The following is a 122,078-nucleotide window of genomic DNA, read 5'->3' as shown; positions in this document are numbered from 1 at the left end:
AATTTATGTGCGCAATATAAGAAAAGATGCAAATTGTCACCGTACATGTCACACACCAGTGTCTTTCTCTTCAAGGAAAGTTAACTAAGCCTTGTACAAACAGCAATGGATGCATTAAATCAGGTGTAGCTTACTGTAAAAAAAAAAAAAAAAAAAAACCCTAAGTAGGCACTGAAAGGGAAGCTGACAGCTGTCTGTTTGTTTGGCAGGTGTTCGAGCAGATACTCTGCTTTCATTAGACGGTGAACAGATACTTAAAAAACACCTGTTTAGTTCAAACTAAATCATTAACGACACACGTTTCCTCGGAAACTATTCATTTTCTCTGCACTTTGAGCAATATCATAACTTGTGCTGACGGTCTGCATATCGGACGTGCAGATGTCTTCAGATTAGCAGGAAAAAGAGATGAAACGAAAAGCTTAAGTAAACATTAGAATTCGTTTTCTGAATTTGTTTTTTTTCACTTTTCAATCAAAACCCCAAACAATTTATTCTACTCCTAGCATACTAGTTAGCGTTCATGAAACTACAATCTAGTAAAAAATAGTTTTCCTGTTATTCCTCATATAGCTTCACTTAGCCTTGTTAGTTGTCTTATGAATATTTTGCACATTTTCATGATAGTGATTTTTATTCTTTGTTGATCCAGTTAGTATGAATTACACTAACTAGCACAAAGCAAATTACATACCAATCATAGGCTGTATTGACACTTTAGGTTCAAGATCACGGGAAAAAAACAACTTAAGAATTTAAGAAAACATAATTATGCTTGGCTTTATAATGCAACCCGATATCACACCAAAGCCCGTAATACACCCATCATTCCACTAGAGGGTACCATGTCATTATTATGGCTCGCCGAGTCGTGAAAAGTAAGTAGCCTTACGTTAAGCCACCAAAAACCAAACCAAGAAAAGACTTCACATAATGTCACGTCAGTAACATTGTTTATGTCCCGTAAGTTAAAATTAAGTTACAACGTTTTCGTAACTTACTTTAAGAAAATCTGATTTGACTTTTGTTTTCTCACAGACTCAAACCCCAGTCTGTGGGAGAAAACTTCTGGGTTTTTTTTTCCATCCAACTTTCCCCAACTTGTCCCTATTTGGACGTTGTCTTTTTGTACTGTACTTCGTCACATGACCTCCTTCTTCAACTCCGATCATACATGCATGTACTTTTCACGCCTAGCGGGGCTAAACATGACACTGACACGGTATCCTCTAGTGGACTGACGTATGTATTACATGCTTTGGTATAATAGCATGTAGGTGTTGGTAAAAAGCTTGTGTGTACTATTATTGTTATTTTAATGTTTTTCTTCAAACTTAAATACTTTCAGGTTTGTCTTGCTTGTTCATTATGACCATTTTGTCTTTTTGATTTTTTTTTTTTTTTTTTTTTTTGCTGAGACGTGGCTGGTGTTAGCTAAGCATTTTATTTGTATATTCAATTTTTTTGAAATTACATGACACTTTCATTGCAAGATACTGTAAAATATCATCACAGGAAGAATATGTTATTTTATACACTCTTGATTTTACTTTTTTATAAATGGGAATGAAGTCTTTTAAAAATAAAACATTCATACTAACGTTTGTGCTCAAACAACTGAAAAACATACAAAAAAAACATTCATTATCATTTAATCTGCTGGATTCACAATCTAACATGCTTTTAATCTCGTTTCCAGATAGTTAAAACAGGACAGCGTTTTTAGGTTGAATGTTAAGAAAAAGAAAAAAAGAAAGAAGAGTACAGCAAGAGAGTAAATGAAAGGTCAGATTGGGCCACACTGTATTTGTAGAAGCTGCAACGTGTCCACAGTGTAACCAGACTTCTTTGTGGATGTGCCAGATTTTCTTCTCTCTGCCTCCCTCCCTGTCTATCTCTAACATCATCAGATGGCGATGTCTCTTTTTGGAAAGGGTGGATTTTAAACACAACTAGTTGTACATGCTTTTCAACTGTGTTCATGTGGCTTCTGTAGCACCATTGAGTGACAGTTGTAGAGGAAGGGTTTGGATAATTAGGGGAAACACAAAAGGTTTATTTTAGGGAATATGTTAACATTTATTAATGACGTCATGGTTTGCTGTTACTGTAACTGGATGCAATGCATATGTGAAGTTATATTCGAATACATGTGTGCTGTACATACAGTATGCTGGTGTTACATTAAATGCAGCTACTCACAGATGATTTTTTTTTTTCCCTGAACATGTCTGTGAGGGGCAGAAGAACCTAATTACTTGTAGAAACTCGTACAGTCTACAAACATTTAAGAAGTTTTAATCTCCGTCAGGTTTGCTCTCCGTGCGTAAATTGCGCACACGTTGACATCCTCAGACATCCCTGAGAACCCTCTCCTTCTTCTATTTTTAAGAAAAAAACACTTAGCCCCTCATGAAATAAATTTTTCCTGAACAACTGAAATCAAAACAGTCCTCAGCTGCTCATATCGTTACTAAATTGGGGTTAATTAATGCTATACGTGGCAGACTATCTGTTCCAATGATACAATCCAAAACAGCTCATTTCGGCTCAGCGACGCAGTGTCTCAGGTTGGATGCCGAAAAGACAAAACACCCCAACAACACAAGTCTCAGTTTAGAAAATCCAAGAAGGTTTAATAAAAACACGTCTGAACGGTGGAAAGCCGGCGCATAAATGATGCCTTTCCCTCATCATCCACGTTTCAGCTGAAACGTGAACTTGTTTGACATGTTTAAAGACAGCCCCTCTCTCTGATGAAGGAGGGACTCGAACATGCACAAGTTATCGGGTGCGCACAGGACCTCCCCAAAAGTTTGTGGCATATAAAAGCCAAGCTAACTCATTTGTTTAGGCAGTAGGGAGTTTCTGCTAGGGTCTGGATTGGAGTTACGCACAGACGGACCCTACCCTGTATGAGAGGCGTCTGAGGAAAAAAAGAGGATCACCCCTTGTCGCAAAGAATCTACATGTCTAATATTTAGACATGTTCAGCTTTGTGGATATTCGGTTAGCGCTTTTGCTCAGCGCAACAGTGCTGTTGGTGAGAGGTCAAGGCGAGGATGATAGTAAGTATCACTTTCAAACATTGATTTGAGTTGTTTTTTTGGGACGGTGGCACCCTCAGGATGTGGATAGCCCGAAAGGATGCTGAGCAGTTTTCTGGAACTGATTGTCCTCTGTGGGATACCTGGCTCCAGTGAGCAGAGATGGGGAAAGCTGTTTTCACTGAGGCGTTTTGATGTTTGGGTTTTTTTTTTTTTTTTTTTTGAGGGGGGGGAGAGATCTCGAAGCGAATAGGAATTTATAGACTGGATTTTTCTTTGTTGTTTGCTCCTCTCACTGACGTGCAGATACATGCTCAGTGTACGTCCTCCTGCTAGAGTGCAAACCCAAGGGGAGCAGCTGCACTAGCCCTGATGCGCAAAGACAGGACATTGGGTTCAAAGGGAGTTGAAGCAAAGGGATAAAGAAATTTGAGAAGAGCAAATACATGTAATTAACTTTTATTGATACCCGTTTAGTTTGAAAAGCAGTTTTTACTAGTTTTAGAAAAGTTGCACCCCAATCCACAAATGTGCCAAAGCTTGCACATCCCAAGACTTGATTTTTTTTTTTGCCAGTAGTTTCACCAAAAGCGCATCAAAAGTGAACAGACAAAAGTTTGTTGGGTGATAAACACAATAATTAAGACTTTTTCAGTCCTCGTGAGGTTAAACTTTTCCAATAATACTTTGGAAGAATGTCTTAATGACTTAAACGTTTTTTTTTCCCAGTTTTTACAAAACCTGGTTAGACAACGGAAAAATTGCTGAAGTCTGACGTCGACATTGAAATAGTCTAGACCTCAATTAATCACCACGCAGAGGGCGCGGAAAGCCTCTTTTTAAAGGACAACAGCGCCGCTCTGTGGCCAATATTGAAACCGTCCATCCGTCCCCCGTCCCCCTCCAAACCTCAGTCCTCCCACTCCTGGGGCCCAACCACACATCCACCAGCCTGAAATGTGATTACAGGCCCTGTGTAATTTTCCACTCAGGTTTTCAGAGCAGGATTGTTGGGCTGAAACTTCTGGCACCTTTTGTTCTGTCTACAGTCAGTTTTCTGATAAAAGAGAGGCCCTAATCATCTTTAGCTCCTCTAGACATGCAGAGATGTTCAAATTCATTACAGGTTCTGTTCCTGATCAGTAATCAGTCACAACACCAGATTTTCAAAGAATGTAGTGACTGAACTTTATGTTTGTGTTACTTTACAGTCAAATCCAAGTAGCACATCCTCACTTCCTTTTTATGAATATTATGTTGTTTTTGCAAGCATCCACCATGATGCACACCTGTGTAGGTGTAGCAAAGGCCAAACATGCCTTCACAATTTGCATCTAAAGCAGTTTACTGTTGCCAGATTTAATTTTCAAACACTTATAAGACAATATCTAATTGTAGATGTCTTCAATCTTTTTGGATATTTACTCTCAACATCACCAGACTCATTGTGATTTCATTTCCCTCAGGCACATTCAGCAGCTGCACATTAGATGGACAGTTGTACAACGACAAGGATGTATGGAAACCAGAACCCTGTCAGATCTGCGTCTGCGACAGCGGAACCGTCATGTGCGACGAGGTGATCTGCGAGGACACCTCCGACTGCAGCGATCCCATCATCCCAGAGGGAGAGTGCTGTCCTGTCTGCTCCGACACTGATGGTACTCCCCACCAATTCTGTGGTTTCATTAGCTTTGTGGCGCCACCTAGTTTTCCTCCCACCATCCATGGCTCTCTGGCCACAAATGGACTTTTGAGGCCCTCAGCCTGCCTGCCTGCCTGCCTGCCTGCCTGCTTGCTTTGAGGATTGTCTTTCAGAAACGAATCACTTTGGATTACATTTTCTTTATTTAACGCTCAGTATGCACCGATGGATTATACCTGTTCTCTGGCCAAGTCTGGCAGTGAATATGTAATCGCCCGTCACGCCTACCTGTGCAGCGACACTGCAGGATGCAACAGAGTTTACAGTCATCACATTTTCCACACAACATTCCTGTCTTTTATTTTCCTCCTTTTCCAATACAGAACTTGTTCAGTCTACAGTATTTCATGCTATAATGAGCTCAACTCCCACCCTGCTATAGACAGCCGTGACTTGCAGCTTAATGCACTTATATGCTAAGATTCTTTTCATTGTGAATGAATGTGTCTGTCTCTAAATGTTCAGGAAGTGTTGACACTTTGTTTTTCTCTGTTGGTTTTGTAGGACCTGAGATTCCAGACTCTAAGGTACTTTGTCCTTTTAACTTTGATTGATATTTAAAATAATGTGAAAATAGAATCTGAGGTTCAAAGTTAATAATAATAATATCTATTTGGAGATGATGGCATGGCCCAGTTTAGTCTGTCATTCTAGCAGCTGATGATAGCCTTTGTCTTTACTGTCTGGGTGAAACATTGCAGTGTGGCCTAACTCCGTCTTTTCTGTCTGTCCGTAGTTAACAAAGGGAGACGATGGCGCCAAGGGAGACAGGGTAGGTCAAAGACTACTCAAACTCTGAACTTCATTTTACACTTTTCTAGAGGCCTTTTCTGTTCTTTAATGCAAATGATACCAATATATTAAATGATATTTATATATAAATGCTTCAAGGACAAACTGACTGTCCAAATAATGTTTAAAGCACCTTTGTCTTCATAGATATTTTTAGAAATGATTATTTTCTGTCCAACCAATTCGATGCATTTGTGGAAACAAAGACACATCTGTGTTTCCATGTTGTGTTGCTTCCTGTGTAGTTTTCATGACTATAATATCGGCTTATTCAGTTTCAGTAACATTTTAGTTGCATTGCACTTACACTTTGTTGCATTGCATGTGTTTGATTCAGTTTATTCTCATTTGATTTTTAGATGATCGATTATATTCTTCTCCACGTTTCATCAGTCGAGGACTAAAGAATGTAAAAATGTACTCAGCACTGCAGTGTGTTTACTGAGCGAGCCTCTACAAGCTGATTTAAATGCCGATGAAACTGTTATGACGTAATTGTCGCCAATGACCTTATAATTAGGTCACAGGGTCAACAAGGTCATTGAAAGTTCAAAGGTCACTAAACAAAACAGTCTGAAAATAAAGTGACTATAAATGATAGCGAGAAACAGATTAAGTCAACTTGATGCATTTTTTTTTTATAATTCTGAACCACATTATTCTACTTTTTTGTGGTAAAAAATAAAATAAACGTAACATTGAAACGTGAATAATATTAAGGAAAAATCTGTTTCTATTCGTAATTTAGCTTGAAATTATACAGGATGTGGTCTAATGTGTAGTAGTTGTGCTTTGAACTACCTGCAGGGCAAATTAAAACAGAGATAGTATAAGAAATATTGATAACTGACCGTGTCTGCTTGCCTTTTCCCTACAGGGTCTTCCTGGTCCTCCTGGCAACGATGGAATCCCTGGACAGCCTGGCCTCCCCGGCCCACCCGGCCCCCCTGGCCCCCCTGGCCTTGGCGGAGTAAGTATCACCGAGCTGGAACATCCAGAAAGACATCAGGGATGATTCAAGTCTGTTAACAAAAGAGCTACATCTTTGAAAAGTCATGTCAGTGCAGGTCACGTTATTTCTGCCAAGGTTCTGTCCGTAGTTCTTCACTTTGTTCAGACTTGAGGAGGAAGGTCAGAAGTCTTCATCCCTCTTTCCGTGTATTTCAGCACTGGAAGCACAGACAGCTCAGTGTCTGCTGTTAATCTGACCGGTTTTAGTTTAACACCACTTGAACATGTTTAACTCCGCATCAGTACTACAGCATCTAACGTGACTGAGCTGTAAGAAATTCCAAGTCATCCCCTCAAACAGGAAGTCTTTCTACTAATGGCTGTTACTTAGCTTGACTGTGAGTAGAAAGTATGAAGCAAACAACAAGTATAAAGTAACAGCAAAGGGGGGGGGGGGGGAAATGCACTTTTACGGTGATGTTTTTTGTGCCGCATTAAGTCGAGCTCAGCGACTGATTCTTCATCCTCCCTCCTCACAGAACTTCTCTCCTCAAATGAGCTACGTTGACCACTCCAAATCCAGTGGTCCTCCCGTCCCCGGTCCAATGGTACGAAGGCTTTTCTTTCACTCAACATACCTTCTCTTTCTAACGATACATAAGAGAATCTAATGTCCTTTTTCCTAAACTTCATCAACAGGGTCCTATGGGTCAACGTGGTCCTCCTGGATCTTCTGGCTCCTCCGTAAGTATTCCTGCATCAATCACATGACACTTTCCCATATTTCTACTCTAAATCTTTTTCTGGCATCTGATGTACGGCATCTGTTGATCTATTTTTTTTCTTTCTGTCCCTCAGGGTCCTCAGGGTTTCACTGGACCCCCTGGAGAGCCCGGTGAGCCCGGTGCTGCTGTGAGTATACATGATAATCTACTAAAGAAATGTCTCTCTTGTTTTGTCTGTGACGAAGATGTTGATTATAATATATATATTTAAATTTAATTAAAAGTCAGTTGTGAAGCCCAGAAATAATCCTAATGGTTTTTAGTCACACGCTACTCTCATTGTTTACATCCAGATTCGTAGCCAACAGCCTCTTTAAAACAGAGTACTTCCTGTGTGTCACTTCCTGTTGTAGTCTTTGGCCCACTGATACACATCTGCCCTCATCCTCTCTTCTTTACCCACAGCAGCACAGTGAATATTCCCCCTAAACTGTTCCACATTAATTTGGTTCTAATGTTATTGGTGTTTTTTAGGGTCCCATGGGTTCTCGTGGTCCTTCAGGTCCCCCTGGAAAGAACGGAGATGATGTAAGTGATTTCACTGACTTCATTGGTTAGACATTATAAATGTTATTGTTCGATTTATTTTTAATGTGTTTATATTCTAAATGAAACACAATGCAGTCAGGGATCCGAACTCTTATCTCACACTCACTCTGTGTGTTTTCTACAGGGTGAACCCGGTAAAGCTGGACGCCCCGGTGAGCGCGGAGCTGCTGGCCCTCAGGTGAGCGATTCCCAAATTAAGGGCAAAGGTCAGGAGATAGTCGGCCAAAAAAGAATCCTGTATTGATATTTACATATAATTATTTCCTGGTGTGTTCAGTAGATCCATTCCCTTATTGACAGAGAAATGCATGAGGCATTTGCATGTAGTTGAAACTGAGTTATTTCTGTTTTTTCCTCATTCAGGGTGCTCGTGGATTCCCCGGAACCCCCGGACTCCCCGGCATCAAGGGACACAGAGTGAGTTTGGAAAAGCGCTGAACACCAGTACCATCATTTCCAGATGCTGTGATGTCATTATGATTGCCGGCTGGAGCTTACGATGTGCGCTCTGATTTTGGTCCACAGGGTTTCAGCGGTCTGGACGGAGCCAAGGGAGACGCTGGACCCGCTGGCCCCAAGGTGAAATACTGGAGCAGGACCGGCTGTTGAATCTCATCATAACTTGCACCTATATTCCAGTCTGAGGCGTTTCAAAGCTGACCTGTCTCTTCTCTTGTGTATTTGTGAACAGGGAGAAGGTGGTTCCTCTGGTGAGAATGGCATCCCCGGTGCTATGGTACGTTTTGTTTGTTCACGTGTGCATCACTCTCGGGAATAAAAGCACTTCCTGTACTAATAAATTAGATTGAATGCAACTCTTTGAGTCTGATCTGATTCACATCTTTAAAAAGGAGGATGTGTGAACTGTTTTATCTTCTGTGAAGCTAAATTTGTCCTTTTTTGGGGGATCTTTTTTTTAGGGTGCTCGTGGTCTTCCTGGTGAGAGAGGCCGCCCCGGACCTCCTGGCCCTTCTGTAAGCATTGCACATTTTTCTCTTCCTGAATTTATCCACTCATTAATACACATGTGACTGCTGCTGAGAAACATCACCAACACCAGAGCGTGGTTCTGTTTACCTACGATATTTAGGCACTTACATGTTGCGTAGATCTGCAGACGTTTGATGTAATCTCCTCCTCTGCAGGGTGCTCGTGGTAACGATGGCAACTCTGGTCCCGCTGGTCCTCCTGTAAGTATTCAATTTTGCACGTCAGGTTGTATCCCCTACTTAAAACTGTTCAGGACTAATGCTAAAAGAGTCAGTGCACTGTTGATTTGGTATCAGACAGAAGCTATAAATAGATTGTCAGGTTTCCACTCTAATTTCTGGATGTCTTTTTAGATCAAGATTGTCTGTTAACATCATTCAAATTATTTTTAGGGACCTACCGGACCTTCTGGTTCCCCTGGCTTCCCCGGTGGTGCTGGTGCTAAGGTAAGTCGACCAATACCGCTCAACATATCTTATTAAAATAGACTATTTGGCTCGCTGGGTTTATCACCTTTAGACCAGGTGCAGCAGTTCCTGCTCTGCTTTACCGTCTCTTGTCTAACTTTAAATGAGGGTTGCCTTTACAGCCAGGAACAGCTTAGACAATATATTAACCTCTCACTGTCTTTATAACCCACCTAACTGTCTGCCTTATCATCTCTCTGATGTTGATTTTTAGTAGGAGAACTGTGCAGATTAATTATTATTCTCTCTACACTACTGTCAGCCAATAAGAGGCCTGAACACAACATGTTTGCCCCTAATACTTGAATACCCCAGGTAAACACTGTAGCCACCAGATGGCATCAGTAGGCCGCTAATGGGACTTCACCTCATGTAACTTTCACCTATCATGAAGTCACACAGGTAACTTTAGGAATCGAGCAGAGGAGAGTAGACAGCAGAGAGTGATGTGACAATGCGACAAAATAGTCCCCATACTAATCTTAAACTATTAAGATTAGTATGGGGACTATTTTGTCGCTTTTTACACTTTTTTGTGCTTTAACTCCCTCAAAATCTTTTCAATGTAATTTTTGTGTCTCTAAAATATAATAATTTTCCATTAACATGCTAAAAAGTGTTCATGATTTACTGTGTGATTGATTTTGGATTTACTCACTGAATATTGCAGGTATCAGACTTCTGACATTTTGTTGCTTCCCTCCACAGGGAGAGACCGGTGGTCAGGGAGGCCGTGGACCCGAGGGACCCCAGGGAGCCCGTGGTGAGCCTGGTAACCCAGGATCTTCTGGACCCGCTGGACCTGCTGTGAGTAGACACTGGACTCATCCGTAGGCACTCTTTTAGATACTCCTCATATACTTTTGCTGAATTCACTTAAACTAATATTTTGTTCCTCTTCCAACAGGGTGGTCCTGGATCTGACGGTTCCGCCGGTGCTAAGGGTGGTCCTGTAAGTATCACACACATCGATTGTGTTGATTCCACTTGAATGCTGCACTGGAAGTCTTCTCATACTCCCAACTCTCTGTCCCACAGGGTGCTGCTGGTATCGCTGGTGCTCCTGGTTTCCCCGGTGCTCGTGGTCCTGCTGGAGGTCAGGGAGCCATCGGTGCTCCTGGTCCCAAGGGTAACAATGTGAGTCAGCACCTGAGTGGGTCAACTTTTATGAGCCACATCCTTCTTTTTGTGTTTTAGAGATCCAGGATCAACCTGACAAACTTAAATGAAATGTGTGTGTCTCTGCCATCAGGGTGACCATGGTAACCCTGGACCTAAGGGAGAGCCTGGTGCCAAGGGAGAGCCTGTAAGTTTCAAACTACATCGACCCTTGATTGTTTCTACTTGCTATTTATTTGCGTGATATGAGGAAATAACATGGCAGATTTGATTGACCTTCTTTCTCTTTTCCAGGGCCCCGTTGGAATTCAGGGACTTCCCGGCTCCTCTGGTGAGGAAGGCAAGAGAGGACCTCGTGGAGAGCCTGGTGGTGCTGGTGCCCGCGGACCCCCCGGAGAGCGCGTATGTTTGCTTCATCTTTTCTCTTCAACGACATCAAATTCCTCTCTGATGCTTGTAGTTGCTGCCTCATAGCAACGTAAAATTACAATAACCAATAATTTTCTCACCCTCACTCATTATGTGTTTAAACCCTCTAATTTATGTTTCCACAAAATGTTTGGAGCGTTTACAGTGTCTTAAATTCCCAGGGGGATTCAACCTCTGAGGTGTGAGCTGCTCACCTGCATCCCAGTGACCTGGTGTGTCTTGTTTCTCCATTAGGGCGGCCCTGGTGCTCGTGGTTTCCCTGGTGCTGATGGAGGTGCTGGTGGAAAGGTGAGTTACAGTCAAATGATTCCTCAACCAGATCAGGAAGAAAATTTATTTAAACTTTGGTTTCAGCTCACAAAAAAAAATAATCCCAGAATATGTTCACACCTAGCAGATTTGCCTGAAGAATTTCACACACTATCACAATTTATAGATTTACCTCCTGACTCTTCTCAGGGTGCCCCCGGTGAGCGTGGTGCCCCCGGAGCTATCGGAGCTCAGGGAGCCACTGGTGAGGGTGGAAGCCCCGGTGCTCCCGGCGCTCCTGGATCCAAGGTGAGGTTTTACAGCATGTTTCTTTCATTTCTGTGTGAATCGAAACGGCCACATAAAACTTTCTTATATCTTAATAACTTATTGACAGTTTGTCTTTAAATTCAATGAATCTCACATGTGGCCTGTTCTCCTCAGGGTATGACTGGAAGCCCCGGAAGCCCCGGCCCTGATGGCAAATCTGGACCTGCTGTAAGTACTGAGCCTTAAAAAAAAATTTCGGCTGAAAAAAAAAAATCAAATTGAAGCGGATAGATTTTCACTATTCTCTGTACTCACCTGTCTTCTTATGATCTTTTAGGGTACTTCTGGACAAGATGGCCGCCCCGGACCTCCCGGCCCTAGCGGATCCAGAGGACAGCCTGGAGTTATGGGATTCCCCGGACCCAAGGGAGTCGGTGTAAGTTGACAGAAGTGAATTATTTTGTCGAAGAGTATATATGAGATTTAATCCAGTAACCAAAAGTCTCTCTGATGCCGAAGAAAATCCAATCAGACTTATTTTAATGAAAGAAAATAAAATGCAGGGAGATAAAGATATAATGGTCCCCAATGCTGCAAATGTAAAGTTGGACTTATTTCTTTCCAACAGGGTGAGTCTGGTAAGGTTGGAGAGAGAGGACCTGCTGGTGCTAGTGGCGCTGTTGTAAGTACCTGTATATTGTTAAAACTACACAAATCAAAGTCTACATCTGTTAAAGATGGTTTATATAAAAATAATGAAAGTGAAAAAAAGAGCCTTAAAATCCAATAATAATTTATTTTGGGTAATGTTTTTGTTCCCAGGGTGCCACCGGTAAAGATGGTGATGTTGGTGCTCCTGGACCTTCTGGCACCGCTGTATGTATCTCGTCTGCATTATTTCATTAAGAAGCATGACATATCTGATATTTCCATTAGTATTTTCAACTATCAGATCGGCTTGGAAGATAATTAAAATGAACCAAAGCTTACATGATGTGTTCCTCATCATTTTGTTTTCCCCTCTCTGATCAGGGACCTGCTGGAGAGAAAGGAGAGCAGGGACCTGTTGGTCCTCCCGGATTCCAGGTGGGTGTTTAGAGTCCTTCAGCAACCAGCGTGTTGTCTTTTGTTTTTATATTTCTCAGTTGTGTCACAATTCTACTTTTTAACCCTCAAATTTTCCACCTTCTTTCCTCGTGCAGGGTCTTCCCGGACCCCAAGGTTCTACTGGTGAGACTGGCAAGCCCGGTGAGCAGGTATGAATCACAAAGAATTGTAAATGCACTTTAATCTTTAATTGTAAGCTTCATGTGCGGTGTCAAATACAGACATCTCTTACATAGTCAGATATAAAGCACATAAACACACTTACATGTGCTAGTCTTGCGTCAGTGAGTCAGACTTCATGATAACCTTCCACCCTCTGTTTGTTCAGGGTATTCCTGGTGAGGCCGGACCCCCTGGCTCATCTGGACCCAGAGTGAGTATCTCGTACTTTTACGGAGAAAAAAAACTTGTTCGTCAGGTCATCGGCAACAAAACTTGTGACTGACACGTCTCTTCTTACCTTCAGGGCGACAGAGGATTCCCTGGTGAGCGCGGTGGTCCTGGAAGCGCTGGCCCAACTGGACCCCGTGGTGCTAACGGCCCCGGTGGTAACGATGGAGCCAAGGTAGGGGAAAAGAAAAAGATATATCAAACAAAAAAAACCGGCCTGCTAATTATTCTAATGGTCCTCTTTGAGCTGACTTGATTTTATCTGTGGATAATAATGTGCGTGATTTATGTCTTTGCGTGTGTGCAGGGAGAGCCTGGTGCTGGTGGTGCCCCCGGCGGTGTGGGATCCCCCGGTATGCAGGGAATGCCTGGTGAGCGTGGAGCCGGTGGTCTCCCCGGTGTCAAGGGAGAGAGAGTGAGTATCACACCAATACAACTTTGTGAGAAGCAGTTTCCCTCTTTGTTTGAGAGAAAATGGGAAACTGTGATTCACTCACACTAATGTTGTAATGTTACATCTTATCTCTTTCATTTCATTTCATTTTTTTTTTTTAGATATCTAGTTGATAACTGTTTTTTCTTAACTTGCTAGCAAGAATTAAACATTCTTTAAATGCACAAAATGATCCAGACTGTAGTGAGCTAAATATGATCATCGAGAAAAACAAAGCGGTGTCTCAGCTTGATGCCAAACTGACTTATGACTTAAGTGTTTCATAAAATGTAAACAAACAAAGCTTATCCTCAGTTTTTCCTTTTTGATCACCTGAAGACAACCCAGTAACATCCCTGGATGACACAAACGACCTAAGGATGGCTGTAAAACTGTCTTTTTCTAAACCTTTCTCTCTTTTTTTTAGGGTGATGGTGGTCCCAAGGGAGTCGATGGTGGTCCCGGCAAAGACGGCGTGCGTGGTATGACTGGTGCTATTGGAGTTCCCGGACCTCATGGACCTCAGGGAGAGAAGGTGAGATCAGACAGAACTCTGGTTTGAAGGTTTGGACCTGCGAATATGAGCTCTCCAGGTTCATGATCCTGCTGGAGCTTTTCATCCTCCTGTTGTCATGTTTAAAGTCAGTGCTGTCACTTCTACTAGCTCAATCTTCCTCTTCTTCTTCTCTGGTTTTAGGGTGAGGGTGGTGCCGTCGGAGTCGCTGGCCCCACTGGACCTCGTGGTTCCCCTGTAAGTTCTTCTCCACGCACAAAACCTGATCAAAACCTGGAACAAAAACACTGAAATACTTTTTAAATGTTCTTTAAAACAAAGTTAAAATGTATTTTACAGTGAGCCATCTGCAGAATATCGTGACTTGTTAGACTTGAACATAAACGTGACCTACAAATGTCTCCAACAGGGTGAGCGTGGAGAGGCTGGACCTGGTGGACCCGCCGGATTCGCTGGACCTCCTGTAAGCCCCTCGATATTTACATCTCACCTGAGACTCGTGTTTTTCTGCATAAAGTCAGATAAAAACTGCACACATACACTCACTTAGGATCAGAACCGGCAATGGGAAAAGCACGCACTGATGTGCGTCCTCTCTTGTCCTCCAACCTCAGGGTGCTGACGGTCAGCCCGGTGCCAAGGGAGAGAGTGGTGACTCTGGACCCAAGGGAGACGCTGGTGCTCCTGGACCTTCCGGACCCGTCGGAGCTGCTGGACCTCAGGTAAGTCGGCCCACATGTAACACAAAATAAGATCTTAATGTAAAAAAAAGAATTCCGTGTTCTTATTTTATTATTGATATCGGGTGCTGTTGACATTTTTCTGAATGCTAATCCTTTGTTGTGGTCATGGTTTTCTAATTCTATTCATGTATTTATGCTTATGAATAGATTGGGCTTCATTTTCAAATGTTTCTGTCCACAGGGACCCTCTGGTCCTCCCGGAACCAAGGGTGCTCGTGGTGGTGCTGGTTCCCCTGTAAGTATCCATTAAACATGTCTGATTTTACAGCAGTAGATCAGATGACACTCTGACTGCTGATGAAGACCAATAAATCACTGATGTGTCATTTATTTTGTGTGTTTGTGTGACTTTGTAGGGTGCTACTGGTTTCCCTGGACCTGCTGGCAGAGTTGGACCCCCTGGCCCTGCTGTGAGTGTCATCATGTGCACATAATCTGTATATACGGCCATGTGAATCCAGTCCGTAGATCCAGCTGTAAGTGTATCACCGTAATCCTGTGCGATGTCTTCAGGGAGCTGGTGGAGCCCCTGGACCCGTCGGACCCCTCGGCAAAGATGGACAGAGAGGAGGTCGTGGTGAGACCGGTCCCGCTGGTCGCCCTGGTGAGGTCGGTGGTGCCGGAGCCCCAGGACCCAGTGGAGAGAAGGGATCTCCCGGTTCCGATGGTGCCCCTGTAAGTGCCCGCTGTAATTCATTAATAGATGTTTTTTAAAACACAAAAATGTACTCCTTGGTTCTGTTTTCAAATGCGTACCTGCTAAGTGATCGCGTCCTTCTGCGCAGGGTGCCGGTGGTATCCCTGGACCCCAGGGTATCTCTGGACAGCGTGGTATTGTAGGTCTGCCTGGACAGCGTGGAGAGCGTGGTTTCCCCGGTCTTCCCGGAAGTGCTGTGAGTCCATATTGCTCACTACGTTGGTTAAATTAAAAACACAAATGGAATATTGTTTCCTAAGGACAGGACAATATTCCAGTAGTCCATGAATTTCTCCTAAAATGACTCCTTTTGCGTTCCTTCAGGGTGAGCCTGGAAAGCAGGGACCCTCTGGACTCTTCGGTGAGCGCGGTGCCCCTGGACCTGCTGGACCCCCTGGACTGTCTGGTGCTACCGGAGAGGCTGGTCGTGAGGTGAGAGGTCTCAAGATTCAGAGACATGTTGTGGGCAGTATTCATGTATTCAGCCTCCACAGTTGATGACTGACCGTCTTCACTGCTCTTCCACAGGGTTCTACCGGTAACGACGGGTCACCCGGCCGCGACGGAGCTTCCGGCCCCAAGGTAACCCCTCTCCGACTGGACTAGTTTCATCATATTTAAGCCCCAAATCTTAAAAATATGAAGCAAAAATTCGGGCCTTTAATCTTTCTAAAAGTGGCCTTCAGCTGCAGATTGTTGTCTCACTAGAGGTGTGCCCTCATAGGGAGACCGTGGTGAGACTGGCATGTCTGGACCCCCTGGACCTCCTGGTACTCCCGGAGCCCCCGGCGTTTTCGGCCCCTCTGGCAAGACTGGTGACCGTGGAGAGTCTGTAAGCACCCCCCCCCCCCCTTCCCTTCCTCCTTAATCCTATTGAACAAAAAAACAACTAAACTTGTAATGTCATCATGACCTAATTGTTATACTCGTTCTGCCCCTTTAGGGTCCCGCTGGTCCTGCCGGTCCTTCTGGCCCCGCTGGTGTCCGTGGTCCTGCTGTACGTTACTTAATATTACAATATTTGATCATGAATACATCAATATGATTTTGAGATATTGCGGAGGGTGTCACAGGACTGATTATTGCCATGAGGTGTTGACTTCCCCGCTGCCTTTGTTCAGGGCCCTGCTGGATCTAAGGGAGACAGAGGAGAGGCTGGTGAGGCTGGAGACAGAGGCCACAAGGGACACAGAGGATTCACTGGCATGCAGGGTCTGCCCGGAACTGCTGTGAGTAACTTGAACACTTTACTGGAAATCAGAACTTTGTCTTGAGACAAAAATGAAAGCTGCATCCATCTTGTTCCTTAGCGCTGACTGCGCATTTCCATTAATTAGGAGTTCAGCTCCAGTTTTACAAAACATATATTAAGATCTCCTTAACAATTCCCTAGTTACATGTAAGATTAAATGTTTTATAGAATACTGCATCAAACAATCTCTCCTTTTTTGGACTTTGTGTAGAGGATATTTCAAACACTCCTGTTTTCCATGTGCATACTATATCCTACTATGTGCTGAACTATATTTAACGTGAGCATCTTCATCTGCTTCCAGGGATCTATTGGAGAGAGAGGACCTGCTGGTTCCTCTGGACCCGCTGGACCTAGAGTAAGTACACGTGTTTTACAGTTTGTTGCATTTTACACGCACAAACAATATTCTTTACTAATCTGGAATTTAGAGAGTTGTTAGTTGTTTTGTTTTTTTAAAGAGAGAGACCCCCCTCCCCAAAAAAGAGTCAATTCAGCTGTTTAGAGGCATAATAATCTAAAGAGTCAGAAAAATAGTAAAAAAAAAAATTCTTATTTGATAAGCATGGCTGTGTATGTAGTAACTGTTGACACACTTGCCAGTTTTCATACACACACATAATACCAGTAAAATAGCAGTTTGAACTGATATGAATTAATCATTTGGTTTTGCTCCACAGGGACCTGCCGGATCTTCCGGCGCCTCTGGTAAGGATGGCATGAACGGTCTGCCTGGACCCATCGGACCCCCTGGACCTCGCGGTCGCAACGGAGAGATGGGACCCGCTGTAAGTATCTCTACTTCCTCTACATGCTTACACCCTCAGACACTTTGAGCGTGTCAGCAGTTGTTAACCTCCCGGTGTCTCGAAACAGGGTCCTCCCGGACCTCCCGGAGCCGCTGGACCTCCCGGACCCCCCGGCGGTGGATTCGACTTCGTCAGCCAGCCCCTTCAGGAGAAGGCCCCCGATCCCCTGCGTGGGGGATACCGCGCTGACGACCCCAGCATGATGCGCGACCGCGACAATGAGGTCGACACCACCCTGAAGACCCTGACCCAGAAGGTGGAGAAGATCCGCAGCCCCGACGGCACCCAGAAGAGCCCCGCACGCATGTGCCGCGACCTGAGGATGTGCCACCCTGAGTGGAAGAGCGGTGAGTGCCGCTCAGTGCTCCGACGGAGCCTTCAGATAAAGTGCAACACAAGGGTGAGCTCAGATTTAAACCGTTTTGTTTCCCTGCGTTACAGGCATGTACTGGGTCGATCCCAACCAGGGCTCTGCTCTGGACGCCATCAAGGTCCACTGCAACATGGAGACCGGCGAGACCTGCATCTCCCCCAGCGAGTCCAGCATCCCCATGAAGAACTGGTACCTCAGCAAGAACATCAGAGAGAAGAAGCACATCTGGTTCAGCGAGTCCATGACCGGTGGATTCCAGGTGAGAAGACAGAGTTTTAAACAATAAAAACAAAGATTATCTTGAACCTGAACTATTCAGCCTCTGACACGATGCCTGCTCCTCTTCCCTCCGTCATGCAGTTCCAGTATGGCAGCGACGGAGCTGATCCCGAGGATGTCAGCATCCAGATGACCTTCATGCGCCTGATGTCCAACCAGGCCTCTCAGAACGTTACATACCACTGCAAGAACAGCATCGCCTACATGGACTCCGCCTCCGGCAACCTGAAGAAGGCCCTGCTTCTCCAGGGCTCCAACGATGTCGAGATCAGAGCCGAGGGCAACAGCCGCTTCACATACAGCGTCAGCGAGGATGGTTGCACGGTGAGTTCGAGCTCCGTTTCCCCTGGAAATTGCCTTTACAGACATATATAAAGCGATATATGTAAATTATCCTGAAAAGAAGCAAGATAAATTATGCAATTTCTGACCTTTTCTTCTCCTTGTTTATCTCCACAGTCACACACTGGCACATGGGGCAAGACAGTCATCGACTACAAGACAGCGAAAACATCCCGCCTGCCCATCATTGACATTGCTCCTATGGATGTTGGTGCACCTGATCAGGAATTTGGCGTCCAAATCGGCCCCGTTTGCTTCTTGTAAAAATGAAAGAAATATGGACATGACATTGTTGTTTTTTTTCTAGCAGTCATCTCTAAATCCTTTTTTCAATGCATTCAAAACTCATTCGGCTGCCATTGGTCCACATGCTTAAAAACCACTCTACTGAAGACGGTGTCTGCGTTCTTCCAACCATGACAAGTTTTTTTTTTTTGCGGGGACTGCTACTTCAACCAAAACCAACCACAAGGACACTTTAAAAAGAATCTTTTGTTTCCACTGGCAACAAGAAAATAATATATACTTGTGTAAAAATTTCCCCCCTGGAGATTGAGAGAAAGAACAAAAGAAACACGCAATGAAACACAGGTGACTTTTGCCATTTTTTTACCACTGCAGAAGGACATTGAAAACAACAAATGATATGTACCATTTTTCTGGTGTTAAATAAATTGTAAAAAGTGTGAAGTGTCTTCTTCGTCTAAATTCATGAGAAAAAACACCTGAACGTTGGTCAGACAAAAGCAAAGACCAGCAAAAAAAGAGCAAGACAGACGCTCACCATCATCGCAAAATGTAGATGGCTACCTCATAACAAGAAGTCACCCCCCCCCGTTTTTTTTCTGAAAGGAAAAGGGAATTTATACACAACAAGTCTATTGGGGGAAAATAAAACATTCAAAAGGTGCTATTTCCAGCTCAATGAGGTCCAGTTCTTGGTGTTTGATAGTGAAACTCTCACGGTCATACTGTAATTTTTGCCACTAATGAACCTTTGGTGCTACTAAATTGACTCGTTGTCTTGTTGTCTATGCAGTGCAATTGTTTTCTTCTTGAAGTGTTGGTTTGATGACAGAGGTCCTCTGCGAAGGTGATCACTGCAGATGTAATGCATGCAATCATGTCTGTGTATATAAAAAGCAAGTGACTGGTTCAATTTCAATTCCCTGCCCATGTGTTCAGTGATGATCCCTCTGTCTGTTTGTCCCTGTGTAAAAAGTTCTCTTCACTAAAAGCAAAAAAAAAAAAGAAACAGCACATCTCCCATCCTGTTGTTTATGTTGTTTGTTGATGTCTTTTTTTTCGCAAAGGGTTTCTTAAAAAAAAAAATTGGAAGCAGACCCACTTTCATGGTTTCAAAGAGAGATTCTGTACTTATTTTGTACATGTATAATAAATCGAGATGTTTTTAATTATTTTGGGTGCTGAAATAAAGCATGTGAAGTGGTCTACTCAGTGGCGGAGTTTTCACTGTCCTGTTTGGCAACTGTTGTGAAACTGAGCTTTTAGGATTCAGAAAATAGAACTTCCACTTGAAGCTGCAATTCATTTTTTTCTTTCTTTTTAGAGAGCGAGGCCTTTGGCGAAGAGATGCGTGAACGCTTATATGTACGAGTTTAGAAATCAACTGTTCCACAGCAGTTGCACTGAATATGTTTCTGTTGAGCAGCAGTGAAAACGAGGCCAATATTCAAGACTCTAGGTGGACTTTTCTTGAACCTCACACACAGCTGAAATAACAGCTTAACAAATCAGACCTGAAACACTGTAAAATGTAACTTACCACCAAATACATTAATCTGACATGTAGCCATTGCAGGCTCTATGTCACACTGAAAATAGGAAACTGAATTGACATCAGAATAAAGTTTATCCTCAGACCTAACTGTGAACAAAAGAGGAGAAAACGGTACACTGGAGCCACCTGCTGGACATCTACCACAACAACAGCTGCTTCCGAAGGGCAGTACAACACGGACTCAAACCACTGTTGGGATAAGAAAAGCACAGCTGCACTGGTCTGTAACTTTTTGATATTTACAGGTTTTATACTGCAAAAGCAGGAAATGTAAATGATGACATCCTCTGAGAAAAGACTGAAGCTTTTCATCTTTGTGATCAAATAATATGAACTGTTTTGTAGTTTTAATGAGTTAATCAAAGTGTTGTTTCCTTCACAGATTGCTTCATTAAAAGGAATAAAAGTTCAATAAATCTTTCTGATTGTCAGACGAAGAAGCTCAACTTTTTTGGCTGAAACTTTTTTTTCTCCCCATCTTATCTTGCGAATCCTCGGCCGACTTCCCAGATTTAACTTCAGAATCACAAACAGCAAATAACATTGCACACTATTTGTTTATTTTAATGGAACCAAAAGAAGAATAAAATATAATATCCCACTGCAAATATAGAAGCATAAACTGTGGCAGCAAATGACCGTATGAATAACACTCGGTGTATCAAAGACGTTTTATCCATCGTTGTTCTCACTTCCTGTAAAAAAAACAAAAAACATGGAGATGGTTGGAGTCACCAGAACTGTGATGTAGGAGGAAGTTGGGTGAGTGGGTTTACCTGGGCAGCGTGTCACTGTAGGGATCACTGTGAAAACAGGAACAAAAACATTTTACATTGATTCACGGAGAAATTCATCAGTGAAGAAAATAAGCGTTGGTTTTTAGCCCTGAAGGTGTTCAGCTTTTGTTGAGATGCTTTTAAAGCTGTGTTGATTAACAGATGAACCTTGTTAACAAGCTCTAACTATGAACACGTCATGAGTTCAGGTTCTGATTCAACTTACTCATCTTTCCAGAGGATCTAATTTGATGTGCTGGTGAACTGTATTGTTTTGCAAATATTTTTTGTCTACTGTCACTGAATAAAAAGTAAAAACGTTATCCCATGAGATCATTTAGAAACAGAATTAAATATATTTAACAGTAGAATCATAAATATTCATCAACTTTAAATGTATTTCAGGGTTCTCATATTAGAGTAGTGACATATGTGTACCTAACAGACTGGCAGCTGAGTGTGTGTACAGTATAAATGCTAGGAATCGGTGGGGGAGGGGAGGGGACGCTCACTGCTGGGCCATGATGAGGGGGATGGTGGGGCTGTCGGACTGCAGCGGCGAGGCCCTCTCTCCGGTCCGGCAGTTGAACATGGGCAGCGTGGACAGAGGCGGAAGCGCACCTCGGTTTCCAGCCATGTTCCTCAGCTCGTCGGTGTTCCCGTGAATGGTGTGGTGGTGGTACAGCTGAATCCTGCAGCGCACAGAACAATCACAGGGGTTTACGAAGTCCATTGCACTGTTAGTTGACTGGGATTCAGATTCCTCCGAACGTGTTGGCCACAGTCATGACAGAAAACCAACGAGGTCCGGATCCGTCTTTAAATCATCTCCAACGTAACTAAGCGCTATCCTTCTACTCGGAGAAGAGTGAACAGCTCCGTGTACTCACTGGTTTGTTCGTGCGTTCCTCTTTTCACTGTAAAGAAAGAATAATGTGTCAGTTTGATGTCACAGATTTTTGAGGTCAAACAAAAGCCGACATAGAGATACAAGAATTTGTTTAAAGGGCCAGTTAACCCATATATCACGATCATCAATGCGTTTGGGTAGCTACATAAAATCCTACCCGCGGTAATGGTAAAAAAAAAAATATATATATATATATATATATATATATATATATATATATTTAGCAAACTGTTTGACTTTGCGGATTGTTTCTATTTTTATTTACATGATTTAAAATAGATACATACAGTCCTTCTCGTCTGCCGAACATGACGTAGGCCAGCAGCAGACACAGGACGATGGCGAGGATCAGGGGCACAATCACCGTCACCATGTAGTCCGGGAAGTAGTCTCTGCTCGGGGGAGACTCGGGAGGGTCGAAGTCACCTGCGGCCTCCAGGATCCCCGAGCCCACCGTGGGAGCAGGGGGCTCCGGCTCCGGCTTCGACAGGTCAAACTGCAGGCAGAAAGACAGTCAAAGAGCTGCTTGTGTTCACAGTGAGTGGGAGGCGCAAAGATGACAGGATTGTTGATTTAAAGAAACACTTTGGATATCCCAAATACACATGCAGCAATTGACCATTTCTAAAAGAAAATGAATCAGCAACTATTTTGATCCTCTATTAATCCTTAGTGTCCTTGTTCATGACAAAAATCAAATATTTAAACAAGTAAACTACATATTTTGGTGATTTATACATGACATTTCTCTATTTCATGGTGCAGGATCAATAGTTGCAGTCCTAACTGGTTCTCAACCTGGTGATAGTGACCCCTCCAAAGGGTCACAGGATAAAAAAAAAATCAGTGGTTGTGAGATAATTAGTGGGATAAAAAGATGACTCAACATTGTTTTGCAGCACAGAATTACACAATTTCTTCTGAAATTTCTCTTCGCTGAGAGATGAAATGGATATTTTAGTTCTCTGTCGGAGAGGGCTGCCTGACTGCAAGATAAAACAGTGAAACTATTCTAAATATAGCACACACTTAAACTGAGTTTGAATTTTTTTTTATCAGGTGGCTAAAACACAATTTAGTTGCTGGTCTTATCCACTGCAGGACAGTGCAGCTGCCTGCATGTCCAAACTGAGGGACAAGCCGACCCCCATCTACTGCAGGTAGTAGGCTGACTATGGACAAGTACCTCGTACAACCCCATTTAAAAAAAAAAAATGCAAACTATCCCTTTCACATTTCTCTCAACTTGTTGACATAAAACTTAGGGAATTACAAGTCATCTTTCCCTCATTTCAAAAGGGTCAAAAAGCAAAATGTTTGTGAACCAACCGCCGGTCAATTAAACATCAAAATAAAGTAAAAAAAAAAGTTCATATCTTAGCACTGCTTGTTTGTGTGTGATAGTCCAAACAAGAAAAATAAGGTGTTCAGCTGACAAAGACATACGACAGAACAAAGACAAAACGACTAAAACGTTCTCTTAAATGACGAACGAATGACCTCACCAGCTCCGTCTTGCACCAGCTGATGCAGTTGCTGGGAATGCTGCAGAAGTTACAGTCTCCGGGGATCTTGACTTTGCCCCCTCTCGTGCATTGCTTTTGGTGCTCAGTCTTCAGCACCCTCAGGAGACACTCGGAGAAATACCGCTCCGACCCCACCTTCACGTACACACTGACACAAATCAGATTTCAGTGAACACACCAGGTATTTCAACGCTTCTGATTCACAAGTAAGGTTTTACGTTAAAAAAAAAAATCTCTCCGTTCGTTCACCCTTCAAAATGTCCCGCCAGCGGGAGGGGGACTCTGCCACCCCGGTCGAGGGCGTTGGTAAAATTGACTATTTCCAAGGCCCCGGTGTCCCAGAGCTTCTGTAAATCCTGCTTTATCTCGTCCTGAACAGTAGAGGGCAGCACCTTTTCAATCTCCCGCAGCTTGAGGAAGAACTCGGCCTGATAGGGCAGCATCTTCTCTGTGAGTGACATCAATGAACCATTTATTCATCTGTCACAGATACTCATTCATTATTAACATTCACCCTAAAACGTATCATGATATCATTTAAAGCACACGTACCTGTAACAACTTTGATCACGAGTATGTGTCTGGCTGTTTCATAGCTCCGCTTGTTGACAGCATAGATCTGTAGGAAAAAGCTCGCGAGTTTATCACCAAAATTGTTATCTGGGCCTCTAATTATTATATTATTACAGGCATAAGTAGACTTAAAACAAAAGGTACAACAATGAGCCAGAAAATGTTTTATTTGTTAAATTTTTGGCTGTATTTGTGTGTATAAATTGCATATTTATACTATATTTTATCTATTTTGTGTGATTATGCTTTCAAATTTGTACATTTTTATTGCCACCTGTGTCATTATTTAATGTATTTGGGTTCCTGTCAGCTTTATACTTCAGATAATTAACAAAAATGAACAATATATATTATAAGAACAATTTTAAAGGTGCTAAACAAAGAAAAGAAATTACTATATATAAGGTGGAGTGTTTTGGATCCGATTTATAGCTGTAATCTGTGGTTACACCCAAATTGTAAGATGTTTTCCAGCCATAATACATTCTGTTTGATTGAGACTAAAGTGACACTTCAGAAAATGTATTTTCTCTTCTTCTTCAAACACATTTTACCTCCTGAATTTTTTATGTGAGTTCAAAATAGCAGCTCCAGAGAGAAACCCAAAGCTTTTGTCTCTGGGGATTTGACAACAAATCCTGACATTTACCACTGATGTTTCTGATGGCTGCATATTTTTCAAATTTGTCTGCACTGGCATGTTATCTATGTTTGGCCCATTATCAACAGAATAATGTGCAGAAATAAGGCCAGAAATGCAACATGCAGCTTACTGATTACGTTAAGTGTTTAAGTCTTTTGCCACTGTGGGTGTGAATGATGACATCGCACCTCAATTATACTTTTTCCAGGAGATGTTGGCGTGCCGTACAAGAAGCCATTATCGAAGGGTTGCCTCTGGGTGAAGCGCAGCCACTCTGGGAGGTCTGGGAAATTCTGCCTGTTGCACTTAAAAATCATGGGGTCATCGTACAAGCGCCCGGCTTCATAACACAGGAGTAGAGAAATAGACACAATTAGAAGATCTTTATCTTATTTTGTTTTAGAGTAAAGTTACAAGATCCTCGCTTACCGTAGAGTTTCGACAAAGGTTCAAAGTCATTCTGGAAAGTCTCTCTCATCAGCTCATATGTAAATAACCTCCCCACAGGAATGGTAAACTTGATCTCTGCATTGGCCCCAAACAAACTGGCAGCACAAACTGTGAAAGTGTGAAAAAAAAAAAAGAAAACACAGGGAAGAAATTAGCTGAAAGGTCAAAAATGGCAAACAGAATCTAAAATTTTCCATTAAGATATGACAACACACAATGGCACAAAGTTCAAGAGTTTATACTACATAACACAGACCTCATACTAAACCGGGAGGATGGTCAGCCAGTGTTGTTATATTGCATGAGGCTGAATAATTTAAGGAAAAAACTTGCCTGTTAAAAGGAAGACCCAGCTCCGGCTGCCTGCCATCTTGTTTTGGATTGTGATTGACAGAGCCAACTGGAGAGGGGCTTGGTCACAGCCAAAGACTTGACGGAGCTATTTTTGTCTCCCTCACCTAATAACATCCGTCAGGGTGTCTGTGAGTGTGTGAGTGTGTAGAAAATCAAGAGCTGAATTATTCCTTTTGTTGGTATGACATCATAAACTTTCTGATATTTTAAGTTTTTAAAAAAAATCCTATTCATGTCTTTTTTTTAAATATATATATTTTTCTGTACATAGAAAAAAGAAAAGTAACTGCAAAGTGTATTCATGCACAAGATATCACAAATAAGTGACAAAGTGAGAAAGTTTAATTAAAGGTGCGATATGTAAGATCTAAGTCCTGTCTTGCAGTACCACTTTGTATGCTAAGAGGCGATAGTGAGTCACTGTAGCGTCCAGTCCAGCTTTCAGAGTTTTAGTGGGTTCATAAAATTTTGTTCATTTATGCCCTGCTGTTTTTTTTCCTCATTACTGATAATTGTAAAGTTAGACTGTATGCACCCCGTGTGGATAGACTAAAGAAATGGCCACCGGTCACACCTATAGTTTGCCTTATAGCGTGCTCATCTCAGTTTTTAGTAAGAACACGGTAGCCAGAAAACAGACGCAGTAAAACAATTAGGAATATTTCTCGTACCGGTTTATGTTGTCAAAAGCAGCACTAAAAATGTGTTTCGAATTTTGGAAACAATGTCAAAACACTTGACTCAGTTTGATTGTTTGTGCAACAAAATACATCTTGAACGTCAAAACTGTGTTTTCTTCACTTATTGTGGATAATTGCAGTTTAAATATGTTAAACTCAAACATCTTATATGTTGTATCTTTAAACACAAACTGCACTTAAGAATAGTGGGCAAAGTGCTACCATATATCAGAAATAAATGTTTATCTTATTCTTTATATATTGAGGGGATATTTGTTTAATATACTGTAAATACAAAGTTATGTAGAGGAGAAAAAAAAAAAAAGCTGGTATTGTTTACTTGTTCTTGAATCACCCAAGGACGGTTACTTTGCCACGCCCACAGTTGCACCCCAGTTCAACACTTACACGAGAATACCAGCTAGATGGCGCTACTGTCTCACTGAAAACCTACGTACATCCTGTTTGACAGCACTTCGGTCTTTATCAGGCAATATTCAATATGTCCTTCAGACTAGACCTTCACCTGTCCGATAATACAGCTCATATGATAAAAAAATAAAATAAAATAAAATAAAATAAAATAAAAAGGAAAGCAAATGACGGCTAGGTAAACATGAAAAGTATCATTTCATGTTGGTCTTTTCTATGAATGTGTTGTTGGCCTCGTAGACAAAACAGCCCCCTTAAAAACTTGAGACTGCGTGGGCAGGTTTCAAAACCTTAAAAAAAAAAAAAAAAAAGGGTTAGAACCGCTTTGTCTACTTTCAGTGAAAATATTAAATCTATCAGCGCAGATGCAGAATGCAGGAAGCAACAATGTGGCCCGCAAATAACGGATGTGCTATTGGCCAAGGAGGTTTGACGTGAGAGAGGTTCACTGGGTCCTAAAGCTGGTCGATTTACCTCTCAGAGGCTTCAGTTTGATTCTCCAGGCTTACACAGAGTTTCCATTAGTGGTCGTTCATGTTATGTTTATATATATATATATATATATATATATATATATATATATATATATATATGTATATGTATTTTTATGTCTGAAGTTGCAGTCGTGTTGGGGGAAGGCAGTCAAATCTGACCTCTGGACTGTTTTATTGTACTGAGAAGAGGAATTGTTGCATATTTTTTGGATGATTATTATTTAATTGAATTTACTTTATATATTTTGATTTAAAAAAAAAACATACTGCAGCGATTGCCTTTTTTTTGTGTGTCTGATATAGCCTCACAGCCCTGTTAGATGAAATCACGATTGCTATTTCATATTTTATTATGATAATACTTAATAATTTTTTTAGCTATTCCACCATCTCTGCATCTTTTCCACTTGCTCTGGCAGCTGCCTCCTTGGTTAGATGGCTACTACTGCTTGGGACTAGTATACCATATATTAGAAGCAAAAACCCAATCACTCATTATAACCCAGTATTTAGAGTTAATGCACGTCTGCTAAATATATTAAATTAGGCTTTTAATTGCCTATAGAGAAGCAAAAAAAAAAAAAAAAAAAAAAAAAAAAAAAATCGGAGACGGGCACTATGACCCAGCGGCTCCCTCCTCCATGCAGCAGCAGAGCAGTCTGCCGCTACCAGAGGACCAGAAATCTGCAGCTCACAGAATGAAGAGATCAAAATGATGCTGCCTGTAAAAAGGGATTAAACGTAAGCAATCTGTCGTCAGCTGCGGTAAATCCGCGGCTCATTACTGTTCTGTTTTTCTGTGCAAATGTTTTTTAACGAGTAATGCCATTATCCGGGAAGGTTAGGTTTGTATTGTTGGAACTGCAAACGAGCTAATGACAGATGCATCGTGCTCACTTTCTCCGTTGCACTAGGCGAGAATTGCAGCGGATGCAAGCAGGCCCTTAACGCGAGCTGTTGTTTTTGTTTCTCCCCATCTGCCGGTCTCGTCTGGGCGCCCCCCTCGCTGGGATCGGCTGCTGTTGGATAATACAGATTTGCCACCGGGAGTTGAGAAAGGAGACATGCCGCCGCTGAGCATCCGCTGCGACGCTTGACTGACCATGATGAAGACCGAATCTACATCCAAGAGCACCGGCTCTGGCTCCACGCTCAGGAGCCCATCCCCGCACAGAAACGCGTACGAGGCGGGGATGCAGGCCCTGAAGCCCGTCAAAGACAATGCTGCGAACGGGGACATGCAGGAGGGCCCCCGAGGGCGCAGGTACGGCTCCAACGTGCACCGTATTAAAAACATGTTCCAGCAGATGCAGACCACATCCCCAGCCGACGCAGAGGGAGAGGACCCCGCCAAGAACGCCGACAAATCGGTGCGCCTCTCCCTCCCCAGAGCCGGTAGCCTGAACGAGAACGTGGACCACAGCGCGCTGCTGAAGCTCGGGTCCACCGTGTCCGAGCGCGTCAACAAGTTCGACCCCAAATCGGAGAACGGGCACCCTCGGGCGTCGTCGCCCAGCTACTCCAAGCTGCAGGAGACCCGCCGCATCTTCGAGCAGCAGCAGGAGAAGCTGCAGCAGGAGAAGTTGCAGCAGGAGAAGCTGCAGCAGGAGAAGCTGGCCACCACCAGGGTCCTTCTGAAGACAGACAAGGCCTCAGGCTTCCAGGACGGCAGGTTGGACGTGGTGGCTCGTTTTAACGGCAGCACAGAGTCCCTGGACAGCCTGGACACTAGCGAGGCAGTGTCCCCCACGGTCAGCCAGCTCAGTGCTGTGTTTGAACGGGCGGCGGAGCTCCGGAACAACCTCCACCGCCTCTCCTCCACGCCACCGCTCCCATCCCGGGGGGTCAGCGCCAAGGTGGGCGTGTTGAACTCCAAGATAATCACAAAGAGGGTCAGTGCCTTCGCATCGGGCAACCAAGAGGAAGACTTAAGCAATCAGAAGGGCCAAGAGGCGCCTCCGAGGGGCCCCAGGGGAAGGGGGACTCCCCCATCTGAAGGCTTTAATGGGGGCCAGAGTGTTGGCCAAATGACTGAACTTTCCAGTAATGTAGGAGAGCCAAACGAGAGAGAAAAGACTGTTTCAGATGCAGGTGTTGAGGCCAAAGCTGAGGCACACTCTGGGTCCATAGAGCCCACGACGCTGCAAAGTGACATCCGCATCTCTGTGGAGAATGGAGAAACTGCAGCTGGGAAGCAAAGCTCTCCGAAGGGTGGTGACACGCTCAGGCAGGAGGGGGAGAAGGATGCTGAGGAGGAGGAGGAGGACAGGACACTGAGAGACGAGCAGTCGGGCCGGGACTCGGTGGATATCAGTACCTACAGCGCGGTGGGGGAGGACTTCGGAGGAAGCCAGAAGGACGAGGACGAAGACGAGGAGGATGACCGCTACGAGCCCGAGTCCAGCTGTGTGGAGATTTCTGGGTTGCCCACGGAGGAGGACCCGCCCCCTTCGAGGAAGATTCGCTTCAGCATAGATCCCATCAAGGTGAGGAAACTATGCAGCGGAAAAACACATCAAACGACTATTAGAAGACACATGAAGATAATGTCTTTCAGATTCTACCCCCAGAGAGTTTAATTATGCTTAGGTGCTGATTTCTGAATTGTAATTATGTCTGTTTTCTGCTGTGGGATTTTTTTTTTTTTTCTTCACCCTCTGTGTTCAGAGTCGCGTTGAACTTGACCTTAAAAGCTTATCTACTGTGTTAGCATGATAGCTGGCGCCTCTGTCAGCTTTTTTATGAACTCCCTCAGCCTCTGCCGGTGTCACACTGATGCTGACATTTTGATTTTACCCTGATTCAACACAGGGCTTTGCACGCTGTTAAAACACCCTCCCCTCACGCAGTAGCCAATTGCTGCTGGACGGTCCCTGCATTCCTACCGTGCAGCTGACATGGGCCCCCCAAAAAAAAGAGCCACAGTGTAGATGCTTATCTGAAAATGCAGCGGGAGCTGCTTCTGTAAATAATTGCTGGGGGAGAGACGGGACAGAAAAGGGCCCTGGGTAATTATCCAGGTTTTCAGAGAAGAGGGTTCTCTGCTGCGGAAAGAGAAAGGCCGGTGAACGCTGGTTGGGGAACTGAGTGAGGAATGGAGTTGTTTTTGTGTGTGTGAGAAAGAGAGAAAGAGGAAGTGAGAAAAAGGAAAAGAAAAATACACTGTGATTCACTCTTTGACCGGTGAGATGAGAGAGTAGGACAGACGAGGAGGAGGAAGAAGAAGCGGAGGAGGAAGATTTGATTTAAAGTGTCTCGGTGTGTCTGGGGGTGGTGTAATGGTCCGGAGAGGAGCATCGGATTCTCTCCAGCTCAGTCCTGCCGCTCGGCTCTGCCTTGAGGTCTGAGGCGTGCGGAGACTCTGCCGGCTGAAGCGGGCCCTGACACTGTACGTCTCACACAGTCCCTCTCGCAGGAACTACATTTCAGTGACTAAGCACTCCTGTCCCATATCATGACTCATCAAGTCAGAACTTGCTCTTGTTATCTTCACTTTGCTGCACATTTTTTTCCAGTAGTGCCGAGTTACTGTGGCTAGATTTGTCTGCATCTGAGAGAGTTTTAAAAAACCAATGCAACACCATCTCAAACTGAAAATGCACTTTAAAGGAAATGATTTGACATTTTGAGGAACAGGTGTATTCATATCTTTTTAGAGAAGTGGATGTTTACGAAACTAACTGTCAGTAAACATCCTTATTTTCATCCCTCGTTCAAAGGTAAATTTTAAAAAAAAAGTGCCTTCCGTGACAACTCTCTAAAATGTTGAACTGTTCCTTTAATGCTCATCTAGTTTAACTAACATGACACTATTGGTAAAATTGACATATTTAAAGCACCTGAAAACATATCTGTGACTAAACAGCTAAAGCGAATGTAATTAACTTATTGTTTATATACATTTCTGCTCTCTTAACAACTATTTCTTACATTGTTTTGGTCACATTGGTACATGAAAATATGCAACATCATATTTTTACATCAAAGTCATGCCTGCTTCAAATAAGAGAAGAGCGCAGACAAAACGGAAATATCGCTTATGATAATAAGTATAATAATATACGTATATACAATATATTAATAATACCTGTACCTCCAAACTATTTTTACCAGTGAAAGCACAAACACAATATTTTAAACTCAAATCACATAAAAAAAAGAAAACCTATAAAGCATTTATGTGCAGCAATGTCTGTGCGTGTGTGCTAATTATGCTCATACCGATACGTCTTCATGTCTCAATTATTAAGCTTTAATATATTGAGTAAATGCCAAAAACCCCACAAATCCTATATAAATCATGCATGAGCTTTGGATACCTGTCATGCAGTCGTTATACGGGGGGGGGGGGGGGGGGGGGGGGGGAGAAAAAAGACTTTTACCACATTATTTTATCCTCATGAGATCAAAGGTGGACGCCATGAGGAGGCGATAAAAAGTCATAACTCATCGCCTCTAATAAAAAAAGGCAGAATTCGGGTTTTGACCCTGCAGCCGTCGCTGGAGAATAAACCCCCGACTGGGTCCTTTCACACTGTATCAGTGCGACCTTTGTTATGGAGATTGATGCAAGGGTGAGTGATGGGGGTGGGGTGGGGTGGGGTGGGGGGGGGCTGCTGAGAGTAAAAGTGTGAGTGTGTGTGGGGGGGTGAGGTCAAATGGGAGGGGCATCATTATGTAGCTCAAATGTCATGCGACTGTATTACTGCCAGCTCTTAAGTCACACTGTCAGTTGGTTTTCTCTTCCAAACAGGAAGTGACCATTTTCAGTGCATATTTCCACCACTCCCCCACCCCCTCTGTCTTAGCAACAGTTCAGCTTTTGGCCATAATTAAAGTCCTGTTGTGGTGATGGCGGTCTGCCTGCCTGCCTGCCTGCCTGTCTCTGTCCTCTCAAAACCGTCAAAAAATAGCAGCTCTGCTCCGGGTAGACTTCACACTGGACTCTTTGTTTGCTCCTCCTGACACTGTTTTCTCTCGCTCCCTTCTTTCCTCCCTTTTTTCACTCTTTGTCAGCAGTCTGCTACAGTTAGTAAAAATAGCAGCATTGTTATTATCGTCACAGGCTTGCCTCGCTTTTCAGGGGCCGCCTCCTTGTCGAAACACAGGAAGCTGCTTCTCATGTCTTATTTATCCGTGAAAGCTTGTTTGTTTTGGCTTCGTTCTATATCTCGCTCACTATCAGTATACCGTAGATGACGGCGTAGCCTCATGGCGTGTTGTGATTTTTCATTATTTATCCCATTGTGCAGGGAGAGCACAAAAAAAAAAAAAAAAGAAAAGAAAAAGAGATAATCTCTGCTGGATTTGTGCTGCGTTCCCTCCGAGCCAGGAATAATCAGATTTATTCCTCCTGCACCAGAATCACCGTGGTAGCTCATCACCTTGCCTGCTCTTACACTTTTAATGCCCCCGTTACCACCATCTCTCACACACACACACACGCACACGTACACGCACACACACACGCACACACACACACACACACACACACACACACACACACACACACACACACACACACACACACACACACACACACACACACACACGCACTCTTCCCCGTCCTCTTCCTACGCAACTCTAAGCAGCCGTCCTGCCAGCCTGCTCAGAGAACACCTATGATTTTCTTCTGCACCGTATCATTAACACAAACAATGACTTTACTGATATAGTAATAAATGTTGGATTTCGACATACACACAAAAGGAGGAATTGCAGATTTCAACGTTGCAAAATAAGAGAAAACCCCTCTGCAGCCTCAGGTCAGCCAATGAGGGATCGCCCCGGGGGGACGGGTAATACATCACCACGTGTCAAGGTATCCTCAAACCGTCTATTACTTGGACTCAGAGAGGCTGCAGTATTTCACACAGTGCATTACTCACAGCCAGGAGGGGCCGGAGACCAGACAGATTATCAACAAGGTCACGCTGCCCCACTTCTCGGTCCTGCAGCGGCGGTGGGTTGGAACCGCGATGTGCCCACACTCGGTCAGGTTACTGCGACAAGCCGCGTTATGCAACGTCTCGGTCATGATGTCTGAGTGCTGTTGTGTTTCATCCCGTCCAACATGCCTTCATCTTGTCAAAAAAACAAAAACAAACAGCCGCTGGTTACAGTGATCTATGAGGCTCCTGCTGCCCTGTGTGAAGGTGCATATTCACCTTCTTTAGAACGTCTTGCTTCTGTAGTTCATGTTTACTGATTAAGCACAAGGCTGATGTTTTTTTTTTTGTTTTTAACAGTAAACATATGAAAAGTGTCTCGGTCTGACAGTCAAGGCCTCTGTACTCTGTCGGTGGCACTCAGCACCCTTTCTGCTCAAAAACATTCAGCTTCACGAACAGAAAAGGCTGAATAATTTCAGAAAACAGCCAACATTAGTCACATTGTTTGGGATCTTCTTTCAGTTGCAAATTAATGAATATTTGACGCTTAAAATAAACTACTAATGCCCACGTTTGTGGTAATGAGGGAACCTCTCAGCCAGTGTGGCATAGAGGAGTAAACTATATGGCTTTGACCATCAGCTCACTGTTAATTGTTTCTACTATTGAGGTTATGTTTTCCGTTTTGTGAGCTTGTTTGTCAACAGGATTATTAAAAAAAACAGCCTGATTTTCATTAAACTTGGTGGAAGGATGTAGCATCAGTCAAGGAAGAACCCATTCAGTTTTGGAGGCGTAGCCAAACCACAGGACGGATGCACAAGTTATTTTTCACTTTTTTTTTTTTACATTGCGAGATAGGAAATTTGATCGAGTAAATATCATACATCTTGACGTCCAGTAGATGGTATTGAAGTTCAATAGGAACAAAACATAGGCCATCCTAGAAACACGTCGACTCCATTTCACAATCCACATTCAGGGGTACCAGTAATCCTCAAGGACGTTAGGCCTCAGTCAGGAACAAGCATACGCTGTTTGGCATCGTTTTTAGTAGGTTTGGAAATATGTCAACACAGATAAAAGTTCAGATAAAAAGAAGTATGCAAAGTAAAATGGAATAAAACTAAATCTGAAATATGTATATAACGACACTGATGGCTTTATAATCTCTAAATTAGTGTACAAGAAAGTTAATGGGCTTCACACAACCTAAATGAATATGAATATATAAACTGCCTTATCAAGGCGGCATAATGAATAGTGGTCATACAAATATAATAGACCATGATATAAAATGCAATGAGTAGGATAGAAGATAAATGTGAATAATAAAAAGAATACATACTGTATTAAGTAATAAATTATATAATTAACGTAAAAAAACCCATCAGGTAGTCGTTGTATCATGTTGATGCATCCCATATGTACTATAGTTCCGTTCAGTCCTCTGCGGCTGACCTTATTCTCTTCCTGCCGTGTCTCTCCCGCAGGTCAACGTTAAGCTTAAACATGACCGCTGACCAAAATCTGCCCTGCCAAAAGAGACGGGCTTTGGAGCCATGCAACCGTTACCATGACAATACCGCCATATCCATTTTATTGGCGAGGGATGTCAACAGCAGCAAGGGGACACATCCCTTATTTCCCGTCTGCGTGTTGCACATCTGGGATCTGGATTAACCCCCAATTTTAGGAGGATTTAGAAGCAATTACCTGCCACTTGTTTAACCTGTCGCGCTCGGCGAAGCAATAAATGTTGGTGTCGTTAAAATGTAAAGAGGAAAAGTGCCAAACATGCTCAAGTTTGACGGCATAATTAAGCGTCATACATGCAGCGTGATCCTAAGAATACTGGATTAATTAAAGCACGTGTGTATGTAGAGGGAAAAAGTGAGGGGTCTAAAGTTGGAGCAGCCAAATCTGAAATCTCACAGGATGCACGGTGATCAACTTAATTCACTTGGGCATTTAAGGTGGAAATAAAAAAGTTGAAATTATAGCGGGGATAGTATGAGCAATGAAAATGATGGAAAGTTGGTTGGTTGCAGCGTGCGGTGGGAGTGGAAAACACGCTATTTCTGACAAAACCAACGGGACCACCTCCACACATCCCATTGGCTGAGTCCAAAATTAGATCTGTTTTTTGGGAGTCAAGAGGGAAAGAAACACAGCGGTCGACATGCTGCTGTGGGCGGTGGGGGGGGGGGGAGGATGGTGTGTGTGTGTGTGTGGGGGGGGGGGGGGGGGGGGATACGGACGTGCTAGTTAACACCACGGTGTTACCCAATCACGTCGTAGCCAAAGGGCCTATCAAGATGGAACCACACCGTAGCCGAGCCGAGGCCTGCGGGAGCTGCCTCTATCATTTAGCCGTCTCTCTCTGTCACGACAACTGTGTTGTAAAATGCTGCCCGTCACTCACTGGCTGCTTTTTATACCCTTTACAGTCCCGAGTGGGCGCCCGTCACAGACACAAACACAATCTGGTAGCCATTGAGAGCTCGAGCTCGCGGCCCGCGGAGCTTTTGTAGGACGTCCCAGGCGGCTGGTAGCGGAGGGAGGGAGGAAGGGAGTTTCCTGGCCATCTGTTAGCTCCTCTGACCTACTATCTGCCACAACTGGAAAAGCATCCTTCTCCAGAGCCCTGCCAACCCCCCCCCCCCTCCCTCTCCTCCTCCCCTCCGCCACCGCCGCCGCCGCCGCCCATGCATTTAATCCCAATGTTTGTCTTCCGAAGACAGCCACCTCACCGCTGCAGGAGTTTACCTATCGTGCTGGTCTATGTGCGTAAGGTGAGGCTGGAGTCAAAAACGTTGCATCATGCAGGATCCCAATTAGTCAGTGAGTGGGATCACTGTGTACAAGGCGGGGGATGGGGGGGGCGCGGGGGGAGGAGTCGTCCTACTGGGAGTAAAAAAAAAAAAAAAGTGTTCCTTTTGTACCAGTGAAGCTGAAAGGTTGTAAGTCCGGCCTGCATCGTGGCATCTGCCCATCGAAACCCACCCCCCCCCACCCCTCCACCGTGGCCCCAGCCGGTCACGACACGCATCCAGTCGCCGCTGTTTACTCGCAGTGCCACGTTAAACGCCGCTGAGCCTCCTCGTTTGATCTCCCCGCAGCGTCGTGGGCGTAACACTGAGGGCACCACAAGCCACCAGCTGCAGCCTCTTGATCTGCAAAACTCAAGGAGGGAAGCGGTGCAGGCTCGGACCGCCCTGTTGTTGTTTTACGACCCGTTACTTAGGATGCAAACAGTGTCGTTTTTTTTTTTTTCTTGTTTTTTTTTTCCCCCTCCGTGCCTGTAATCCACATTCTGCTAATCCGCCTAAATACAAAGGTAACCTAAATCAAAAGCCATTAGACTGCAGTGCTGCTGCCGTGCTACGTCATCTGCAGGAGTCGTACAGTAAAACAAAACAGCAGCACAAATAATGGGTGTCAGTGCTGCTGCAAGTAAACATTTTATCATCATTTTTTTTGCCCGTTCTTTTTTTTCTTCTTTTTAAAAAAAAATTATTATTAGTAATTATGCTGTTAATTAAATATAAAAAGAAATGGGGTTATAATGCCTGCAAGTGTTTAACTAAAGACTGATTAGCAGCTGAAAAGACAAAAAACAATCAATTTACAGTGAAAAGAAAAACAAATAACTGAGCAAGTTCCTCGTATTTGAGAAGCTGGAAACAGTAAATGCTTTCGCAGCTGCGGATACATAAATTGTTGTCAATTGACGGAAAAGTACGGCATTGTGGGAAATATGCTTATTTGCTCCTGCCGAGTGTTTGTGTTCGCAACATTTACAGAATAAATAGGAAGCTGCAGCCAAGGAGAGCGGAGCGTAAAGACTGGAAACGGAGGGTGACAGCTAGCCTCGTTTAGGCTCGCTGATTAAAACGTTGCGCTATATTTTGTTTGCGTAATCCGAGTGAAAACGAAAGTGTAAACACGCGCGGGCCGTTTCGTGGACATTAACAGTCACTTCCTGACCACGACAAGGAACGTCTGCGACTGTATTTGCAAGTAATAATCAAAATGTAATTTTCGCGCCAGAATTAGAGATAAAAAAAAAAAAAAAATCGGCCTTGTCACCACTTGATGAGCAGTTGGCGATGGCAGTGATTTGGCTCGAGGCGATCACGTTGTAAACTCTTGTTCTGACGGGGAGAGGAGGCTTTAAGTGCGGCGGCAGAGGACTCGCGCGGCGCTCGGCGACGCGTGGAAAATACGACGATGCCGAGTGCGTGTGAGGAGAGCGCGGGGCCGCTTGCGTCTCAGAGGAGCAGCCGAAAGTGACAGGCTCTTTTTACTGTGGGGTTGCCACGGAGACGGGGGAACCGTACCGTGCCGCCGAAGAGCGGCAGTGAAGCCAAGAGACGCGACCGCAACACGGACGGACAAACTAAACGACACGCGGGAGTTGCGTGGAATAAGCCGGACGCGGGACGGGGGGACGGGGGGACGGGGGACAAAATTGTGAAAATCTTTTTGCACAACGGAGATGAAGATTGTTGATGAATTTAAATAACACAGGATGTGTGAAAAAAAAAAAAAAGGAGGTCCAGCACTGAATCAGTGCAGCTAGTGGAGCATGCAAGGTGGTGCATACATAATCACCTCGGACGAGTGAAAGTGAGGCTCTTAAAGACCCAGCTTACTCTTTGTGTGTGTGTGTGTGTGTGTGTGTGTGTGTGTGTGCGTGTGCGTGTGTGTGTGTGTGTGTGTGTGCGTGTGTGCGTGTGCGTGTGTGTGTGTGTGTGGCCTGTGAGCAGCAGCTGCAGAAGGGCCTCCATTAGCATGCTGGAGGTGGTTATGTAAACTGTCATGCTGTTAGAGCGGAGTGAATGTGGGAAGTTGAGCTCTGAAAACAGAGGCCTCTGTCTTCACGAGAGCGACTTCGGCGGTTGTGATTGATTTCCCCCCGGCGCGTCTGATACAGATCACCGCTGTGAGATGATACAGGGAGCCCGGAGGCCTCGAGGAAACGCTGCGGCTGTCTCGGTTTAAAACGCTCAATAAATCTGAATTGCATTACGTCCGCATTAACGGCGGCGGTCAGTTATTATTGAATCATGAATCTGTCTTGTCTCGTCCCGGCTGCCGTACGTCTCCACAAACCCCCCCCCCCCCCCCCCCCCCCACCCCCGGAGCTGAAATTCATTTTTTTTTTTTTTTTTTTTTTTTTTAGCAAATCTCAAAAATTCAAAAAGTAGTTTGAAGTGCATGCTGAAATACATAAATCGTACCTCTGTCAGTTAGTCAACTTGCCAGAAGGTAAAGATAGGAATTCTTGAATTTTTATTATCTTGAGCAGATAAATATTTCAGGAATTAAATTAGATTAAACTAAATACTAGATTTAAAATGTGAATCGTTCGTGCACGGCTATCCTACAGCATATCCTACATTTTTTTGGGGTACTTTTATTCCTAACATTTCGCGCAAGCGTGTGATGGCAGAGAACACGAGGTGTTTCGTGGTATCGGCAAACATCAGAGTCAGGCAGGACGTGTGCAGCTCATTTCAGGGGAATTTGAGTGTTAATAATCTCAACCAGCGTTCCTTTCCTGCGAGTAATGGTCCTGTTTGCGTCAGTATGTTACAGCTCATCTTTCTGCAGAAAACGGACGGAAGTCATCTTTTCCATGGAACTTTTATAATGGCCAATTCTTGAAGCGTTTACATCATTTAGCGCGGATTTGGACGCAACCACCTGCAGCCCCGTCACAATCTGTAATTTTCATGTGAATAAATGAACACTTTGCCGATCTTAACGCACAAATGGAGTCGACGAAACAGTGAATCGATGAGCGGCAGTGTGCACAGGAAGCGATGCGTTTTCTGCTTTCAGTAGCAGCTACTATATTTAGAGCGGAGGTGAGAATCACCAGTGGCTCCATGATACCATATTATCACAGTCCCGAAGCCGCGGCTGTTATGATGTACAGACGGTGATGAATTTTCTTTTCCATTTTTTTTTAAACATGTGGCAATTTATTTGCTTTTAAGCTGCAAATTGTGTAGCTTTTGTTAGCATCTGTTCTATTGCAGCAAAATGGGATTGTCAAGCAGACAGACTGACCACACGCTCATAACAACCTGTCATAAATGTTGCATGCGCCTGACAAACTCATATATATATTAAATATTGATAGTTAGTGTCCATCTATCTATGAAATATGCCTTCGTAAAATATCGCAATATACTGTGCTCTATAGGTTGGTTTTTTTTACCCACCACTAATCAGAGTCAATTATGAAAATGCAGTTTAAAGGTTTTTATTTTTTTTTAATTTTTTATATATCTTTTTGTATTTATACTGCAGAGGCCCACTGCTCCCCCTGCTGCATATCTTTTTTTGTTCAGCGAAACTGACTTCATATTAGCTCTCCACAAGAAATCTGCACTACATCGTACTTATAGATACTGCGGTTTAGCGTCACTGTGGTTGTTGTCTGTTTTATCGTTTTTTATTGCTACATATTTATACTTTTCTTGTTTTATATTTTTGCACGCCGTGGGACTTTGAGAAACAATTTTTCGATCTATCCGTATGTCTGCACGTCATATGGCGGATTGACATTAAAGTTGAAAGCAAATGAGCACATTTCCCAAATGATCTCACAAATATATCCCATTTTAAGACAGACCAAAAAAGACTATGGGAACCTATTGAAACTCTACAAACATTTACTGATCCAGCCTCCCGTCTCCTCCCACAGGTGTTCGCCACCTATCCCAACGAGGACTACGACAGACGTAATGAAGACGTGGATCCCATGGCAGCGTCTGCTGAGTACGAGCTGGAGAAGAGGGTGGAGAGGCTGGACCTGTTCCCCGTGGAGCTGGAGAAAGGTACCGAACATTATCGAGGCACCTACAGTACAACGCCCGCTTTTTTCTTCCCAGTGCTTATCTGCAGAGGATTTATCACATTTTTTGTCTGTAAAAGCTGCAGGACATGCCAGTGCGTCTACGTATTTACGGTATTTCAACCCGCTGGAGGCTCCAGGTGGCTGATTTGCACTATAATAGGAAACGGAATACAGGAAATGTTCAATTCATGGAGATGTATTTGAATAATTAACCTCCCACTGGACAGCGCTGTTGTAACTATCTTTGAAGTAATGAAGAAATCCAACATTTGCTTATTACCGAAGTAAAAAAGGCCTGCAGTGTTCACCAGGTGCCTTCTGCCAACCATCTTTCCCTCCACTTGGCAAAGTAAATGTTTTCCCTCCCATCTCTCCCCCAGTGAGCCACAATTCCAACATCCCTCCAACATTACGGTGCATTAATATATGTACAGGAGACTATATTTAGACTTGTGTACAGGGCACCTTACATGGGATGCCATGTGTGAACGTGTTTTAATATAAATGACGTGCTGCAGTGTGTCTACTGTCTGCATTCATTTAATCAGAGTAAACTAGAAGCTGAAAGAAACTTGTGCTCAGAGAATTAATACGCTATTTCAGCACATCACGCCTCCGGCAGGATGTCTGTGTTACAGTGATTCTCGTTTAACATTCGAGTCACATACACAGACGTTAACTAAAATAGCTTTGTTTTTTTTATAATTTCAAGACCACATGAAGGTTGCATCTATTTATTTTTTTCCTCAGATACAAAGAGGAGCTTCTGCATGCTTTTATTTTAACTGCGGTTATATACCAGTGACAGTTCACACAGAATGCAGCAGGTGTCAGTTTCACAGAGATAAAACGCTCACACCACTTCTGATTCTAATATAGGCTCTGCTCGGTCGTATCAGGTCAACATAAATTGATTTATAGGTCGTATTTAAAGACAACAATAGCTAACCAAAGTATTGTGCAAGCGAAATATTAAAAGCTATGAAACGGTACAATAAAGTCACACCCAAAAAAAAAAAAAAAGCCACTCTCATACTCACACGGCGGAATAAAGATGTGTTGTAAAACGAGAAGAATCCCGCCTGTCATGCAAAGGCAACTTACGAGCTGCCGCCTTCTGCACCAGCTGTAAGCGTGAGAGGGAAGTCTGGCTCACACCATCAAAAAGGATAAAAGCGTGTATAACCCCTTTCAAAACCCTTAAACGATAAAAAAAAAAGGGCTCTACCTCAGATAAGAGCCTTAGTTGGAAAGAGCTAGTTTATCTGTTTGTCCAATTTGAAGTCACGGTCCAGTGTCACACCCAGATTTTGTATGCAGTGGGTTTCAAATATGGTTCCAGGGAACACAGGTCCATATGAGGGGCATCAGATCCTGCTACTACAGTACTTTACAAATCTTTTCATGGACTTGCTGTCAACTGTGTGGCTGGTTTTCTGTAAAGATGTTCGACATATCCGTGGCAATTCTCCTCAAACAACATACAACATTCTAAAATATATTTTTTGTTAACATTCCTAAAGTATTTTTCAGAACATTGTCAGAACATTATTCCCAAATTCTTAAAAAAAGCTTTCTCAGTAACAACGTTGCAGCAAGTCCCTGCTTCCATTTCAAATTAAGAGCCTTCCTTTCAAATTAAAAGACCCTTAGGGTTTCACACAGTGCAGCCATAATCTTAAGTTTTGTCCTTGTCCTGTTCGCCCTCAAATGCAGTGGTGGTAACACTTGACTCCCTATGACGTGGCCACATAACAAATCAAACTTACTAAACCTGTTGAACATGGTTTCAGTGACAGTTTGGTAACAGCTAGTCTGGTTCCCCTGCTCTTATTTCAGATGGCGATGGACTGGGCATCAGTATCATTGGGATGGGTGCAGGGGCGGACATGGGCCTGGAGAAACTGGGCATATTTGTCAAGACAGTCACAGACGGAGGAGCAGCACAGAGGGATAACAGGTAAGTTAGTTGATGTTGAATTTACTTTCAGTCAAAGTAAATTCCTGATCCGGTAAAGAGAAATGAAACGGAAACATCCTGAGTAAAATTTACAGGCAAACTGAAAAGGCCTTTGTCGAGCGCACGTCATCCTGAGGTTAACTTAGCAGTTGTAGTTTTATTTCCAGGCGTGGATGCTTTATTGTCCCAGTTGCTTATTGTGATTCCTGGCAACTGCAAATGGGTCTTTCTGCCAAAACAATGATTTATAAATGGAGTTGGGCTTGTGTGGGCTTAAGAATAAAAAGGATGAACAAGGACTATGGCTGAGCTATTTGTGTAAACCTCCAAACTGTCTCCTCCAGGATCCAGGTGAACGATCTGATCGTAGAGGTGGACGGGACCAGTTTGGTGGGAGTCACCCAAAGCTTTGCCGCCACCGTACTCAGGAACACCTCAGGATCTGTCAAGTAAGAGTCACTCTGAATAGTCAGACTTCTGTGGAAATCGCTTCAGCTCACTTTTAGATTAAAAAAAACAACATCATTTTTTATCAGCCATCGAAAAGTGGAAAACTTGATCTGTCAGTTGGTCTACGCTGAAATATCAGAACAACTATTTTTAGCGGTCTGCCGTGAAATTTTGTACAGTCCTTAATCGTCCCAAGAGGATGCATTTTAACGACTTCTGTGATTTCCTTTTCTTCTACTGCGATGTGAAAGTTGATGTTTTAGTTTTTTAGTGACCTATTTCGATAACAATCATCATCACTTCATCTCCTCAGATCAAAACGCGTGCATCACTTTGATTTGATGCACGTGTAACCTGCAAGGCGTAAGACATTCCCACCGGCCTCGGCTGCACTTCCTGTTTCGCGATAATTAGCGAATGCTAGCGTGCTAACATACTAAACTATCATGGTGAAAATGGAAAACCTTCCCTGATAGCCTTACAGAACAACCACATAATTACACGTGAAAACAAAGTATGTCGCCCATGGAAAACATGTGGTTTCAGAACATTTCCATGGTGTAATGTGTAAAACCCATGTAGATTCCCATCTGAAAACTTTTACACGTATTTGGCTTTTATATGCGGGAACATATGACCGTCACGTGATAACATGTGAAAAACACGAGGAACTCGTGCGTTCTTGTCTGTCGGGGTGAAACGTCAACATCTCGGCTTTTTCATTACGAGCATGTTCGCGTGCTAATATTTGCCTCAAGGCACTTATGTCCTCTTTGTTAAATTGCCATTTACTTGCACAGTCACCATTTGGTGGTTTTCTAAATGCCTCAGCCGTGACCGGGACACATTTTTTTCGCTTCCCTTTTCGTCGGTACAACTTTCTGCGGCATCCAGCGATCTTCCTTCTGGAGATGGTTTCGTTCTGATACATTACCCACAAGCCCGTCTTGCGCGCGAGGCCCGACGTCTACCGCGCCCTCCCCATTCCCTTCACCAGATGTATATCTCCCACGGTTCGTGATTATGCCCTCTTTCAGCTTGGAGAAAGCTGCTTTTGGAGACATTCTGAATAAAGGTCCAAAGATCCCACACTCGAGCCACAGAATGCACGGTTATCAGGGACAAACGGAGTTGGCGTCGGAAGCGTCAGTTTGAAATGCCAGAGGGCTATTTGGAGCCGTCGCTCTTTGGAGTTTTGGTGGTGCCGACTGCTCCCGCCTGCTCCCCTTTTGTCATCCAAGCTCATTCATAATTCAGGGTTTTAGTGGTCAGCGCTGTTGGGATAATTGTCAGTGTTGTGTGACTTGCGAAGATCAGAGACCTCCATAGATAGCTCATACATTATGCATCCTCTGCAGCGACGCTCATGAAGAAGAAAAAAAACAACAAAAAACGTCAGGCAGACAAATAGACCGGGACAGGAAGTGTGTTTGCGAACATTTAATTACCCCCGCTAAGCGCCGCAGCAATTGAAAGGCTGCAGCGGCGGGCTTAATAACCGTCTGGGGCTTTTGTTCATGATTCACTGTACTCCCCCCCCCCCCCCCGTTTACTGTTTTCTTTAATTGGACGGAGATTTATGAGCCTCAATCAGGAAACATACCGTCTATAAGCTCTATAAGGAACTGTACAGAGAGTTAAAAGAGAGACAGAGAGGCCGGGTTCATGGTCGTTTCAGCAGTAAACAGGAAGTCATTTTCTGTCACCATCAGAGAGCTGGTACATTCCTAACTGCATTAATGCACACACTGTAACAACTTAAGAAGGCTGTAAGTAGTGTGGTATGTATGAAAAACAGCCTCTTGATCCTGAAGGAGCCGTTGTTCCTGCTCCTCAGCGGTCAGGAGAAAAAAAAAAAAAAAAAAAAGCCAGCGCGCACATACAGCATCTTGCCATACGAGATAAATCTCCAGTCCCTTTGAACATGCGCAGCACTGCGTCCAGTCCTAACCGGGCTCGACCGACGACTCTCTAAATGCAGGTTCGTGATCGGGCGAGAGAAGCCGGGCGAGCAGAGCGAAGTGGCCCAGCTCATCCAGCAGACGTTGGAGCAGGAGCGCTGGCAGAGGGAGATGATGGAGCAGCGCTACAACCAGTACATGGACGAGCAAGAGGTCAGTCTGAGAAACGACCGAGACTGCTGGCGGTAGGATTCGAGCTGAAGAAGTGGAGAAGTGAGGGTGCAGTGCTTACCGATGCATCCTCCTCCTCACCTCCCCTACCCTCCTCCCCCTCCCGAGCAGACACCACCAACACTGGAATTAAACCAGATTGGTGAAAAAAAAAAAATGACATCCAAACGTTCAGGCTACGTTCTTAGAGACCCGCCTACAACTAGATTTCACGATTCTTGCAAGAAAAAATACAAACATAAAACGCAGCGTGCGAGTCCCGTGATGTTTTCCCGAAATGCATTTTGATTTCAGTATAAACACAAAAACCGGGACGCCAGTAACTGTTGAAAAACTATATATTTTTTTTTTTCAAACCTCGGTTGTCCTTGTATGTCCCTGGTTTCCCTCGAGGATTAAAATAAATAAATAAATAAATAAATCGATCTCGGCATCATCATGAACAGGAGCGAGCATTTTGTTGCGTGTGCTTCTGGCAAAAAAAACCCACACTTTAATATCCAGCATGTACTATCAGCATGATCAAACAATAAGCTAAGCTCCGAAATGGGGACAAATCAGGATGACTCAGATTTTGTGCCCTCGCTGGCCCTTTTTTTTTTTTTTTTTTTTATTATTTCTTTTTTCATTTGGTTAATCCTGTCTCAGACTCTTTCAGTTAAAGTTAAGAGAGCGTGTGCTGAAAAAAAAACTGCCTTTGGTTTCATTGTAACAGCAGAGAGGAAGTTGCCCCATTCATGAAGAGGGTGATGGTGGGTGGTTCTTCAACAGCAGCGGGTTGTATAATGGAAAGTGCAGTGTGCTCGTTAGTTTTGCACCACCTGGTGTTCGTTTGGTGTCACAGCACAGAAGTAAAACACCATGAAATGACTTATTTCGCTGTCTTCCTGTTTCCTGATATTTGAACCAAACGTTGAACTATAAATGTAAAGAATACTTTTTTTTTTCTCTCTTACAATCGCAATAATTTCAAAAACTTCCTGGAATGTCGAACCCCACGTTTAACGGCAAAATTTCATAATCGCAAGCAACTTTCTCCATATGATTGATATCAGTTTGCAGTAGCTTTAAAACCTCTCATCTTTTTAAACTGAGGTTTTGACTTATTAGTGTCTGACATTTCTTCTGTCATGAGTTGAATGGAATTTCATAATGATGAAGCAAAGCTACGCATAACTAATGATGATTCGGCATGTTTTCCCAGAAACATTGATCTCCGGGAACACTCTTGATTTGAAACTCCTTGCGCACCTACCTCTTCGCTGTACCTGTTGGTGGGTCTCTAACTTCGACCTCGTCCCTGCAGGGTGTAGAATACGGCACCGATGAGGAAGACGATGAGGACGAGGAGGCCAGTCCGCCGTATCCCAGCGCCATCGAGGTGTTTGACTTGGCGGAGAACGAGGACATGTCGCCCCTGGAGACGGATCCTGAGAAACTGGCCCACAAATACAAAGAGGTGAGACATGAATCATTTAACGGGAACATCTCCTCTGTAATCACAGCTCGGTGCCACCGACGTACCGAATATTAACACGTGTATTTAAAACGGTCTCCTTCTTACCATAAAGCTCCAGATAAAGCATGCTGTGACCCAGGCTGAGATCCAACAGCTGAAAAGAAAGGTAAGGTGTTAAAATCAAGATCATATTTCACGATTCATTTATGTAACCGAATGGGAAGAGATAGCGAAGGAACCTATATTGTTCGAAGTCGGAAGAACGTGTTAAACGGATGCTCCGTCTTTCTGTCCAGCTGCACCACGCCGAGCAGGACAAGCAGCGCTGGCGTATGGATAAGGCCCAGCTGGAGCAGACGCTGCAGGAGAACAAGGAGCGGATGGAGAAGCTGGAGGGCTACTGGATGGAGGCTCAGAGCCTGTGCCAGGCGGTGGACGAGCACCTGAAGGAGACGCAGGCGCAGTATCAGGCCCTGGAGCGCAAATACAGCAAAGCCAAACGCCTGATCAAAGAGTATCAGCAAAAGTAAGACGGTCTAACTACACACACGAAAGCTAACAGAGCTGCGTGGGATGTTTCGTTTGAGCTAAAAAAAAAAAAATATATATATATATATATGATCTGGTTCCTTTAACAGGGAGATTGAGTACCTGAAGAAGGAGACCCAGCGGTGTGCACAAGTCGGGGCTGAGGCCTCTCTTCTGAAGGAGGAGTCGGGACAGCTCCAAGAACAGGTATGGGGAGGTGACCAAAGGTTGCTCTGCTTGCATGCGTGACGTACGACGAATTCATGGCGTAGCATCCTGCGAGCGTCAAAGAAAACCCACCTGGTCGTGCGCCTGACCCGACGCGCCGCGTTTTTCGAACTTGGGACTAAATTTGCCGCGCGCCTCCCGCGAGCGTGTCCGCGGAGGAAACTCGCCGTGCGCTCGGTACCAGCGCCGACGGAAACGCGCGTCACTCAGGAGCTGACGGTGGATCGCGCCGTGAGATTTGCAACTCTTTACTGATTGGAGTTAATACCTTCCCGACAGGAGCAGTCTCTGAACTTGTTGATCCGCCTTCGTAGAGGAGCATTAATAGAGCGCAGACCTCCACCGAGGCCAACAAGTCATTTACTATTTTTTTTTTGACGCTGTGGTGACTTTTAGGTTCACCTGCTCGTGCTTTGAATTAAATCAACTTTCTCAAATTCTCTTACATGCCAGAAAAGATCTTGGAACAAACCGCGGCAGTTCTTGATTGTCACAACTACATTGTGCTGTTTTGTCTTCTAGGTGGCGGACCTGGAGTGCCGGGTGGAGGAGCTGAAATCTGAACCTTTATAAAAAGCCTCTTTTTTTTTTTTTTTTTTCTCCATTACATATAGAACTTCACCAGATGAAGGAGTGTTATTGTACTTGCAACGAACAGCAGGGTAGCTCTCGTCTCCCGACTCGAGCTCGGTTTCCGGTCGCATACTGTACGTGTCCTCAGGCTTCGTATTTCAGCCACGTAACCCTTTTAACCATGTTTTTCTGTTAACATTTATGGGAAGAACAGTTTTATCATCACCGACACAGACTCTGTCGAGCTCTAGATGTACTGTTCCTTTTTTCATTTCCAGAGTTGAGTATTTAATCCCTTAATTTGTGGTTTTGTGACAAACCAGCCTGTTGCTTTTAATTGCCAAAAAACAAAATCCTTTCTTTCTTTCTTTCGCCTAGTTTTGTGACCTTTTTTTTTTTTTTTTTTTTTCTTCAGAGTTTTGTACAGACGTGATACTGTGTGGTTTAACAATCGGTTTGGTTTGTAAAATTTTTTAATGTGTATAACATTTAACATAATATAAACTAATGAGATTGAGGGTTGTTGTATATTTTAAGTGATGAAGAGGTGTACATTGGACGAGAGATTGCACTGAGGAAGACATCGACATGGTGCTCCACTGGAAACGGAGGAAAGAAACGGGAACAGAGTTGAAAATTGTACAAACGGTAACCCAACCTTTCATAGGGGTGTCGTCACGTGACCCTGAGAACCACCTGCTGCCTACCTTTCAGAAGTGTTTGTGTATTTTTTACACATTGAGACTCGTTAAGGAGCGACCGATCCTCTGGTTTCAACCCCTCACTTCTTTCAAAAAAAAAAAATACAAAAAAAACAACAAAAAAAGGACCACGGAAACAAGCCTCCACAACTGCTGTGCCACAAACGACAATGGATCTCTCTTTACCCCCCTCTCCCCTCCCCCCCAAATGGATGTTGTCAAGGACTTGTGTAACCGGTATTAGTTAGGACTACTGATATAAGAAACATTACTGGACTGGGATGTCGAAGAAGCCGTTACCAGCAAGCAAAGTCTTAGATGAAAGAAGCTCGTCTCTAACCAGCAGCTGCACTTGACACCGCTGTGTGTAGCACATGGAAAAACACTGCCAGGTTTCCACCTGTTTCAGTTTACGCACAGTTTAAATTAAATTGAGTCTACTTGTGTCAACTGTCATACCAGTATGTTTGTATAGTTCAGGTCAGACTGAAATATTTTAATTTTACTTAATATTTATAATATAGTCAAGGTGGAAATATGAGCTAACAAGGACAAAAACTGACAAAAGCAATGCAAAAAGTAACGTCCAATAGACAAAGTTATACTGTCATGTAAAAAAAAAAGGAAAAAAAAAGAAGTAGATCTGGGTGACTACGAAAACAAAATTTAAGATGACTTAATTGAAAAAAAAAAACAACAAAAAAAACAGGCATGGTTATGAGTATTTTCATAATATTAAGGCTTGTACAGTGCACATGCTTTGCATTGTATGTTTTGTGGAATAAATGGTCAACAGTGACGGTCAAGTTGGTTGTTTTTTATTTGAATTTTAAAGCGAGCCGAAAACGAGACACAAAGCCTTCGCTTACCTGTTTGTCTTATTTATTTTTGTTGTTGTTGTTGTTGACTGCCGAAAACCAACTGAATGAATCTATAACAGTCCCGAACGTAAAAATGTGAAATACTTCAGCTTCAAACAATGTTAAATAATATTATGCACGTGACATTCAAAGATTCTCCTGAAGAGCCGTCGCCAAGTGCTCGACCATTTAGTGCAAACGGGGCTTTCGCGGTCTCTCCCCCCCCTCCCCTCCCCTCCCCTCCCCTCCCCGTGGTCGCTCAGACGACGTGCATCTTCTGATGGTGCCTCCTGAGGTGATAACCGCGGGAGAAGCTCTTCCCACACAGGGTGCACTTGAACATCCTCTCTCCCATGTGGAGCATCTGGTGAGCTTTGAGGCTCTGCGGGCGGCTGAAGGCCTTGCTGCACTCGGGGCAGCTGTACGGCCGCAGGCCCGTGTGCTTCCTCTCGTGTCTCTTCAGGTCTCCTGACTGCCGAAAGCTCTCGCCGCAGTGGGTGCACAGGTAGGGCTTCTCCCCGGTGTGGGTCCTGAGGTGCACGTTGAGCTGGCCGACGAACGAGAAGCTCTTGCCGCAGTGCGTGCAGCTGTACGGCTTCTCGCCCGTGTGGATGCGCTGGTGCTGCTTCAGCGCGTAGTGGTTGGTGAAGCCCTTGCCGCAGTCGGTGCAGAGGTACAGCACCCTCACCTGTCGGAAGCACGGGTGCGACTTGAACGCCCTGCTGCTCGCCCAGCGCTTCCCGCACTGGGGGCAGTTGTAGTTCCCCCCACCGTCCTCTTCCTCCAGCTGGTCCGCCAGGCCGTCGGCGTCGCGGTTGGACAGGTACTCGACGGGGTGGTGCCTCTTGACGTGCTTGGTCAGGTAGCTCTTCACGGTGAAGGAGAACTGGCAGAAGGAGCACGGGAAGAGCTCGGACGTGCAGTGGTACTTCATGCAAATGTTGCTCTTCTGATGCTGTTTCAGGTTGGACGACGTGGTGAAGTCTTTGCCGCAGCGCTCGCAGCTGTAAGGGTTCGCCCGCTCGTGCGCGCTCCGCTCGTGCTTTTTCAGGAGCCTCGGCTGGCTGAAGGTCGCGCCGCACTGTCCGCACTTGTGCGGCCTCGCGGCGCACTCGTGTGCTCTGAGGTCCTCCGGGTTTCCGTACGTTTGTTTGCAGCGATTGCAGCTAAACCATTCGTATTTTGAGGACTCTCCGTTACCGACGGCGGGAGCCTCGGCTTCGGCGGAGCTCCTCTTGGTCCGAGCGGCACCGCTCGCTTTTCGTTTCGGTGCTACGAGTTTGGTTACGGCGGAAACTTTGGACCTCGCGCCGAGTCGCTGGGGCCTCTTGGAGGAAGGCTCCCGGACCGACTCGGCCGTTTCGACCGCGGGCGGCGGGTCGCCGACTTGACTTCCTACCGCGGCGTCCTGCGAGTGAAGCTCGTTTATGTGCCGCTGAAGGGTCTCCACGGAAGAAAAAGTCAACGAGCACTCGGCGCAGCAGAACGGCATGCTGGCGGCATCCTCCGCGTCCTCGTCCTCGTCCCCGCTGCCCTTATGTTGTCTCTGATGATGCCGCAGGTGCCTGGTCAGGTCGGTGTACTGGCCGAAGCATTTCTGACACACGGTGCAGACGTACGGACGGAGCCTCTCGTGGACGGTCAGCTTGTGCTTTCGGAGGTACGCTACGTTCGCGAAGCTCATGCCGCAGTCCGAACAAATGCACTTGGATGTTTCCGCCTCGCCCGCTGGAGGAGTCGCGGGAGGGGTCGCGGTTTCCGCGACGTCCGTCGCTTCCCTCGGATCCTCATCGGCGCCCGTTTCCTTGGTTTCCTGAGATGCAGCTGGATCGCGCAGTTCGGACGTCGGCGTCGCGCTCCCTGTGAAACGGAGGACGTGGCTCCGATCGGGATCTTCCGTCACGGCCTGCTTCCTGTGGACCAGCTGGTGTCTGGTTAAGCCGGAGGCCTGACTAAAACTTCGCCTGCAGTGCGGGCAGCAGTACGGGCGCTTGTTTGAGTGCACGCTGCGCTTGTGCCTCCTGAGGTGATGCATCTGCTTGAACGTCTTCCCGCAGTCGACGCACGTGATGGACTCGACGGAGTCGACGGACAGCACCACCAAGGAGGCCAGATTTTCATCGTCGGTTTGAGGCCGCGGGTGGCAGTAATCTGCATGCCGCTGCAGGAAGGCCTCTGTAGTGAAGGTCAGCTGACAGCAGGAGCACAGAAAGATCTCCGAGGGAGCAGATATATTGCTGTCTGCATTTTAGAAGAGAAAGGGGGGGGGGGGGGGGATAGTGTCAACACAAATTGAGCAGATTATAAAATAATCTTTAAATTATGGCACTTTCCTGCCAGAGAGATTTGACCCGTTCATTTTAAAACTCACGCCGGCGCGCGACGAGTCGATAAAAACAACTACAAACATCTCATTTTGGTGACAAATGAAAACGAGGTAAATGGAAAAAAAAAAAGGCACCTGTTGCGTTCAACTTCAGCAAACGCATCTGGGCCCAAGCGTCGCTGAAATTAGCGAGAAGTTTGCCGCTGGGCCACACCATGAGCTCGTCTCCGGTTTGTATGGTGCGACAGCAGTGGAAGAGGATGCTGCCTTTGTACTGGACTGCTAACAGATTTGTCTCGTCCCTATTACGAGCACGGTTGACATACCTGAGTCCGGAAAAGAAAAGAATATGAAGCAGAACAACGGAGCTCGAATGTTTTCTTGTATAATTGAAATAAATTAGGAAATTGAAGGGGGTGGGGTGGGGGGGGGGGAACAACCTGAAATAAACACACAGAGTTACAAATAATAGAATTGAATACCTCATCCAGTTTGAGTGTGAATCTTTGGCAGCATCAATGTACACGTACTGGTCTTGTCCTTTGTAAGTCTGCAGAAAATGACGATTTCAGGATAAAATGCAAAGAAAAATAACCACAACAAGGACTGATTTCGGTTGAACGTTATCCAAGCTCACCTCCCAGGAGAAGTCACTTGCCATGGCGGTTTCCCTCGTGGTCACTTCCCCCTCACACGGTCCAAAATGCATTCCGGGAGACACGACGGGTCCCTGATTTAAGACCCCGACCCCCGCGCAGGGAATACTAGACCTGCCTACCATCAGGCCGTAGGGTAGCGTGAGGAGGGCCCTCTGCGGGACGCCCATGCCCATTGGAAAGTCGAGTATAAAAGACGGGCCGTTAAGGTTGTCGGGACCACTCTGGTCCTGGAAGAGAGCGAGACACTCCTCACAACCTGGGACATGTGAAGAAGGAGGGAAACCAGATGAATACAGCGAAGAGGCTCATCGCTCAAGGCGTGGGCGGATAAGGAAGACTGTGGAGCGACTGCGGTCCTTTAAATGACAAATAAACAGAGGAGAAAAACAACAACAACAACAACAACAACACGTGTTTTGCTTACAAAAGCCATGAACACTTTCTGGGTTTTCTCCCTGTCCGACGGTGTCCAGTAACTTCTGGATTGGCGTAGATTCTGCCGGCTGGAAAACCTGCATCACTGCAGGACCGAAGACATTACATGTTGTGTGAAAACACGTGACGTGTCCGGTTTAAAAGGTCCGTTTTGATTTGTGGGGTTATCGTCCACCGTGCTGTACCTGCGGGGGGGTTGTTTTCAGTGGGGAGACACTCCACCGTCGCAACCACCTCCTCGGTTGCCTCCACCCACTCCACACCGTTGGTCCGGTCCGACATGAGTTAAAAAAAAACAACTCTTTGAGGATGGTCAGGGAGGAGGGGGGGGGAAGGAGGAGGAAATTATTAATTTGATGACACACGAGCAAAAACTAAAGAATCAGCTGCAGCTAACATTAGCACGCTAACCAAGCTCGCTGATGATTAACCAGCAAAACTCATTTTTGCCATTTTCCAACATTTGGAGAATAGTTTCGCTGTATTTGGCGAATTATTTAGCTGTTTTTTTTTCATAAAGATGGGGACAACCCCGCGGGTCGGATACTGTTAAGGCTAATAACGCAGCTTTCTCAAGTGTTGCTATCGTAGCAAAAAAAAAAAATCACCTCCACGACGGCTTCAAATGCACAACCACCAATCTCCACGGTTAAAAGTTCGACATTAAACTACATCAGATCGTGTACCTGGTCGACGCCTGTTTTCGCGGACCGTTTTGCTGACTGTCGTCCCAAACCAGGAGGGTTTCGCCGCTCGACCAAGAACCCACTGGACACCGCAAACGCTTCCCCGGAAGTAAATAATGCTGACTTTCAGAATAAAAGCAGTAATGTGTATTTTCTTTCCCAAATAAAAGTTTCCTTAAATCAAATGACATATTTGCTGTTTCTCTACCGTCACATATATTTAATTTTTTTTTTTTTTTTTTTATCCAACTGGCAACATACAAATCTCAACAAATAACACTATGATTACCATACGTAGCCCGTTATAATGACCTACGTTACATTGTGGTTTATCGGCGCCGCTGGTGTAGTGGTATCATGCAAGATTCCCATTCTTGCGACCCGGGTTCGATTCCCGGGCGGCGCACGGATTTTTTGTTTTTGTTTTTGTTTTTGTTGTTGTTGAGTTTTGCAAAATATTCCACAATGTAAATATGTACACTCTCCACCACTGCCGATCCTCACCCTTCCAAGAGGAGTAGAATAAATAACACGAAGATAAAGAATAATAATAAACAGCAGTTCAGGGACGACTGGATATTATAAACTCCGTAAAGTTTGGATTTATTGCACAACTTGTTTACATTTTAGTTAGTTAATAAAATGGAAAGCGTTTGCGCAAAAGCTCTCTTGGCTGCAGCATCCTTTCCCTTTTCCCGTTGCCCGGCAACCCGCTGAATGAATGAGGTCTGTTAGTACGCTGTAGCTCAAGGGAAAACAACAACAACAACAACAAAAAAACGTTGCCCGGCAACGACGCAGCCAACATATAAAGCGCAAACTACTCATGGCGCCATCAGAATGGAGTCCGTTAAAGTTGGTAAAAGCGACTCGGCGGACGAACTGAACTACAAAAAGACGGAAACATGTCGCAGCATGTGCGGGATGTGTCCTTCTTGCGTCTTTGCGCCGACGCCGCCGACTCGCTCTCGGTGTTTGTGGAAGATGTCGGATAAAGTCAAGAGGAGGTTCGTGGTGGCGCTGCTGTCCCGCTGCGGGAGCGTCCAGGTGCTCGAGAGCGTCCGGAGCCTGCTGGGCGTCACGTCGTGGACGATGTTCACCTACGCCAGGTCGCGGAGACCAGCCGCACCCCGGGATCTCCCGTCCCGCGGCTCGCAGCGAGCGCTGGCGGAGAAACCGCTCAGCGTGGATACGGACGCCATCTACAGCTGGTTCGACGGCAGTCCAGAGTGGATTAAATCGGACTATCTCTGCCGGATCTTTTCACTGTGTGACTCGGAGTTTTTACGCATGGTCTCTAATTTAACCGGCGTGTTCCTGGCCAGACAAAAACGAGGCTTTCTGTACTTTAATGGTAGGAAGACGAAAGAAAAATGTTTTAAAATAATATATATATATTTTTTTTTTGCAACACACTCCACTGTGCAAACTCACCTCTGAGCATTTCATTTGCTCTGCAATTCCCACTGCGGACCGCTAGGGGCCACTACAAGACAATATACAGCAGCACAGTTGTTTTTTTTTAGAAATGATTTATAAAGTCATGAATGACACAAAATGTTTTTTTCTGCGATATGAGCTTTGTATTATTTCAGCATTTCTTGAAAAACAGTCTTTTAACTTTTTTTTTTTTTACCTTTTACTATAACAAAAATGATCTGCTCTTTTCAGCAAGCAGCCATAATACCAGCCAAAATGATTGGGACTCAGAGGACCCTGCTCTCATGGTCGTGCCTGGATCCTCAAAGTCTCTGTCCGGAGTCAGCCTATACCGAAACTTCCTAAGCTGCCTTCCGGTTCATCTGTCCAAGAAGATATTAGGTAAAATCAACACATAACCGACACGAATGAAGTTGATTGCTTCTCTTGGATCAGATCTGAAGTGTGCGCTGACATGTCTTACGCCCCTCGGACATGAGAACAAAAACAAAAGTCCTGCCAAGCAAACTATTATCTGTCTGCAAGTTAAAAAGGCATCCAGGAAATGTAATGCATTGGGAAAGTTATGACTATGACAACACTGACAACCTGCAATTACATTTAATGTGGTTTAAAAAAAAAGAGTATAATTTTCAAATTGTAACAATGTTATTGGCATTTAGCTCGTTTCTCATTGTTACACACACACACACACACACACACACACACACACACACACACACACACACACACACACACACAGAGACATCACACTGATTGTGTGTGTCTTCTACCAGGCCTGTTAGACGAACATTCATTGATCCGCAGCAAGAAAGTCTGTCAATACTGGCACCACCTCGTCCAGGAAACCATGGAGGAAATCAAGTTGAGAAGATTTCTGACGTATCAAATTGAAGCCATGATGAAGGTTGATATTTTGCACGATTAACGGAACTTAATAATGTGCGAGGGGTAATTAAAAAGTTCAGAGCGCAACGCGGAAAACGGAGCGTTTCCCCCCCCCAGACGTCCCAGTAGAGCTCGTTGTTGACAGTTTGACCCCGAGGAACAAATTCACGATGCACAACCCCTGAACCGGCGGTCACAGGAATGTGTGGTTCAGGTTCTGGCGTTGATCAAGCGAGGTAATCTGGAACACTTCCCCACGAAGGTTACAGCTTCACGACGCTGCTCGCCTGCAACAGGAACTTTTTGATTACCCCAATGTTGAGTATTCGTTGTTGCTTTTTGATGATTTGACAATAATTAACTGTCTTTTTTTTTTTTTTTCCTGTTTAATAATTCAAAAAAAAAAATGCATCAGTGGTGATCGTGGTTTTTTTTCTGTTCCAGAGGTACACAACTGGTAATATAGTCAGTTCTACTTACGCCAACGTTGCCAAAGTCTCGGTACCCGTAAGTGACGGTGAGAAGGAGGAGATTCCTTCGACTGCAAACAAGGTCAGCAAATCAAGACCCTCGCTCTGCAAACGTCAGCGTTTTTTTTTTTTTTGCACCAGAAATATTTAACGCACCGATTCCTTCTCCTTTGATTTGTTTCACAGGTGAAGCTATTTGAAGCCGCTTACGCCAAAATCCCAACGAAAACAGTGCAAATGGAAGAACGGAATGTGTATTGTGGCGTATATTTTACCAAAGTGCTGCTGGACAAGTAAGTGGGTTCAGATTCCTTTTTGCCTAATTTGCGTGCCTAACTAAAACCGCATGCACACACACACACACAGTGGAACGAAAAACATGCATTGTGTCCAACAAGTGATGTGATTTAAGTGTGTGTGTGTGTGTGTGTGTTGGTCAGCAAGGACCCTCAACGGGTGCTGGACTACAGAGGCGGGCCGTTGTTGGCCACGGGCTCGAAGGACAGTTCGGTGCATCTGCTTCACGTGGCGTCGGAGGTGAAGAAAGTGGCCGTGATGAGAGGACACATCGGCAGCGTTCGGGCGGTGCTGCTCTGCGAGGGCAGAGATCTGCTGATTACCGGAGGCTGCAACGCAAGGATCAGGTGAGGAGGAGGAGAAAGCGACGTACTCACATGATCAGGAGGCGGCGTACTCTCAGAGAGCTCCGAACTTAAAAATGCATTCTCGTTTTTTTATCTTTTATATATTTATTTAACGTCTTGTTTTTATTGTTTTTATACGTCTTGCACCTTGTTCTGCTGCTGAACTGACTGATGAGTCGCCAACTTAATTTCGTTGTATTTTCGAGTGATGACGACAAACATCCTTATCCTTAAGTCTCAGGGGAAATTCTTCTGAAACGTCGCAAATCTTCTCAGAATTGCGTCACTGGGAGTGACTTGTAATCCGGTGGAGTCCCCGCGAACACGCGCCCAGAGATTCGCGATTTTGAAAAATGGACGCTAACTGATCACGCAGGGGTTTGTTGGTCGCGTTGTCGCACCTGCAGGTGTTGGAACGTGAAGACAGATTGCTGTGATATGATCCTGATGGGTCACACAAGCACCATCAACTGCCTGGACGTCCACGGTGACAAGCTGGTCTCAGGAGCTAAAGATTGTTCTGTAAAAGGTAATCGTTCGACATTTTACAGACGTAACATAACATAACATAAATATTAACACCCTTTGTCATGTTTTTTTTGTGTGTTTTTTTTTAGCTTCGCGCTTCTTTAAACAGGCATCTCCTGCGTGGAGGTCCTTTGAATCGCAATAAATTCCTACTTAATTTGTTTTCTTTTAAAAAAAATACGTCACAACTGGAATTATTTGATGGTGCATTCGCAGCATTTCTCCTCTTCTTTCGAACATACTCATACAGAAACGGAAATATTCTTGCCGTGCGAGTTTTAAGAGATGTATTTTTACAGCATTGTCCCTTTTTTTTCTTTTTTACATTACTGACACAATTTTAATGACAAATGAGAATAAACTTCATTCTCTTAATGTTTAAAAACGCTGATATTTTCTATACCGACATGTGTAAGTTAACTAAAGCTAACCGGCGCTTTGCCAGTGTGGAGTCTCCAGACAGGGTTGCCCTTCGAGGAGTTTCATTTCAAGCACCCCGAGTCTGTCCGGTGCGTAAAGATCAACGAAACGACAGTCTACAGCAGCTGTGATCGAGGCCTGGTCAAAATATGGAGCCTGGAGAACGCGATGCTGCTCCAGGTGAGAGTCGCAGCCGTTAATATAGACCGTGTGCCTTCTGCAAGTTGTTAAAAACCGCTCTATCCGTTCATACATCTTTCACTTCTCGTGTTCGACTCAGGTGATTAACGCCCACAAGAACTCGGTGAGGTGCCTCTTCTTTGACGAATGGCACCTTCTGTCCGGGGACGCCAACGGCAAGGTGATGGCGTGGAGCGTCCGCTGCGAGGCTAAAGAGAGTCTCGTGACCTTCGACCACCCGAAGTAAGCAAAAAGCCTTTTGGTGCCGACGTGTAAAATCTGGCCCCGGGAAGTCAATTCAACGTTTAAAATGTAATCATATGGGAACACGGCGTCTCCCGACTATCCCGCAGTGAGGTCAGATCTCTGACCCTCATCTACCTCCGGGTCATTACCGGCTGTGCGGACGGAAAGATTCGCATATTTAATTTCCTCACGGGAGACTGCCTGAAAGACATCCTGCCGGAGGCCGAATCGGGCCGTATACTGTCCGTGCACTTCCACGACAACAGGTGAGTCCGACGCACTCTCGTGACGGCGTGGTTGTTATCCCTTACTGCATCTTCTTTTTCTCACCGTGGTGTTTAGATTGTGTTACTGCAGTTGACTGCAGTTATGAGATTAAATTCAAAAGTTTAGAGACCGTTCCTGTCGTGAGCGAAGGACGGCGCCGGCCAAATTCCGAACTCGAGGCTTCGTTGCGGCCGTTCACAAACCGACGGGCGACGTCACCGCCGGTTGCCGCCCGCATGTAACTTCATATCGAAAAGTCACTGCTTTCTCAGCTCCATGCACATTGATGTGCTGCAACAGGAAGAGTCTCTGAACGTTTTGATCCGCACTCCACACCATATATTTGGTCTCACTACTGTCCTTCAGCATACTGGTGAACGCGACATCCAGCGTGAAGCTCTACCAGTTCGCCAAAGTGTTCTGGGAGTACGATAACTCAGCGCAGGCGGAGCAGGGCGACGAGGTGACGAAGGACGGTTTGGTTTCTGAGAAATCTGCAGCTTCGAGCATGAAATCAGAGAAACCCGAGCTGCTTCCCCGGACCCGCTTCCAGTCGGCCTCCAGTAGATGTCAAGCACAAGGTGAGAACGCTGAAGTGTGCGTCCGAAGTCGAAAAATGCTCCCAAATCGGTGGATCCTTGTTTGAAGCGTAACTTTTTTCTTTGTAGCCGGAGTGAGCTGCGAGTTCGCCAATCGGTCGGTGGTGCTGAGCGAGAAGGCGGCAGGTGAACGGATGAAGAAGAGGGGTCCTCATCACCCTCTGACTCGTGACTCCATCCTCCTCAAGGTGAACGCCATCCAGAAGGCGCGGTGCATGGACGAAGCCAGCATCAACATGGAGATCAACGCCAGGCTGCGCGATTCGTGGGGTCCTCGTCCACCTCAGGATCTCCAGACTCAGCTGAGTCCACAGCAGCTCAGACACGATGCTCGTCCCGGGAGGGCCCAGACCTGCGTCCCGATACTGAAGCGAGCCGTCGGTCAAAACAGGACTTCACGAGGCAGTGTCTCCACGGCCTCCGACGCACGCAGGCCAATCACGAGGCTGAGTGGATTCATGAAAGGTACCACAGCGAGTCCGCGGGCTCATCAGTTCGCGCTGCAGGGACCGCAGCCTAATCCAGAACGTTGCGTTAAAACCGGACCCGGTTTACCCAGCATCAACCCTTCGGAGGCATTCAGACAGCAGGGAGGGTTGAGGATGCTCCCGGCGACGCAGATCAAAGACGCCGTCGATGCAGAGGGGGAGCTCACACTGAGCTCTGAGCAAAACCTGTCCAAGAGGGAAAGGATGACACCGAGACAAAGGTCAAATGTGCTTCAGTAGATTATTCATTATTTGTGTTTCATGACATGACGCCAAAGATTTGAATGAAGTCTATCATCCGAGCATGATCCCTGTTGTGGATAAGCTTTGTGGGTTTTTTTTCCCAAGGTACTATTAAATGTGTTGTTCCATTAATGTTGCACTAGGGGTCAGTATTGCACCATCTGATCGGTGGCTGGACGAGGACCCGGGACTGTTGCTTCCTATTTCTGCAGTTTGCTTCAAGGTTTTTCAAGGATCATTTGACAAGACTTATTTGTTTAAATTTTTTTAAAATAAACATTTTAGTTCTTAAAGTTAAATATATATTTAGCATATTTTGTGCATTTTGCACTTTCAGAAATTGTTTTCGTTGAATCCTTCTTTGGATTTGACTTTATGCTTGTGAAACACTGGAAATTAAGTGTCGAATTCCTGCAGTTATAATCACCTGTTTGTTTTTGATAAGCATCTGCTCATCTACCAATTTTCCTTCAGTTAACTAATCGATCTGAGAGATGCTCCATTGCTCTGAGCGAGCATCAAGTCTCGGTGGATTCTGGCTTTTGTGGTGCTTCAGACAAGAAGTCATCAGAGTGAGCGGAGTTCGTCCCGTCCTGAGAGACCTTTCACCCTCCATGGTGCCCCGGTGCCTGGAGGGCATCATTAGGAGTGACGAGGTTGAAGGTCCTCTTTGCTTTGACAGCAGCAGCGCAGCGGCACAACAGCTGGGCACCCGTGAATGACAAAAGGGGTTCTGAGGAGGAGCGACCGGGTAAAGAGGTCCCCGCTTCGGAGAAGCTCTTCTTTCACGAGCGCTCTGCAGCTAATTTGATTTGGTTGGCAGAAAACTAGGCAGAATGCCGTCTCCCTCCCCTTCTTTTCCTCCTGTGGCGTTGTTGGAGTAGGAAGACAATGCTGTGTGCCCTTCTGCCCCCCCCTCCCTCCAAGCTCAGTTTAGCTTCATCAGGCAGCGCAGCCCACCCCCCACCCCCCCATTGTTTGGTCAGGTACGGAGTCTCTCGTCCAGGACCGGCGGAGCTGCGGGAGGGATGACGAGCGTAAAATCAAAGCTAAAGTTAGAAAAGGGGGAAAGTCTTCATGGAGGAATGCTCTTAGATCTGCTCCTCCCGAGTAGGCCCAAAGGTCGGCTGCGGAGAAGAGAGTACAGGTTTATTAATGCATGAGGGGAAGCTTGAAAGAAATGACAGTTAACCCCCCCCCCCCCCCTTCTCCGCCCCCCCGCAGAGAAAGAAGGCCTTAAAGGGTTGGCGGCTGGGGGCACAAGGCAACAAAAGACGCCTCAGCTGACCTTTGATCTACACGGATCTCCATCTCCAAAGGCGCAGATTTGCATCATAGTTCATTTGTCAAATTAATTTTTCCATTTTTGTCACGCCGTGTCAGCAGCAGATCGGAGCTCTCGACCCCATCTTGACTGGCACCCGTCTTTCCAGACGGGGTCAGCCCGGGCCAGTCACGTTTTGGAACAGGATTAACCCAACCGTCATCTGCATGACGTTCGTATTTGCATGTACCTCGGGCGGGTGGCTGACTCGCCCCGGAGCCATTCGGATATCACACCGTCAACCAGCTCCAACGACACGGGCATCAGATGCAAAGGCACAATGAACATGCAAATCATTCTCACGTGGAACCGAGACACGTTTCAAAAATGGTTCCCAAGTGTGCCCATTGTGGGAAACATCCAGCCATGCGCCGCGCTGCGTCTCAGACACCGTCGGAACTAAATCGAGGGTTAAACGAGGATCCCAAACGAGCGAGTTCCAGGCCCGACGGAGCGGTGACATCAACGCGCGGGGGGGGAGGGGGGGCGACAACAGGCGCCTTAATCTCGGGACGGCTTCGAACGCCAGGCCACACGGCCGGCGCTCTCTCCAACCCGTCCCCCGTAAGGATTCGGCGGAGCCAAGCCGGGAACAAGATCCATATGCCTTTCTGACCTCATTTGCAGATAGCGATCATAAGCGAAAGGGGATACAGCCACGACGAAGGGAGGCAATTAACGGGAACACCATTACTGAGATATGGGACTGATTAACATCCACGTCCAGCCAAGCCAAATAGATAAAGAGGGAATCTGATTGCTCGTTGACTGAGGGGTCCTCGGCAGTGCCTCTGCAGCGGGTGGGTGGGTGGGTGGTTGGGGTGGGGGGCAGGTTCTTGTTTTCTGGAGTCGGACGTCGTCGAGATCAAGGGGCCCTTGATTGAGCCAAAAAAAAAAGAGTGGAGTGAAACCACTGTGACCACACATCAGGAAGATGATCACAGAGGCTACTTGCTGGCTGCTGCGCTCCCTCGCGCACGAGGCCAAACCCCAACAGACGACGGCGCGGAGTTGTTACTCGCGTCGTACAGCACCGATACGGGCCGGAGAGGTGACACCCGAAGCAGTCGAGGCCGACGCTCCGTTCCACACAAAGACTCTTTGTGGAACGGGACCGTAAAAGTCCCGAGATTTGTTTCCCCCCCCCCCCCCCTTCCCCCCCTCCATCCGAACTCTTGATTTTGTTTGTGTTTATTTAATTAAGTTCGAACTCTTTTTATTTTTTTCCCTTCTTCATTCATGAATCGACTGATTGTGCTTTGAGGCCATCTGTTTTTACAGCGTGGCATCTGGAATGTATTTTGATAATTGCAAAGAGATTATTTTCTATCTACGAGACCGATTCCGCACAAAAGGGCCAATAGAAAAACAAACAAAAACAAAATGAAACACACCGGTGCTTCAACACCAGAGGCTACGACGTGGGCTCCGTTTAAAGTCGGAGGTTTCTGTGCCACCACTCACAGGCAGGACTTATTTATAGCACACAGCTATCGCTGTTTATAGAAATGCACCGATTGTCGATCTCTGTTTATTTTTAACTGGCTTTGTTAAGATTTCTGGTGTTAACCTAACGAACTGACAATTATAAAAATGTTTTCAATTAGTGCATCACGCTTGATAAAGGACACTTTATTAGTGTCATTAAATACACGTGAAAGAAGAATCGGAAACTACTGCGTAGGCTTTACAATCCATCTGAATACGGTGTTTCTTAGGTTTTCATGGTGAATGCGTTTCAGCGCTCGGCCATTAAAACCAGAGAGAAGGGTGTCACGGGTTGACTCTCAATGGCCCCCCCAGTCTTCACGGAGCTGCTCCAGACACATGCAGGCGACAGTGTTAAGTGTCATAATTTCACTATTTTCTCAGACATAAATACAGGGACATAAAAGTCGAAGGTCAACCGCGTAAAACTTCCCTATTTAGAGGTCAGGAGACTCGTATCGACGGAGGAGGGAGGGGGTGGAGGGTTGGGGGGGGGGTGGGGAACAAGAGGGCAATTCACCGAGAAAAAGTCGGGGAAAAATGGCTTCTGAATTGACTTCCTGCCACAAAACGGACAGAAAATTAATTGTGACGCAGGACGACAAAGGTCTTCATGCACCACGGAAGAAGAATAAATCACCGAAGCGAGCCCGGAGCGACAGCGGAGGATTAGAGGTCTCTTTGTAGGGTTCGATTGCGCTTTACTGGACAATATACCGAAGAGGGAGGATCGGGAAACGTTACAGTCAAATGGCGACCGGCAACAAGTGGTTCCACTTTAAGCTCTCGGTTTTACCGAGCCGGGGTGGGAGGGAGTTCGGGACGGCTAACGGACGTCTCTATCAGCTCTTTTGCTCGTCGTTTGACTCGCGCACTTCATCAAAGTCTCGGCAAACGATTAGCCGATCGCTCATGTCGGGTACAGATGTTCGGTCTCCCCTGAACCCTGATACCAGCGGAGAGCTCTCGGGGAAGGGATTTGGATTCTGGATAATGTTCAAGCGATTCACGCAGCTTGTGAAGATGTTTAGGTAGGTGGGTAGGTAGGTATTTACTTTATTAATCCCCGAGGGGAATTTTTTTTTTCGCTACAGCAGCATACAGAAGCAATAAGATAATAATAGAAATAATAGAATAAAATAATAGAATAGAATAGAATAGAATAATAGAAAAGCAATAAAATAGCAGTAAATAGCAGTAAAAAAATATAAAATATAAAATGCACAGTATATACAGTGCATTATATATCTATGTATATTATATACAAACAAACCAAGAAACAGTCAACATATATATATATATATGTATATATATATATACAATACAGTATATATCTATATATATTATATACAAACAAACACAGTCAACAGTGTTATTGTACTGTGATGGATTTTGCCAGAGGTGAGTTATTGTACAGTGTTATTGCAGTGGGCAGGAATGATCTCCTGTATCAGGAATGATCTCCTGTATCAGAAATGATCTCCTGTATCAGAAACGATCTCCTGTATCAGAAACGATCTCCTGTATCAGGAATGATCTCCTGTATCAGAAATGATCTCCTGTATCAGGAACGATCTCCTGTATCAGAAATGATCTCCTGTATCAGGAATGAACTCCTGTATCAGAAACGATCTCCTGTATCAGAAACGATCTCCTGTATCAGGAATGATCTCCTGTATCAGAAATGATCTCCTGTATCAGAAATGATCTCCTGTATCAGGAACGATCTCCTGCATCTGTCCTTTATTGCTATTTACCCTGCAGTTTTAATCCACTTTCCGCCCATCTGGCTATACGCAGTCACAACAATGTCACTTCCCAGACACCAGAACTCGACTGCTGTTCGTACAGTAACGACTCGCCGGTGCTTCTTGCTCCCCCACCACCACCACCACCACCCGGAAGAGCCTTTTTTGGAGCTGCGGAGGAACCGACGGGTGTCCTAGTTTAGATATTTCACAGCTCGGCAGGTGCCTCTGCATGTTGATACAAGTGCGAGGAAATAGCACGCAGCCGGGTTGTTTCGTGCCGTTTGTGTTTTTCATTTAGTTGTCATGTGCAGGGTTCCCCCCCCCCCACCCCCCGCCGAAGGAGACCCGGGGATAAAAAACTGACCCGTATTAGCCGCAGATGTTTTGGGTCACGGAGTGTAGCGTCGTATGTGTTTTTTTTCCCAGAGGCTGTTGGGGTGAGAGGAGTACCGGGACCACCAGAGGGGTAGCTGTTGGATAAAGAAGAGCCTTGAAAAGACCCGAGCGTAAACCAGTCACAGCAACCTGAAGGCGGAAAGGTGAAAGGGTGAAAGGATCTCGTGCACTCTTGTGTTCGTTTGGTTAATTGTTAAATTGTGAGACATTTGGGGGAAAAGTGCTGAATTGCCCTTCTTGCGAAGAATTAGATGAAACAATCGATGCTCCTTTTATGTCCTTATGCTAAATATGAAGCGAGAGCAGCAGGTAAATAGCTTAGCTTAGCGTAGACACTGGAAGTACAGGGAACGAGTAGCCTGAATTCGTCAAAATGTATTAAAAACATACAAAACAAATTCTGGGTTTCATGGGGGATTTATGTGCTGCGACTGATTTAACTTCACCAGGCACAGCAACTTCTTGGAGTCGTAAAAGGAGTGAAGATTAAAATACATAAAACACAATGAGTGAGCTCCGGCGTCGGTCCGTCAGCAGAGACACTTCCTTGTTTCAAGTCGGAGCTAAAATGAACTAAACAGCAAATTTCCCGAATGTCAAACTCTTTCTTTACACCGGACATTATAGATTTTTTTTTTTTTTTTTTTGGGGGGGGGGGGCACTGAATGAGGTTGTGAGCACAACACTGACGCTACACCTTTTAAAGCTGCAGAACATTTGTCTCCCTCTTCTGCCAGTGAGAGTAATTACAAAGACACCATCAGAATTTGATCCATCCCGTAAAGTTTGGAAAGTTAGGAAGCCAATTTATTTTTGTATTTATTTTTTTTTATTCCCATTCAAATTAGTATAGGGCTAAACTGGAAGTTACCCGGTCTCTGCAGCGCATGCTCTGCCCAAGGGAGCATTAATCCAGCCAGCCAGGGAATTTAAAAACACAATTTAGTGTAAAATTTATGTGGTGGTGATGAGTTTAATCATCATTATATGGAGGTGTTTGGCAAGGGCTCCAGAAAAAAAGGTTTCAGCTGATACAGCGATCAGTTAGTCAACAGCTGCTTTTACATCCAACAGACCTGGAGCAACATTTTCCATTTTTTTTTTTTTTAAGAGTCTCGTTTCTGCGCACCTGGTCCAATATTCACCCTTCTTTTTACCGAGTTGCTGACTATATCCGTTTGCCATTTGGTGCTGAGCAGGTTAGTGTCCACTGATGTTTTCTCCCCTGAATACAGCTGCCCGCTGCAACTGAAATCCATGCTGAGAGTGGAAACAACAAAAGCAAACAATAATGTTGTTGGTCAATCAGCTTAAACACTGAGCTGAAACTCACTGTGAAGCTCCCTAAAGCTGAGAGGCCATTATATTGTAATCTTTTTTTATTCTCATTATAGAATATCAATTATAGCTGCTTATATATATATATATATATATATATATATATATATATATATACACCTCCCCGTCTGAGATAAAACCCTGACCTTTGACCAACAAAACAACAATAAAAATACTTAACACTCACGTGAAAATGATTCATAAAATACAACCTATTGTAGCATCGCTGGGAAAAAAAAAAAGAGGTGCGAGTGCCTTGATTTACAGAACACTCATCATTTTCAGCTGATTTTATATTGAAATGTAGCTTCTTTTTTTTTTTTTTGCCACCGGTGAGCGGGATGCTGGGAAGCACCGAGACAGGTCTACCCTCTCTTGTCACTCCACGACCCATCGAGTGAGGCAGCCTCTCACCCTGCCCTCCCCCAGTCCACAGCTGTTAAAACACAGCATATTATTCCCATAATTGTTTCAGTGTGTGGGCTGTTATTTTAATGTGTCAAGCTGGATGAGTCAGGAATCAAAAAAAAAAAAAAAACTCGTGGTGTAAAAAGGCAAAGTGTTTTCTGACTACCGTCGTTCCTCTGACTTCTGACGTCAGGTGATTTTTTTGTTGTTGTTGTTGTTTGTTTTATTGCATAAAATAAATACAAACAAGATTCTGAGACGGCTCCTCGTCACATTTCGGTCTGCTGCGTTTAACGTTCTTTGATAGACACGCTGCGTTACATCTGTTCGGCCGTAGCCGGTGGGTCTGATTTGCATTTCATAAAGTGTGAAATGTATAAGGAGGAGTAAAAAAAATATGGAGCTAACAGGAACACGGGCAACTTTCCTCAGAAATTTTATGGACTGATAAAAATTTGACAGTGACTGTTTTTGGTTTCCAGTTTTTACAACATTTTCCTGAGAAATTTGCTCATTGAGTTTTTTCTCCTTCAATGACCGGTTTCTATGGAGAACTTTAGTGCTAATTAAAGGGCTGTTCATTTTTTTTTTTTCTTTACATCTTTTAAAGGGTGTTTATGTTGCTTAATGACTAAATTAGATTTATTGATTTAGCCAGAAAAATTCTTGGCCATTTCTTTTCAAAATCTGTCTGCCACTAATTTTACTCCTTTCCTGCTCTGGAGCACAATGACTCCATGGTTTTGGCTGCTTTTCCTCACTACGCTGGTGTTTTATGTAACCTCCCCCCCTGTAGACTTTTTGATAATTACAATCCCCTTTTTTCTTGCAACATCTGCACAGCTGCAAGAAAACGAATTTGAAGCCAGTTCGTGGGGGAAAAAAAAAAAAAAAAAAAAACGAGATTAAAAAAAAAAAGAAAAAAAAAAAAGGACTACGGATTCACAAACAGCCTCTCTTGAGCAGCACAAGTCTGAAAATGTATAGTTCGCATTTGGAAAAATTTCTATAAAGTGAGATAAGGAATGTAAGCGATCCTCGTGCAGCTGCAGCTTTTAACAGTTACGAGTGTGTGGAAGGTGATCGGCTGAGCCGTTCAGGTCGGCGTGCTGTTTTTCGTCAACGATAAAAGCGCGAAGTAAGAACGACATCGCCGGAGTTGTCGTTCCCACACAATGTGCGCACAATATCTCAACGTTTTGCAGGGCGTAATGAGTCCGCGTTGGACGGGACTGTCATTTAGTTACAACTCCTGTGTGAAGGGGGCTGAGAAAAAGCGAAATCTCATGGCTGCAGTGGAAAGCAGGCGGCTTTATTACGCAGCCCTGCTATGCTCGCATAATGTCTAAACAACATGTCCGAAGGTCGCCGAGAGCCAGAGACAAAAACAGCAGAACTTAAAAGTAACGGGAGGAATGAAGGATATCAGATGTAATCTTTTGGCCGATGAAATAAAAGCAGAGTCCATGACAAGTCTACAAAGCTCTCTCCAAACACCGAGCCACTGCGTATGTACACAAAGGAAACCCGATACCCGATGTGATAAGTTGGAAATGTCAGACCACACTTTTCTTCTCGCAAGTGTCTACGTTTGTGTACTCAGAGCACTGATGTGGCTACATCAAAAGCCGTCTTTACTTGCGAGTTTGAAGCCGAGGCTTAGCCTCTCCAATGCAGTTCATGTGTTTTGAATATACTAGGTTTACTTAAAACACTCTGCCAGAGAGGCACAAGGCAGAACACCGTCCAGGGCGATGTTAAGAGCGAACAAATGTTCAGGCTCTCCTGAACTGTAAAAAAATAAATTAATAAATCGCGTGTCGGAAATTAATGTCACACTTGCACACTTAATGTGCAACTGCCTTAATGCCAAATGACATTAAACTAATTTTGAGCTTCAATTTCATTTAAGTCATTTAAAAATCATAAAAAGTCTGTATTTATTTGAGGAAAACAAACATTAAAAACAACAAAAAGCATAATAAAATATGGCCCTTTTAATGTTTGGATTTTGAAATACCAGCTCTGCTGGGATAGCCTGGGATTATGATGGGCTATTAGTGGTTAGACTTTGTAGCTTTTTCCACACATGAAGAAACAATAAATAAGCAGAATGACAGCCAAATGCAGAACTTTTAAATAAAAAAACCCTCACAAATAAATGTCAGCGGTGGAAAAAATTATTAGATCCTTTACTTTTAAGTAAAAGTCCTTAAGAAAAATGCAACACGAGTAAAAGTACCGAAGTATTAGCAGCAAAAAGGTAGTTCATGTATTAAAGTCTGAGAACTGGTTTGGTCCCTCTGACTGATATATTATTATATATTCAATCATCAGTGTGTGAGCAGCATGTTTCTGTTGTAGCTGCTGCAGCTGAAGCTGGTTTGAACCACTTTAAATCCAGTTTTGTATTCAGGGACAAGCAGATAAATCTGCACGTAAGAATGAGCACATTTCAACTATCCTGGCATCTTTACATCGACTACCTAAATTTGATTGTTGCGTGAGCGGTTAAATGAAGCAGTCCCGGCTTATCTGTCTGACTTGTTGCACCGGTACACCCCCCTCCCACCCCCTCCTCCACTTGCTCAGGTCATTGGACCAGCAGCTTTTAGTCGTTCCTCCATCCAGACTGTCACTCAGGGCCGACCGGGCTTTTTTCAGTGGCAGCTCTGAAACGTTGGAGCAGCCTCGCCCTCCTGATGAAGTATCAGCTTCACTGCCAGTATTCAAATCCAGATGATTCACGCTGACATTTCCAGATAAAGGCCAATTTTATATATTTTTTTTAGTATTAATTACTGTTTATGTACACCCTGACATGTTGTTTTGGCTTAATATTGTTTTTAGTCCTTTTTTGTTCTTGTTTGTTTAAAGTCTATCTGATACGCTTTAATTCTGTTTGACGTTATGAGGCACCGGAGTTAACTTATGTTGTGTATAAATGTGCTATATGAATAAACCGATGTGACTGCGAGCCATCTGTTTCAGCTCGACTGGCACGGACACCGTGCCATCTGAGACTTAGAAAAGTTCTGCTGTCCACAAACAATAATCAGGTCAGCTTTTTGACAATACTTGCGGTGCATTTTTAGTGAAGAAAAACATAGAAGAACATGGAAATATCTCTGTAAAACCGAACAATGCTGCAGTCGGAAGTCGGAAGGGTTTGTCCTAAGAAGACCTCATAAGGCAAGAAATGACAAAAAATAAATAAATACTATTTTCCTCCATCGCCCAGCAGCACTAACACTTTCCTTGAATCACATATACCTAAACAGTGACACACACCTGCAGTACACATGGCCCCTCCTTTTCACTAGTATGAAATGGAACCCAACCTCAAAGGGCCACAGAGGGACTCGGCGGAGACTAATGTTTTGAAAAAGGGGTGAGTCACACTAAAAATCCATCGGAACTGCTCTCCATGGCTAATTAAAATAAACCAGTGGCCTGCAATCACGGATCCAGTTGGCACGGCCCGTATAAACAGCCCCAGTTGCCTTAAAAAAAAAGGGAAGCCGTGACTCTACAGAACCAAAACAGTGGCGAGCGTCCCAGCCGGGGGTTAGAGCGAGAGTGCCGGGCTGGACGACGACTCAAAGGCCACATCTGGGATCACTGTGTCGTGAAAAACACTCGGGAGATGTTGAGATATCCACACAAACAGGCGCCCGCGAACGTTTCCCCAAACATCCATGTGAATATCCCACATTGGACTGGCCCTTCCACTCCGGTAAGTGTTTACCCCTGGAAATGTCTCCTCGCAAGTGGCATGGAGACGTGACAGCGGATCTTGGCGTCACGCTTGATGCGTCCCAAATGGGCGAGCCGTCAAACGTGACAGTAGGTGAAAACAAATACCCCTCGAATCCCACGCGAAGTTTAAGTTTTCCCACATGGAAAAAGGGAGCGATTCGGGGAAGTACTGGCACGGGGCTGAACCGTCCAACCTGAGATTCGGGTAGTGATACTGTATATTTGGCACGGGATTGACTCCTCCTTTCACCGCCTGCGTTGAGCGGGCCATGAATTTCACTGTCCGTAGTCTGGCTTTTATGGAAATGCGCAAGAATTACAGCTGACCCTTTGTCTGTCCACAGTTTATCCATTCTATTCCTGCGTACCTGAAAAATATTCCTCGAACAGGATATAAACTGACAGAAATGTTCAAGGACACTGCGAGGCACAGCGTTGGCTTGCTCTCGGGTCTTTTCCGGCTCGATTTGCTGTTTTTGGTCGAAGCTTTATTGAACTAACTCCGTATACCTGGCTCACACCCTCATTCATTCTCTGGAACAATAACACGACGGTGCCAGGAAGTTCCTGTTCTCGCCGCTCCGGCTTTCCCACCGTTAAAGGTGAACAATTGCGAGGCATCGAAGCCCTTTCACGCACGCCGATTGGGATGTTTGTGGTTTTCATTTATTTCACAGGGGGGACGCGTGCCACGTCCACTTCATGCTACGCTTTCAACACCGTGAAAAGCTCCAGACGAGATGTTAGTTTTGAAGAGGACTGTTTATCGCTTTGGCGTGCCACAATGCCATTCACTTCCACATGGCTCCGCGCAGAACACGACCTTGCTGGGAGCCAACAGAAATAAAACTCAGGGTTTTTAATTCTTTTTTACAGTCTTATCATTTTTAACTTATTTTACCGTTGCCCGCTGGCATTTCATCACCCGTGTGGCTCAAACACACGGGCGAAGAATAACACGTATCGAGGCGCTCGATGGACGAGAGCTGACCGAAGGATAAGAATCACTTATCGTTCCCATTCTGATGTGTAAACAATCCGCTGTAGGTCAGTGGCTGCGGCACTTGTGCTGTTACAGCACATATAAACACGCCTCGAATGATGAAAATGGTGCTAACAGCACTCGGGGCACGAACAGAGAACACGGAGAAGCCAATGACATGTTTCTTTAACGTCTTTGCAGAGGGCAGATCGGACTTCAACGGCAACATAAAGGGAGACTCAACAACAATCAATTGGTCATGTTTCATTCAAAAGCAAGGAACAAGCACGAACACTGAGGCCTGTTATCTCATAAATCATACGATACTCTGATGTACTGATATAGTTAAAGGAATAATGCACCAATTTGGGACATATGCTTAATTTCTTTCTTGCCAAAAGTTAGATGAGAAGAATGACACAACCCCGCAAATGTCCAAAAAAAGAAACCCCATCTGGTTGCTTCCGACCTGACGCGCCTTCTCCAGTCTTGGACGGAGACGCTCTGCCCCTCCTGAAATGCGAATGCCTCGAGGAAAACCTCGCCCGCCTCATTGGTTAATTGTCGCAGGCTTTCTGAAGCGTTTACAGGGTCTCTGTTACCGCTCTCTGCTCACGTCCTTCGGGAAACCGCAAACACACAAGTACCAGTGGTCCCAAAAACGCCTGTAACTCGGGTACTGATGTTGATCAAGGAACGTACATTGGAATACTTCATCACAAAAGTGCGAGCTTCCCCCCGCACGGTGCCCATGACCAGTTTCTGAACTTTTGCATTTCACCTTGTATCATTTTTTTCTTTGCTCTGCACCATATTGACCGAACTGAAAGCGCCTTTGCACAAACTCATAAACGTAGGTTTGCTGGTATTATGGTCACTAAGATCATCATTTTTCAAACAACATCGCCTGGATCTGCATTTTTAATGCAACTCTCAAGCAGATTAAGCTTTTTCTAAGTCCCGACTTGCCAGCTTGCTCACTTCCTTCTGCGACAGCCAGCCTGCAAACAGAATCACAATCACCTTGTGAGGGAACAACCCCTCTGGGTGAAGCCAACAGCAAAGCCAACCATAAAATTGTCTGTTTAAAAGGAAATTATATCTGCAGAGCCACAAAGTGGAGAACGGCCACATGATAAAGCACCAAATGAAAAACGCAGATAGGTGCCATGGCAACGTGGCCCTTTGAGCAGCACAAACAAACAGCAGGAGAGGAAATGGAGAGCTTGAAAGTGAATGCCGTTGAATGATTTTTCTAATGTACTTCCTTCCAACGACAATACACATGACACACTCCTTCAGACCGCCTTTGTTTGCATCTCTGTTCCCGTTTCCAGCTGTGCTTCACTCTCATCCTGGAGCATCGACATCAGAACCTGGAGCTGGATGAGTGATGAGGAGACAGACCTGGCACGTTCAGATAAAGATGCCACATGTATGACCAGTCACCGTATGTAAACCCAACTTCAGCGAGCCGGGTTTATTTTTTTTATTTTTTTTTATACTTTAAAGAAATATTTACTTTTAAATATTTTACATGCCAAGGTGGGCAAATTCACATTTCGGCTTTCATACTTTGTGCCCTGAAAATTTGGCATGCAAATATGGCGGTGACCCTTTGAGGTACAAACAGAACTCTCGGGCAAAATCCGTGAAAGAGACAGAATTAATAGACTTTAACGTGTCTTTGATCCATCGCTCGCTTATCGGCAACCACCAGCCGACAAACAAAAATCAAGGGATCTATTTTTTTGTGTAAATTAAAAACAGTAAGTCTAAGTTTTGGAGCCTTTTGAAACCCGTGTCACTCTCTTGGTAAACATTCACTCCTTAAAAAAATGGATCAATCTGGTTTCGAATCCAAGTTTTTTTTTCATTGTTGGAGAGAAGTTATGTTTTCATAAACGTTTCATTGTTTGCGAGATATTTTTTTTTTTAAATACGGGACATGGCTGGTTGAAGTTGGGTGGGCAGAAAGTCTTTGGCTCAAAGGATCAGCGAAGTGATGATCCAGATCTCGGCTTTAATTATTTGGCTGCATTCAAGTCCCAGAAGTAAAAAAAAAAAAAAAGAAAAATCAAACATCTTGCAGCACGGCGTTCTCTCACAAAATCAGTCTTGATGAAACAACAGCAAACACACAACTTTAAAACTATTCAGTGTTAGAAAAGGTTAACACACACAGAGTAGCGTGACTATAGCACTTGATTCATGGCTTATTTTGGATGTACCACAGCCACGCTTGTTTAATGAGTACTCAGAGCATCAGAAAAAAATGAATAGAGATTTACATTTGAAAGCTTATTTGATTTCTTCCCATGAGTTTGATGAGAAGTCAATAACATTTTCATGTCTCTGTGGAAATTATGAAGCTACTGCCAGCAGCCAGTTTAGGTCAACAGAGGAAAACTACTAGCCCGGTTCTGTCCAAATTTAACACAGCTCGCCTTTAGTTTTCAAAGTATTTGTATGGATTAAATAGACAACATATGAAGGAAAATTAGGGATTTATAGAGTCGCTTACAAGTGGGTTTTCATACAGATAGAGAAGTGAATAAGGCCAGCTGTTTCTCTTTGTTTTTTTGTCTTTGTGCTAAGCTAAGCCAATCAGCTAACGAAGCAGCATTTGGCTACCCTACCCTGCGTTTTTATTTTATTTTATTTTTTTCAAACACCAACAGTGTGACAAGAGCTTTTTTTTTTTTTATTTTGGTCACTGAGTTGAAAAAAAGCTCAACTTTAGGTAAAACGCTGCACTCTTCACCGACACTTTTTACCCAGCTGTCCAATCACAGAGAAGGAGGGGCGGGACAAACGCGCTTAACCACCAACTGATTGGTGCAGAGCGAACGCTAATCTGAGCGGCGTATCCAGACCGTAACTGCAGCCGGAAAAACAGAAGCTTGTGAGCGATAGTGTGGCAGAACCAGGCTAGCATGGACACGAGAGGACGACTGATTTTCCCAACTGACTCTAGGCAGGAAAGTGAGTTATTATTTTCCACAAAATAAAAGATTTTTCTAGAATTAATAAAAATCCACTGACTAACTGAGCTTGCGGGGACGTCCCAGCCTTGAACCACCTGTGCATGCGAAGGACAAGTGTGATTCTAATTACTCTACATTAGGTTTCGTTGCCAGAAAAGAGCTTTTGAATGGGACCCTGTGTGCCTCTGAAGTCTTGAAACTGGATGCTGAGCATCGGTCGAGGGCCTTGTTTGTCGCCGCGTACCCCCACCAAGGTTTATCCCTCTACTTATCATTCCTCAGCCATCAGCGGCTCCACAGCGGAGCGACACTAGAGCCCTTTGCCTAATACTGTGCACACAAGGTGATGACAACAACCCACTGATGAATAGGGTTGCAGGCCGTGGAGATTAATGGACAACCCATTAAGACTGTAATTCATGCTGGATATGTTTGTTTTGACTATTTTCTGAGCTCTACTACAAACAGCACAAGTACATATGAATAGGAAGGTAAAGTTCCTCAAGGCATGCTGGGAACCGCCAAAAAAACATGACGCCAATGTTGAACTCCTTTCTCCGAGTATATATCGGTCGCTGTCTCACTCTGTAAAAGTCTCAGTGAGTGTGGAGCCTTTCAGACTTCTGGCACTGTGGCACTGATCCAGAAGGACTGCCGTGACCATAAACTACTCTGGCCCAGCTAAAAGGAAAGATAACCCCGTCTTTTTATAGCACGCAGAAAATATACCGAAGAATTAGAGCCAAGTAGATGGAGGGGAGAGGAGAGTTTAACGTCCCAGTCACCTCATACCGAGACAGTGAGGATGAGGAGAAGGAGAGCGAGAGGAGGAGGAAGAGGTGGTGTGTTTTGCACACAGTTGCCAGAGACAAATTTAGTTGTAAGTGTTGAGTATTAAACAGGACTGTTGTTTGGCAAGGGTGATAGCTGCTGAGGAGATTTGTAACGCTATTAATGTTTCATTTTTTTGTGACCCATGTGGGGCAATTTCCAGGTGTGCCCATAAAAGTGCCCGTAAAAGCCGAAATATGCTTTTGTGAAAGTTGGCATCCCGAACCAGGAAGGGATCAAAGAACGATTTATGAATAGTGCTGAACAGACACATGTCGAGAGGTTGAATTGATTTTTTTAGGTTAATTCCATGTTGAAAGTCGGGTTCGGTCTGTGCAGCTGAGGTCGTGCCGTCTCATTAAATGGCAGATTCAGACGGTTCCTTTGATGCAGATTCTCGGGGTATCGAGCTATTTCCGACTTTGTGGGTTCACAAGCAGTTTCGGAGACTGGCGAGCTGTTGTCACCACGTGGGGGTGGGCGATGTAGCCTGTAGAGATGACAAAATATTAAAGAACGTTTGATTATTTCATTTTAAGGACATACCACTTCAACAAAATACACATAAACGTGACAGCATGCTTTCAAATATTCCGAAAAACTGCATTAAAATGATATTTTAGTTCCCTAGTTTGAAAAGAACAATAATTCAAAGTGCGATTCAGATTGTGCATAGAGGGCTGCGGGAGGATTTGGAGGTGCAGAAGAGCTGCTGCTCTGCCAGGACTCACCGTGATCAGATGCAGAGCTTCTAATTAGTTCCTCGCCGCTGTCGGCAGATTCAACAATGATTTGGCCTGATTTTCTGAAGTTTAGCATCAAATTTTGTCCATTAATAAATTAGTTTCGGGCTTCCGCTGCACTTTTATTCAGTAACGAGTTGAGTCGTTAACCTGAGAGTAGGGACCGTCAATTAAACTCTGAAAAAAACTGCAGGTTTCAGGTGTTTTTTTGTTTTTTTTATTAGCCGTGCTTGTTTTGCTGGTCAAGCTGCAGTGCTGCGGTTTCTCTGCGTAACAGTATGACGTCATTGCGTCAACGGGTCGGAATATTGCCGATATCGCCGTACATTTTTTTTCTATCGTATGAAACTTATACCATGATATGAACGATATGATATGGCACAACCCCGAGTCACCACAGCATATAAATTATACAAATGTACAAACAAAAGTCATTTTTTCCCCCTGTATTTCAAAAGGTCACTATTAAAAAAACATAATTTATTACGAAAACTTAACGAGGAACCGAATGAGGAATTGCTTGGCGACTTGCAGTTTTATTTTTGTCTCGCCTTTGTTTTGCCTACGAGTGCGGTCTGATGGCGGGCAGCTCAGCATCACTCAGATTTGTTTGGGCTTGGGATATTTAGAGTGGAGACTGCTGTAGGGCGAACTGTCTGCACTGGGTGACGGAGGTGGGACGAGGTCATGGGGTCAAAGTCCAAACACCGTGCAGAAACTAATGGGTCTGTATACACTGACGCATACGCGCTCATTAAGATTACTGGAACCGTCACGACCACATGCCCAACCCTTCCCTAGTGCTGCGATGCGTTTGTGGCACCGACCGAATTGCCTGAATACGACTGCATCTGGTACACGAGTCAGAGACGCCTCTTTAAACCTTTGCTCGTCTCGTTGGCGCGATTGGTCGTCACGCCATGCTTTTGTGCAAATGTGCTGTGGGACAAACGCCACGCATTAACAACATTTGATGATGAAACTGCAACGATTTCTTGAAGTATTTTTCATTATATGGTGAAAACTCAATGTCACTTGACAGACTTCATTAAATCTTAAGCACAGTATCGGCTCAGGCCTTGCAGAGTTTAAACATCTGCACAAATCGGCCAATCATATTTTTTAGAGCAGAAACTGGAGGCAGACTTGCGAGGTCCCCGACAAGGCCGCGAGACAAAGAATATACCTGGCAATGTCGGTGGTTCGTAAGGAGGACCAGGCTTCTCCCTTCACAGCATGACTCCCTTGGTCGGCCACTGACACCTGAGATGAATGGCACTGCTGGCTGACCAGCGCTGGGTGTCAAAGACAAATGAGACCAAAGCCCACCAATCACAGAAAAGACGCCCCTGCCGTCCGCGGGGCGCTGGGGGAGTGAGTAATTTGTTACAGGTTTGAATATATCACCGGGATTGACGTGAATGTAAGTGGAGTCAAAGCGCAGCGATTGAGGTTTATATGGACTCCAATGGGCTCAGTGTGTTTGTTCAACACGAATGGGAACCATCCGTTCTTATTATTTTAGATGGAAATTGAAGTATTCGAGTCTCTTTTTGCCACATGAAGAGTTGAAAACAGTTAGCAGGACTTTGTGTTCCCAGGGTTTTCAAGCCAACGTGATACACCGAGATTAAAAGAAAAAAAAATCATACAACACAAGCCTCAGCTTTACTTTCACAAACTCGCACAAAGTCCTCATAAAAGCTCAGCTTATGGCCACATAAATGTGGATGAGTCTCCGCAAGAGTACGGTCCCATCCCACTCCGCAACGATGTGTATATTCCTGAGGACATTTATGACTCTCCGTAATGGATTGTGGCCCCTTAAAGATTCCCTAACTGTTCCTCTTTACTGCCAAGCAGATTTGCGCTTGGCACAGATATTTTCTCTTGAGAACAGTACGGTTTCAATTAAGTGCTACTAGCAGTTTCAAGTGCCTCCTAACCTCGACATTTTTTGTAGTCTCCATTTGTGACTTTATTTCTTTCGCCTTTGATGAGTAATAGTTACCCCGCCCCCCTCTCCTCCTCTTCTCTGCTTTTCCTAATAATAATCTTGGTATGAAATAATATTTATTCAGTATTGATTTGGAAGCAGAAATGCCTTCAGATCCACAGTACATTACTCCAAAATAGCTCAAACAAAGACCTGCTCTTTGCACTCACTCACTCAAGTGCAAGCACCCACTTTAGCCTCACACACGCAGAAATAAAAAAAAGAAATAAAAAAAAAAAGAAATCACATGCAAACATGCAAATACTGTACGTTTACGCACATATTCATCACACGGAAAAGCACATATATACACACAGAGTGCAGAGACCATTCATCAGTTTGTTTATATCAATAATTTCACATAATTACAACACTGTTTTGTCAGGGTCCGCGGAGTTGGAGAGTAAACGCTTGCTCTTGGCTTGGAGTTATGGTTCTCATTCCAGGAGGAAAGAGGGGGTGTCGGGGTGGGGGGTGGGGGGGGGGTGAAAAATGGAGGGTTCATGAATAATGCCTCTTGCCGTTGGCGTAACAAGGACAAGATTAATCCCCTCGCACAAACACAGAGCCCTTTTTCTGATTAATTTTACATTTATAATTTAGTAATTGCGTGACTCGGACAGTTGGATATACAGCTAATGAGATTTACACGTGCTCTCTGGACCCGGGTCTTGCTCAGCTGTAGATACTCTTTGCATTGTGCATGAGTGAGTGCTTTTTTTTTTTTTCTTTTTTCTTTTCATTGAAATTTAAAGGCATTGCTTCCAGAAAGCCACTTCAACAGCTTTATAATTAAATGATAAAAAAAAAAAATTGGGTTTCTTTTTGTATTTTGGTAACACAGAAACATAACGTAAAAGTGTAAATGTTATATATGAAAAGTATTTTCTTCAGTAATAAGTCTGGTGATATTTGACATTATTCTTTCCAAACCAACATGTGTACAAGTATTATGTCATAACACAATGTAGTTTATTTTCACTTAATTCCAGGTGTAATTCTCAGCTGCTGTAAATCCTCATTAGTGCACCAACTGTGTATTATTCGGCTGCTGAAAATAATCCCCAACAAATGCAGTATTTCCATATTTTTGAGGAACTATGTGACGGTAGTTTTGAAAAGTGCTACATAAATAAAGCTGTGATTGTTATTAATAAATAATAGATAAAGTTAACACAGTGTCAGTTCAACTAGGATTTGAGTACTTTGAACGATGAGTTTCAGTCTTTTAAAATAAATAAATTTTCCCTGCATGAAAAATAACATGAAATAGGAAATGTAAAAAAAAAACACAACCCAAACTTCCATACATCTACGTCAAGGCGGCATTTGAGCGCCAACTTTTTTGGCGCTCATTAGTCCCACATACTTGTCGACGTAGACGTGTTGTTTTTATTTTCACGCTCCAGCAGCGGACGGGGAAGCGAGGGGAGAGGCAGTTAAAACGACCGTGACCAGAACCACACGCCGTAGCTGTGACTTTCACTGCCTCGCGTATCATTTCAAACCTGTCCAAAAAGCACTTCTCTCTGGACACTTGAACCAGCTGAACCGACTTTTATCTCCCGCTCTGCCTGACAACCCTCGTTGGTTCTTTCCAATCTGGATTTCATTCCACCTCCTTCGGCCTCTCGCAGTGAATCACCTCTTTGTAGCCGCCTTTCCTACCACACGCACCCTTCACGGACAATGTTTAATATGTACCAAGTGACAAGCCAAGGAAGTAACCAAGAATGTTACACGCTGGTTATTGGCCCCGAGAACCAATATTCTGGTCAAAGGATCGGACACTTTTCCGCACTGTGACCAAACATGTGAGAAGTAATCGTCTCTTTAATAGAGCACAATAATGTGAAGAATGTCATTGTCAAATTCACAAGACTCGAACAAGACACTCAGTTTCAAATATGATCCCAGCGGGACCCTGTTAGTGCCAGAGTGCATTTTTACCAGGGAGACGGCCAAACCTACTGACTCACAAATAGACTGTGAAACAGAAATGTGAAATCCATCACCTCATCGCCGCAGCCCTGCGCACAGGCCTACGGGTGAGCGGCATTAATGGTGGCATGTTCCCATCTCGCACATCTGGTTCGCATGATCAAACAGTCCATCAACTCTACTGTTTCCAAAAGAAAAGAGCAAAATGGCTTAACTCGTAACACTTGGAGGTTAAAGGTACAATCTGTGAACTGAATGTAAACAAAAGTGTTGCCCTGTCACCAAAATCCAAAACAGAAGATTAGAAACTGTCGTCACGCTCAAACTGACTGACAGGACCTTAAATGCAGGTACTGGCAGCTAAATTTAATTTATGACTGTTTTCTGGTACTGTTAAAATGTGTTTACACCCTGGCTGCTCAACTTCAACAGCGAGCGGAGCCAAAATCTCAGGAACAGTAATTGAAACAGAAAAATGAACTGACAATGTGGGTAATTATTTTTACATTTCACATATTTCCTTTTCTCGAGCTCGTTCCTTATTCTTCTTAAAAAAATTTTTTAAAAAAAAAAGCCTTTTTTTGGCTGCTTTAACATCTTCAAAAACTCATGAAAGTTGGTGCCTGACGCAAGTTTCATGAGGGTTGGAGCATCGTCTGACCTTAAACATCAACTTCCTGTGTCACGGCGAAACATCAAATTTAGCTGCATCGCCCTGGCTATACTATATACTATATACTATATACTATATACTATATACTATATACTATATACTATATACTCTACTATACACTCTAAACTCCATACTATATACTCTATATAGTACATACAAAAATTAATTTTGGGTCACTTTTTGGACGACATGCTATAGTATTTTTTTTTTATCATATTTTGGATTATGACCTTCTTCTGAACGGACATGAACTCAAGTTACTTCTCACTGCTCTTACCAGTGCACAATGCCCTCTGTTTAGGGGGCGCTAGCGAGCCATTTGGCCACGCACATTCGCAACTCCACTAAAATACGAAATTGTTCGCCGGGAGAGATGCGTGTACCAACTATTATGAGTTTTTGAATATGATAAAGCCTCCAAAAATGCAGTTGTTTACGGAGAATCATAATAATCGCTTGGATAACAATATGGCTTTTACACCATCGGTGCTCGGGCCCTAATAAACCTGATCAACGTTTAAGCTGCATTTATGGAGTGTATAATGTTGAACTGGTTGTTCATGACTAAAATTGAGAAGCTGTCAGGTGGGAGGATTGATAAAAGACTGACAGGTGAAGGAGAAAGACATCTTTCTGCATACAAATCACCAGCAAATATAATGCACAGGTTTGTGTGAGAGTAAAGCATGAGAAAACCAGGCATAGACAGCAAAGGGGAGATTAGCATTTCCCAGGAAACCCTAATCTGTAACGCACTTATATCCGTAAACACATCTGTGGACGTCACTTTTCCCGCTCTGGACTACGTGCATGGGAGAAAATAGCACATTTAATGTCGATGCCGAGGATAGTCGGGAGTGGTTTGGAGGAAACGGCCTATCACAGCTTGTCTTCGACTGACTTCTTCTGTGGCTCGGTCCCCTGCTGAATGAGAGCACATTTGTGGGAGGAGACACATCATTAGACTAAAGTGGGGACGGCAACACGCCACCGCGTAGGACGAGAGTATGTCAGGGCATGATGGACCACACATGTTGCTCCTGACCGACGGTGCGCAGCATGTGGAGCGGCAGCCGCCCTCCTTTTCGTCTTTACATTTTCACCTCCCCCAGCGTCTCCGAATGCCCTTCCCCAAGTGCCCTCCGCGGCAGACAAAAACTAATGGGATTCAGAGGACAACTGCAGCAGCCGTGATAGACAGAGATTTATATGGAGGGATGAGTGGGGAGAGTGATGGAGTTGTCTACTGCAGATCCAGTCCCCACATCTGTCCGGTTCTACTTGGCAGCACTTCTGAGCAATTCAGCCGGGAGACAGAGATATGCAGGTGCTTTTTTTTTTTTTTTTTTTCTTTTTTTCTTTTCTTTTCTTTTCTTTTTTTTCTTCTCCACAAACAGATGCATCAAGCTAAGCCGAGCCAAGCAGCAGACGGACGGCAGTGTCAGATGCATGAAAAGAAAAATGTTTTGTTCAGGCCCAAGCTGTGCATTTCGGGAGAGAAGCGCTTTCGGCAAAGTGTTTAAACAAAGTGGCTGTTTTGCATTTTTTGGCAACAAGGCCCGTCCTCTTTGTTTTGCCTCCACAGTGGGACCGAGTCACCTGGAACGCAGAAAAAACTTTTCAGATTTATAACTCTTTGCGTAATTGTGACATAAAAACACCGGAAATACACTTCAGTATTTTTTGCTCAAACAATTCTCCAACCTCAATGACAAAATTCTCAATGACTTAAAACTATGCAACGGGCACCCCCGTCATCGGCACAGCACTGCAGTGCCAACATACAGTATACAGTGTGTCTTTCAGAAGAGTGATTCGACATATGAACATTTCCTTCCATTGACGACACCTTTATAGGTAAAAGTACTGTTGTAAAGTCAGCCTCCCTTAGGTTTTGCAGAGCAAATGACATCACACAACTTCAATCTCTGCCTCTGAAAATATGTTCAGATTGAACTAGTGAAGTTTTGCCTCAATAAATAATGCTATGCAAAATACCACAGGGGCCGTTTCAATTCATTCCAGCTCTTTCGGTTATCGACCGCCAAAGTCCTGACCTCATATCCAGTTCAGTCTCTGTTCCACCAGCTTTTCGTAGCTCACTGCAGTTTCTCATTTTATCATCTGTCTTTTAAAAAAGAAAAAAAGAAATATGTAAAAAGAGTTTTCTCGCGATGCTCACAAATCAAAGTTGAGACATTTTTTTTTTAGTTGAAGTTTCAAAATTCATTCTTGGGAATGGGTAAATAACTACAGCGCCAATGAAAACTTTCCAGCTCCACTGTTACAACAACTTGCACCGACCATTCGCCAGCTTTGGTTTTTCAGCTTACAGCGTTCATTTTTAAAGACTGCTAAAACATTTAACTCTGAAATAATTGACAAAATATGCCGTCATCAATTGTTCTTTTTACATGAAATATTCTTAGCCCTGATGCGTCGTTATCACATAAATTGTTAACCTGAGTCCAGGGCTAGACAATTCACACTATGGCTCTGCTCGCCTTAGGATGACACACTACTAGACCACCCTTTAACACCAAGCAGTAGCTTCCCTGTAGCCCCGTTTCACATGAGCGCATTTTAGCCCCGAGTTTAGCTGATTTTCGGTGGATGACCCTGCAAACTCCGGGCCAACGCTGGTCCCAAGCAGGACCAGCAAGGCCTGGAAAAACGTCAGCGCTAGTTCACTTCACAATGTGCCAGGGGAAAGCTTTTCTAGCCAGGATAAGTGCAGTGTGAAAAGCACTTAATATACTCAGGGAAAAATGTCATTTGGATTACAGCCAAAGTTACACATCAATATTAAGGAGTGGAAGTCCTTTTTTGAGGGGGATCTTTTTGAATTAAACTCTTCATTTAACCAAGAAAAAAAAAAAAGAAGAAGCTCTTCCCGCCCTCGCTGAGCATATTCCGTGTAGCACTGTATCTCCAAAACACAGACCAGCTTTGTTCTTTAACAACGCTCAATCTGGAGGCCACAACCCAGCGAGATGCTCTCAACCGTTCTCTGCTCTCCTGCTGGGTTACAGTGGGAAGTCATGTAACTGCCTCATACATGTACCTGGCTGTGCTGCGGGAGAGGAAGCAGGAAATCCTCGCCATAGCAGGGCTGCTTTGTACCCAATGGGAGATAATGGGCGCCGTGCAGAGAGGCAGGGATGCGCCTCGGGGCATGTTCCACACCGGCACATCCGCACTGTCTGGACAGGAAGCAGCTCCTTCCTGTCATCCCCATCATCGCTTTGTGTCACTGCCCAGAACTGGTGTATTTCTGAGCTAAATTCACAGTAAATAGGTGTCAGTCAGAACTCCGATGGAGTCATTTGTTTGCGAGAGGAGCCGGCGTGTGATGTGAAACAGAATCAAATAATGTTATGCTAATCAGCGGGAGATGGACAGTAGCATAATAGACAAATACATGAGGTCAGGGTTTCATTAACTCCCGCCCGCTTCACAGACCAAAACAAACACAGACGTGTAATGAGTCGCAAATTCGGTTTGTACTCGGCGGATTACACCTTGACCTGATCCCGTTCTCGCGCAGATCGCCTCAACAGATTCGTCACGCGGCGCTGTCAGCCGAGCGTAACCCGTGCCCTGATCTCGTCGGCGCTGCAGCTACAGACGAACGAATCGGGCGAAGAAAACGTCCCAGGCGGCTTGAGCGCGTCGAGTTCGCAGCCGACCGTCTGCAGGTTGCAAGTTTGTCAAACTCCCATTAGAGCCGAGCGTAAACAAACGCAGGCGACATCATTTTGAATTCGCATCGGACCAGAAGATGTGGATCACTTGGAAGATACATAATAACGTCTGTCTGGTCTCTGCACTTTGGTGTACACGTGGTTGTTTTGCAAAAATCTTTGCAGGGTAATTTTTGTTTTGTTTTTTTGTCACTACGTAATTTGCTTTTTAAACAGTTGACAGTTTAATTCTCGAACGGCTTAATAGATTTAATGTCAGCCATATGCAGGTCTTGTCTAAACAAGGCTGTTGGGTAATTGCTCATTTAACTGCCTCTGTAATGCTCCGTGTTTTTCATGACCCAGAAGTTGGAGATAGAACAGATTAATGGATCCGCCTTTTATGTCACGCAGCAGTAAAGATCCAGCCCGGAGCCTCTCGACTGCGTAACCACAACAGCTTTTAAATCAGCGGTGTTGTGAGAAGCATTCTCTCACATAAACACGTTCTCTGTGTCCCTCTCTGATTTAAGCCTGTTCCTCTGCCCGAGTCAGCGAGTGTATTTTCAGATTATGAAATGAAAAAAACATTTCTGGACATTTCCACCCAAGGCGGTCCCTTCAGGCGATTGTCGCGATCAAAAAACGTTTGATTTTACGGTAACCGACAAAAATTGCGATGTAATTTGCTGAGTTTTAGTTTTTTTTTTTTGCTGTAAATTTACAGGAATTACCAAAAAATTCTAAGTCAAGAAAAGAAATTACTAATGTAGAGTCGAATATAATCACTTCCTATGATAATAAGCATTCTGCACATCTTATTTTCAGTTGGAATCTTCCTGATTCCCTGGAAGGACTGTGTAGGTTTTTAGTGTCGGGAGAAATAGAGCACATTTATGGGACTCCACCCGTCACGCCTGAGAAATTTGAAAGTTAAGCCACACGGTCAAAAAACACAGACTTTCTAATAAAACAATCTCTCCCAAAAGGGATTACGGGATTGTTCTTTGATGAAAGATTCATTCTTTCGGTTAAACCTGCAATAACTCTGAAGCAGCAGTGGAAACAGTTCCCGTCTTACATACAGCAGATGAGTATTTTGGAGTCACATCTGAAGTTTCCTCCTGAATAAAACCGTACTACATGTAGATTTAACTTGTGACCATCATTTTGGTTTTATTCTGTCAGACTCAATGGTTAAATATATTTACTCAAATACTGTACTTAAATACAAATATGAGGTACTTGTCCTTTCCTTAAATATTGTACTATTGTACGTTTTTTTTCCAGACAAAATATATGGAGAGGTTTTTTTTTTAGATTAAACTATGCTGTAACTGTAGCTGTAAATACAAAGAGTCATTTTTCGTGTAAAGTTATGAGTAAGTGTAGTTTTTATTTTTTTTTATTAACAATTGATAAAAATAAAATAAAATAGGAGCTTATTCCAAATATGAAAATAGCAAAAAAAAATGTTTTTACCTCAGGAACCCTGAAAACTGAAAATAACTCTTCCATCACTGCTCTATTACAAACAGGCAGTGAAAGCCTGCGCTTCTAGAAAAAAAAAAATCCTTGTACTTGAGATTCCAAGTTAAAAAGATGCTATTAGGGGACGATCCCCTTGATGATTCCTCAGCTAATTACTTGCTATTGGTTGTTTCCAAGAAAAAAGAAAAAGAAAAAAAAGAAAGCAGACATTCAGAATGAATAGCTTCATTATTGGAACTCGCGCCATCACTCAAGAGCCCATCTTTGACACCTTATTTGTCCTCTCATAGCATAATAACAAACATCTCCACAACTATATATCACGTCTCGCTACTGGAGAAAAGAGTGCTATTGACAGCTTTATGTTGACTAATGGAGAAAACATAGGCACCATAGAAGAAGACAAAGAGAGTACAGAAAAAAAAGAAAGAAAAAAAAAGTGTTGAAGGGACTCCGTTTTAATTAGCGTCCCAGAGTCTCAGAGCTGTAATAAAAACTCTCAGGACGGTGGAAAATGATATTGTGCCATTTACAGAGATAAGTACTTTTCCAGTCTTTCGGCTGACACATAGAGAGGTTGTGTGTTGGAGCTCCAGTTAATGTTTACCTGGCCCACCGCCACGGCTTTACTATTTGATGTTGTCTAGACGTAGGCATTTCAACACAGATGTTTACAGTCGTTGACCTGTGCCTGCTCTTTCTTGGGGTTAACCAACAGAGCATAATGAACACCTTGGTTTTTAAAGCTTTAGAGTTTGTTTTCCCCACTCGGAGCCCCTTTTTGAGCCAAATCTTTGTTGACATCTTGGAACATTTGAGAAGGCAGCATCGGTGCATCCTGATGCCAAAACTGAGGATCCTCAAAATGCGAGGCGGATGTGTTGAAAGTGCCTCGCCGTGCCACAGAGGGACGTCCACCGTGATGTATTGCCCAAGTGTCGCATTGAAATTCTTCTGCCAGCTCTTTGCTGCCACAGTCTGAGGAAGAATGTGATGAATGCCCCTTCATGTCACAGACATAAGTGCTCCCATAGATTACTGCAACACATCGTACACGGCCTGACACAAATGTGTTTCGATGACGGCTCATCTTTCTTCTCAGTCATCTTTCTTGTTTTTGTCTTTCCTCAATATGCCAAGGACCTTTGGACAAACAGGTTAAAAATATCATCCAGTCACAGTCTTGTTAGGGGAGAGACAAGATGGAGCGGGTGACGCCGGATGTGAACGCTTCACGGGGAGCTCTGAAGGACGGCCAGGGTGTGAGGATCCACCGGGGTTTATGAAGCACACCCACTTCGTGCTAACAAAGATGTCCCTTCGGGGATATCCGGCCACCGCCGCGCCCTGTGGCACCAAACGCCCCGCTCGGGTCTCAGTGTCAGTCAACTCGACGGGATTAGCCAATCACAGCTCTTCCTCACCACATCAAAAACAGAAGGTGCATGCTGAGAATGCGTGTTGCCCGCAATCTATGTGTGGACTTGTCAGCGCAGAAATCACCGAGGAGCATTTGTTCGCAACCATCAGTTGAAAATAAATAGATTTTTTTTGGAAGGGATCTGTGAGACTGGTATTACTATGATAAGCATCTTGTGCATGTCTTGGCTACTGAGGCTTGTCTCAACCCGTCGTTACTCCTACCACACCTCCCTGCTGCCAATGCTCTACTACTGTAAGACCTGGGGCTGCATCTCCCTCTGAGCAGATGGAAGCTATTTAACTGCCTGTCATGGACAAATAAAGGTACAGCAGGATCATGACATCTGTTGTTTGCCACAAAGGCCTGACCACAACCTTTTAAAGGACCCCTGTGGTCTAGAATCAGATTTCCATTTCTTTTTTGATCATAAAGCAGATCCAGGTGCTGTAAAGTTACTGTTAAAGTGTCAAAACACGGAGAAATGGACACAGACCGTATTCATCAACTAGACAGTCTGGACAAGCCGTTTCAACGTCCCTAAGTTTGTGATGTCACAAACTTACAACACAGAAACAAAACAGCCTGTCCTTGGTACAACTCCAGAAAGAAGCTTAAAAGAGATGTACAACTATATTGAGATGTTTTTTGGTACTTAAAATAAAAAATAAAAAATGCAAATAAAACACTGGATAAGTGTAAGGTATGGGACCTTTAACAAGAAGTAACTCCAACGCAAAGAGCAGAGGCTTTCATTCAGTGTCAGAGTCAAACTTTTGTAAAGTTATTTCAATCGCAGTATAATGCTTTAGATTGTAACTCATGCAGTACCAATTAAATCCTTGTGGATATGGGTGAAAAATGTATTTCACGGTGAGTAAATTTACCTGGTGCAGCTTGAGTAATTACAGGATACAGACAGAGGAGCAACAGGATTAGACTAAATCTTTTTGCACAATAGCCAACTCGTGAAAAGCTAATTTTGTGCACCTGAATAAACATTTCAACAATTTCATTTTTATACATAACAATAATAAATGACAGCACAGCAATGCTGTACTTTGTAATTATTAAATAGGTACTCAGCAGTGGTCATTTCAGTAATACGCACTCGACTACAACAGCTGCTACAAATTCTTCCATATCACAGATATTATTGTCTAGTATTAATTTAAGTATATGTTTATTGATGAGGATGCACATTGCAGCGGTGTTGAAGTAGAATGCATTATAATGACTGATGTTTTTAATGTTTTGTCCATCGCATTCTCAATCATAAGGGGGAAGGATTATTAAAAACACATATCAATTTAATGCGGTCCTGAACAATGGCACCACCAACTCAGATGACGGTAGCAAATAAATAGTTAAATTAACAGTCAGACTGAACACTATAAGTTCAGTAAATGTATCACAATAATGCAGCTAAGAAATGAGAGTCTGTCTAAAACACAAAGTCGCCCCCTTACCTTTTCTCCCAGAATAGATATGTATTTCATTGATTTACAGGTTGTAATAATAAAACAAATGCTTCGCAGGTATTATCGAAGATCTATTATTACCTGCAGAATCTTTTAGATTAGAGAACAGGTATATATTTTGTAATCCCATAGGGAAATAAAAAAAAAAAATGACATTAAAAGATCCATTTATTAACAGCGCGGCAGCCTGCGATGGGGCCCACCCAGTATCAGCCCGGGTCCAGAAACATATCAGCATGACAAAGTAGGAGGCTGAATTGCAGCATGCTTCCTATTGCTGTTAATTACAGTGGGAGGATGAGGAGGTCTGTTCTAATTACAAAGAAGGGCTGACAAAGCTAACGTGGCCCAGGGAGAGAACAGGGAGAGCCGAGGTCCCCCCCCTCCTCCACCTCCTCCTCCTCTTCCTCCTACTCCACGCTGCGGTTTGGCTTTAATGAAGACCCACTGACTTCACCCCAACCTGCCAGCTTACGTACACGTGGTGGCTGCTGGTGCTACCGTTTTCCAGTAAGCCAGGAACACACTGCCCAATTTAAAAGGCCCATTATAACGGAAGTTGAGCCGATGCCAGCTGTTTTTCCAATGCTGCGGTCTACACTGTTGTGTACAGCATACAGCCAGGTCACCGTGGACAAAGACTTGGGTGGTGTGCAAAGATTCACAATCAGATTAGTCAAACCATCACTTATAGCAAAGGTTTATTATTTTATGACTGGAACCAGGACCAACGAGAATGTGATCCTGTATTTTGAGCACGATAATTATAGAAATCCCTATTTTTTTTCTCTCTAAAACTACAATTTCTTTTTTAATCCTCGGTGAAAATCATAAAACTCTATTCTCCATCTGGACTTTAACGGCAAGAATAAATCTAACCTGGGATGTTATTTACTCAGGCTTAAGCTAGGTTTCTACTCGCGAGCATGGGCTGAGTTGTGAAAGTAACGTAAGGAATCATATAATGAATTACTTTGCTGTTGAGTAATTACAAAAGGCATGTAATTATTTTTTTCAAAGACTAATATAACAATGAATAATTGATCTCAGTTGTCAAATAACATGGCCAAAGCTGCTTATGAGCCAAAGGCTGGAGTCTGCGGACCGTTTGCCAATGCTGACATGCACCATTTTAAAAATGTAACTATTCTACACTATATGGCTGCTAGGGACATTACACATGGAGACATTATTACACATGGAGACTACATTACACATGGAGACTACATTACACATGGAGACATTATTACACATGGAGACTACATTGCACATGGAGACGACAACAACGGTGATTGGTCGTCTTATATCGCGTCCTCCATGTTTCCAACGCCAGTTGAGTTTTTACAAACTGCATTAAGCAAAGTGAAAGAAAGGAGTGTTCGATTTCCCCTTTTCAGTAACGGTAAACATTTTGTAATGTGACAAAACCATCTTCAGTCAATCAGATGAGCTAAACATTACAGTTAGTACTGTTAGTATTGCAGGAGTAACCATTATTATAGCCAGACAAAGACAAACCTTCCACTATTTACTCAATAAACTCGAGGTAAATAACCGTATCTACGTGTTACAGTGAATACAAAACTTGACCTACTAATTTATGACATGCATCGAGTGTTGCTCCAGCAAACAGCGGGTTAAATCCAGTCATGTATTTGTTGAAGTACAGATGTTAATTCTTGACCCTTTGGGAGCAGTGCAATTAAAGTAATCATCGTGAAGGTTTTCATTTGAATAAATACGTTAAATCACCCATCTGTCACTCAATGTGGCCCACCGATTAAAGACCCTTCATTTGCAGTATTATAAACAAACTGGGTGTCTGTGGCGACGATCACAAACAATGTGTACGCACCACAAACAGTGATGCGTTTTCTCCGTGTAGCCAGAGAGGGTAGGCGGCGCTGACAGGCTCACTCATCATCTCACTCGCGTGTGATGTCAACTGACTAACGTTAAACTGGTGACATTGTTTGGTTTTCCGGGAAGTCGAGTCCAAAAGCTGCAACTACTTCTCATCACCACGGGTGTCGCCCAAGAGAGCGAAATGAAGATCTTCGAAATAAAAAAAAAAAAAAATAAAGCAACTTTCGCTTTTTATATTGCTTGCTATCAGCTGTTATCACTTGATGACTCAAGTGATCCCATATTTGCACCTTCTTGCTCGTTTTTGCTGCAGACACTTTAAGGGTGGGGTTTGATTCTCGAGCTTTGTTTTTATCTCATGATTATTTCTGGGGGTGATGGAGCTCCATTAGTATGAGACAAGTGGTGCAGGAGAACTTTTTGTTTCTTTTTTTTTTTTTTTCCTACGATGGCAGCTTAATTCTTTACCCGTATCTCTTTTCACCATATACAGTCTCTGCCTCCTCGTTTTCTCTCTTTCCCGCCACGGCACTTTCCTCAACACTCCCCTCATCACTTATTTTGCTCTGTCTTTCTGTCTATCAGTGGGACACCAGTGAATTCCATCTTCAGAGTGGGAGCTTTGTGATAGGGGTTAATGGATTGGGCAGGATGAAGCATTATGTCCTGTTGTCAGAGATTGCCATTTGTTTTGTGTGGGATCAATGAGGAGATCCGGGGTTTGTGCCTGCTGGAGATGATGGACTAATGTCTAAGCACAAAAGCATAAGAAACTGCCAGTGGGAAAACACATCACAACACAGCATCGACTGTGCCTTAATTTTACATTTTCCTGGCCAAAAAAAATCTATCCTTTGTGCTTAAAGCGGGCCCCTTCAGAATTTTACGACGCTTTTATGTCACGAGAATATTGAAGTAAAACAACAGCAGATGTTAATTTGATTCTTAGTGGATTTGATGATGACATGAGTAGGATGAAATTCATATTCCTTAATGGTGTTTGCACCCTTGGGGACCTGAGGAAAGAACACTTCTCGGTGCCTATAAGCCGACAATATTAACTTGAAGGGGAATTGATGCAGTTGATAGCTGCAGTCATCCGGAATTGAAAACACTGGCCTGGAGGTTAGACAGCTGTATAACACGAAACATACCAATTACTTGTTTTTGTTTACGTCTAATATCCATTTGTTAAACATTTCCCTTGAGGGTTCTGCTCTGAAAGCTCCGGCTAGCTGCGGATCCAAACTAGCACCAAACTAGCAGAAGCGAGCGGCGGATCTGACTGATCTGATTGGAAAGCTGACGATACTACGTCCCGCCAACCAATAGCCGTAACCTGACTGCACCGCAGGCCTGTCAATCAAACAAACACGTCCCCCAAAAAAACACAGCTTTTTGAAGCTTACTTTCTATTTATTGACCGCCAGAAAACTAATAAGAATGAGTGACTTTAGCTAACGAAACCGAAATAACTCGTGCACAAGTTTTATTGACTGAGAATTTAATGAGACTAGTTGAATGGGAGTCTGTGGAGCCGGAGGCTTTTTGGAGCCGACCTCTAGTGGCACTCGGTGGTATCGCAGCTTAAGGCACTTTGGCATCGGCCTCATTTTTCAGAGCCGGAAGCTACGTCCACTTTTATAAACAGTCTGCGGTGCAAACAAAACAAAAAAGGGGCGTGGTGGGGAACTTCCTCCAACAGTTCTTAGAACTATGAAAAAGTTTCTCCGGTCTCAAACCGCCTACAAATACAGTAGCTACTAGTCTGAAACATCTTCCAGCGACTTGACCTCCGCCCACCTGTTCCCTCCTCTCGATGGCCCGGGCTCGGCCCAGCTGTCTGACACAGGCCGCAAAGTTATCTGGTCATGTGAGAACCGTGTCATATAAAGCGAAAATCAAAGAAACCGGGGCCTGTATGCTCTTCCCTCCGCCAGGATCCTCCGTGTGGGATTTGACAACCCCGGGACGGATGGATTTCCCAAAGCTGCCATGCAGAATCAGGATCCTCTCGGGTCATTCGAGCGGGGGGGATCGGCACTCCCTCGGTTTGTTTATCTTATTTTGTCTTGCGTCATTATATCATAGATGGAAGAGCCTTCAGTTTAATTTGACGTGTGGAGATGAGTTGCTGCTTGTTTTATCTCGCACGCCATCAGCTGCTCTCACTGTCAAACACAAACATCAGATTTCAGAGGAGGAATCTTTTCTCCTGATGAAATTTCAACCTCCCTGCCTCCCGTTTCCCCCTCCAGAGCTTAAAAGCCACAATTAGTCATATTTATCAATTCAGAACATTTCATACAAGTCGTGAAATCGGGCACCCTGCCATCACCTTGTACAGCTCAGATTGAGTATAACAGTTCTCTCACCCCGGCCTGCCCCTTGTTAGGTAAAGTGAATTTTACTAATGCCTGGCGTGGGCTAATGCCTTCTTTTACAAGCCTAATAAGAATAATGGCTTGTCATAAATTTGGAGTCATCCTGATCTTATGAGACAGGCTGTAAATGAGTTATGAATTATATCTCTGCTCCCTACGCACTTACTGTATTATGGTGAGAGCACACTTTGAAAAGAAGGCTGTGGGGTTCACAGAACTGAGTGTGAATGAAATCCACCACAATACTGGCATCTGTACATAAATGACATTGGGTTTGGGTGAAGAGCGCGCACACACACACACACACACACACACACACACACACACACACACACACACACACACACACACCTTCTGATTATGTTAGTGGGTAAATTCAGCCAGCGAATGAAGCCAAATGAGAGAAACTGTAGAAAATAAATATTATCATAATTGTGAAGGCATGCTGCTTTCAGCACGATAAATGGTAGAATAACATGAATTGAGTCTGACTGTGGTTTTGTCTGCAAACCTCAGCCAAGTGGATTAGAGGCCTCAAAGAAATCAGATGAATTATCTGATTGTGCAGAAGTCATTGAACGCAACACAAGGAGAGCATCAGTTTCTTTTCAATTAGCTGCCTGTACTGATCTTAATGTAACTGAAGGCAAAAGGTATTCATGTAAAAACCTGTTGAGTTAACGTGAGTACAAATGAACGGTTGTTACGGTAATCGAGAGGTAATCTGATTATTAAACCAAAACCCTGGAATAATTTGTCACTGTGCAGAAAAAGAGTTTGTCGTTTGAAATTATGCTGAGAGTAGCTCTGCTGTTTGACTTGGCCATCGCTGTCACCTCAAAATGGCAATAGTCCCAAACATGGGATGTTAGGGCTCAACACCTACTCTTTTATTCATTGCCTGCGTGGATCGCTATGCCATCTGCGGCACACCAGAGGTGGGATTTGTCAGTGCTGCTTTAAGGTCTTTGGTCTCACGAAGGGCACGACAATCCAATTCAAACACAGCAACCAGCCTGGGTTTTTACCATCTTGTTGATGTCTGTCACCCATAATTTAACACCAGCTCGGGTCTTTAAATGTCAGCCGTGAAGATTTCAGAATGAGTACAACATTCCCGAAATAATTCCACGGTAATTGCTCATCTCCTCTCATCGCGCTTTTGCTGAGAAAACAGGTACATGAGTGAGAGTTGGGGGGAAAAAAGAAAAAAGAAAAGCTAGACATCTCCCAACAGTGTGGAACTGTGGGCGTGAAACCAACGGAGAATGTTGTACTTGGTGGGCTGCAAGAAATCCTGGCAGCGCAGAGTGCCGGAGATCGACCGTGGCACCGCACTCTGGGCAACAACGAGGCGATAATGATTTCCTTGACGTTCAAACCCAATCTGACCTCATTGGAGCTAATTCTGCACTTCACAGTCTATTCAGCGCCGGTGTCTTCGGAACAGTAAAGTCTGCTCAGTCCGCTTCAAAGCAGATGAAGACTAAAAAGTTGGAAAACTAAAAAAGAATATAGATATAAATTTCGACATGCAGTTATAGTTTTGACTTTGTTTGGGCATCTTTTGAAATCTCCACTGAGATTTGTGCAATAAAAAATGGTAGAGAATGGAATTTTGACAGAGATGCTCACGGCAATAAAACAGCACATTTAAAAAAAAGATCCAACTGCAGCATTTCTTCCAAAAATTCCCTGTAAATTCAGACCAACCTGTCAACAGTTTTCTTGAACTACTTTTTTTTTTAACAAAGAAATATTCTCTGTAAAAACAGCAAGCATATTTTTTTTTTTTTCCAGTTATTAGTACTCGTATAACAGAGACTCCCCTCTGGGAAAAAATGTTTGCTTTAAACAGATTTAAACACACTTTTTTTAAATTTAAATTTAAATTTGTAATTTATTTCAATCATTATTGCCATGACTGAAGTAGAAAAAAAAAGATCTCACTGCTGGGCAAAAACATCAAACTTCAACAAATTCAACATTAATAACTATAATGTAATAATTTGGCATCAAGATCCCAAAATTTGCAAGCTATGCCACAGTCAAACACTTAACTTCACTAATAAAGTCATCAAAACTATTATAATCACAACTAAAATAAATAATCAAAGAATTATATATATATATATTTTTTTAAACGCCGCTGTTGAATTATGAAATGTAATTTTCCATTGCGGACGTATTCTCCTCTAACTTTCACACACACAGACACACAGACACACAGACAGACACACGCATGTGACCTGCCTTACTCTCAAATTAGTAAAAAAAAAAAAAAAATGGTGCTCAGTTCTTTTGCTGTTTAAGGGGAATTCCCACACAGGAAACAACAGGGGCGGCGAGACAACAAAAGCTGACTCCTAACAGGCGTGTAATGAAATCACGGATCTCTCGGGTCCGTCCAGCTCCAGTGCCACCCGTCCCTGGAGGTCTGCGTAAGAGGCTAAGCTACCCTTCCATCCGTCCTCACGGTTCAGAGGGTAAACTAGCAGAGAAATTGGACACTGGTTCGCTGCGAGTTTCCAGGCTCCCGAGAGAAGGACGGGCGAGGGTTAAATTCGGGCCAATCTCCCCTTATGTTGAAGAGTGGCCTTTGATTGCCCCCCATCCATGTGTAGTGCGCCGCCGAAGGGGGAACCCGACACTGACGTTGTTATTGAAGTGCGGCAGGAGGGGCTGATAACCGGTCTCATCGGCACAGATCCAGTGTGCGAGCTGCCTCTCAGCCCCCATAAAAGACAGTGGCAGGTGTGTGACAGATCTGGGCGTTAAAGGACATTCGGGACCCCCCCAGAGATGACAGCCTCTTGGCTTGTCTGAAGAACTGATTAGGGGCCTGGCTGTCGGGGATGCCCGACCATCTCTTCCACCACAGTTTTCCCCCATATGGCACTTGTGAAGACAATCTTTATGTCCTCTGATTTTCCTAAATCCAGTAGAAGGGCATAGGTATTTTGTTTGCTCCAGAGTCTGGATAAAAACTAAAGAAGAGACTTTTCCATCAGGGTCAGGGTGAAAAGCAGTATCATCTTTTGTTAATTTCTTCTTTATCTGTAAACTTCTGATTTTACTTGAAGTGTTCAGTCTGTGATCAGGATATATGTTTCCAGGCAATCTAAGTTTCATTGAATTATCAGTGACAGAATCAGCAGCTTTCAGCACTTGAGTGCTTGAGGACCTTCTTGTCAGATTGCCGTGATACGACATCCTTGTTAACCCTGTTTAAAAACCAGACAAGAACACTTGGCTGCTAAAGCTCTACGTGATCGCTGTAATAAAAATAAAAGGTTTCACAAGTGTTATTTTTGCTTTCTGGCCAACGTTAGATGAGTATATTGATACAGCTTCCATGTTTCCAATGCGAAATATGAAGCAACGACCTGCAGCCAGCTGACACGTTAGAAGAAGACTCACTAATTAACACATTTGATCAGTAACTTCCCGGACTTCCTGCTAGTTGTTTGGCAACTCGTCCCGGTCAAGAAGTACACACACACACACACACACACACACACACACACACACACACACACACACACTTACAGAAAATTGTTGTTTCCACTTGGGGTTTTGGTACAGATTATATCTCATGAGTTTAATGTGTTAATTGCGGAGCTTTAGAGGTGCTGATAAGAAAGCTATGTTGACTCAAAACAGAGCCAGACTTGCTGTTTCTCCTTGTTCCCAGTCAGTGTGCTAAGCTAAATTAGTCTGTTGACTTCTTACTTACTCTAAAGATGCGGGGAGTGATACATCTTCTCATCTCACCCTCAACAAGAAAGCAAGTATCTAATCCTAATCTAATAGTTTACATTCGAGTTTTTAACATTTGCTTTTATGATTGCTTTATTTGAGGTTTGTTTTGTGTGTGTGTGTGTGTGTGTGTGTGTGGGGGGGGGGGGGGGGTTGAAATACGAGGGGAATGAATCCTTAAGTCTCCAACTCGACCACAAGTGGCATCATTGTCATCACCTTGTTCTGATTTCATTTCATCTCTCGGCGCCACCACTGCAGGGCAATATCTGGGTATTGAGTTACAGGAGGCCCACCTCTTATTATTTTCATGGGAACTCAAGGACAGGCAGTCTTGTGCAGAGATGAGAGGATATTTATATGAATGCATATAATGTTGTGCTCTCAGTACTCGGGGACATTTAGCGCCTATCTCCGAATAGCATCGGAGGGCTTTCAGCTCGACAGAGTCATTAATATCAGGAGGGTTTTATGTCTTTCATATTGCCTCCACGCCAGCTGGGACCGCATGCCTGATGAGCTGGCTAGTGTGCGAGGGAATGCACCGTTCTCTTTCATAGCTTCATTCACAGCGTGAACTCAGCACGTACTGCTGTCCAGAGATTATCGCTTTGTCTCCGGAAAGGTCATGCCAGAAGAGAAAGGCAGCCTTAACTTGATAATTCGGTCGGATCTTGGAGTTTAGACCTTGGGTGAGATTGGAGAGATATTTCATTTTTGTATTTCATTTTTCTTTAGCTGCCATTTTATTCAACTCCGCGGGGATCCGCTTTTCTCCCTGACAGGGCAAAGCGCCCGAGATGTGTCTGGTTGGTTTACTATCCGTGCTGTGGGTCCCCATGTCTTGCCATGGCGGATTAAGACGGGGTATGAACAGAGAGAGGGAACATGGTTGGAGTGAGTACTAAAAGGTTGGCAGGTTAGCAGGACTCAAGGAAAAGACGGTGGGATATTTTGCCAGAAAAGGCGAGTAAACCTCATTAAACCACAAAGGTAAAGGAAACAAAAAAAACTGGCAGTCTTGATGATTACGTACACCAATCAACCTATTAAATGTAAACCATCAAAAGTTATGAACAAATCACTGCTGACACTCTGCTTCAATCAGATTTCTCTCCGCGTGTAACGCAACACCTTCCCGTCATTCCCACACCATCCACAGAAGTTGTTTTAGAGTTTCTCGGGAAAGCCGAGCAGGAATGAACGAGGAGATTTGTATTTGAGCCAAACGTTTCTTCATACTGGAGGGTGAGTGATGTGACAAGCGCAGCATCTGTAATCCTTGGCTGTTTGTATTTGAAAATCCACACGTAGCTTGTCCATCACAGAAGGGCTGAAATCCCGCCGGAGCTGCAGTCAAACTCAAGTTTGAATTTTTCCTCACTTTCGCTCACATTAAAAAAAAAAAAAAAAAAAAAAAAAAAAAAAAATTTTTATCCCTCACGGTCGTGCAGATATCAGGCGTTGAGCACATGGTACTGATTGTCTGGTGTTGGTGCCGCTCACAGAAGCAGAAGGTGACACACAATGAGATGACATTATTAGGGAGCACGAATCAAAACCTCAAAAGGATGGAAAACATTATAAAAAATATGGTATTTATGCTTGCTTTTGGTATTATTTTGAGGTGCTTTACAATTTCTACTGACTAGTTTTCCTCAGAGGACACTTTAATTCAGATATTTTCTTTAATTTTAGGCAACGTTTTCAATTCCAAAATTTATAAGGGAAAAAAAACCGACCGGATTCAACCTTCTGCACAATAAATGACGTGTTTGTCCTACGTTCGAGGAAGGGGGGGGTTCTGGCTACCGTTAACGAAGCCGTTCAGATGAGGCTCGGAGGTCATTACTCCGTGATCTGAACCACAACAACACTTTAAATTCTCAAGTTTTGTTTCCTCCCGAAGATAAATTGTAATGATGTCATATTTTAGCCCACAATAAGTCTTCCGTTTGAATACAGATGAAGAATTAAAATGCAGGTGCTGAATAACATCCTTACAGGGGTCTGACCAGAACTAATGCCCCGTAGGTTGGTTACCATGCGGAGCCGAAGCAGCTGCCAGCGTTACCCTAGCAACACGTAGCCATCAAACCCTCCCGGGGCCGCGAGTGCCGGTGAGAGAGTGACTCACAGTCCATGTATCCCAGCATGCTTTGCCACCGTGGTGCCCTTCACCCCGTGACCCGCCATAATGGCGGCATGGGGAGATGAAAAGAACCATGTGATGCGAGCGGACACAGTCGCTCTGGCCTCACGCTGCTCGCTGCCTTTTCAGACACAGCTCACATGGCGAGAGCGAAGACACGGGGCAGCTTGGGCAACAAGAGTCAACACAATCATCCAGAACACAAGTCGTGTTCCTTTTTCTTTTTTTTCACCCCCCTTCCCTCCCCCCCCCCCTCATCACTACAAAAGGGAGTTTGTGCATGTTGATGACATACCTGCATTTTTCAAAGATGCTCGGTAATGTATTAATTTTAACGGCTGTTTTCATTTTCCACTCCACTGGTGCAGAATATTGCGGCTTTTTCTTCTGTTTTCAGAAACAACTCATCAACAGATTCCTGGAGAAGCTTACTGACCAGAAGGAGCCAAAAATGAGAAACGCAAAAAAACGCCAATCTGTTGCAGCACACACTTTCACCTTTATTACCCAACAGTCTGAGCACAGTTTACTCTGCAACATTCAATGTGTGAAAAAGCACCATCTGTGCTCGGAGCCAGCAAAAAAAAAACCCCGCCGCACTTCAGCCATCATTCCTACAGTCCCTTGGCATTGTGACGGTAATGGGACTTTAAATCAGTGCCTCACACCCTCAGGGTTCATTATAAGGTGACAGCCCATTGTGGCTGCTCGGTGACGACAACAAGTGGCATCGGAAGGAGGGGGTGGTGGGTGAGGGGGTAGGGGGGGAGGGGGTGCTGGAGAAAGTGAGGCAGATGGTACAGAGAGATGACAATAGCGCCATTTCACAGCGTATCCTTCCACCTGTGGTGTGACGGAGGCTGCTGTCGGGGGCTTTTGATGCCTGCTGAGATGACTGCAATGGATGAACATATCTCTTCCTGACAGCCTCCATATCATTGTTGATTGAGATGTCTAGACGCCCACAACAGAGGGCTTTGAAAACAAGCTTTGAGAGGCCCGGCTCAACTTTGTGTGAAACAGAGGAAAAGTTGTAGAAAGAGTTCCTCGAAATATTAAAATGAATGAGGCATTCAGGGCTGGATATCATTCAAAAACTTTCGATACCGATACCTTGACTTCGACACCTGTTCTTGAAAAAAAAAAATTGATGCCAATTTTCATTAAATCCATTTTAGGAAAAGGAAAATTATATTAAACATTAAGTAACACATCTTTCCGTTTAGAGGGGGAGAGTAACCCAGGTTAGTTTCTGTGGCTCCAATTTACCAATGACCCCTAAATGGCTCACATGGAAGCTATCGCCAGATGCCACAATAATTTACCGATGGTCCCTAAATGCCTCACTAACAGCAGACACGAGCTAGTCGGCTGCACACGGAGAAACGTCCAGTTACTGCAGGGGATGCAACTCAAGTACGCGTCCCAAATTAGTTTGAACAGAGTGAAATAACTGAGGAATTTTGATCTGCGTGTAGAGTTTTTGTCTCAGTTTTGAAATTTGGTACTGAACGACGAGACATCTGGTAGATAACTAGAAAGCATCAAAGCTCTAGTGGAGTAGAAGTTAAAGCAGGAAAAGAAGTTGAAGTGACTCCGTTAAATTCAGCTTTAATATGCAGGCTGTAATCCTGATACTTTCATAGGACAGTTCTGTTTTTTAACACCAAAATCCTTGTCAAACAATTCGCAGGCTTCGCAAACTCTACCTGACAGGAACAGAAAGACAAAGGGTGCGGTTTCATTTTCATTTTCATGCCCTGGCGAATCTCCTTTAATGACAATTTCTTTGGTAATAACTATTATTGAAAGATTTCCCTTCCCGTGCTTCACCAAGTTCCAATTAAATAAAAATCCAATTCTCAAAGAGCATCTTACACGCACAGAGAACACGAGCACACATTTCACATGTCATAACATCAACTAAATGAGAGCCTTGAAAGTAAAAGCTTCGACATAGAAAATATGACCACATTAAAAAAAAAAAAAAAAAATTCAAAACATTCCTTTGAGCAACACTTGAAACATTTCTCCATGTGAACATATGTTGGAGCGGCAAAATAATAAAATTTTTAAAAAAAAAAGCCAGACAAGTTGTTTTAAGAGAGAGCAGGTGGCTCCCAGTTCAAAGAATGCAAGGATGAGGTTGTGTTTTCTTTTCTCCAGCAGTGCATTTTTTTTCCCCGCCGCTCTTTTTTTTTTTCCTCCCTCCCCCAGAAGGGTCTCGTCCTCCTCTCCAGTCTGCCAACTTAAGAGTCGCATTATTATCAGCAAAGTGCTTTTAAATCCGCTCCTGCTCAACACCAGGATGTCTTCTACATGCTAATCCTCAGGGATACGGATCCGTCACTCCTCCGTCGTTCTCTTCATGCCTGGCGTGCCGGAGACAGCTGGGAAAACAGTCGCTGCCCAATGATCTGCACATACAATGGAGGATCTCAGGCCACCAGAGCGCCCGCTCGGCCGCAAAAAAAAAAAAAAAAAACACTTTACGGTAGTGCAAAACAAACAACGCTTTTCCGGAGAGCCGGGAGTGGCGGCGTGCTCGTGCAGAAGTGTGCAGGCATTATGGGTAAATGTTGTTGTTTGCACCACGATGGCTGCCAAATTTGTTATGAATTTCACGATCGTAGCAGCCAAACATGTATCTTGTCTGTTTGAGTTTTTCCACACACACACACAAAAAAAAAAAAATCTAAAACAAGTTTATGCAAAGTTATAACTATTTCTTCCCGAACGGTGACTGCGCCTGGCAAAAAACAGATACATCCGATGATATTAGACCGTTTGCAAAAAGAGTTTTTGATGAAGCTCTGTCTTGGTTTGAAATGTCACTCATAAAAGTTTACAGCTCTGATTCAATCATGCAGGTACTTCCCGATTATTGCTGAGATTTTTGGTATCATCTGTCCCACTGAGGAACACAACAACTCCAACCTATCAAATTTTTAGCATCGCTGTCTAGACAAGTGGCGTAAACCAAGAGAGTTTATGTTCCCGGTCTGGATTTTAATCGTCACTGTGATTTAGCATCACATTTATGATCACGTTGAATAATTACAAGTTGCAGTATCACTTTGGGTCCCCTCAGTCTGCTTGCACACAAGTTTCTTCCTCTTTGAAGCAAAACTTTTGTGTCATCTGATGTGCTTTACCTTGAAATAGTTAAGAGAGCGTCGAAGTTTAAATGAAGCCACGCGAGTTCAAAGTGCTAATCTCTTCAGGACTTTGGAGAAGTGAACAAGCATCGCCGAGACTGAGGCTTATTTTTTTTCTTCCTGAGTACAGAGAGGATGAGAGAGCAGAGCTACATGCTGCAGAGAGGAAGAGAGAGAGAAGAGCGAGAGAGTGTGTGTGTGTGTGTGTGTGGGGGGGGGGGGGGGGTGGGGGGGGGGGGGGATAAATATAGAGAACAGTGATAAAGAGGTAATCATCTCCACTCAAAGCACATTTTATCCAGTGGGGTTATTAGGAGGATGGAGATGAGTCAAATCCACACAGACGTCTCTTCCTTCTCTCTCTCTCTCTCTGTATTTACCCACTCTTGATCCTCTCTCCTACTCATCTTCCACGTCCGACCTGCCGTTGGCACGGCGCCCGGCTCGCCCATTCTCCAACCACTCACAGCAATTTCAACGTTTCACCGATTGGCGCTAATAGCTGATGAATGGGGCCGCTGCAATATGCAACACATACAAAAAAACGAAGCGACGGGGTTTTAATTAAAAGTTTCACTTAAGCTTCGGCCATCTTGTCTCCTGCCTTTCTCTCCCACTTGCTCTGGAAGCAGCGCATTTCTTTGAGGCTTCGAACAAAACAGGAGTGGATGAGATGCAATATAGTTTTCAAAGATAGGGGGCGGTGTTCTCAAAGGTAAAAATGAAACTGAAATACTTTACATGTTGACTTGATAATAAAGGATGACTATCAAAACAAAGGCAAAGTAGACTGATATTCATGCAGTATAATTAATAAAAAAAAATTCAGCAGGTCATCTTAAGTTTACTGAATAGTTTGATTAAATTGAACTATTTTGTCAGATTACTCCTGTAAATGTATCTGCAGCAACTCATCTGACGACAGTGAGTTGCATGATTTTTTTTTTTTTTTTTACATTTTGAGAGATCACGTTGACCTCTGATCGGAACTCAAACCGCATAAAATCGCTGAACTTTCCACTGCAAAATGTTGCATTTTTCAATCATCTACTTGCAGCTTTCCTAAGAAATGAGAATTCTCACACCAGACTGCATGAATCCATTGTTCTCCCCTAGTTTTATCTCCCTTTAGTCAGACAGAGAGACCAGTGTCTCTCTCTCTTAATTCAGCGCCATCCCGAGGATGAAGCTGTTTGCCTTCTGCATCACGACAGAAATAGCTCTTAATAATGAAAGATTGATGTGAAGTAAGCTTGTCATTACATGCTGCAGTAGACAATTAGGTGCCTCCCAACATACAGTCCTCTCTGATTTCCCTCCCCTTCTCTCCTATGTGTGTCTCTCCTCTGTTTCTCTTTTTTTTTTTTTCTTCCACACTGACAGAGTCGCCGAAGTCATTTGCTTAAATTTGTTTTGTTAAGACTCTAAAGAGACAGAGAAAGAAGCCAGTGATTCAGTCAGTGAGCTGATAGCAAATACTTTGATGGCTCCCTGCTGCAGGTTTCAAACTTTTTTATAAATTATTTTTTCTACTGGGACCAAAGCTCATTAAAAGAAATGACTTTTCTGGTCGTGAAGTGACACAGCAGATGGAAGACTAACTTACAGTTTAACAAACACTTTATTCGAGCAAAACCTTCACGGTATAGGGATCTATAGACCATATTAAAAAGAATAGTTTGACATACATTGGCGAGTTAGATGAGAAAAATGATATCAGCCTCATTTCTGTCTGTTAAATTAAGATATAGCCAGGAGATGGAAGCCAGGAGGAAACAGCTAGATTAGCTCCGTCCAAAGCAAAAACTCCTCTGGTAAGCACTTATAAAGGTCATTCATTACTTAGCATGTTATACCTCATCGGTTTAATGCACAACGAAGTTGTGTTTTTATGAGGCTTTATGGATTACATAAAAAAAGATCTAATGTGTTCATTAGTAAGATGTGGGGGTGGATGTTTTTTATTCACATAATGGAGTAGTGTAAAGCACACACTATGAATTTCAGAGTCCAGATCGCTGAGGACGTGGTGGTTTGCACAGATGACTGATTGGCGACAGGGAGGAAGAAAACACAACACAAGGAAGAAGTGCTGCGGAAAAACATCCGATACCAGGCAAGACAGGAGTTTCTGTTAAAAACGGGAAAAATATAAAGGAGGAAGCTTTTTCAAGTCACTCTGTCTGAGGAAATTCACAGGAGACACCCAATGTGTCCCTTCTATTTTCCAGATATTTGACCGGCTTGATATCTGCGATGCGTGACGCACCGGCAAGTCTCTCAGATTGCAACTTTGACCGGTTCACACATAACGATCGAGCGCCGGTTTGCGAGCGCAGAGCGAACACGTCGGTCAGCTACGATCGTGTATTGTGAACTTGGCGAAACTCTCAGACACAAAGTGAATATGTATTTCCCAAATGATCACACCATTTCTTTAAATTGGCAAACAAATGTGTGAATGTACGTATTGAAATAATGACCCAAGAGGCAGCATAAATAATGAAAACAGAATTGGACCCAAAATGGACCCTTGAGGTACGCCACAGGTTAGAGGAGCTGACAGAGGAGGAGACGACCATGCTAACAGAAAAAGAGCTTTCAGTCAGATGGGATTTAAAGTCAGTTTAAAGCAGTGGCACGGACGCTCTGCTCGAGACAGGAGATCAGAATCACACGGTGAGATCGAGTGATACGAGGACAACAGAGGACCAAAACGCACACCTCAAATTCTTCCATCGGGTACTTGTCGAATTCTGAAATGTGCAAAACAAGTCTCCTAACAGATACCAGCTGTAACACTGTCCCCATCCAACACATACCCGCGCTCAGACACACTTACAAACCTTTCACTGTTTAACCCAGTCCACTCCTCCAGGTGTTCCTATTAAACAAATCACAGCTACCTCCCCTCACTCCATCAACCCTCACGCTGCCGAGGCCGTACCCGTGACAGTGCCTGAATGCATTCATAAACACTGGGAGGACTGACATCTCAATAGGCTCCCTATTCCCCCCCACTATCAGCTTACAGCCTGTAATTACGGCCAATCATCTTGGATCAAGCATGTCTGCGTGAACAGGCCAACGTAACATCTGCTGCCTTGGCCAGCAAGCCAAGAAGGACTTTTCTACTGAAAGGTGAGCTAATTGTGGCTGAGGACAGGAGGGGAGGGAGTGTAATGTTAACAGGTACCAAAGGCTATTCAGAAACCTACACACAAGAGAGGTTTTTTTTGTTTTTTTTTCCCCTGGGAGCAGGTGGCCTGAGGTATTTCTTATCTTCCTTATGCCAGTGAAGAATTCTTATCTGCGCGAGGAAATGCTCCGGGGTATTGCGACAAATCTCCAAGAAGTTATATTTGAGTGCAATAAAGAAAACACTGGAACTCTGGTGTTGTTGTTTTGGTTTTTTTAAAACCTCATCGAGATGTAATGTCGCCATGAACATCGCTATAAATAGCGTAAGTTTAAGGCTGTTTAGAAGTTGTTAAAATGACTGCACTAATGTCACCACAGTGGGCTCGAACTACGAGGGATCTGGTCACACAAAAGACGGGGATACTTCTGTCACGGGTAACCACAGTTACTGCAAGAGAAATGCCTCCCACCGTCCACGGCTAAGTCCCATTTTAACAAGTTTCATTTGGTTTGCAAATCGTCTAGAAAATGAGAAAAGAACTGCATCCCTCCGACGGAAAAAATATGATTGGCAGCTTTGAAGTGTATTTTGTGGGCTGTGTTGCCGGCTTCGGTTTATCTCATCTGCAAACCTCAGACCACAAGACAATGCTTTGTATAAGGAGACTCGGCCAGAGACGGAACACAAGCACCTAACAACAAAAGCTAAATGTCATCGTGAAGGCTTGATATTGACCACAACAAAATGCAACTGTCCTCTTTGTTGTTCATTTTATTTTGCATATTTGCCATCAAAGCAAATGAGGCCGTTTCCAAATGCAGCATGGTTCTTTCAAACGGGATTTTCCTACTTTACTTTCCAAGTGTGTTACACTAATGTTACATAATCTTATGTAACATAAGATTGGAATCCGCGCTGGTAAAGACCCTTTCTGTCCATCTTTTCCTCTATCCAAACTCCGTCTCCATCCGCCTCCACCCGTTCCCCTTCTGTCTGCGTAAACAAGTTAATCAGACTCAGAAGCCTGTGGGCTGTACAACAAGCCACGGCCCTGCGCTGGGCCCTCGCAGCCATTAATCATTTCATTTGGAGTTTTGGTGGAAAACCATGCAAACACATACAAAAAGAAAAAAAAAAGAAAGAAAAATCACACCCAACCCTGAAGCTTTGTTAGCTCGTCTCTCTGCTGAACTCAGCACCACAGAATTGGCAACCAGCACTCGTATAGACCCGACCCAAGAAATAAACTGACACTATTGGAGACCGAGTTAGACAGCAGCAACCGAATGCCTCCCCCCAACCACAGGCAACAAGACAGCAGGAGCAACATGAGAAGACATGCCTGGTGTTTATATGGGTAATTATCGAGTTCCCTAATTGTGGGAGGGCTGATCCAGGGTAAATTTCCCCGTCACGCTGTCTGTATTATTCCTTACGATCAAACAGGCAACAAAACGGTTTAGTTCATAATCACAAAGGTTTCATAAAAAAGTTGAAGATTTGATATTTTTCAATTTTAGCTGTGGATTTTTACTGGATTTATCGACATAGCTATCGAATAGTTGCCAGACCACTAAATCCTAAACAGTATGTGCATTATAAACACAAATTCAGCCAATGCTTGCAACAATTGGGAGATCTTTTCAAATCCCAGAGATTTTTCTGCAAAAAATGTTGCTACAAGAAGAACGCTTGCTCTTCACCACAGCTTTCTAGATTGAAATAATTCTCTGGTCAATGCCAAAAATCAAGATTAACTTTTAATCTCCAAAAATATGCTCACTTGTGATCACGGCAAAGGGACCTTTTCCCTTGAACTTGTCCTTTCAAGGCAACACTTGCCCCAAAGCTATGCATTGGATTGACAGGGTTTCTCAAACTTTGACAGTTTTAAAATAATTAATAAAAAAAACTGAGCAATTACCAATTTGATGGCTAAGATTAACTTTTTTCATTTAAAAGCAGACTAGGGACTGATATCAACTGGCCATTATTGAATCATAACCAAACTACCAGTGTATATATTGGCCAAAATGCACCAAAATGAAAACTTGTTTATCGATCATAAAGCAGAAAAAAACGCTTGGGCTAAATTAAAAATGGTTCTATTTTTTTTTTTTTTTTTTTTTTTACTTATTAATATCAATAGCGGTCCCAGAAATCGTCTATTGGTCAGCAAGAAAACTGATATCTGGAAGCACGAAGGTTCCCCTATAGACTTCAGTGTTTTGGATTATTCACCTGAATTTGACTGCTTTAGTATTCCTGAAGTTTGTGTTCATCTTTAACAGCTAATGTACTGACTGTACAGACTTCAGCTGTAGAGACCTGGTAATGTTTGCACCACCAACGGATCTGCGAGGCGACTGTGTGTGTGTGTGTGTGTGTGTGTGTGTGTGTGTGTGTGTGTGTGTGTGTATTTACGTAACATCTCAGACTGTAAACACTCCACTTCTTTCCCTCTTACTCAGTTTCTCAGTAAATAAAATCTGTGAACTCCTGAAGGGACTTACAAATGTCTCGGCATCGAGCAGGTTGGTGCTGCATTTATTCCTCCTACAGCAAGTTACCTGGAGTGGCAGCTCGTGTAAGTGAGTGTAAGTGGCACCTGGAGTTCCAGCAAACTCTTTTTTTACTCTCTTTGGTGCTCTTTGTAATGATGAGTGTTGTACTGCACAGAATCCAAATAATAATAGTTAATTGAGATGCCATAAGACGCCGTATATTAAAGATACATCACGCAGTAGTTGCCCGGCAGTTTGCGAAAACATTTTTTAGATCGAGACAATTTTGTTTACGCCACAGAGGGTTAAAGAGGGCGACTGTGAACAAGATCCCTTGTCGCCTGTCCTGCTCTGTGTCCGGGCAACACCCTGTTTGACCTCGTGTTTAGTCTTGGAAGGGGGGTCATTAAGGGCTTAAGCTGCAATGTAATGAAAATGTTGTGTCAACAGTAAAGGGGGGGTGGGGGGTGAAGTAAAAACAGGCTTCGGGAGACAGCTGAGCCTCCACTCTGGGGACCGAACAGGAGGAAAATGATGGTTATCTGCACACCCTTGAGACATTGATATTAGCCTGGAGACTGGTGGATGGACTTGATGATAACCCTGAGCACTGCTGAAAGCCTGTCATAGTCCCGGGGTGCTGGCGGTGTCACGGGGAGGAGGGCGGGTCAGGAGAGGTAGCCGTCTTAACAGGTCAGGTCAATGTTAACGTAGGCTCTTTTACGTATTTGAGTTAAGAGTAAAAATCAAGTATCTGAGTCTCACCGGAGACAGATGAAAAGAAGAACGCGAGGAAATCTGGGAGGAAATTGGATTAATTTGGCAACCGCAGTTACTCAAACTAATATGAAATGCTCTGCTCCCTTGAATGAAACAACATTTCAGAAATGCATGCGAGCAGTTTGTTGCGAGTTAGCAGCCGCGTTCCCCCCTTTTGACTGCATTCATCATAATTCTGTGGCTTGTTGTTTTTCCACCGTATGGCTGCTGGCAAGTTGAATGTGACAAAAATGAAGAGTAATGTGCTTTGTCCCAGCTCCATTATCCTCGTGCAGAGAGGCCGCTTTTGCCACTGCTCCCTTTTTTTATTTTTTGGTGTTCTTTTCTTCTTCTTCTTCTTTTTTTCTTTTTTTTTAACAGCTAGATCGCCTCCAAGCCAAAAGCACTTCCACATGCTGTACTCGAAATCCAAAGCTCGGTGCCAGAGCGAGAGTTAGCCTCAGTTTTGGACTCCAGCCTGCTGTAACCTCTCTGTTTTGGAGCAGCTGCACCACCCAGTACTTTTCAGTGAGAAGAAACACCGCAGGTATGCTGCGCGCCGGCGGCTCGGCAGCACTACACACACACAAACACAAACACACACACACGCACACGCACACACACACGCCAATGCAAAATTGCGTCAGTGCTGAAAGGATACGGTTGAAAGGTGATGCTGTAAGTAGCTTACATAAGTCTCCCTGAATAAGTAATAGTTGTCTGTCTTTAATGACAAATTGATCGCATGCTATTAAGTTGCGATATAGAGATGATGCACGGGGATTACTGGTGATCTCAACTCGCGTCTAACTTCTGACGAAAAGATAAATAACAAGGGACTGAAATTGTTCTGAACTTCTCTTGCGACAAAGTGTATTTTAAGTGATTAAAAGCCAATCAATTTCTTTATCCACTGTTGCTAATTATGTCCTCAAAATGTCTGTGCAGCAATCACTCTTGGCACCTTTTTTTTGCCAAAGAGCATCTCAGAGGAAAGAAGGAAACACTTGAAACTCATCTGAGCGGCTCAAAGACAGACATGTGAATCTAGTACGCAGAACTGAAGCTGAGTTTCAGCTGTTTAACTATATGTTAACAATAGAAGTCCCAACATTGAAATCCGGAGATGTTACCGGTATTGTTCAGCTGCTTCTGTTTCAGGTCCCACGTCAGCTTCTTTAGCAAAGAGCTCATAACATTGAGAGCAGTTGCCGTAACAACACTGTCGATGAACTCTTTGTACGTGCTTGTGTGTAGTACACTTTGACGTAAAAGTTATTTGTCAACGATGGACTTCAATTAGACACTAAAACTGCCACTGTTTAAGTCGTGTTTTTCTCGTAATTTATTTCACCTTCGCTTTTCATCATTCGATTTTCCGTAGAAATGCAACACTAAACAAGTTGATTACTTTTTGGTTTAAAAAAATCTTCATGTCGAAACGCACTCGTTTTGTCGGTAATGCTTTTGCAATGGTATCGAAACTGGTATGGAGAATCGTGGATTTTACACGATACTGACGACGAGTACAAAAATGTCAGTACCATGACAACCCCTAATTGCGACATCCTCTGGTAACCTTTGACCACCGGATTGGCAACGAGAAGGGCGCATACGTACACACACGATCGACACACACACACGGGTTGAACACGACCGCCACTTTCACTACCTCCGCCACAAAACCAGGCCTGAAATGCTGCCTCCCAACTGCCAGCACATGAATCAAAGCAGTATGACATTGTTCAGTGCCCAAGGCCAGAATCTCAGCACCACCCACCCCCCGCCTTTCCAATCTTTTCATCCATCCCTCCATCCCTCCACCACGTCGGCCCCCCCGCCCTCTTGTCTCATAAACGGGCCAGTCTGCTTTACCAGAAGCAGACAGGGAGCCTGGAGGAGGGACAAAACTATTATCTCTCTCACAGCAGCAGCTCGTGCAGCAGCTCCAACAGCAGATAGGGATTCTCAAACAAGCTGCTGTCCTCTCTCAGATTGTTTCGCGGTCTGTCCCTTCTTTGCCACCGTCAAACATGTCCCACTGTAGTGGTTTTCAGAGGAGGTTTTCACTGCCGGGCACGTATCGACTCCAACTGATTTTCTAGGCTACCGCATCGGCATGTCCGACAAAGTGTAAATCTTGTCGTCGCCAAACAAACCGTTTGTTTTGTCCAGCAGAAATTGGGGAACGAGGCAGCGAGGGGATGGATCATATTTCCAACAGATCTGCTTATGTGTTTCAGCACGAAGCAGGGAAATAATTATACCTGTGAGGACAGGAAGTGCGTTGGAGATCGACAAGGTTAAATCAGATCATACGAGTCGATCAAAGAAAGAAAAGTGTCTGCTTTTGAATGGAGAAAGTTTGGAACTGTATCAGCACCACGATATTGATGGACTATATTCCTCAAGTTACTCATTCCTCATATGTTATCCAATCCCAGTACAGTTTATACTACTTTATTGACTTCCTCTATAATCCTAAACTTCCTTACATTCTGAATTTGTCCAGACACGAGGCCGCTTAAACTCTGCATTTTGCCAAGTGACGTCTGAGATTTATCAGAGGTGTCCAGGTGTGCTGAAGGACTAAATCCTGAGTGTACCGAGTACACGTCTTCGTACCCAAAACAACAGACCAGGTTTATTTCCGCTGACTCCCAAAACAACACGCGTGACTGTTTCCAGCGACCTCTACAGGATCAACACGTCCTCATTTTTGCCAAAACGAACTACGCCTCTTTTCAAACCAACGACGAGGGTTATTTAACGCACGTTCAACCGCAGTATGGCGGCAGCAGCAGTAGTTCGTAGTGTCCTGTTGGATTTAGGCGGGATGACTTCCAGGATTCAAGTTGTTGTTTTGGGGGTTTTTTTGTGCCAAATTGTGACCCTGCCACCAGCAAACTGCAATTCAGCCCGTGATGTGTTGGAAGACTCCCATCTCTTTTCCTCCTCTCCAGTCTTCCAGTTTTGGTGCTCATGGGCCCACTGCAGTCTCATCCTCTTATTGTTAGCCGACGGATGGCACGGTTTCCTGCTGCAGTCGCTCGTCTACTTCCGAGGTTTGACGAGTTGTGCGCTTGGAGATGCACACCTGCACACGGCTTTAATACTGAGCTGTCATTCGCACATGTTTGCCCGGCCTCTTAAGTTACTCGAATATGATGTCACTCAGCCACAAGGTGTTTTAAAACAGGATTGCTGCTTCCTGGATGTAGACACACCATTTTTGGGGGCAAATTCTAGAAACCGCAATGTATGTGTGAGCATTAAACCCAGTTCAGAGGATGTTCATCTAGACTTTTACCAACTGAGGGGGTTGAAATGTAGTGATGTGATTCAGCGTCTGGAAGAGCAATAACTCCAACAAAATGAACAATACTTAGCTTTTTTTTTTTTTTTTCAAGAGTCAAGCATGCAACTAAATATTTGTTGGGATAATTGAACAGAAACTGAAATCACCAATTTCCCCACTTTTCTGATGTTTAAATTTGTACCATAACTAGCAATCTGACAATCGCACCCTCTCTTTTTTGTAATTAAAGTATTTTCCTTCATTTTTAAAATTTACAACCGAGTGCAAGACCCTTAATACATTCAGGAAATACTCTTGGTATTTGTACAACTCACTGCGTCTATGATAGCAGGGAGGCTCTCGAGGAACCACTACAAACTGCACTGGAGGGGATAGTGACTGACAGGAAGAGTTGGGCGACAGATCTGCACACAGAAAAATTTGAGGGAAAATTTCGGTATTCATTCAAGGAGTTGTATATATATTTTTTAAGAGTTTAGTTTGAGCTGCTGCGGTGACCAAAAAAAATGTGCCAACTTAAAACACTGGCAGGTAAATCTGCTAGAAGTACGGCGATTCCAGCAAGTAAAAATCAACACTTCATATTCAAATAACATTTAAATGCATACTCAACCCTTTACAAACCATCTGTACAGCTCTGGTGTTACTTTTACCTACCGCTTAGTTTCTGCCTGAAATGTGGGAGTCGGGGAGGAGGAGGGGGGTTTGGTTCCAATCATACTGGGGTCGTCTACACGGTTGTGAGGATCAAACTGGATCCACAGCAGCCAACTGTGGGAAGAAAATCCCGCAGAATTTATGCATGTCCAAATTGTGCATATTTTAATGGATGGACTTTTAATCTGCAGCAGATAGACTCGGCCTTGTTTGTGGAAGCACAGGTGGCAAACGTGCAACACATCCATCATCGTTCTGCTCTCAAGCCACAAACAGTATCTGCCGATGAGTAAAAAAAAAAAAAAAAAAACGCTATCAGAGAAGGAGGGCATCTTTTCCGCCAGGCTCCTAAGAATCGTAAACTAGATGTCCGGATCGTAATTTTCTTTTCACCAGAGAATCAATAGATTCTGCAGCGCTCCTGACTGAACCTGCTGAAGCGTGCGTCTCAGCCTAATGGACCCAAAAGTTCCCATCTGTTAGTGAAAGAGATCTCAGCGGGTTCTCTCTTTCTCTGTCCAAACACAGGATACTGAGCACAGACAAAAAAAAAAAAAAAAAAATCTGATGACTTTTATTGGAATTCCAAGAGTCGGCTGGAAAACAAGTGCAGGACAAGCATGTGGCCGTAAACCTTGGGACCGTAAGGAGCGGCAAAACAGTTTTACGATGCAGAACGTGGCACTATGTCGCCTTGGTTTCTTTGTCATACCCTTTTCTCGTCCAATTCAAATACCTCGCCTGTCATCCCAAACCGTTTGAGCTTCAGGGTGCCAATCGCTGTCCTCCGTCACTTCCCCTCCATCAAGACGTCCTGCATCACAAAGCCAGAATAGTGGGTCAGCAGGGGCGTCTCTGGACTCACTGTGGCAAAGACACACATGTAACCCTCATAGTTGACTAATATTTTGTCCCTCCCATTCAAATGAATTGAGCAGACAAAATATTAGAATCACCTCTTCTCTCTCAATTTAGAGGTTGTTTTTTTATTATTTTTTACTGCCGGGCTGCTGTACTATACTCTGCTCCACCATGGTTTGTATGTTAAATACAAAAAAAAAAAAATGTAAACATGTAGACAAAAATGTCCACATTTCGGGGGACACGCGCAGGTCACGTGAAGCAGGTATTCTAAGCCAGCAGGTACATCGTTAAGCATCCTAATGTCAAACACAATATAATGTTCATGATTACGTTTTTCTCAGCGCAAAATCACCTGAAACGAAGATTTGCAATGTTTAATTACCGCAGAAAGGAGCCCTTCGTATCTCCAGGTCCTCCTCCCAGAGTCCGCGATGATACACCGCTATGATCCTATCGACAGTAGCCCAGAAGGGACAAACCGAGCACACGCGTTACAGAGAGGGCCTTTTGTGGGTTTTTTTTTCGCTAGTTTCACGGCCACCGTAGATTCTCCTGCACACCTGGAAGGGAGGGTGACGCACCGGGTTGTTTACAATCTGCAACCTCACCGCTCGGTTCCGCCCAATCCTAAAGACTGCTTCTTGAATATTAAAAATGAAATCATTAAAAACGTCACCTACCATGTCACATACTATACATATTAACATACAATCTCAGCTGTGATATTTGACATTTGCATCATTATTGGCATTATTATTAATATTAGTTAATATTATAATTTGACCTATCACAACCTGTGATGCTACTGTGACATAACTGAGTCATGTCGCATTGAAAAAGGCCCGGTAAAGATTTGATTATATGCACCAAATGGAATTGGCCCATCATCTAACAGGAGCTGCTATATTTCCGGTGGGTTCCCTCCCTATACACCATGTATCTGTTCCATCATAAGTATATCCCCAGAAAGGTAAGTTCTGACTGTGAGCCATGCAGGAGTTTCTTTAAAAGTCTGCAGTGTTTATTTCCATTTCGCTTTAATCAATCACAGACCGCCCACTTCTTTTGCAAAACACAAACTATTCCCAATATATTTTCCTGCGAGTTGCATTAAAACATCCCACCATGGCGCATTATGAAACACTGCTTCTCAACAAGATAGAATATCCCTCTGTGATCAGATTAATGTGTTGTTGTCTGCTGCTTCCTCGCTCCTCTCCGTCTCCTCCCGTGCATCCTCTCTGTGTAAATAATGAATGCCTTCTCCCTGAGAGCAACGGTCTTAACCAGAGTATGGGTATTTAACTGGACATTTAAAACATTAGCCAGACACTCAGAGTGTTATGACTTCAGTGACAGAGGAGGATAGATTGAAGAAGGGGAAACAGGAAAAAGGAGTCAGGGAGGAGTGACAGGGAGAGGGATTGAACATGGGAAATACAGTGCGGTCACTCATAAAATGGTGAAAGCAGGAAAGAAAACATGTTCCCCCCTGACCGCATAAGGCTTTGATGGGACTTGATGAACTTTGGTGTGTGTGGGCGTGGGACGGCGACAGAGACAGAGAGGCTGAGAGCAGCAGGCACCACAAGGACTTGGGCCAAATTCATCACCTACCAGGTTTAATCCAATGTATTGCTTGGCAGCAGCTTTCATTCATGAATCTGTTCTTAGCTGTACTGACTAACAGCCCGTCAACAGCAGTAGTCAGCAGGGGAACAATCTTTCCATTAATTGTTTTAAATTTTCTTTTCACTCTTTCCAGATTCCTACTGGCTGTCATTTAACTCTCAGAGCTCTTTTGGATTCTTTGTGCTCCTCAATGGCTGCAAAAGGAACGTGGGAAAGTAATCCAGCTGTAGATAGATAGATAGATAGATAGATAGATAGATAGATAGATAGATAGATAGATAGATAGATAGATAGATAGATAGATAGATAGATAGATACTTTATTAATCCCTCAAAGGGACTTTTTTTTTTTAACATGTAACATGACATATTTCCAAACGGACAAATTTGGATTAATCTGAAGTGGTCATAACTGAGCAAGCAATTGAGTCTCAGCAGAACCAAATTGTACATGGATGATGAACTACGTCCACATCTTGCTCACCTGCGTTGTTATATCAGGAGTTGCAGAATGAGAAACAAACAAAGCAAAAATTAGCAACCAAAAACGTGCGAGGCGATTTTAAAGGTTTATGTCTTAAGCACTAACAAAATAAATAAATAAATAGCCATAAATAGTGATTTAAAGAACAGTAAAACATTTTTTTTTAATGAATATACAAATAAATACATATATGGTCATACTACATTATTACATTATTTATAAATGTGCTTTAATTATATTTTGATATTAACCCAATGCATGCACACAAAAAAAATAATTGCAGTCTCTTCCAGCTACGAGGTTGTATAACATTTTTTTTTATTCCAACACAAACCGAATTCTGACAACAAGAGCACGTTTCCCATCAGACCCCCGTCACTTCCCGTTTTGCCCCTATTTCCGGTCAAACTGCGCACTGCGATTTGTTTCGTTGACGGAAAGAGAGGCTGAAGAGCAAACTGTGAACGAGGAGTTATAAATGTAAATAATGTTACGTTTTTATGGGGCGATGCCGAAGTATTGAGTGACGTCAGAAAAGCGTTTGACAATCCCCTCAAGGTGAGCGTGACCACGCCCACTTCCTTCCTTCCTCGTGCAGCCAGCTACAAAATGTCCACCTGTCGGACTATTTTCGCTTCTTACTCGGTGAGTTACGGTTTTATTCCACGAAAACCGGAGTTGGTATTATCTGCAGCAGTGGGAAGCTTAACCACGACCGTTTTGGAGATTTTCAATTTGTTTTTGTGAAGTTTGAATGATGTGTGTTTTCTTGACGTGTTAAAGTAGCATGTAAGATGTTTGGGAAAAGGAAAGAAACTTAAATTTGGAAGTAAAGTGGGTTTTTCTGGTCATTAAAGAAGATTAGCGTAAGACTATATTTTCTTCCTTGACATCTTGTAAGATAATTTTATATTTCAGTAACTGTGGAGATAAAAGAGCCATCGGTTGGGTCAGAAAATATTCTTGTTGCTGCCAGTTTAAGTTGAATCCAATGCAGTAAAACGGCTTATTTCTTTCAAGGACGGAGACATTTTAGAAAGACTGCTGATGGAGGAACTTTATTTTCTTCATCCCCTGTGGTACAGGCCAAGTTTTCTTCACCCTTGGAGAGTTTCCCAGAAGATTGGACGTGGAGATCCTTCATAGGTGTGTGTAGCTGTGGGACACCAGATGGCGAGCCTCACCCAGGGAGCCATTACCTACGCCGATTGATAAAGACATCCCAGCAACTGGATCGCCTGCATACAGACAGCAAAATACAACTGCTGCGGTAGGATTTCAGACTTTTCCCTCTCTCAGACTTGAACTAATTGAACTGAGGTACTGAAGTAACTGAACCTAAGAGGAATATAGTGTGTGACATTGCATTTAAAGAGTTACATTGGCAATGTTGTACTGAATTGATATTTGAGTTGAATGGTGAATCTAAAACTACAAAATGTCTCTTAACCTAAAAAGCTGTTAACTTAAACTTAACTTTAAGCTGTTAACTTAGAAATATACAAACCCGTCTAAGTTAAACAAATAACATGCAGTTGATGAAAACTAACTTGAAACCTAAACCTAAAATAGCCGGTTCTGAGTAAGAACAGGGACGATCAAAGAGGGTTTCCTGCATTGTGGTCGCAGAAAGCCTTGTTTTTTTTTTTTTTATTATTTCTGTGTGAATGTTTGCATGTTAAAGCCACCACACAGCCTCGCTGCTGCGGCACACCATCTAGAGTTTTTGGCATCTTGCCTATATTTCATGCGTGACGCGTGCCAATACTATTTAATCCATAGACTTGTTTTAACTTTAAAAAAAAAAAAAAAAGCCTTCTCATGTGACCCATCTGACCACCAACTGTAAGGACCATGGTTACAGCTCCAGCGACCCAGAGACACGAGAGCACATATCCACCCTCCTCTTGGCTCTGGTTTGGTTTTGCCCCTTGTTAACCCAGCTAATAGATAACTTTGTCCACAGTTTTTATGCTGGTTAGTGCACTGAGCGTACAGTCGGTTCATCAGAGCTGAAACGCGCTAAAAACATCTGCCTGCAGCTGCTGGAAACAATGTTGATGACTGCAAGGAGAGAGAACCAAAACAGTAAAGTTGTCAGCCATGAAACCAAAACATTGAGCTTGAAAGATCCGCAGAACTGCAAAATATGGGGAAAATTCACTGCCACATTGCATTCAGTTATTTGATCAGTTGTTAGCGTACAAATATTGAGTACTGCAGTTTTAACACGTGCAAAACAAATACAAAAGAATCAATGACAACTGAAACTCCTCCACTTGACTGGCTTTGTGAACGGCTTCCTCTCGCCTCAGGCTCCCTCACCTCTCCTCTGTCATGTAATTGGACACAAAACCCAGTTTATTTGAACAAAGCTCTGCAAACAGGAAGAGCTATGAATCGGCAAATAAGATAACTTGTCACAGATGTGCTGGTGGCCAGGTTTGATGGTCAATTAATTAGAGACCATAAAAAGCCAGTTCCTGTAGGCTTTAGGAAGGGGGAGGGCGGGCTGTTGTAATGGGATCATCCTCTCCACAAAGCTCGTCGAATTACTTAAATTTGGCTTGCTAATCTGATTTGGGTGTGTCTGGCCTTAGTAAGAGTCTCCCGAATAACTGCTGCACTTTAAACTACCTCAAAGGGCCCGCATAACTTTTCATTTCGTTTGCAATTCCTGTATCTACAGTAGGTAAACCGACATGCCATTATTCCCCCCCTCCCACCCGCTTGACCTTTTAAATTTGGGACTGCTCCTCAAGTAAACACAGTAATCAGGGTTCCCGGCCTTCAGCTGAGCCTAATTGAAGATTCTAAACTGAGAACTCAATTGTGTAAGTGTGATTTAGTTAGTGCCTGGCCTAATTAAAGTCCTGGAAATGACCTCTAAAGTTCTGTGTGGCATTAATCAGCTAAGACACCTCATCAGCCACCAGAGTAAAGTTAGCAAGCGCCTCCACTCACTAAGCATTGAGTCATTGTGTGTGTGTGTGTGTGTGTGTGTGTGTGTGTGTGTGTGTGTGTGTGTGTGTGTGTGTGTGTGTGTGTGTGTGTGTGAGAGTGATTTCCTGGTCTTTAACCCCCGCCACAGCTCTGACAGGATCAGCCACACTGCGGTCTATTGACAGCCCTAATCCCACCTCCGTGTTCAGACCTCCATCGCCTGCCACCATACTGATACTGCACACGTTCCTCATTTCCCCCCGACATGTGGTCCGCACACGGGGACCCCCGAGTTGTTTTTTAGACTTACACCCCATCGTCCTTTTTTGCTTGCGCGACCAAACTGGCATTCGCTCCCCTCCTGCCCCCTCTGGGAACGTTTGCCGAGCTCCGCGTAGGTAATGCATGCGAGTTTTGATTAAAGCGCTGCCTTATGTTTTTTGGCTCCCGAGCTGCTCAACCATTAACGCTCGTGCCATGGACAAATGGATTGTGTGCCATTGCCAGGTCCCTGCCTCTCCGCCTGCTCTGACCCCCCCCCCCCCCGCCCCCATCCCCCTCCCCTCCACCCTCCGCCCTTCCAGCTACACATTCAAACCTGCACCTTTTAATACCTCTTAATGTTCTTCTTGCCTTCCTGTGACCTCTGCGTCCATATGTTCACTTTGACAACTTTTAAACAGTTGAGCTGTTCTTTGGTCATTCGCTTTTCCTCCGGCCGTGTCTTGTTCTAGAGCCAGTCCTCCGTTTGGAGTTCTTGGACACATTTATTCAAATGTATTTTTTAAAGACAGTACCGGAGGGACAGACCGTTCTTTCTTAAAACACCGCCATAGAGGGTGACTGTGCAGCAGCTTAATACCACCTATATCTACATTGATTGCAGTACATTTTAAAGGAAGGAGGAAGGAGGAAGTCAGGTATGGAGTGTAAAGAGTGACAAAGTCCGCATAGGGAGGATGTCAGGGTGGTTTGATGGATACAACGCAGGACTTTCATCCAGAAGACTTCTTTTGGCGTCTGTTGACGTTTTTAAACGAAAGTAACATATTTAAATCAAGTATGTCACGTAACTGTGGTGGCACGTGTAACAAATCTACTTATCTGAATCCAAACCTTGCTCTTTTACTCAACTGAACCAAGTTTTTGGTACCTACACCACTCAACTGGTACCGTGACGACAAAGACCTCGTACGTCGATTGGTGACACCCTTCAACGGTGTCATGTGTGGTTTCGGTCATGAGGACATGTTGGTCTTCAAGTGGGCGCTGAAAATGTTTTAATATGTTGTTTTGGGAGTCATTGGAATAGACCTCAAGAATCTAAATCAAGGTTTAGACTTTCCTCCTCACCCCAACAATTTTCTACATTCCCTAAACTGTAGACATTTGTTCATTTAAACGGTTGAGCATCATGTTATACTATGCATTTAGTTCCCCCCCCCCAACACTGTCTGTCAAGAGTTAAAACAGAGAGAGCTCTGTCTCTCTACCTTCCAGAATCGCCTTTGTGCCCTGGCGCAGTACTTTTTGTCTTATCACATTTTCACACAGTCCCCCTCTGCAGCTTTGACAATTTTGAAATGCTGCTTTTGTCCGTAGTGCTTGAAAAGCGAGAACGAGTGGAACGAGCCCTCGGAGAATCGCAGCACCATCAGCGTTAATGCAGGCGCTCTCCATCTGCTGCTGAACGCCGCGACGCATGCCAAGGAGGCGCCGGGCAAACACACAAGCAACCTGCGACACGTACGTCGGTGTGTACGCGCACGCACGCAGTCGCATTCTGCGCTTGATAAGAGCTAACGCCATTGCGCTGCTTAGTGCAGTCATGTCCAGCTTGACCAACGACCGACTAAACCGGAGGCATGAAGTCATCAGCTTAACGCGCCAGACGGGTGATTGGTGCGAAGCACCGTTTCCATCCAACCGCGGCCGCACTCGACTACGGATGATGGACACTTTCCTGGTCCTGGTTCCCCTTCAGGTCCTTCTTTTCCCGACATGTTCCACCTGTCATTGAGCTTCTAAATGATGCCACGCTCAGCCCCTGCGGTGTCCCGAGATTAGGGAGCGGTAGCGAGGAGCTAGATTGATAGGTGTGATTTGTGATTTTATTGGCCATATTCTTTTAGCAAGCTACTAGCGGGAGGGAAGACCGAGAACGAAAAAGTGGGGAAAAATGGAAAGAGAAATAGTGCAAGAACGAAAGTTGATGTAGAGAGGGTAAGGAAAAAGGAACATTTAATCATCAATCTCCTCGCACTGCGTTAACAGAGCTTCTTGGATTTCTTTTCCTTGCTTTCATGCATGACACAGATTCATAAAGAGGGCACTGCTAATATGTAATGTCATAGGAGACATGGAAAAACTGTTGGGCAAAGTGTTTCCACAGCTGGCCTCACGCTGGGGCTCAATAAGGTGGATTGTGGCTACACCGCGGGATCCACAGTCACTCATTAACTACACATGTCAATCATACATTCAGATTCCACCTCGGTGCCAAACACCCTCATTCCTGTCTATTTCTTTTTTTTTTTTTACTTAAAACAAATAGCCCATATATTGCAAGTGTCTAACTTTATTTTTAAAATATAAAACAAGATAAAATGCTTTACAAGAATATAATTTTACTATAGCACCGCTAATTTAGCATTTATGTTTACTCCAATAAGGCAAAATGTATTCTTTACAACACGCAAATTGCGCATTCGCAAGCAGGTATGAAGACATTTTTCAGGTGTTAATGAATGTAACTCTTGACAACAGTAACTTCTATGAATGATTTGTTAACACAGTATTCACATATGAACATAGTTATGCATTTATTAGACACATAAAACACTCGGAAGCTGGTTAACAACAGTTTGTAAATGTGTGGTGGTTAAAAGTTAATTGTTGACCTTTGAAATATTCTTCTATAACCTCCATAACCGAACCTCAATGTCCACTTACTGGATTTTTCTGGAGCGCTTTCATCCCCGTCCTGTGGCCTCCATCAGTGGGTGGATTTTGCTCAGTTCTTGTGATGACTTAAGAAGTACTTATAAATAAATGAAGACATGCTTTTTAATAAATAAGACTAATAAATACATACTTAATACTAGTACGAGTGCAATATAATCTGTTTGAACACCATTTACCAACTCTCGTGTCTGCGTACAGATACACTGAGTTGCAGTGTTTTTTGGTTTGTTTTTGTACTGCGTAAAAATGAATAAATAAGAAAGGAATAAAACATTGTGTTACCAGTCTTACCTTAATTGAGAGAGACTTTTTTTGGTTGAACTCGTAGAGACGTGCCACATGGGAAGAGGAATCGTCAGCGGGAACCGTTTTGCTATCACGTGTCCAAAAAGTGTTTTAAACTATCCGTCTTTGATATGGATCCTGGTGTTCTAGAAAATATCACCAATTTACCACTTTTACCATTTGAACCTAAAATCCCAAGATACCAGGATACATTACCCTCCTCATTATTATTATTATTATTATTATTATTATTTTTTTTTTTTAATGAAAGCAATATAACCAGTGCTGTGGTGGGGAAGTACCAGCGATATCACGTCAAATACACAGTGCAAAAGTCAATGCTTAAAGTGTGGTAAGAAGATAGTGTGCTTTAGAAAGTGCTGAGTGCAGCACAAGCTTAATGTTAAACACCACATTAGCTTTTGGGACAAAACATGTATAAAATAAAAGGCAGTGTATGCATTAATATTCATGACTCAGCACAACGGAGTCTGCTCTTTTTCAAGTTCTGTTATCGATCGTGAGGGAAGTGGTTGTCTGCAGAGGCCGGAGCAGAGAAGTCACAGCGACTGGCTCAGACCCGAGAAGGTCACCGTTGACAAATTGGCTCGTTGGCGGGTCAGTGAGAGGGGTCACGAGCCTGCTGGAAGAGGTCAAAGGTCAAGTTTGTACAAACAACAAATCCACTGCGTCGCGGCTACTGTTGGCAGTTGCGAAAGCTCCAGCTCTTCAGTCAGGTGAAATAGTTGAAGGGTTTACTCTCATTTCTTTAGACAACGTGCTCTGTAACCGTTGGGGACAGCAAGTGGCGTTTTGAACAATCATTTTGTTTAAAAGACCTCAGGAAATGGGTTTACGTAACATTTCCTGCACACTCTGCATTTGATTTTGAATTCTGTCTTCATCGGTGTGCGTGTGCGCGCGCACATTAGGTTGTATAAAAGCTGCTTAAATCTGCGGTGCGCATATATTTTCTTTCGCTCCATTACCTCTGTATTGATTGAAGGGCTGGATTTGATGTGTTAATCCGCTCTCCCTCATGAAAGATTCCTGTCTTTAGAGACACTACAGTCACACACACACACACACACACGCACGCACTCACACACTCTCTGTCCCTTGTGCTGACAGAAAAAAAAAAAAAAAAGAGTAATCAACTGAGAATTCTACAAGGCTCCTCATTCACCTCGCAGTCTTCTGAAAGCCTTTGATCAAGAAGTGCTTAGGTTTCACATAAACGGCTGGATACCTTTCAGAGACCATGCTAAGCACACAGCTACTTGGGGGATTTAGGCTACTTTAATGCCTGTTTTCAGAGCCTCTCTGTGGTATTTGAACCAACACGTTAGCCGAGGTGCACGGAGAGTTATGAACTGCCACACAAGTAGATATCGCCGAGGCCGACGAAT

The 122,078-nt window shown here is 43.9% G+C and overlaps 5 protein-coding genes and 1 non-coding gene across 8 annotated transcripts; 4 read left to right on the top strand and 2 right to left on the bottom strand.

Annotated features, from left to right (window-relative positions):
- Positions 1–2,866: 2,866 nt before the first annotated feature.
- On the top strand, positions 2,867–19,750 carry col1a1b (collagen, type I, alpha 1b). Its single transcript, XM_069160227.1, has 51 exons — positions 2,867–3,068; positions 4,514–4,708; positions 5,257–5,279; positions 5,489–5,524; positions 6,422–6,514; positions 7,035–7,103; positions 7,195–7,239; positions 7,354–7,407; positions 7,755–7,808; positions 7,954–8,007; positions 8,193–8,246; positions 8,355–8,408; positions 8,521–8,565; positions 8,750–8,803; positions 8,975–9,019; positions 9,212–9,265; positions 9,995–10,093; positions 10,194–10,238; positions 10,325–10,423; positions 10,539–10,592; positions 10,700–10,807; positions 11,069–11,122; positions 11,294–11,392; positions 11,528–11,581; positions 11,691–11,789; positions 11,982–12,035; positions 12,176–12,229; positions 12,386–12,439; positions 12,556–12,609; positions 12,789–12,833; positions 12,927–13,025; positions 13,158–13,265; positions 13,711–13,818; positions 13,981–14,034; positions 14,207–14,260; positions 14,412–14,519; positions 14,722–14,775; positions 14,897–14,950; positions 15,054–15,215; positions 15,326–15,433; positions 15,562–15,669; positions 15,766–15,819; positions 15,962–16,069; positions 16,181–16,234; positions 16,359–16,466; positions 16,794–16,847; positions 17,170–17,277; positions 17,366–17,645; positions 17,740–17,930; positions 18,032–18,274; positions 18,410–19,750. Exons 1-51 carry the CDS (start codon positions 2,987–2,989, stop codon positions 18,554–18,556), a joined length of 4,347 nt encoding a protein of 1,448 aa, XP_069016328.1. The 5' UTR covers positions 2,867–2,986; the 3' UTR covers positions 18,557–19,750.
- Positions 19,615–25,380, bottom strand: sgca (sarcoglycan, alpha). Its single transcript, XM_069160228.1, has 11 exons — positions 25,305–25,380; positions 24,951–25,079; positions 24,710–24,861; positions 23,858–23,924; positions 23,555–23,753; positions 23,285–23,453; positions 22,067–22,275; positions 21,760–21,786; positions 21,382–21,561; positions 20,870–20,896; positions 19,615–20,788 (listed from the first exon to the last, which is right to left on the bottom strand). The coding sequence occupies exons 1-11, from the start codon at positions 25,339–25,341 to the stop codon at positions 20,782–20,784; spliced, it is 1,203 nt and encodes a 400-aa protein (XP_069016329.1). The 5' UTR covers positions 25,342–25,380; the 3' UTR covers positions 19,615–20,781.
- A 2,203-nt stretch (positions 25,381–27,583) lies between these two features.
- On the top strand, positions 27,584–48,526 carry ppp1r9bb (protein phosphatase 1, regulatory subunit 9Bb). Its single transcript, XM_069160226.1, has 11 exons — positions 27,584–27,672; positions 27,967–29,417; positions 39,544–39,676; positions 41,536–41,656; positions 42,001–42,105; positions 44,088–44,220; positions 45,545–45,697; positions 45,810–45,863; positions 45,994–46,223; positions 46,336–46,432; positions 46,976–48,526. Exons 2-11 carry the CDS (start codon positions 28,035–28,037, stop codon positions 47,024–47,026), a joined length of 2,460 nt encoding a protein of 819 aa, XP_069016327.1. The 5' UTR covers positions 27,584–27,672; positions 27,967–28,034; the 3' UTR covers positions 47,027–48,526.
- A 3-nt stretch (positions 48,527–48,529) lies between these two features.
- Positions 48,530–52,818, bottom strand: prdm9 (PR domain containing 9). Of its 3 annotated transcripts, none has more exons than XM_069160225.1 (7): positions 52,616–52,818; positions 52,193–52,308; positions 51,997–52,092; positions 51,551–51,828; positions 51,396–51,463; positions 51,049–51,239; positions 48,530–50,828 (listed from the first exon to the last, which is right to left on the bottom strand). In XM_069160225.1, the coding sequence occupies exons 2-7, from the start codon at positions 52,287–52,289 to the stop codon at positions 48,847–48,849; spliced, it is 2,712 nt and encodes a 903-aa protein (XP_069016326.1). In that variant the 5' UTR covers positions 52,290–52,308; positions 52,616–52,818; the 3' UTR covers positions 48,530–48,846. The 3 variants fall into 3 exon arrangements, with proteins under 3 accessions (XP_069016326.1, XP_069016325.1, XP_069016324.1); XM_069160224.1 differs by having other exon boundaries at positions 52,694–52,818; XM_069160223.1 differs by having other exon boundaries at positions 52,193–52,818.
- A 210-nt stretch (positions 52,819–53,028) lies between these two features.
- On the top strand, positions 53,029–53,099 carry trnag-ccc (transfer RNA glycine (anticodon CCC)). Its single transcript has one exon. It is a non-coding gene; the product is annotated as a tRNA-Gly (tRNA).
- Positions 53,100–53,453: 354 nt separating this feature from the next.
- On the top strand, positions 53,454–59,171 carry fbxw10 (F-box and WD repeat domain containing 10). Its single transcript, XM_069160221.1, has 12 exons — positions 53,454–54,047; positions 54,365–54,514; positions 54,910–55,040; positions 55,466–55,573; positions 55,678–55,784; positions 55,932–56,135; positions 56,543–56,664; positions 57,109–57,263; positions 57,364–57,506; positions 57,617–57,775; positions 58,143–58,357; positions 58,445–59,171. The coding sequence occupies exons 1-12, from the start codon at positions 53,534–53,536 to the stop codon at positions 59,101–59,103; spliced, it is 2,667 nt and encodes an 888-aa protein (XP_069016322.1). The 5' UTR covers positions 53,454–53,533; the 3' UTR covers positions 59,104–59,171.
- The last annotated feature ends 62,907 nt before the right edge of the window (positions 59,172–122,078 follow it).

Source organism: Embiotoca jacksoni, unplaced genomic scaffold, assembly GCF_022577435.1.
Source record: "Embiotoca jacksoni isolate LCO1_2020_lvr unplaced genomic scaffold, fEmbJac1.0.p SCAF_26, whole genome shotgun sequence".
Classification (NCBI taxonomy): domain Eukaryota; kingdom Metazoa; phylum Chordata; class Actinopteri; family Embiotocidae; genus Embiotoca; species Embiotoca jacksoni.
Note: the sequence above shows the minus strand (reverse complement) of the source record. Positions and strands in the feature narration are given on the sequence as shown.

Coding starts and splice junctions, on each gene's coding strand:
- col1a1b (XM_069160227.1), top strand. CDS start 2,987: ATGTTCAGCTTTGTGGATATTCGGTTAGCGCTTTTGCTCAGCGCAACA. Junction 7,408..7,754: donor CCGGTGAGCCCGGTGCTGCT/GTGAGTATACAT, acceptor GGTGTTTTTTAG/GGTCCCATGGGTTCTCGTGG. Junction 9,266..9,994: donor CCGGTGGTGCTGGTGCTAAG/GTAAGTCGACCA, acceptor TTCCCTCCACAG/GGAGAGACCGGTGGTCAGGG.
- sgca (XM_069160228.1), bottom strand. CDS start 25,341: ATGGCAGGCAGCCGGAGCTGGGTCTTCCTTTTAACAG. Junction 24,862..24,950: donor ACCTTTGTCGAAACTCTACG/GTAAGCGAGGAT, acceptor TGTGTTATGAAG/CCGGGCGCTTGTACGATGAC. Junction 20,897..21,381: donor CCCCTCATCATGGCCCAGCA/GTGAGCGTCCCC, acceptor CTGTTTTCACAG/TGATCCCTACAGTGACACGC.
- ppp1r9bb (XM_069160226.1), top strand. CDS start 28,035: ATGATGAAGACCGAATCTACATCCAAGAGCACCGGCTCTGGCTCCACG. Junction 29,418..39,543: donor TCAGCATAGATCCCATCAAG/GTGAGGAAACTA, acceptor CTCCTCCCACAG/GTGTTCGCCACCTATCCCAA. Junction 39,677..41,535: donor CCCCGTGGAGCTGGAGAAAG/GTACCGAACATT, acceptor CTCTTATTTCAG/ATGGCGATGGACTGGGCATC.
- prdm9 (XM_069160223.1), bottom strand. CDS start 52,289: ATGTCGGACCGGACCAACGGTGTGGAGTGGGTGGAGGCAACCGAGGAG. Junction 51,829..51,996: donor AGAAAGTGTTCATGGCTTTT/GTAAGCAAAACA, acceptor CACATGTCCCAG/GTTGTGAGGAGTGTCTCGCT. Junction 51,240..51,395: donor TCACACTCAAACTGGATGAG/GTATTCAATTCT, acceptor TTCCGGACTCAG/GTATGTCAACCGTGCTCGTA.
- fbxw10 (XM_069160221.1), top strand. CDS start 53,534: ATGGAGTCCGTTAAAGTTGGTAAAAGCGACTCGGCGGACGAACTGAAC. Junction 55,041..55,465: donor AAATTGAAGCCATGATGAAG/GTTGATATTTTG, acceptor TTTCTGTTCCAG/AGGTACACAACTGGTAATAT. Junction 57,776..58,142: donor GTGCACTTCCACGACAACAG/GTGAGTCCGACG, acceptor ACTGTCCTTCAG/CATACTGGTGAACGCGACAT.